Source organism: Motacilla alba, chromosome 5 (assembly GCF_015832195.1).
Source record: "Motacilla alba alba isolate MOTALB_02 chromosome 5, Motacilla_alba_V1.0_pri, whole genome shotgun sequence".
NCBI classification, from domain to species: Eukaryota; Metazoa; Chordata; class Aves; order Passeriformes; family Motacillidae; genus Motacilla; species Motacilla alba.
The window spans coordinates 3,369,311-3,513,489 of record NC_052020.1 but is presented as its reverse complement, the minus strand read 5'-3'; the positions used below and the strand labels follow the sequence as shown (position 1 = coordinate 3,513,489).

At 43.0% G+C, this 144,179-nt stretch overlaps 2 protein-coding genes across 5 annotated transcripts; both read left to right on the top strand.

Annotated features, from left to right (window-relative positions):
• Positions 1-74,181: 74,181 nt before the first annotated feature.
• BDNF (brain derived neurotrophic factor) lies at positions 74,182-115,066 on the top strand. Of its 4 annotated transcripts, none has more exons than XM_038139345.1 (2): positions 74,182-75,095; positions 111,025-115,066. In XM_038139345.1, exons 1-2 carry the CDS (start codon positions 75,093-75,095, stop codon positions 111,784-111,786), a joined length of 765 nt encoding a protein of 254 aa, XP_037995273.1. In that variant the 5' UTR covers positions 74,182-75,092; the 3' UTR covers positions 111,787-115,066. The 4 variants fall into 4 exon arrangements, with proteins under 4 accessions (XP_037995273.1, XP_037995271.1, XP_037995270.1 ...); XM_038139343.1 differs by lacking the exon at positions 74,182-75,095 and adding an exon at positions 75,610-75,903; XM_038139342.1 differs by lacking the exon at positions 74,182-75,095 and adding an exon at positions 93,049-93,343.
• Positions 115,067-129,668: 14,602 nt separating this feature from the next.
• On the top strand, positions 129,669-142,568 carry LIN7C (lin-7 homolog C, crumbs cell polarity complex component). Its single transcript, XM_038138820.1, has 5 exons — positions 129,669-129,729; positions 134,731-134,849; positions 135,950-136,021; positions 136,381-136,590; positions 139,063-142,568. The coding sequence occupies exons 1-5, from the start codon at positions 129,693-129,695 to the stop codon at positions 139,216-139,218; spliced, it is 594 nt and encodes a 197-aa protein (XP_037994748.1). The 5' UTR covers positions 129,669-129,692; the 3' UTR covers positions 139,219-142,568.
• The last annotated feature ends 1,611 nt before the right edge of the window (positions 142,569-144,179 follow it).

The following is a 144,179-nucleotide window of genomic DNA, read 5'->3' as shown; positions in this document are numbered from 1 at the left end:
GTGGTTTTGGTTTGTTAATTTGAAATTTTATTCATTTTGAATTTTTTTGGTTAATATATTAATGAATGTGGTGCGTTTAGTGTTGGTTATTTATTAGTGCATTTATTTTTTGTTGTGAGATAGGATTAGGAGAATAGGTCAGGGTATGAACATGAGTGCTTTCCAGCCAAGCATGCCAGTATTACTTTATACTATTTTTTCGTAGATACAAACTCCTAAAAGAATGTTTGGCAACTTCATACTGTGCTATATCGCTACAGATGGTATCATAATCTCAGAATATGCTGAGTTGGAAGGGACCCATCAAGATCATTCAGTCCAGCTCCTGGCCCAGTTCAGGACACCCCAAAAATCCCAGCATTTTCCAAACACTTCTTGAACTCACCCAGGCTTGGTGCTGGGAGCTGGGGAGCTGTTCCAGTGCCCAGCCCCACTCTGGGTGAAGAACTTTCTCCTGATATCCAACCTTCTGTCTCTGTACTTAGCAAGTGTAGGATGCTTCCCCAGACATTTCTGCTACTTTACCCCTGAAGAAATGGCCTTACTAGAATTTAGCAGACTGGGGCATCTTAATCTCTAATGAACTATTAAGTTGCAAATTACTTGATGATCTCATTAATCTGCTTATTAATTCTACACTGAGATGACAGCAAAACTGAAAGTAAAGCCCAGGTTTTTCCAAAACTAACTAGGCTTATACAAAACTTAGATGTTTGTGTGGGCACTCGCATCTGGTTAAGAATTTGTGGTTTAATCTCCAGATTTTAGAAATTAGACCAATTAATACTTAGCTAGATCCCCACAAAAGCTACCTCTTCATCTTCCACAGGCACCTCTATCTTCCCTTTCTGAGAAGTTATGGGTTTAAACATCAGATAGACAATGTATGGACAATGAAGCATGGTGTAATTTTTGTGTGATTTATCAGGTTGAGTCAAAAGCTCACAGCATAAGAAACTTTGCTTCTGCTTAGTGATTCACAGGGAAATTTTAGACTCCGTTGCCTTTGCCAGGATATTTACTCAACTGACTCCAGTTAGGAGTTCACCTTTGCTGGGCAGTGCAGACATGGCTTGGGTTCTGTAAACTCACTTCTTGACCTCTGGAAGCTGCTTTTGATTGTATGCCACCAAAGGTTATGGTTTTCCTTTATTAAACATCATTTTTTCATGTATTTCACATCTCTTGCTCTAGCCTCCTTCTAAAAAAATTCAATACAATCTTAATCCAGTACCATTTCCATCTGGCTCTGGATTCAGAGTGCTCCCTTACCTCTCATGGCAGGGGCTGAAATTGCAGTCCATTGCTAAGTCTCTTAACTGCATTGTTCACCATAACCATTGCACTCGTGTTTGACACCGCACTCCAGAGTGCCAGGAGCTGCAGGGGCTCTCCTGCTGCACTCTTTAACTCTGCTCTCTGCCAAAATGCTTTTGAACACAGCCTTCTACTCTCCAGCAAACCTACCCTTTGCCTTGAGAACAGCCCTTTAGGAACGTTTTACTTGGCTCATTTAGCACAGGAAGTGGCAGCAGAGGTGCAGGGATTTTCTCATTTTCCAAGGGGACTGAATAGGAACAAGGCAGGTTTCCTCTCTTTCCCTTTGGGCTTGCTTCAGTTTTCATCAGCTGTGTTCATATTCAATCATTTGTGCTCCTATAATTCAAAATAAATAATAGAATCATAGAAAGGGATGGGTTGAAAGAGACCTTAAAGATAATCCTGTTCCAGCCTCCTGCCTTGGGCGGGGATACCCGTCACTAGACCAGTTTGAAACAAAATTACTAAGGTAAAGCCTATGGAGGAGGGCTGGATTTAGCTGTTCAGGTGGTTCCCATGTAAAAAATGGTGATTGACATCTTGAAATAATGGAAACTAATCTAGCATTTCAACCTGACATCAACAGAGACTACCTGTGAGCTGAGCCTCATTTGGTAGGTAAAGCTGTTCTTGTCCAGCACTGTTTGGCAGTAGAGATGCCAACTTTTACAACCACTAAAGTGAGAGGTTAATCAGTTTCTTATTGATAAAGCAGAAATAAACTTGATTCTCTCACCCTAATAGCAGGCTACTCTTACAATGGGAGGGAGCAAAAGGCAATGTAGAAAAGACAAAGGGATCTAAAAAGTGAAGGAAAATAGTAATTTAATATTTTTTGTTTTAAATTGTTGCCTTTGAATTTCCTGAATCTTAATTTCAGAAATCTCTTCAGCATTATTTTGGCCATAAATGATTTATATGTTTCCCCATCTTTTATGGTACTCTGTTTCTGGGCTTCCTGCAAGATCTCATCACCTTCTAGCAACATGCTGAGGCACTGCTGTCAAAAAGGAAGGGAGAGAGGGCTAACAGAGTGATGCTCTGGGATTTGTATTAGAATGAACTGTCAAAGATGAATAACTAATGATGTGTTTTCTCACTTCTGAAAAGCTGCGGAAAATCCCCAAATTTTGTTAGAATAATTCATTAACCAGCATTTTTGCCCTTTGTTGTTAAATCTTAGGGATCTCTCTTTTTATCATCAAACTTAGTGAAGAACTCATCCATTTTAACATATTCCTGCTTGAAGAAATCTACTTCCCTAGCATCTCTGTCGGTATTTTATTCCATTCCATTTAAAATGTTTCAAGTAAGAGAAATCCTGTGTCTTTCAGAGCTGGTGATACACAGCACCTCACTGTTAGATATGTTTTCCTGTGTTAGGTACATTCACTGCTAGGTCTATTTTCCCTATGAAATTAGGCAAAATAGTGCTCTCTTCTTTGCATCCTATTCCAGATAGGGCCATATACATCCTAATTCTTCTCCCTCCACTATATTTCTCCTTTCAAATACTCAGACAAAAGAGGCTATTATTTGGCACCTGTGATTTTGCCAAACTTATCCAAGATTAGATGGTGCAGCATCCCCATCAGCAAGCACAGGCTGAGCTCCTCAGTGGGAGCTGCAGCATTCCCAAAAGCTGTGTGGAGTCCCTGTCCTGCACAGTGTGCCTTGGCAGAGGTGAGTGCAAGCAGGGTTTCTCCATTTCCTGGCCACATTTCATTGTGAACTCCCATTCCATCAGCCCTCCATATTTCTCTTAGGTCTGGTTCAGGATTACTGCTTTCAAATTTCCCCCCAGCCTTCTGAGAAAAATGTCATTACTTTGCTGGTTTGGACTCATTCACAGTAATAAAATCTGTTCAGGCTGTGCTTCAGTCTCTGGACATCTTCATTTTTAAATTAAGAGAACTAAGGCAGAAGAGCTCTTTGTGTTTTATGACCAAGAGAATATAAAATGTCACTGATGGAGCTGGAAAGCCTTCTGCAGTTGACAGGACAGCTGGGATTTAGTTCCTCCAGTGCAAGGTATATATATCCAGAGCCACATGGCTGTGAATAACCCTATGGAAATGCTTGGGAGTGTCTGCACCTACTGAATGTAAACTGTTCCTCTCATGGACTTCTCATCCCAACCTGAGCATCAGATTTTCTGTGGTTGATTTTTAATCAGATTTATCAACTATGGTAGGCTGAGTTTCATAAAGTGCAATAGAAAAAACAGTAACTGTGGGAATAAAAGGAATATTTTTCGTTACTGGCACCTTCCTTGCTTTGACCCTTTGACGTCTTCCCAAGGTCAATTAAATGCCTCTGAGGAACTGGAGTGGTTATAAACCAACTTTGTCATTGTCCATTGGGTGGATGGAGAACATTTCATAAAAATTAAAATAGGTTTCCAGGGAGACCTTCTCAGTACATGACTTGTCCATGAATTGAAGACCAGACCTTTTCACAGTGCAATTTACTGGTTTGCTCAAGTGTTCTCACTCAGACTTGGTGCCCCCAGATGTTTCTCTTGTGGCACAGTGGTGTCAAACCAACCATCAACACATCCAGCTGGAGTCCTTCCCCTTCCACGTCTCCCATCCTCTGGTCCAGCACGTAACCCATTTGAGTACCTTGTTCACCCTGTGCTGGAGAAACAAGTCATCATCAGGGAAAAATGCCCTTTGGCTGTGCCTGATGGGAGAAGGAAAAAGCCACAAAAATGAGCACTAAATGAAGATGATCCTGTTGACTGCAAGAACTGTCTTTGAAGAGTTCCAAACAATCAGAAACTTGGGTTTGTTTTCAGCATATGCTCCCAGGGGAAGGTCATCTGATTCATATCCGTCAAATGTTGGAAGGATGAGTCACAGTCAAACAAATCACACTTTTCTGACTGTCTTTACACATACGGGAAGGAATAATCTCTCTTCATTTAAAAGGACTTCTTTTTCTTAGGAGACAACACTCAATAACTTAGCCCATATTATCTGTTTTCCTTGAATTATGAATATTTATTCCTCTCTATATCCATAAATAATACATAATCTACAGTTGCCTCATTTTTCTCTTATGACCTTTATACACATCCTGTACTTTAAATCAAATCCTCTCTTAGTTACAAAAAGCTCTAATTCCCACTTATACTTAATTCAACATCCACCAAAAAAAAGTCTCATCTTCAAATAATAGCTAATACCAGATCTTATATTCTTTGCTGCCAGTCAACCAACACTGGACATGAGAAGAAGTGTATTACCCCAGAAGCCATCAGCTTATGCCACAGCATTTAGGATGTGATAAAATGTATAAGTTTCTGTGCCTGTGATCCCAATCCCATGGCTGAAATATTAATGTGCCAAAAGTCCCTGCTGCATGCACAGCTCCCATGAAGCTGGTGGGACACCAGATCCTGCATATACAGGAGACTGTGATTGCCTTTTGCCCTTCCAAGGGGTCTTTCTCCTTCACAGAACCACAGAACAGGTTGGAAGGGACCTCAAAGCCTATCCAGTTTAAGCCCCTGCCATGGGCAGGGGTACCTTTCAGTAGAGCAGTTTGCTCAAACCCCATCCAGCCTGGCCTTGGACACTCCCAGGGATGGGCTCTCCATACGTTCTCTGGGCACCCTGTGCCTCACCACCCTCTGAGCAAAGAACATCTTCCTACATCTAATCTAAACCTCTCCTCTTTTAGTTTGAAACTGTTCTCCCTTTCCCTGCCACAGTCTGCCTGTGAGAAAATCCTTCTCCCTCTTTTCCATAAGCTCCTTTCAGTTACTTCTCCTTGCGTGCCCCAGGCTGAACAGACACTAGGTAAGGCTTTGCTTTGGGGTTTATATCTGCCTTGTTTCATTGGTGCCAGTGGTTGGATGTGTTTCACAAGTGGAATGTGTTTCACAAATGGAATATGTCTCAGAAGTGGAATATGTCTCAGAAATGGAATGTGTTTTGCAAGTGGAATGTGTTTCCCAAGTGGAGTAGTTAGGGCTATGTGTTTGGTGGCAGTACTGTGTATTCCAATAGCGCTCATGCCACCTCCCAGAAATGTGTGGGCACGAGAGGTGGAGTTCCCAGTGGGTCAGGAAGCTGTGTGAAATGGAACCAGCAGACAAAACATCTGTGTTCAGGGCAGTCCCCCCCTGGATGAATTTAGGGTGCAGCCCCCTGCATGCTCCTCTCCTCCCTGGGGTGTTGTACCAGGAGGAGGTCCAAGGATGCTGCTGAGTGGGGACAGCTTGAGCAGATGAAAAGCTGTTAAAGAAAATCCCTCAGAAAAGTATGCCCTGAACCATGACCTGAATGTAAGAGACAAGTGTTTGCAAGGCATGCTCAGGAAATTCACATTTCTGTCTGCAGGGAACTGAAAACTTCTTCTTTCCTAATGTATACTCAAGTGCCTAAAGAGCAAGTCTGAATGAGACTACAATCATTTCCCACTATTTAAAAAATGCATTATTTTAGGTTTATCACTGTGCATCACAAATGCTCAGGGAATGTGCAAAGGTATTCCCCCAGCTTCTACTCAGCAACAATTTGAGCTGCTGTCCAAAACCTGAACTATTCAGAGTTAGGTAACTATTCCCATTTTAGAGAAAAAGAACCTTGATACACAGAGAATGCATTCAGAGCAATTAATCACAGGATGCATCTGGGGCCAGAGCCAGATCTTCTGACTCACTGTGCTTCCTTTTTTGTTGAGAAAAAACCCATACTTATTTTTCATAATTACGTCCTAGAATAAATGTTTAAAAAAAGTTTTAAGAAATTATACAGACTTTAAGGTAATCCTGTTCATTAATTCCATTATGACAAGCATGATGTTAAAAAGTATCAAGATTAATATTACCTACACTGGACAAATGTGTATCTTCAATCTTTTACTTTGGACATCCATATGAAATATTTCTAAATTATATTAAAAAATTCCTTGAAACTTATCCTATGGGAGACACTGTCATTTCATATTTTATTCTAAATTCTGTGTTTTTTTCTAGAAGATTGGACCTGCCTGTGAAGGGATGCCAATCTCCTTCCAGCTCCTCTGATTTCAAATGGCCGTCTGCCAATACCAAAAGTAGTTGTAAGAGTTCCACTGAAGTGTAAATTATAGTAATATGAAACACCAAGGGAAAAAAGGAACCCCCTCAAAGCTGGATTTAACAACGAAGCTAATTATCAGATATGCAAAAGATTTTTGGCCCTTTAATGTAAATTGGCAGGCTGTATCTTTCTATGGCAATTACAGAGAAGTTTTCATGACTACTTTCACTGAGATTCTTTGCTTAATTCATATGAAACAAATGATGTGATTTATACACATAACTTAGTTTGAAATGTCGTTTTATCTAGGGAAAAAAAAATGGATGTTTCCTAACTTAATTCATTCTGTCCTGTGTCCTGCCCCATGTTCACACCTTCAACTTCAGTTTTAGAATTTGTGTTATTTCCTACTTAAAATAAATAGCTAAACATGACTCTGCTGCTGCCCCAAGTTCATATTTTTCATAACTGTCAGGTTCAAATGTATTTCTTACTGGGTATTATGCTCTTAAGCATTCAATATGTCAAATATATTCCAAAAACACAGTACCAAGGTCCAGGGTTTTAAAACCTGTCTGAAAAGGAGGCTGAATTAAAAAACTAGAGTAATTTGTGCACCCAAAGAGACAATTGAGCTCTTTTGAGAATTTAACCCCAGCTGTACATGCTGTGCTTTTGACAATATAGCTATTTTTATATGATTTAAAATAGTATGGTATGATAAAATCTTATTATTTGGTTGTGATATACCATAAGAATGTAAATTTCTCTGAAGTAGTTCTGTTTCAATTCTAGAAAGATTGAAGCAAGTGATACTTCACACAAAAAGGTAACAAAATCCATCCCAGTGTCACTGTAAAACATGGCAGAGTGTAATGTGAGAGCGTGCAGACAATTTGGGGATGTCATTCCTACAGGCCAAGCTGCTGGAATGGTGTCTACTGAGAGAAAAGGATCTTGTCCCCAGTTTGTCTGATTGTAAAAGTGATCTTGATGCCATGAATTAATATCTCATTATGTGAAAAATATCTCTGAGATGAATTCTGAAAACCAGAGAAATTAGTGTTAGAAAAACCTTTCATTTATTTTTTTGTTTTTGTTTGTTTGTTTGTTTGTTTTTAATGGTTCTGTTGATTTCCATGTTGAAAGAACACGAGGTGATGTAACAAGCAGCGTGAATGGGATGTCACATTGCTTTAAAACAGGGACGACTTGCCTTAATGTCTCAATACTGCTGTATTTGTAAGGAACACTTCCAGAGCCCCACTTGAGAGCTGCTTTAATTTCAAGTTAATTCACATTGATATCTATTTCCTATTAGTCACCACTTCCAAAAGGAATGGTAGCGACTGAATACTGAAAAAGAAATGCCACTGCTGATGATGTGCATTATGAAAAATGCCGATATCAGATCTATTTTGGTGTCCTTGAAAATGTGAGCTTTGAGAAAAGGATGGGTGGAGTTCAGCCCTGTGGCTGGGCACAGGGAGGGTCTGCTTGAGGATTCCTCATCATAGACAACATTTGGGTTTCTGAAAGAAAGCCAGGAACTGCTCCCTCCATGCCTTGTGAAGGCTGACCTAGAGCAGAGGCTGGACAGAGCTAAAGAATAAAGCAGGGATTTATTTAAAGGATCTCCTCCAGGGATCCACCTTGGGCAGCACAAGAGCCCAGCCAGGGCTGCACCCAAGATGAACCCAAATGGTCCCAAAATGCACGAGCGCTCCCGGGGTCTCTCCCTTGGATCAGTTCTGCTCCATTTGCACCTTGCAGTTCATTGTCCCATTCCAGCTTTAGCCCAGGCACTCCCATCCTGCTTGTTTTTCTCTCTCCAGCCCACATTGTTTGTGCTCTTGGGCCTGAGATTTGGGTCATTTGTCCTTGGTGCCCAGCTGGAGAAGGAATTGTTTTGTCTCCCTGCTCTGTGCAGAGCTCACCATGCCCTCATATGAAGCTCAGACCCACACACTAAAGCAGCACAGAATGTGAAAAATACAAAAGCTTAACCCTGAGGCATCACCCTGTGATGGACTGGAGTTATGGGGTTTTGCTCCACGCTGCTCCTGCACCTTTTGTTTCCCAGGTCTTCATTATTTAAGAGAAAGCTTCAGAAAAAGGACTGGAGGGTGGGTGTCTGTGTCAGGAGCCTGTAAGCTGGTACCTCAAGGGTGGAACTCATGGGCTGGATCTCTTACACATATCCAGTGATTGCACTGGCAGTTGGGATGTTTCACCCATCTCCTCCTCACCTGTGCTGCTCATGGCTAGAGAAAAGGTCTAGAGAAAGGCAGAACTGAGCTGAAAGGATGAAATCTTAATAGGGTAAGGACTGACAGAATAAAATGAAATCTTTGAGAATTGTCGTCTTAGGTTTAGCAAGCGCAACAATATTTAAGCAGAACTAAGATATACAAGTAAACAACTTTTCCTTTTCAGTTTATTTTATTCATTATCAGTCTTTGGCATTATTACTGAACCTATTCTGTGTATGGGTTAAGCATAGGGTAATGAATTATCATGGTAACTGTTTTTCCTTGGATACTGGAAGTCATTGAAGAGCATAGATTACCGGTGCTTCTAATGTTTATGCATATATAAAATATTTCAAAATAGCAACCACCTATCAATGCTTTATTATTAATGTTAAAATATCAATTTCTTTTATTCTCTGGTTATCCTTTCAGCAAAGGTTTCTCCTTGAATTTATTGAAATCTTCTCATATGGCTAATAAGAAGAAGTTTATTGAATTAATCTGTTTAAGAATTCTTATATAGTGGTTTGTAGGCACACCATTTGTGGTGATTGGGAGTGGAGCTGGGGCCCAGCCTCATCCCCACTGGGTACAGCTGTGCAGGACAGGTGAATGCTGTTGAAGGTAAGGAGCCACGGAGTGCCCAGGGGTGCTGCCCAATCACACAGGGAACAGAGGGCACACAGGTGCAGGGCATCAGCGTGAGGGGTACAAAAAGGTTGGGTTGAGGGACAGGAGGAGCAGATGCTTGCAGCCTTAGGATGTGACATGATATGACTGTATAGACAGGCACTAGAAGCCTTCTGAAGAGGTGTGGTGTTGCTCGGTATGGGCAGGTGCCTGAAGCCTTCTGATGAGGTAAGGTGTTATTTTTATGGGTTGAAGCTTTCTGATACTGTATGGTGACACTCTGGATACTGTGGCTGTCACAATTGTGACATGTGCTGTGACAGTGGTTGACTATGTTTTGCAGTGGAATGAGGTGGGAAGATGATTTACTGCCCATCCATGAGAGTGCCATTTGATTAGGCGGTAACACGTCACAAGAGAAATTGAATGGAATGATGACAAGCAATGCAGGGGTTAATTTGGGAAGGTGCCCTGAAACTGGCTGGAAGAAAGGAGTTTAAAGTATGGAGTTCAAGTAGCTGCAATTTAGAACACTACCTCTGTAGACTCAACAATTTGCTAAATTTAAAATAGAGTTTAAACTCATATTCATTCTATTACTCCACCAAAATCTAAGAAGATGAATAATGTAGGAAAATATCTTTTGGGAGGTCAGTGGTCTTTCATGGAATTTGGACATGAAATGGTTCTGTAGATTTCAAATATCTTTTAATATATGTTACAGAAGTCACCCTGTCTCAGGGGATTGGTTGCTAATATGGGAGGGTTAAGTGAAGGAATAAGGTCTGCAGAGGAAAATGTTTGCAATAATTTTGGGATGTAGTAAACAGAAATCTATCCCATTCCTCCATCATCCTGTCTTTCCTCTCTCTCATCAAACCCCTTTAAGCTGACATGATAGCTGCAAAAATCTGGTTTCAATATTCAAAATTAACTTTGAATAGGCAAATGCAAATATTTTAGGGTCAATTTTTGGTATTAGTGCTCAGATACACAAGGAGCATCACAGTGTTTTAAGGATGGCATTTCAGGTAAAAATCTTGAGTCAGGTCTTGCAGGATGCTGAGGAGGTCGTGAGCAAACTCTTTCCCCTCCTCCTTTCCCCATACCACGTTGTGTCTGTGCAGTGCCATATACACTGTGGGTGTGAGACTCTGAGCCACTGTGACATCAACAACAAAGAGAACAGGCTCCAATTAATTCTCTCCTGGCTTTCACACTGATAACAAGATGTAGTTACAACTTTGTCACTATTGTACTTTCTGTAACACTTTCTTCAAGAACTCCCTGAGAGAATTTGCCCCCCCCCCCCCCAAAAAAAAAAAAAAGTGTATTGTTCCTGCCCTCTGCATCAGCTGTCAGATTCAAGGATGCCTGCCAATGCCACTCAGCCTTTTGTAGTCTGAAATTCATTTCCAAACAATGCTTTCCAAATTCTAGCTAATCTGTTGTATATTATTCAAACCTCTAATGTATGTAATTTCTCAAGGATCAACACAGTCAAGCACACAGAAGCCTTGAGCTGGCACATCAAACAAAACGTTCTCTCTTGGAAATGAGCACAGTTTCACAGTGACTGAATAATTGGTGTTTTAAGTGTTTGCTTCTGAGGTTTTGCAATGTATTCCAAAGTCTCATTTTATAAATGCATCCTGATTGTGACTATAGAACAGCTGTTTTGTGTAAATTAACAGCATGTGCAAAAGCCTAGCCCTGATTCAAGTCAGCTACATAAATCTCTTCTGCTATTTCAGTTTGAGAATTCCTTTCCATCAGTTCAACTAACAAATTAGGCTTTAAACTTGCAGTGAGGTCAGTGGCTATGGAGGGGCTCTTGACATTTTCTCCTCTGCTAAATCTGAACCAAGATCACACAGATATTACGTGGTCTGCCAACTTCTTGCAACCTCAGTGAAATCCTGCAGTCTTTCAAGAACCTCTCCAACAAAAGTTCTCATGAAAGAAGCCTTTCAGCTGCGGGAGCCAGCAGCCTTCCTCTCTTACAGTAGCAGTGAGTCAAAACAAGATCAGATAAATCAGTGTTTTGCATTACTTGGTCTTGGAGCTTAAATTCCCAATTCCTGATTTGTCACCTGGGTGTTTTGTTTCAGGAGGCTCAGCTTTCCCAGGCTGGCCACCTAGCCTTTTTTTTCACCAAAATTCAGGCTACATTTCTCTCTTTCTCTTTTGGGGAATGGCAAGCCTGAGAGAAGCAGGGAGGTACAAGGCCCTTAATTGGCTTTAAATTGGCTTAATTGGCTCCTTTAAATTGGCTTTAAAATCAGTATTTTATCCTCTCAGCATTTCAGCCACTAACCTGCCAAAGCAAAATTCCCTCATCAACCTAAGCTGCTATGTGTAGAGCCCAAGTTTGTCTCACTTTGGGCAGTGGGGCTTCTCAAATGATGGAGAAAAGCAGGATTTGGTGTTGAATCTGTGATCAGAACAATTGGATTGTCCACCTTGGGCTAGTCTGATGAAAATTCATGAAGTGGATATAGAAGCTCCTACCAAGGAGTTCTTTTCCTTTACCTCTTTAAGGTAATAGACATCATGTTAATATATATACTGAAAAATGTGATAGTGTCACAAGCAAAGCTTTCCCCAACAGTAAAAAAACAAATTTCTAGGGAAACAAGTGCAATGGCTCATGCAGTGATAACACTGCTCCTAGAACAGCTGAAAGAAACTTTGCAGGCCTTTCTTTAGCAGTATGACATGTCTACAAGTACTTGCTAAACAGTACAATATATTCCATCAAGTTCCAAAGCTTTGGAGCTGAGGTGACCTCACTGCGGTCTCTCAGTACCCAAACGGGGCCTCCAAAAAACCTGGAGAGGAACTGTTTCCTCTCAAGGAATCAAGAGGGAATTTTGATTTCTGTCATTTTGAAATTACAGAGGGTAGCTTTAGAATAGATATTGGGAAGAAATTCTTTACTGTGAGGAGGGGAGGCACTGGCACAGGCTGCCCAGAGAAACTGTGGCTGCCCCATCTCTCAATGTCCAAGGCCAGGTTGGACGCTCCCTGCAAAGGAGACTGTGAGACAGGATCCCCACTTCTCTGATTTATCCTCAGGGTGACAGCACATGGGCCACAACTCAAATTCTTGTGTTGTTACAGTGGCTTCTCCTTTGATTATTTGTTACAGCTGCAGAAGCTGGGCCCAGAGGACCTCCCTTAGCCAGGTCTGAACACACCACGGCTGTACCCCAATGGAACACAGTCTCTTGAACATGAAAACCATTTTTTAATTAAGCAGTTAGAGTACTGCATTGTTTGAGGATCATTTAGCAGTATCTTCAAATCCTTATTTGATTTAGCTTTATTTCACTAATGTACATTTTGTTGCTTGTTGCTTTCTCTTTGAATCTGCTTAGAAATCCACTTAGTCGGGGTAATTGCTCTTTCACAAGGCACTTCTCTGTAATGTTCAGCACAATGATCTCATGTCAGAGGATGTTAAAATGAAGTGACTATCGAGTCTTGTTTAAAAAAGAATAAAAATCTATTTGTCCCTGTTTATGGTTTTCCTCCATTACAGGTAATGAAATAATGTGAATAGAAGTTGTATGTATCATACCAAAGGGAGCTCAGACTTATCAATAATTTCAGAAATTGCAAACATAATCTTGTTTAGTTGCACATATTGCTGTAGTTGGAATTGAGTTGTCTGATTGCAAGAAGGAAAAAAAAAGGAAGCATCAATATTGCTGCTAAAGTCTTCAAGTAATTTTATTTCTAAATTAACAACATTGATGATGTACCTGAGTATAAAATAATCCCTCTGCAGTGAACAGAAGGAATTTGAAGGTGCTGCTTCAGACTTTTTGTATCTAAATGCATTATCAAAAACCAAAAATTATAGTAATTAGATGGGTGTTTCACAGGTTCTCACCTGCAGAAAAGGGAGCCTGACTTTACAGACTCCCATGGTAGTGGCCAGCAGAGGTAGTGCCATGTCCTGCAGGATGATTTCCACTGATGGTAAATGAAGGGGCAGCTCTCATGTTATTGTCAACATATTCTCATTTTACAGGGGAGCCACAGGTCTTGGATAAAGACATCTGGAAAAGGGGCACAGTCAGTTTTATATTATTTGTTTTGAGTGGCTTTTGATTCATCCTGTGTTTCTGCACAGATACGTAGAAGTTTACATTGGGGGAAAAAAGTTGAAGTCATTGCTCATATGCTTTGCAACATTTTTTTGATTGGTAGTTTATTTAAATTCCATTTTAACAAAACTTTTTCATCTCAACTTAAAAAAACCCACTTATTTAAGCTCATCCATGGAACCAGGCTTCTGTGGGTGAGACAGGAAGGGCTCACTCTGAAGAGAAGCATTATTTTAAAGGGATCTGGTTATGCTGATTTATTATATCATTTGCTGTATGACTCCACTTTGGAGATGTTTGTGACTCCTTTGCAGTATAGGAGACAATGCAAAATGTGATAGGGAACCCCCAGGGGTGACAGGGAGGATGAAGAACAGGAATGTGTTATTCTGCAGAAATATATACTGCAAACCTCGTGTCTTACCAGCTGCATCTGTGCCGCCACATCATTGTTTTTAAACACCTGATAGCTGTCACCGTGCAGCAATAGGGAGGTTTTGGGTTGGCCTCAGATATCTGCCAAGCTGAATTCACAGGCAGAGCTCGGAAGGGAAATCATGGCTCATCCCACCACTGACCACCTAGAAAACTCATTGTTGCTGCACTCAAGACATGGATCAGCTCTGGTACACAAAGGGAAAATAAAACCAGCATTCATGGTTCCCAAAAATATTATATTGAATAGCACTGGCACATGCTTTTGGTCTGTGCTTGTGACAGTGTAATAGGGTGTGGGGAGGATGGATTTTTCTCCGTTTCTCGTTTTTGAATTTGTTTTCTACTTTGGTTTGGGGGTTTTGCAATGGCATTACTAATGTCTCATTCTGGGGCACCCAGCTCCCCTTAAATAAGAGAGGTTTATTAATACAGCCATCACCTGCTGCTAACAACCCTAACAAACTTGTTTCTCATTAGGGCTCCCAGCTAGGGGAACCAATGGTGGAGATGGTGTGGTTCAGAGCTCATCTGAGTTTCTTTGGTGGTTTTCAGCTCAGTTGCAGGACATTTTCCAGCATGGAGCAAGGCAGATATCCATGCCTGTGGCCAAGGACCTGTCTGGGGCAGACAAAGTGCTACATGTTATTTTCATGGGAAGATTGATGCTGCCTTTTCTGAGACGTTGCTGACTCACCCATGGCATCTAATGGATGCACTTCCCTGAATTAATTCCTTCTTCCAGTTCCATAAATATGGCTAAAGTAAGTGATACCTCTTAGGAAACATCCTGTCTTCCTTTTAATGTACTTATTTCAATGGTTAATTACTCTTACTGTTAAACATTTGCATCTTATTTCTAGCTGAAAGTCATCTAGTGTCAGATTCCAGTTATAGCATATTATCTTTGTGTTGTTTTTTCAGCAGGCTGTTTTTACTTTGGAGGTTTTGAAATTAAACATGTTTTTGTTTTTTTTTTTCCCTTCAGTAAGAATTAATAATAATGTCACCAATCTTTTCACCAGAGCACTTTTTTTTTTTTTCCCATTCTGAATGCTTCTTTTTACAATAAAGAAGCATTTTGGAATTGCTGAAGCATTTTAAAATATTGTATTTTTTTGAAAGAGTGGTAATGATTTGGCTTTGATAATCCAAAGGTATAAGAGACATAAGGATCATAGAGTATATTCATATGCTTTATTAGACCAGCTGATCCAGACTGGGGAGGAAGGAGGTGGAGATATGGAACAAAAAACTGAACACCTAAGCCCTCCCCGAGATGCCAAGAGGTTTTTGTGACCAACTGTTAAGTAGTCAGTTGAATAAGAAATTACTTCTTACATGTCTTCCTTTTTTTGCAATATTTCACAAAACAAGGGTGGAAAACTCCATATAAAGACTATTTAAGTATCTTCTAGCAAAAACAAAGTTTGATTGATGAAAATATGTGGAAGAAGTTATTAACCGTTCAGCTCAGAAATAAATAAAAATTAAAATATATTTTCAAAATTAATATAAAAGATGTTATATTTTCTGTGAGACTAAGTGTTGAGCTAGAGAAAATTATGTCATAGTTTTCTCTCTTGTCTGTCATCCCCTCAAGGCTTATTAAGGGGAAAAAATATTACTAAATGTATTCAGTAATAAAGTGTTATAAAAAGGCACCCAAAAATTCAGTGGTGGGAGAAGAAAATTAGTAGCCAACCATTACAGTGTTTTTTTAGCTATTTGGAAAAGTGTTTTGGCCCCCTTCCCTGTTGCCACCTCTGACAATGACAGAGGAGGCATAAAATTGGGCTAGGTGATCAAAACATATAATTACTTTAAAAAAAACCCACAAAACCAAAAACTGAACTGGTTTTGTTTGAAATGAGGCAAGGAGGTGTTGAGGTTTTCTCATTCACAACATTTACTACGTATTTGACATTTGAGCTGCTGTAACTGGGAGGAGATGACTCCATCCTAAGGGAAAGGATGTTATATCTGCAGCTAATTGGCTGCCTGATACTTTAATTCATAAATCCCTGTGCCTGTTCTCATTTACCGTGACTCAAGATCCCAACCATTTATAGCTGCAGTGAGGACAAGAATACTTATATTTCCTGCTTTCTTTGAAGTTCATTCTTAAAAATCACTGAGATGTAAAATTCCTTTTCAACAGGCTTTTTTTTAAAACCCAAGAACCATGTAAAATGTGTATCATATCAATCCGTCCCTAAGAAATCTGCCACAATGACTGAGAACAACTTCAATTAAATCCTCTTATTGAGTGAAGAAGTAATTTACATTCAAATTTCACCAGATGAGGTTAATGTAGTTATACTGGGGATGTTCCAAAAACTGGCTGCTCCCCATGGCCTTATCATGACTTGCAAATCTGAGAAGGAAGCCCTGTTGGTTCCCTTTTCTCCCATGTGTGTTGCATACAGAAATCTACATTTCCAGAGGAGGCTACCCCTCCTGAATGTTTTTGTTTTTTTTTTTCCCTTGAAATTTCATTCCTGGTAATAGCCACCCTTCATTTTCATTGTTTCAATTTTATTTTTTTCAGTTTGACCCTATTATTAATGTTTAATGTTAAGACTTGGAAAAGTTTAGCACTAAAAAAATTAAACAGCCCTAAATGATGAGCACTGCACTGTAGATTAAAAAATAAGCAGATAATTATAAAACAATAAATGATGACATTATTTAGGCAGTGTAAGTTTTATCTCAGAGCACATACTTTATAGATAAAACCCCCTATAATTTGATTAGCATTGTTCCCTCCACATCTCATACAGTAACTTTGCATTTCAAACTTATACAAACATTTTCTTACGCCTACATATAAGAAACCAAATGAAACTCAAAAAAAAAAAAAAAAAAACCAAGCTATTGGCTCATGATTATTGAAAAAGCCTCTGTCTAGTGGGAAAAAAAGGTTGATATTAATTATTCATAGTTTTGATGTCTAAGTGAAAAAACTATTGTACCCTTTAGTAGTTGGAGCATGTGTAAGCTTGGTCCATTTTTAAAATTCCCTTTAAAATTCTTCACAATGCAGTCTGTAAAAAGTTTTGGGACATCTGTGCACTGACAGTGCTCATACAATTGTGGGTAAAATAGGAGAATGTGCAACCAGCCAAATGTTTTCATTCCTTCTTCTGACAATGGTCATTGGCATTTTTAATATTGCATATTGCATGTGTGAAAGTAGAAGAGAGAAAAAAATGTAAGAAAGTGTTTTGAATTCTTCAGGTATCAATGGTAAGATAGGAATTATTTTTATATTTGCATGGTATATTCAGTCATTTACTTCCAGTCCATGGGTTACTGGCTATATATTTTCTTCATAAGGAAGAATCTAGGCTGAAAAAGAGATCTTTGAGGTACTGATTTCCTCCTTGACTTCCCTGATGCACCACACCAAGAATTTTCTTATTGATATTTTATTCATTTTCCAGCTTCTAATTGTCTTTGATTTTTCTTTCTCTATCCCTCTTTCCATGCTCTGCCACAGAAAATGACTTTGTGGTGAGCAGAGGGGAATTCCTTCAACATATTTCAGGGAGCATGTAATTCAACCTGGGATTTTGCTGCAAAGGCTAGAGATAAAAAGTGCCAACTAACAAAATCTGCTTGAGGGGAAAATGCTTTCTCACTTTGGTACTGAAATATTCAGAGCGTGAATATTTCCCCCTATGCTATGACAATTGCAGATTTCAGATGGAACTTTTGTTTTCTTTGCTACGTTCATCTTGGCAGGAGACCCTGGCACTATTCCTCCTGCTAGGATTTTTCATCTCAGCCCTGAATGTGACAGAGGTCACCCTGCCACTTGGCTGCAGACTCCTACCCATGGGCTTTTTGGGTTTCGTGACACGGGGTGATGTGCAAACTCCTTCCTGCCACAGGTCTCCTTTTCTAGGAGCACGCTGCTGTGTTTTGAACCAAAACCAGTACAAAGCAAACAAACCAAAAATGCATCTCACATTTTCATACCATTGCACCACAACATAAAGCTTAAACAGGATTTGAAGTTGTTGGTTTGGGATCTTTTTTTTGTAAAGCCTGACTCTTTCTGTCATGTGCATTAATCATTTTAATATGGGTGTCCTACACAGCACCTCTTCAGGGGCTGCAGCCCAGCAGAACAGCAGGTAAGCCTGCTGTCCTGGAATTCCTACCTTAATCTTCTTTTCTTCAAATGCAAGATACTGTAACAAAGGTACAGGGTTGGAATGCAGGATTATTAGCAAAAAGATACAAATTCTATTCTCAATAATAAAAACAGAAAAAATTATTTAAAAAATAACAAGCCATAAAAATATTTCTTTTTATATAACAATGTATTTTATTCTAAGTATAAGCACAGAAAAATATTTATTAATATTGTGTAGTATTAGCCTAAGAGGTTTATTGGATTGTTACACAGTATTCAGTGTGTGACACATTTGACATGCAAGCAACAAATGGCCAGAATTTCTAAGCTATCCCTAAGGGGAAACATTAATATATTCATTAGCAAGCATCAAACACCAAATAAATATATTCATCATCAAAAACAATTTTTTCATTTGACTAAGTACATTTTTCTGTATTTTTGTTTCTATGTGTGGAACAAAGGTGAACACAGAAATGTTTTCCATTACTAGGTGGTGTAATAGAGTTCTGTGTTTCTGAGTGAAAATTTATACTACATGGATTATCTCAGACTTTGATCCAAATGGGAATATATAAAACTGAATGTTTGGTCTGATCCATTGTTCATTGGATTCAACCTAAGAATGGAAACAAAATGCCCCACACTGTGCTTCACCACCCCTTCTGCCTCACCTCAAGGAAGTAAGTCCACTCATTTTTTGTGCCTTAATTTATGTGAGTGAAGTTCCACCTCTGCTGAGACCAGTGTCACAGCCTGTATGCTTTCAGCTGGATGTAATCCCACTTCCATGTGTACCCTGTGCCTGGTGGTCTGTGTCACACACAGCTCCAGGAAGTGTCATTTTTATGTATTTGTGCAGTACCCTGCACAGTAAAACTTTGGTGTGGTTGAAGCAAACTAACGAGCTGGTAACGTAATATAAATAATAAATTATTCCTGTTAAACAGCTTTGTGTACAGGGTTGTGATTTTGTGGAATCTATGCAGCATGAAAAAATAGTATTTGATTGCTTCCCTTTTAGTTATTCTTTGGCCTACTTGCAGATCAAATCCACAGTTCAACACAGAACGTCACTAATTTTCTTGATTGCTCAAGGACCTCACAAGGGCTAGGCATAAATTGTTTTGGTTTGGTTATTATTAATTTAACTGAACAAAAAAATTGGCTTAATTATTCAAAATGGCTTTATCCTGAAAAATGCAGCCATGGCCTTGGGTTGGGTTTGCTTCTTGCTGCTGTAGATCCATCTTTCCTAGAAGTGGCAGGTGAAATAAACTGCCTTGAGAAAACATGATGATCTCGTAAAAGGAAGGGGTGAAATGTCTTAGTCTTATCTCCCAATTTCTGCTCCATCAGTGGAGGAGAACGCCCACATGGTGCTGATAACTGAAGGAAACATTTTTATTTCTATTGCTCCAGAACAGCAGGAAAGAGGCCCCTCTCCTCAGCTGTGCTCTTTGAATCAAACTGCCAAAGTCCAGAGCAAACTGTAGAAATCATCAAAAGTGTAATTATAAACCCAAAAACAAAACCAAAAAGCCTCTAGCTATTGTTTTGTCCAGCCCAATGAGTCTAAATTTAAGGGGGAAAATCCAATTCTATTCTAGGTAATTTTACTGGTTTTTCCCCTAAATTTAAATACATAGTGGTAAGTCAAATGGAGGGGTAGGACAACAAGGAAGGAGCCCCACACTGCAATGTAGGTAAAATCATCATTTGGACTTGGAGCAGGCAAAATGGAAGGAGGCATTGCAGGAAATGTCTTTCTGTTGATCAGTGATAAAGTGAAATATCATCTGGGTACACATTCTTTGATTTATTGGGAAATTAATTCACTTACAGGAATTTATCCCTAAAATGTTAATTTTTATTATCTAGCTGGGACACTGTTGTGTAAGCTTGCAGAAACAGAGGCTGGCTCAGAGGCTGTGTCTTGTAAAGAAATTAAATGCTTGTTACTGTTTATTGCTTTTGACTAATACAGGGAAAGTTATTTTCTGAGCAGGCTTGGCTCCTTAATGTTGTGATTAAATAGAGGTGAAGATAGACTTTATTGCCTTGCTGCTGTAACTACCTATGTGCTCTGAGTGTGTGCTCTTTGTCACAGCCACACACATAATTTCACTTGGTGGTAAGCATCTTGGAATTTTAATTTTTTTTTAGACACAAGAGGCTGCATATGCCAAACCCACATAATAATGGTGAGCCTAGTGAATACTATTTTAAAAATCCTGGTTTGAGAGCTCTTGCCTTCACACTTTGTTTTGCCTTGGGATTTGTACACATTTTTCTGAAAAGATGTAAAACCTCTCCTAGGTATTATGAGCTACATGTATACTTAGAAATTTGGCACTACAGAAATTCACATTATTGATTTTATAATTTAACATTTTTATTTATCTGTACATCATTATTTTATATTATTATAATAAATATTTATACATTTATATTATAACTATAAATTCCATTATCATTAGGAATTATTACTATAAATATAATATTTTTTTTTTTTTTAAATTATGGTAACATCCATGCTTCAGTGGTACTACCCAAACACATCTCAAATGTAGTGCCTTTCTCCTCTGTGGACAGAAAATCTGACATTGACATTTGCAAAAGGATGTTAAGACCTCAGAAGCATGACTTGGAAATTAAATGAGAACATCAGGAGCTGGGGGGAGAACTGCAGACACTTGGAAAGACAACTTGCTAGCAGTATTTTAATGTCCTTCCTCCAGGTATGCTGTTGTTTTATCAAGCACACCTATTAGCTATTTACAGCCTCCTCTTGTCACCTTTGGCAGCTTTAACCTTGTTGTATGAAATGATCCCGTGCTGAAATCAAGCTGCCTGCTAACGTGGCTAAAAACCTGTCCTGCATGGTTCCCAGCCCGTTTCCTTAATTTAAAGGTTTGTCAGTTAAAACAAGTTCTCAGAATGATAGCATTTTGCTCCTGAAATTTAATAGTGCAAGCATGTGGAGAGCCATTATTGTCTGACTTGTGGCACCCTTCATCTCTTATTCCCCTCAGAACTCTGTTTTCCATCTGCACTTGCTCTTAGTGCCTGCCTGGGAATATTACCATTCCTGGAGCAGCAGATTGCTGCTTCTCCCCAGTCAAGAGCAACTTCCAGACTGCTCTAACCAGACAATAATGAAGAATAAATGTCTAATGCCCCAATCTGGTAAATCAAATTAAACAATTGAGCATATCCAAAGAAATTAAATGTAGCTCAATAACTCTTAATGGCTTGGAAAGTTATGGATGGGGGAAACTTCAGATCCTAGAGTAAGTTACTGATGTAGTCCTTCAGAAATGAGTACTATATTATTAACCTGCTGACCTTAAGAGAAAAGTTGGAGAAATAAAAATGTCAGAATGAGACTGACAGGGTGTCATCTGCCCCTCCATTTTAGTGCGTGTTTTATGGGTTGGCAGTGGTCACCTACAGCTGTTCATCCCAGCTCCACACTGTCTCTCAGTGCTCACACCAAAACCACTCAGAGGGAAAAGGGAAACCTCGGGACAGGACACCAACAGAGGTTCACCACCAATTTTTGGCTCAGCTTTGTACTCAAGCCTCGTAAATTGAGAATGAATCCCAAAACCCTGTTCTGGACTCGGGTCACCCCTTGGCACTCTGTGGCTTTGGTGGCAAGGAGAGGGGTGGACCCTGGCTGAGTGCTGCTGCCTGAGTGCTGGGTGTGATGCCTTGTGAAGGCTGCCCTAGAGCAGAGGCTGGACAGACCTGAAGAATAAAGCAGGGATTTATTCAAAGCATCTCCTCCATGGATCCACCTCGGGCAGCACAAGAGCCCAGCCAGGGCTGCACCCAAGATGAACCCAAATGGTCCCAAAATGCACGAGCGCTCCCGGGGTCTCTCCCTTGGATCAGTTCTGCTCCATTTGCACCTTGCAGTTCATTGTCCCATTCCAGCTTTAGCCCAGGCACTCCCATCCTGCTTGTTTTTCTCTCTCCAGCCCACGCTGTTTGTGCTCTTGGGCTGAGATTTGGATCATTTGTCCTTGGTGCCCAGCTGGAGAAGGAATTATTTTGTCTCCCTGCTCTGTGCAGAGAGCTCACCATCCCCTCATATGAAGCTCAGACCCACACACTAGAGCAGCACAGAAAAAGCTGAAAGCTGAGGCATCAGGCAGAGGCTGACTGTGCTCTACTCCAAGATTGTTAAACCTCTCTGTGCTTGGGCTTACAAGAAAACTTTTGGAGCTGACAAGTGCTCCTGATCTCCCTTCTTCCCATGCTTACTAGATGCATGTCTATCACCTCCTCAGCTCCTAAGGGGTTATTTAGTGCTAGTTGCCTGATATTTATTTGGCTTTAGTTCTTTGAAAGAGCATGAAGCCATCCAGGGGAAAATCTTCTGGCATTATTTCATTCTAGACGTGATGATGTTATGAATTATCCTATTTATTTTCTTTTTTGTGAGTAACAGAGCAGCAAGAGTTTAGAAAAACAGTCCTAGGGAGAACATTCTTTTTCTAATATTTTTTTAAATAGAACAAAAAAGAAACCAACAAAAAAACCCCAAACAAATAAAACAAAAAAACCACAATCAGAGAACTCCAACTTTAGAAGCAGAGTGAAATATGCTTTTCCTTTACTATTTGTCAGGTTTCTTAGGTTAGCTGTTAAACAATTAGGTAGGTGTAGTGGTTTTGGTTTGTTAATTTCAGATTTTTTGGTTAGTGTATCATTGAGTGTGGTGGGTTTAGTTTTGGTTAATTATTAGTGTATTTATTAGAATATACTTATTTCTTTTTTGTTCTGAGGTAGGATTAGGAGAAAGGTAAAGTAGGTTTAAAATTTTAAAAGGGTAAAAAGAAAAGCTATTAACGGTAATTAAAAGAGAGTAATCAGAATTAGAATAAATTTTTTACTATTTCTTTTATTTTTATAACTATTTTATTGATAATTTAAAGAGAAAAAACTTTATTTTAGTTAGTTTACTACTTATAGTATAGGGCTTTTTGTTTACTTAGGGAGAGAAGGTTTTTTGTTCATGTTATGGGGATTTTTATCATAAGAAAATAGGGGTTTTGTGGATTTTTGTTTTTTACAAATAGTGGTTATTTGGGGGAATTTGTAATTGTCAAAAATTTGTGCACATGTGAAATTTGTAATTTGTAATTGTGTTTCTGGGGTATATTAATTTATGGGGTTTTGTTTTAAAGATGAGTTTTTGTTTCTATGAGATAAATTCTCCCATTAGACATGGAAGCAGATAGAAAAACCAGGCATTTCTTCAACTGTTTTGAGTATGAAAATAATTATTTTAAATTCGGTAACACTGCACTTTTTCTTTTGCTTCCTCTCTGCTAGCCGGGTGCATCGCATGTTTCCATCTGCAGCTAATGCATGAGGTTTACAGGAATTCAATTCACTGCATTAAAGGGGCAATAAATGCTCTCCTGGAGCTGCTTTGTCCCAGGAGCTGCAGGGAGGCAGAGGGACCTGAGCTGTGTCCATGGTGGGTGCCTGTGGACACCACAGCGTGTGCACATCACAAATGTTTAAATACCTGCGTCTGAGCTCTCCTGGGGAGCACCTGTTTGGCCCAGTGTGCCTTAAAGCAGAAGTGGTTCAAAATGGCTCTTGGTGCATGTGAAGGCTGGTTCACATTCTGGGCACCAAGGGCATGCCCTGAGTGCTGTGCTCAGAGCAGCTCCCATTCCAGTCACTCCTTACGGACGGGTCTGTGCTGAGCTCAGAGCAGCTCCCATTTCCATCACTCCTCATGGGTCTGTGCTGTGATTTGCAACAGCTGACACAGACACGTGTTCCACTTCTGCTCAGAAATCAAAGTACTGGAAATTTCAGAACTGCCTTTTTCTTCTTCAGGGAAAAAAAGAAAATGCAGCCTACATTTGTGGGTATAAATATTTTCATTTAGTTTTACAGTTGATGGTAACGTCCCTGATGATTTGAAGGTTAAATCCTATTAGCTCAATCTCTTTTTTTTGTCCATTTGACTGTGATGGGAACAGATAGGAGATGTGAGAAGAACTTTAATAAATGCATTTTAGTGCTAAAAATGTTGCATTAGCAATTTTACCTGCAACTAGATATCCTAGACCTCTCTCATCAGTACATCTGGCTCTGCTTCTTTTGTGCAAATTTAATAGCTACCACTAATGAAATGAAGACCTTGGTCATTGTAATTACTTTTTTGGAAACAAATAAACCATAAATACTTATGGACCTAAGTTTTGTTAACTTCAGTTTCCTCCTTTTTTAAAAAATTTTCTTGATCTCTTGGTTGATGTGAGAAGGTAGAAAAACGTGGAGCCACTGTACTTTGCTATCCCAATATACCCAATAGTTCAGAGGTATTTATGGCTTATTATATAAACACTGACAAGGATCAAATAATTTGCACTGTGGACTTTCACATGCTCCAGGGAAATTGCTGGGATTATTTAAAAATATGGGAAATCCTAGCAAGTAATCTGCCACCTTCACAAATATTTTTCTCTTTGCATCTAATTCCATGCAGATGTGGGATAGACGAGGAAAAAGTGCTTAAATTTGAATTCCTACTTAAAGGTGAGTTTAATTTTTTTTTATTTTTTAATATTCTGCCACCTATTGGTAACTGTAGGTGCTCAAGCTAATGTACATAGCACAGTGATGTATACACAACAGCCAGCATAATCCATGTCCCTGTCCCTCTTAATTAACACCATCATTTACTCTTCTTCCCATGCAATTTACTCTGCAAAACTTCCCATGGATCAAATTATGTCAGGAGAAATTACTAAAGCATTAAACCAATTCCACTGGTTTCTGGTTGGCCTGAAAACAAATCAAATTTTCAGATTCTAGACTGTCTGTCAACCTAGAAATATATCTTAAATACCAGGGCCTCTCTTAACCAGTCTAATATGAACACTTCCTGTAAATCTTACATGGTAAAAACATTTAGGAGACCAACAGCACTTCTGTCTCTATGTACCTCAAGACATTAATTTACTTTGTTTATGATGAACATTGAATAGAATTGGGTATCCATTATGCCTGGAACATATTTTGAGAATTCCTTAATCTTTTCAAAATCATATAGATTCATATCAGTCTTGATTAGCTCTTTATTTTCAGAAGCAGAGAAATTTTTACTGCATTTGGATGAGCTTAGTATTTGCTTCTGAAGATGAATGAGAAAATTTCAGTGATTTTGATATTTATGTACTATATCCCACAACTTTATTATTTATTCAGAAATCCGCTCAATCAAGCCACGCACGACGTTATCTTTGTCTCATTTGTAACTCCAAATGTGTAATTTAAATGTTAGTATCATTTTAAAGATTTCATCACTGTGGAGGGGAGAGAAGGTCCCTCAAAGGCTGGGACTGGTCCATTTCTCGGGGTTTGTTATCAGGTGTTAATCCCCCTTTAAAGGTTTTTATCTGTGGGTGTGAAACTGGGATGTCTAAGACAGCAGGTGTGGAAGTGCTTGAACTACAGAGTGTATGTTGGATGTTGAGTATCTTCAGAAAACAGGAGGGGAGTAATCAGTGTGAGAGCATTGGGGCAGGCAAAAATAGGTCAATCTTTTTTTTTTTGGGTGTGAGCCAGGAATTCCAGTCTAAAAATAAGCTGCAAACATCAGAAAGAAAGCCACAAAGAATGGGAAAGATGAACAAAAATCAGAGAAGATGGGAGAGTAGGCAGAATAAAGCAGAGTTATCAACACAAATGTTTAGCAACTAATTGGCCCTCAAATGTATTTGGGCACGTTAAAAAAAAAAAAAAATTCTCATGGTTAAATAACAAAAGTATTTTGGCCAGACTGTGAAGCCAATAAGGAGTCCAAATTCTGAGTGAGATAAGGGCAGATTTGGAAAATAGGAGGTCAAAGTGTGAAAACAAACAAGGAACTCTTTGGAAGAGAAAAGTAAAGATAATATTGTGACAAGTAGGTTACCAGAAAATAAAGGTAAGCGATAATTAAAGAATATTGCTGAGGACCTCACAGATGCGCTTCTGTCAGCCTCCTCTGGGGAGGCTCTGGAGTGGCACCAATTTTCCTCAGGCGACAAAGATGATACGTTCTGCGGCTAAGGTGCTGCTTTAATGCATTTTGAAAAAACATAATCAGCTGGGAATAACAAAACACCAAATTTAGTCAATTAAATACTTGAGGACTTGGGCTCCAGAGCAGCCTTGGTGTAAAGCCTTAAAAGATTAAGATACCAATATCTATTGGGTGCATATTGTACAGATGTTGTACTATATCTATCTACATGTAGTAGATACATATAGTAGTATAATATATAGTAGTATAATATATACAATATAGGGAAATTAAATCAGTGTTTTTCAGTGTCCTGTAAAATGAATGATGACCCCAATGAGCTACAAGTTGCTGTTTGTTACCTTTAGAAAAACCTGTAAAACCAATGATGTGGATGTTCAAAATTTTTAGCAGGGAACATAAACTGAAAGAAAAACCAGCCTCTTCCCGAAGGGAAGATGTTTCTCCTTAATATCTTGATTTTTTATATTATATCTATATTTTTTATAACAAATGACTGTTAAGGGAGTAAAGAAACCATGAAATGAGAGGTAAAGTGCTGTTGAGTTGAAAGAAGCTAGTGGCCAAAAATTAGAACCTGCTCTAAATCTAAACCTGGCAAGCTGTGCCCAAAAGGGATGAGAAAAACAGGCAATATAAATCAAGTGGGGGGAAAGTATAAATATATTATTGTATTTTAGAAATCAGTCAGTTCCTTTTTTTTTTTGAAAGTGCCATTTTTATTTCTTGTCACCACACCAAATGTGAAAAAAGAGACAGCTGAAATAGAAGTGATTTAGATATGAAAGAGGAAAATTATGGACTTTGAGACAAAACCAAAATTAATCTAGACCTGACACAGCAGCATCTTTCATTACCTTACAGTGCCTTTAGAATGGCAACTGGGCTGTCTTAGCGGTATGCAGTTCTGAAGTTGGAAGAGGAGATAGCTAACAAAAACAAACAAAAGTGTAACAGAATACTTGCCAATTTTCCATTAATTAGGAGCTGAAAATCTAGGGGAAAAAATGGAAGGAAATGTGCCCTTCCAGAACATAGACATTGATCATTGACAGATAGATGGAGCACAGACAAATAGAACTGATCCATCTGCACTGTCTGGGAAAAACCATTGTACGGGTTTTAAGGCATTTATCCTAGTGAGCCTGTAGGGTTTATATGTTTATAACAGAGTGGAGAATGATCTTATCAGCTGGCACTTTTTTGATCAGCTGCTATTGTGCTGTGCAGTCATTTTGTTCTATCCCTTAAGCAGCTACCAGACAAATTCCAGTTAAGGATGCTGTCCTGGGAACAAGCCATGCATGGTAGGAAGTCCCTGAACACCTACCCTTGCTTTGGGACGTGCATGGCAATTTCAGCACCTACAAAACTCCAAATTCTCTGGGTTTTGGCAACTGAAAACACAACTGCAGTTATGATTCCGGCACTGGTGTTCAGCTGTTGGGACAGATGTTTACTTGATGTTGTTGGTTTTGGTACTGTAAGGGCACAAGTTTGTGAATTCACTCCAAAATGTAGATTCACATGCAGTAAATGTGAAGTCAAACCCTGTTTCATGCAGAACATCCTGGGCAGAGAGGGCCTCTGCTGACCCATCTGCTGAGCAGACCACACAGAAAGTGATTTATTTTGCAGGGAAGAGAGAATATGGATAGAAAGGAAAAGAGAGATTATGGGAACTGAAGACTGCAGAACATGTTATCCTTCTTTCTGCTTTGCTGTTATCCATTTTCTCCTGTGGTCCAAGAGAGTTTGTGGTGGGAGTAAGGAACAGAGGTGTGACATGGGTTAAGCAGGTCAGTGCAGCTTTCTCCAGTGGTGGTGGAAGGGCTGATGCCAAGGTCACATGTTATTGCTTTGGTGGAAAAACTGCAAGTAACACCGTGGAAAACCTATTTTCCCTCCAGGAGAAGTTTCATGGAAGTGACTTCATCTAGTGGGCAGGGAGCAAACCTGTGGGGAGCAGGTTCAGCTGGGCAAGTCTGGTTTGTAACTCACAGCCAAGAGCTGTGACAAAGCCCAGGCTGGCTGCTGGGCCAGTCACTCTATTCCCAGCAGGGTAGAGGTGGAGAGCTGGGAGAATGAAACATGTATGGGAGCAAAGCTCTGGGGATGGTGCTCAGGAGACAGAAAACAGGCTCCAAACACCTCTGACTGTAGGAAGGGCAAAGAAAGCCGGGGAAAAGAGGTAAATCTTTCCTCAGACCCGTTCTAAAGCTCCTATGAAAGGACACACAAAGAGAGAAGTTACCACAGCCTCTCTATTGAATTTCAGCCTGTCCAGTGGCAGTGCACAGAGAGTGCCCCTGAGAAAACTGCTCCTGAGCAAAGTGGATGCACTTTGAAAGCCTGAGACCCAGTCCCTCCCTGCACCAGCTGGCTCCCCTGCAGTTTGTGCCACACACAGCCCTTCTGTTGGTTGTGTGTGGTGGCTGTGGCCCCCACCCTGCCAGCAAAGCCATGGAACTGGCACAGCCATGAGCCCTGGCACTCAGAACCCCTCCTTCCAGCAGCCCTTGGTGTGCCCTCCCCAGGTGTGCCAGGACGTGATGGGAAGGGACAGCAAGAGCTGGACTTGTCACTGGCTTTGTCCAAATTAACTGAAAAAATGCTTGTTTTGGTAAGCTGTATAAATAGTCTGTCTGCAAAGCAGGCACCTCTTTCCAGTCAGACAGCGAAGGCATGATAGCACTTACAAATACCTGTACCACTGAAGACTGTAAAAATTTTGTTTTGAACAGTCCTTCTTCCAAAGAAGTTGGCTCAAAAGGAGGAGCACATGTGGGTAAAAAAAAAAAGCAAAGAAAGGTATGATTATAGCAAACATCATTCATTTCACATGTTACTTTTAGAGCCATAGCTCTTTCCAAACCTCTCTTGTGCAAATCTCACCTCCGGACGTGTCGCAGATAGATTTCTCCTGCTAGTTGTCTCTCTTACTGTGTTTAACCATGCATCTTTTTTTGTCTCAGCTTGGAGCACCATGATGAAAGTTGCCTGACATGGCCCAGCAAGGACCATCTTTATCTGTTTTTTAACTTCAGTAGAGTTTTGTTTCTGGGAATGGCATTTTCTCTGCTGAGGATTGTGCAAAGATGATTTGTGTATGTGTGAGAAAGAAATCAGAATAACCTTTGGAGTAAAGATAGCAAGAAATAGTTTAGTACTTTATTTTTGTTCTAGGCAAACTTGTTTCACTTATGGTGCCTTCCTGCTTGAGAACAGGAATTCAAAAATTGGCTAAGTGCTATTTGGTAAGTAAGCAGGTCTGTCAGCCTCATGCTGATGATGTTCTTTTAGCCAGCTTCATGAAAATCTGCCGAAACTTGGCCAGCTTGTAAATCCCAGGGAAAAAATTGTGTTTGCTTGTGCTCAGCAGCATATGTGAGCAGTGGTGAAATTCTCTGCTGCACCTGTAGCTCTGGGCAGGGTTGTGGTGGGCTGTCCTCCAGTTTTCCCCCATCAAGTTCTCCATCTATTGAACCTTCAGAATTAGTAGTAGTAGTAATAGTAGTGGTAGTAGTTAGGCTTTGGCAGTATGGCATTACAATATGGTCAAGAGACCAAAATGCTAGCATAGCCCAGAGCTGAATGTCTGGCACGAGTCCTTGTCTGAACCAATTTCATTTGCTAGGCAATAAGATGAGTTTTGGATTTTAAGCTGTCATCCTTCAATTGTCCATAAGAAAATGTCTTAAGATTTTGTTTCTTTCTGGTGGCTTGCCATGCAGGTGATTTGCTCAAGATAGCTGAATGCCAATGGGTGTTTTTCACAAAGAAGAGCAGTTCAAGATTCATTGTCTTTACCATGAGTATTAAGAGGGATTAATGTTTTTTAAAATAAACCTGAGGATTTAAAGTCAAGTCATCCCTGACAACAAAATATTGCACTAATGTCTTATGTATGCTAACTGTCAATGTGAAAAGACAACCCTGTGGTCAGTTCAAATGCGTAAGATGTCAAACTCACTCTAAAAAGCAAAAGTCTGAAACTTACTGAATAGGAGATATCTCATTCTTTTGTTTTCCATCACAAGCAGCCAGTGTGATTTGCAGGAGTTCCTGATTGCAGGAACAGGCAGGTGTGTGCAGTGTGCAAGACAGCTGAATATTACAGGGCTTCTAATTTATGTGAAAAGTGTCACCACAAATGTTCTCTTCTCTATATTTTAAGTATGAACAGTGTAGATGAATTCATCACTTCAGGAGAGGAAAGTTTGAGAGTAAGGAGCAGAATAATAGCACTCATCCTGTAATACAATGCAATAATCCAGGTAGTATTTGATATAAATATAACCCAACATAAAATATAAATGAACTCTGACTAGATTTTTCACCTGCATAGCAAGAGCTGGAGAGCCAAGACCAAACCCTGGCTCTCAGATGCAATCTCCCCAGTGAACTTGAGCTCTCAGCACTTATACCATGGTTACCAGTTCTCCTGTGAAGAACAGGAAGGGCTTTGGAGAGGCTCAGGGAGTTAATAATGAGTTAAAGGGGGCAGGTTGCTTTTTAAGGAGGACCTTTTGATGTTTACAGTTTGAGCCATGGCCCTGTTTAGACTCAGAGGGAGCAGTTCCAGTTTTCTGCCATGTCCCTTGAGTTACCAACGTCAGCAACTACTGCTGGTGCTCAGTTGGGTGTAATCTCCCCATGCCACAATTATCTGCAGCACAATAGGGATGAGAACAATCCTTGCCTGCTGTCACCTCCAGTCCCAGTCTGCACTGGCCCTCACTGTAGGATTCCAAGCCTGGCTGAGCCCCTAAGCAATTTGGTAACACAAATAAAGATAGATTCAGCCATTATTTACTAAAGACAACAGGGACACAGCCACCTCACAGACATTTTAAATCCTCTTAATATGCATTTATTTGTTTTTAATCCTCAGTGCCATGGAGTTCATGTAATGGATATGGGACATAAGAGATGGGAAGTTTTGTTGCTTTCATCTGAATGGGAAAAATCCAGAAAGCCAAGATTTCTGCTCAGATTACTCTTGCTGCACAATTTCAAAGAACATACATTCTCCCTTAAAGTAAAGCTATAGTTTGTTTGCTGAGATGTGTTCAGTAACATGTCAATATGGAGAAATCTTGGAGGGGCCTTCTGCACCTCATATGTCTTCTTTCTGCCTTTCAAATTTGATTAATTGAAGTAAGGGAGCTGATGGTTGAATCACAGGGATAAAATGGAATTTTGCAGTCTGGTCCTTTCCTCATTGAATGGCCATTGCTGTCAGCATTGGGAGTTTTCTGCTTGTTTCAGCTAATCCTGGAAGCTTCAGGGTCCTTTTTGAGTCATTTACTTTGAGGCATCTCTGCTGAAAAGCAATAGTTTCTTATTTTCAGCTTCTCAATTCTTTACAGGGAACCTTCATTGAAAGGAGAGCTTACTTTTTTTTTCTTTTTTTTTTATGAGTTAAAATAAGAATATGAAACAAAACTGATCTAGTATCTTGAATGAATGGATAACTGTGCAGGATCTGAAAGTGTGAAGATTCTCAAGCCCCAGGGAACTATTGCTGTTGTGCTATTTCTTATGCAGGACTACATCCTGCTTTCGTCATTAACTGGACACAACTGCTGAAACATCCTTTACAATAAGCACTTCTTCATACCAGACATATTTCCTGGATCTATAAAACAGCTTTTAGAAAGGGAGAACTGTATTTAAGACATTAAAATAGTTCCACAAAATGGCGCTTGCTGATATATAGAGCACTTTTTGAATTATTCACTTAGAAATTAACACTATAATACCATTTACCTTTAAAGTCCTATTTACTGGAGCTGGAAAGAATTGTTCTCTGGAGATGAGGATATCAGCAAGCACTAGACTTCCAGAGCTCCTCTGATTTGATGAAAATGATCAGATGACTTCATGCAAAGAGATCAGTAGGCAGTGAGAGGGTGGAAATGAGAGGGGGTGAGTGCCAGCCTGTCCTGCCCCATCAGACCATGCATGGGCAGGATTTTGGCTGTGACAGCAGAGGGGACCTGCAGAGCTCTGCCCCAGCTGCAGCCTCCAAGCACCTCCTCTCCCCCCATGCTGCAGCCACAGGGCCTGGGGGGGACTGAGCCCCAGCCACTGGCTGCAGCCATCTGGGTTAGGTTTAATCCCTTGAAAAACAGGGATTATTTCCAGGGCGGATCAGTTTCCCACTGGGATTTGCGGGGCCACCCCACAGGCAGGCAGCCAAACCCCTTGGAAGTAGCCACTGGGCTCCTGGCACAGCTCAGCTGGCACCCACCCCTTCCCCCAAAACTGCAGTGAGAGCACACCCAGCCTCCTCCACCAGCTCCAAGCAAACCTACTTAAAAGCTAAGAGTTTGTGCTTCTCTTGGTTTTTTCGTTTCCCTTTCACCTCTCTGCCATGCCTGGAGTTTATATATTATTTAGGCAGAAAGAGACTAATGGAACATCTGCCCCTTAAAAGGAGTTGCAAATTTTGCAGTCAAACATTCACAGCCATGTGTGGTCATATCTGCAACCTGATTTTTATGCAGTTCATTACTTACTTGTTCTTTAGCCAATTTTAGGTATAAATAATGAGGGAAAAGTAGGATCTTGGAGTAGTTTTCTATTGATTTCAAAATTACCTTTAATATGAGTTTCTTTGATTGACAACAAGTCCTATGAATGTTGACTTTTGAGGTAGAGAGCTAAATGTTTTATTTATTGAACACCTGTTTAGCACTACTGACAAAAATGTTTTTGGTAAAGTCACATGATGTTATTTGACTGAGCTGATTGTCAATAAGGATAGCCCAAGTGGCAGCTGACTATTTTTTTCTGATATAAGAATACAGAGCACAAATTTATGCACATTTCCCATTACAGTTCATGTGGACACGTTTTTATTTCCCATTTTGACTGCTTTCACTATTGCCAACCCCAAATATTCAAAAAATTGTGAGTTAGTTTATAAGAATAGTGGGATTAGTTTAACTTTATACAGCTGTGAATTTTGGTTTTTTAGTAAGCTCTAAGATATAAAAGTAAAAATAATTTAGAAGTATGTAGGCTGAGCTATTTGCCCAGTCAGAATATTGCAGAAATTACCACTCCCTGCCATTGTCAGCCAAGGCTGCTGACAATCTGGAAAAACTGGTACTGCTGTCACACTCAGCCTGGAATAACCTCTACAGAGTGTCCCGTAATTTCATTTAGCTGAAATGTAAACCCATTTATCTGTGCTCCCTTTCAGGTGTACCAGTCGCAGCACACCTTGGCCAGAGTAAGAAATTGTCTGTTTCAGACACTAATGGTCTTTTTCAAAAAATACCCCTCTGTCTTCAGTGGGAATCACAATTTCCGCATCCCAGTGTGAGTGGAGAAATGAATAATAACATCTAGATTTGTCTGAATTCCATATATCCCAGAGGGATCAACTTTGATTCCCTCCCTTATTTACAATGATACAAGGAAAGCATTTCAATTCTCCAAATGCTCCCTCATGTGGCTTCTTAGTACTAATACTGAAACATTTATGTGTTCTCGGAGATTACAGCTCTGCCAGGAAACCGACTGAGACAACATAAGAGGTATTTCATGTGAACTCTGACATTATAAAATTATGGTTCCAGAGCCTATAGGTAATATGTTTGGCTTTTTTGTTTGTGAATGAGATGGAAGCAGTTATATTTGCTTCTGCCCCTGTGTTGGGGGAAGGGAAAAACCTGAGCTTTGATTGGGTTTGTCCACTGGATTATCTCATCAGATGTATAGGCAATAGGTAAGGGATACAAATCTGAAGATCACAGAATTAACTAGGTTGAAAAAGACCCTTAAAATTCAAGTCCACCCCATGACCTAGCACCACCTTGTCAATAAACCATGGCACAGAGTGCCACGTCCAGCCTTTCTTAAACATCTCCAGCACGGTGACTCCACCACCTCCCTGGGCCACCCATTCCAACGCCCAATCTCCCTTTCCATGAAGAAATTCTTCCTGATGTCCAACCTGAACCTTCCTGGTCCATCTTTAGTCTGTGTCCTCTTGCTCTGTCGCTGGTTGTCTGGGAGCAGTGCCCAACCCTCACTGAGCTACAACCTCCTTTTAGGGAGCTGTGGAGAGTGATGAGGTTACCCCTGAGCCCCCTTTTCTCCAGGGTCCACAGCTGAGTCCTTCAGAGGACTTGTGTTCCAAGCCCTTCACCAGCCTTTTTGCCCTTCTCTGGACATGCTCCAACATCTCAATGTCCTTCCTAAAGTGAGGGCCCAGAACTGGACACAGCACTCCAGGTGCTGCCCAACCAGTATTGAGCACAGGGGAACAATGACCTCCCTGGTCCTGCTGGCCAATGAAAAGGGACTACTTGGGTGTAATATCTCAAAAAGGGAAAGTCTGTGTACACGGCCAAGGGAATTTGCTTAATGCACAATCTTGCTTCCACAACAGTTGTGAGTAAATGTAGAAGTTGAATAAAGAAAAGGAGATGAAGGAAGGTGAATGTGCTCTTGCTTTGAAACTGTGGCACGGTCTTCTCCTTTATCACCATTTGGGAGATGTTTCTTGGAGCTCTTCCAGCTTGGTTACAACATGGGAAGCCACTGCTGAAGCTTGGTGAACAGGTGGTGTAAGCAATGCACTTATTTCCAGTTATCTTTAATCACCTTGGGTCAGCATGCTTCTCTGCTCTTCTTTAATGACAGCCCTGTGTTAGCAATATTCCTGAATCAGCTTTTTGCTGTGCTTCTGCCGGTCCTGTGTGATGAGCAGGGATTCCACTAGTGCACAGCTTCATCTTGTGAGGTAGGAACAGGTGCCACTGCTGCTGGGGACTTCTCATTTCCATGGTGAGCTGTCATGCTGAAGATCAAGGAGTGACTAAGCCTGGACAGTCTTCTTATTGTATAAAAATCTCTGTAACAGGAAGCTAATTCCTCCCCCTATTTTTGAATATTCAAGGAGTGTGGAAATGTATCTCATAAATTGGATCAACACACAGGTTGCTCAGGTGGACCCCAGGTCTAGCAGCACCTCTCCCTCTCTGAGGGGACCAGAGAGGTACAGGTGAGGCAGGAAGACAAATTGCATCAAAGAGAAGGGCTTAGGGAAAATGCTTTGTTGTCCTTGCGGAGAGCCCTCACCTGACCCCAAAGCATTTGCATGGTATGCCAAGGTGCACATGCAGGTGTTTTGGTGTGCATTTTTGCCTGAGGTGAAGGAAAATAATACTGCTGCTAGGTCACGTCAACAATCTGGGAACACTTGATTTGCCTCTTTGCCTCTCAAGTCCTTTTGGAAAGGGCAAGTTTTGCCTTCAGGAGGTTGATCCTAGAGTTGCTGGCTCACTCACAAGAAAAAAAAGTTAAAAATCAAAGGACTGCAAAGTTAATAATTAATATGTTTCATACTGGACAAAATATTTTTTTCAACAAGAAAATTTTCATTTTTATTTTGAGCTTTCTAAAGCTTGTACTAATAAAACTCTCTGACCCTGCAATAGTTTCTTTAGAACTTGAGTGAAAAATCTGATAAAAGTGAGAGTCATCTGCAAGCCTTGTGGGAACACTGCTCTGCAGTTTGTACCAATAGAAGTACCAGGAATTACCCAGGAATGTTCTGTATCCAGATGCTTGGAACTGTTGCAGAAATATGCAGTGTTGAAATCTCCCCTTTTGAAAAAGCAAAACCTTTTTCAAGATGATGTTGTGTCTGTAGAGACCTGGAAAAATATGTTCAACATATACTCACATTGCTTGGTATTGCTTCTAACTCTTTTGGAAAATAAGAAAGTAAGCCAATGCCAAAAGAAACGCAGCTGTTAGGGGGTAGAAAAATGTTTTGCATATCGGAGATTTTAGTAACATATTTTTCCCCCCATGTTATTTAAAATAGCATCCCTCAAAATACTTTTGATTTGATCAAAACAAGAAAATATTACAGGATTTTTTTTCTCAATGTCTTTGCTTTCATCCAGTATTCTGAATTGTTTTTTTGGTAACTGAAATTTTGTACTCATTGTTGAGGCATACATACAGCATATATGGGAGAATTATAAACCAGGGAAGACAATTTATTTTCACATTAATATGTTAGATTTCAGGAGTTATTGTTGAATGTAGAGAATGGAGCTTTTTCTGAAAGAAAAATATACAATGTCACATCTTTGTTTGTAGGTACGTCTTGCTCATTGTGACAAAGCTTCTGTCCTGCCTTGAAGCCAAGAAAAAGCATTGAGCCTGCCCCACCTTCTTGGGAACTGCAAAGACCCAGAAGAGCACCTGCTCCTAAAATTGCAAGGCAAAACATTCCCGTACTCCCCTCTCAGGACATCTCTCAGTTTTGCAAGGTAAAACATAAACTAGGACTGGCCTTTCCCAGAGCTAGTACCAGGTGGATTTACTATGGCAACTACAGTTCTTCTGTCGGTGAAAACACAATAATGAGTGGTGCAGGGCAAAACTAAGTTAGTCTGATGGACATTCCTGATATCTGCCAAGCAAAATGTGAGAGGAATGGAATTTAAATACAAAATATCAGTGAAACACTTCATTTGGGTTAGGTAACAGTGATATTTAATTTGAACTTAATTTGAACTTAGTATTATGTACAGCTGGATGTGCAGTTGCAGTATATACTATGTTCTTGCTCCTCCTCCTTTTTTGCCTATTCAAAATCCTACTTTCAGTTATATTGTGAGATTCTGGACTTATGTCAGTTTGAAATATAGAAATATTAAATTAATTAATAAAATTACTTCTATTACTCAATTTGATAAAATATTAAAATCATATTAAAATATTAACTATGGCATCCAGTGTAGTTACCACCAAGTCAGGAATATTGTTCAGTCCCAGGAGAAGGAGGAGCCAAGCCACAGGGCAGCCTTGCTCTGGGATAGGACGGACAGTGGGATGCACAGACAGTTTTCCAAGGTAAGAAGGTGTAAGAACCATGTACGTTATTCACCCAGTCAGTCACTTGCTGATGCCCTTACCCAGAGGGGGCAGGTGCCCCTTTGCAGTGGAGCAGGGGACAGGGCCATCCATCTCTTCACAATGCTGAATTTTGCCTTTTTCACAGGAATGGTCTCTTCCTTCTGCTTGTGCCAGCCACAGCAGCATGGCAGTGCTGAAATGCAAATGGGATGGCCCAGCTCCTGAGGACACGCATCTGCCTGAAACTCACTTGGAGCTGCTGGTAAACAAAATGCAAATGAAATATTCAAAGCTTTCTTTGCAAATCAGCTGAAGCAATCTACTCTACCTTTTTCTTTAATTGGTCTTACAAGCCAGTGTATCATCCCCATAAATTCGCTGTTCTCCATGACCTGAATTCATACTACTTGCATGTGGAATATCCAGAAATTATATGGTTCGCTCTTTTCTGTTTATTTGGGTATGATTCACATAAGGTCCTTAAAGCAACATGAAAATGTATTTACATTGCAGGAATATTAAAAATAGGGACTCTAACAATGGGAATTAAAAGGGATCAGGGACTCCTAATAAGGACACCTAATACAATAGAAATTTTAATTACTAAAAAGGCAGATCTAAGTCTCCATTTCTGTAATCTCACATCCAGTGATGTCCGCATGTGTATACATGATTTAGACTACTTGGGCACCCATCCAAAAAAAGCAAATTCCACCAAATCTACCATTATTCAGTGACCTATTCACGTTTTGCATGGCCCTTACACAGAGAACAAGATAATGTGGTTTTAAAATACTCACTTTATTTAAATTACAGATCTTGTCACAAATCCCAAAGACCATGCCTTTTTGAAAAGCTTTCATCTGAATATTTACAGTAAACCTCATTTCATCTCTTTAGCAGAGTAAGGGGGCATTACCATCACTCCAATCCCTATTTATAGTTACCCAAAGACCACTGGACCTGTGTAAAAGTATGTTAAATGCCAGCTTAGACCTAAAGGGCTGTGGCTGATAAACACAGATGACTCAGTCCATGATGAGTAGTGATTTCTCAGGCAGAGGTCCACGCTGCCCTTCTTCCCACACTTGCTGTGGTGTTATCTCTCCACATGGCAGCTGCTCACAGTCTGTAGTTTGCACTGAGGAGAAGTTGTACCAAGTCTGGATTTCCTTCACTGCAAATTGGTGACTGAGGCAGCTCTGCAGAGATGGTTAAAGGATAACTGTAGACAGCAGCCACAAAAAGGATCATAGAATGAACCATTCCCTTTTGTGATTCAGACCCCTGAGCACATTTTAGGGAATATTTGTTGTGTGGACAAGCAGTCTCACAAATACATTACAGTGCTGTAAGTACTACCCCAAACATGTGAAAAGGACTTTAGTTACATAAGACCATTAAAATGGGGAGAAGTTATGTGGCTGACATCCTAGGTATAGAAAAACTTTAAAAAGCAGCAATCACAGTCTCTTGACTTCCGGTTTTTCTTTTTGTTGTTGTTGTTGTTTTACTTGCTGGATGGTCATCACCAAAAAGCCAGTGCAACATTGCATGATTTACTCCACTATCATCAGAACACAGCAAAAACATCTGTGAAAAAAGCCAGACTAATGAAATTACAGAGCATTCAAATATTGTAAAGGCTGTTGGGATTGATCTGAAGCAATCATGAGTCAGATAAAGAGGGTTTATATAAACTCTAGCATTTGGAAAGTGTCGAGAGGGTGAAACTAGTAGCAGTACTCCATCCAATGTTCAATTCAATTTAGTCCATTCTTAATGGTTGGTTTTGAGTACCTGTGTAAAGGTCTCGCTCAGAAGAGTTCTGTCAGTGTGCTCAAGTTCCATGATGAAAAGGAAACTTCCTGCAGGATGTATCATCCTGTTCCTCATCCTGACAAACACTGCAGGCGTGAGCTGGAAGCACAGACTGACCCCTCTCCCTCTCAGCAGCTTGTGGTCTCATTCCTCCAGGAGAGTTGCCAGCCTGTACCTTTTCTCAAACTAGCAGGTTTAAGCAAAGAAGTACAGATATTCTTCTTCCTAGGAAAGTAACTAGAACAGGGCTTGTGAAGCAGGAGAAGTGGAGCCTTGGTCACACCAGCTAGTGTAAATCACAGCCTGCTCCAGGAGTCAGTGGAGTGCCTGCCAGCAAACTCTCCAAACAGTTCTATTTCCATTTTTGGGGAGGAATTTCAAACAGAGCTAAGATCACAAACTAGGGCTCTCAGCTTCTCATTCCTTACTGTAATCAATAGACAAGGTGCTCTTCTAAAGGTTAAGGGCTGCGGTGAGATCAGCCCTGTATGATACATATGGAGGACAAAAATTTGATCTGAGGTGTACCAAGCTGAGTATTGCTCTGTTTGGTTTAATTTCTAAACAAACAAGCAAAAATCTGCATGACAGTCTGGCACTCCTGAGCTCCTGGCTGGGCTGTGGTGCAGTTGGTGTGTTCTGTGTTCCACTTGGCCACTCACCTCCTACAAAAGTGAAGCAAACAGAAACTGCTCAGCCTGAAGCTGCTGCTGTTCAGCTTGCCTCTATGTTAGCCATGCTCTTAGTTTCTCCTTATGTGCATTTTATGTGTCTGGGGAAGAAAAAACTAGCTCTAAGGTCACTGTGTAAGTCAGAGCCATGTGTTTTTATCAGGGCACTATAGTACATGCAAACAATGACATCTGTGGTATTGACATCTCTCTTTGAGTCCAGATTTTGTCTGTTACTGTGATGTAAATCTGGGATAACTGGGAGCTACTTGGTACCTTTGAATAGTTGATCTTACACTGAACTTTAGGACAGAGGACTATTAAGCATAAGAGAAATTGTATCCCTAGAACAGGCAAAGGAAAAAGGTTCTGAAATAGTAGTTTAAAGGGAAAACTTTAAAATGGGAATAGAAAACTCATATTCTTTATCTAACTTGGGCAGAAATGCCGAGTGGGCTTGAGGAAAAAATGGTTACTTTTAATACTCTCCTGATTGGGTGGAACGGAGGCAGGGGTGGAGAATGGATAAGAGGAAAGGGGTTTTTTTAAGGTGAAGTACTGCTGCAGACCGAGTTGGGATCTTCAAAAGAACGTGCTGTGGGAGACAAAAAAATGCTGTTATGTGAGTGATGCAGAGAGAAAAGTTGCAGGAATCCCTCCACTCACTATGAAACCAGAGGGTGGTTGATTCTGTTCTGTTCAAGAGAAGATTTAAACAAGAAGAAAATTAATGAGCCCTGAAGGGAAAAACCAGAATATCAGCAGAAACAAATAAGTGATGGAAGAATGGGGAAAAGTGGCATGTTTGTAAGAACATCTTTTAACAAAGGTGAATTTGTGCTGCAGAAAGTCCTGGGTCCTCAAGAAAGTGGTGCTGGCTGAAGTCTTCCAACTGCTTCTGATCTGGCTGAAACTGCAGCTGAAAAGGTAGCACAGAGATGAAAGACTGGGTCTTTTATGGCTAGTTTTCTGAATTGCCTACCATGTGCATTTGTTGGATTTAATCGAAAAATAACCAATCTGGAAGAGATTTTTTTCATTCAGACTGCTCTGAAGTTCATTTCTGAAACCCATTCATCTCCAAGACAGAAAGAAAGCAGGAGGGAAAGAATGGTTAAGACAAGTCTGAGAAGGGAAAAATCATGACTAGGAAGAAAAAAAGGAGGATAATATTTTCAAGATGGAAAAGTTAACTTGCAGCTTTCAGTAAGACTTTTTTTTCTTTTCCTTTTAAAAGACTTTTATTTTACTTACAATTACAAAAAAAAAAAAAGTATAAGTCAGAGTGTGCAGATGTGGGTGTGTGTAATGATGATAACAACATGCTATTAAAAATTCTGGATTATTTGGGGCTTCCACTTGCTCCAGTCATGGATCTGGATTCCTACAGGGTCCTGCCCCGTCTTTAATCAGGGACTCATTTTCCAAATAGAAGACAGATATGTATAACTTCAAAAGATTTATAGTTATATGCACTTCTTGTTAACTTAATAGGGAGGCATGTTTAGCTTGGGCTTGCCTTGTTAGTGCCATATCTAACAGAGCTTTTAGGCATATCAGCAACCAGCTTTCACCCAGCTGTCAGTGGTTCCCAATATCAGGTACAGAGATAAAATAATTTTTCATTTTCCTTCTCTTATAAAGTAATTTATAAGGCATGTTCTCATATCCAAGAGTATTTTGGAAAGCACCCCTCTAAGGCTTTCTGCAGTGTGACTTAAGCATGCTCCAGTTTATAAGACACTTTGTATAACTGCATGGATTGGGACTTTGCTGTGTCTGTTAATCTCTTTTGTCTGGAAGTGTTTGGTTTGAAACAGGATAAATAGGAACATATTAAAACTTGACCAGGGCTCTGCACGTTCCTGCACATGAACATGAATGTACATGAATGTATATGTACAGGAATGTCTGCAGGGTTCACTGGGCAACTTTACCTAGAAGAGTTCCCAGTGAGAAAAGTGTCATATGGTATTTCTTAAAGAACATAATTCTGAAAAAGGGCTTATGTATACATGAGTATATAAACATATATCTAAATAAATTGGTCCCATTGTGCAAAACACAAGCCACACAAAATCTCTAAGAAAGAAGTCTTATCAAAATATAAGATGGATTTCTTTCTGTCTTTCAATACATTGTAGCTACATGCTTCTTTTTTTACCATAATGCCACAAGGTTAGGGAGATAATCTCGTGGTTTGACACTGGCCAAATGCCAGGCACCCACAAAAGCTGTTCTCTCACCCTCTCTTGTTCTCAGTTGGGCAGAGGAGAGGGAAAAATTTAACAGAGGGCTCGTGAGTTGAGATGAGGACTGGGAAACAGCACTCTAAGGACAAAGCAGGTTCAAATGTAAAGATGTAAAGTAGATTTATTATTAACAGAGTCAGAGGAGGATAATGAGCTGTAAAATAATCCTTTAAAACACCTTTTTTTCCCCTCAGCCTCTCCCTCCTTCCCACTGACAGAGCAGGGAGACAGGGCAGGGGGGTTTTGGGCAGTTCATCACTCAAGATCTTTTGTTCACTCAGAGGAGTTTTTATTCTGCTGTGCCATGGGGTCCCTCCCATGGGAGCCAGCTCTCCATTAACTTCTCCAGCGTGGTTCTAATCTCACCAGCAGCAGTCCTGCCAAAACTGCTGCAATGTGAGTCCCTCCCACAGGCAAACAGTCATCCCAAAACTGCTGGGGCGTGGGTCACTAGTGCATGGGGTGCAGTCCTCTAAGGCTGGGCTGCTCTGGTTTGGAAGGAAGGACTCTCTGTCTGTCTCTGGAAGCAGGGCCCTCTCTCTCTAGAAGAATCCAGCTCTCTCTGGCATCCACCTGCTCCAGTGGGAGCACATTTCCCACGGGCTGCCAGTGGATCTCTGCATCCCCACCATGGATCCCTGCATCCCACCAACCCCCCCAGGTCTCTGCATCCCCCGTGGACCTCATGCCTTACAGCAGGACAGTTTGTTTCACCATGGTCCTCACCACAGCCTGCAGTGCAATCTTGGCTCTGACTGGGGTACCTCCTCCCCTCCTTTTCTTCCACTGCCCTTGGTGTCACCGAGTTGTTTTCCCTCACGTGTCCTCACTTCCTCCTCTCCTCTGACTCAAAGAGAATCTGCTGCCTGTAGGTACCATTACCAACGAGTTCCACCAATCCAAAATTCTTGTAGGGACCAAAGCACCGAGAGGTTGATCTTGTCCAGGTTCCACGTCGGGGAATCGCCGGCCGTGTTTCCCCCACTGGCCATTTCCAAGAACTATTTTATTTTGTTCATATGTTGTACAAATATCATTTGATATGCATGTTTTACGTCTCATACTCAGAGTTTTTTCAAGTTCTCCTTTTCAAATTTGAATTTTTAAGTTGTTCTTTCCACTGAAGTTAGTACAGTGTACCTTTGCTCTGTGTTTTACTATCAGCATATAAAAATCATTACCTTCTACCTTCAAAAAAGCAACCAGGATTAGAATTTTTATTATTTTTTAGTACATTCCATGATACTGCTAGTATCCAGCAGCAAGTCATCTGAAGATTTATTTCCTTTCCTACACACACCAAAACCACCAGGTAGAGGAATACGCTGCTCTCTAAACTGTGGCAGCATCCCAGAAAACCATCAAGCCAAAGGTCTGCCTCTTTTTTTTCATACAAAATCAGACCAGGACCTTAAGGGCTGATGGAACTGGGAATGTTGCTTGACTACAAGTGCCAGATCAGGCAGTGAAAGTATTATTGAGCAAAAGCTTTTAAATAAAAGCAAATTACATCTACTTCACCTCTGGCAAGGCTTGTGTGTGTTAGTAGCAACCATAGTATGACTGCTGTCATCAATCATCACCGTGTTTAGTCAGAAAATCCTTGGAAAAAACATCAGACAAAGAACAAAAATACTGTACCAAGAGTGTTTCCCTAGCAGAGAAATGTGCTGCTGAACACCGCAATCTGTTTCAGTTTTGACAGAAAGATGTTTCTTGAGAGTTTGCATCTGTAGAACAAAAACAAAAACAAAATCAAAAACAAAAAAAAAACCACAAAACAAGGTTTACGGCTATTTTTATAGCAGTCTTTTTTATGCATTTCTGTTGCAGTTTAATAGTATATTTGTGGGTCTCCATATATATTCCTACTTCTCTGCAAAGATTTCCATTGATGTGCAGAGTGGGGGCTTGTGGGAGGGAGAAATTCCTGGTTGGATTTTTTTTGTTTCTCTTGGTTCTTAAAAGAGAAGGGAGACCTGAAAACTTTACAGAAAGGATATTTTTAAAGGTATATTCAACATTTGGCATTCAGGTTGTCTAGCCTTTTTTTCTTTTTTTTTTTTTTTTCCTGGAAGACTATGGATCACTGAAGAGCCATTAAGCTTATGACATCAAAGGTGTCATGGAAACAAAACCTGATTAAAAGTGATTTTGGTTAGTCTGTTTTAAGCTTTTTTTTTAATGTTAGCTGAAATGTTTGAATGGGCATCTGCAAGGAAAAACATCTACAAGTGTTTCCTTCCCTTGTTGTAGTTTGTGTTCTCTCTTCCTTGTCAAAGGCTGCAAGCTCCATCCTTCTCCACCGCTAAAGGAATGCGCCCAGAAACTAGGGAATGTTGTTTCCCCAGCATTTCTCTAACAGGGGAGAGCAAGCACACAAAACAGCACCATCCCAATGGCCCAGAACTGGCACTTTTTCCAATTCAACTGTAAAAAAGCCAGTTTTGCTCTCTTTGACTCTCTAGAAGGGATGGGGTGAATTGGCTCTAGGAAGAGATTCTCCATTCATCATGCCTGACATGAAAACCACATCCTCCTGTTTATGTGGAGTCTGAGGCTACAACAAATGGCCTAAATGCCTGCTCCACTGAAACCACAGGGTGCTGTACAACCACCTTCAGAGAAACAGATTTCTTTTGTAATGAAGTAGTCTTTTGCCTTCATACAGCTTCTTGTTGCCTAAACATCTTTCTAATGTTTTTATGCTTTTTGCATACTCAGTTGGAAGATTTGTTGTTTTTATTTTTGGTCTGAAAACCAGCATCATGCTGAAATGATAACTAATTATGACTGTATCTTCCTTCCTCATGCCATAGTTTCAGTCATTCCCTTGCTTTGCCCAAACCCTTCTGGTTTCTGGCCAGGACGTGGTTAATTCTTCTGTACCACCCTGATGCCAGCTTCAGCTATCCCTAAGATACTTCCTTTTGAATAAAATGCTCAAGCTGGCTGAATTCCAGCTTGCTGTTCAAATATTTACTTTAAGGCTACACTCACAAAATTCACTGTCCTCATCTTTGCACTTCTCTCTTACCCTTTATCTCCTCAGGAATGGTCCTTCAGGCTGTTTAAATGGTGGTTGGGTATTTGCACTTCTGCATGCCTTTCTTAATTGCGTGGCATGAGACACAGGCATCAAAAGGACTCTGCTCCTGCTCTCTCGGAAGGAGGCAATGCTGTTCAGAGCCTTGTCCAAAGCACTGACCAAACCCAGCAGGCTGTAACCAAGCTCCAGCTCTCTGTCACTAGGGTACAAGACAGAAGAGGCCACTCTGAGGTAAGAAGAGTTATTCCCCTGCAAATCCTTTATTGGCCATTATTTCCCTCTCTTTTCCTTCTGTCTATTAGCAGGAAGGTTGGAAATATAAAGAACATCTGTGGAAACACTCCATGCAGAAAGAGCCACCAAAAATCTGGTCTGAGAAATGGGAAACAGACTGAAAATTTGTACAAATTTGTTATGCCATGAAAATACCTTCAGGTATGAAAAATACCTTCATAACATGTAGTCCCATCCAATAACAGCAGCTACATTTTAGTCACTTTGCTTTCTAATGTGTGAGAACAGTTTGCTACATCAGTTTTGCTGACTTTTCCATTTCTACCCTAGTGCTTTGCACTCACCTAGTAAAGTCTCTGCAGAGACCTTATCATGTCCTTTCAGCACTTACAGGGGGCCTGGAAGAAAGATGAGGACAAACTTTTTAGCACAGCCTGCTATGATAGGACAAGGGATCATGGTTTTAAACTGAAAGAGAGTTGAGTTAGGTATGAGGAAGAAGTTCTTACAGTGAGGGTGATGAAAAACTGGCCCAGATTGCCCAGAGTAGGGGGTAGATGCCCCATCCCCAGAAACATTCAAGTCCAGGTTGGGTGGGGCTTTGGGCAACCTGGTGTAGTTGAAGATGTCCCTTTGTCAGAACCAAACTTTCTTAAGCCCTGGTTTAAGCAGTGAGCCAAAACTGCAGCCTTTCTTTCACCGCTGGAAGCCTTTTGCCTTGACTCTGCTCTATTTCTTCCACTCTGTTTTGTACTCCTGGGTTTATTGGGTTTTTTTTCCTTTTGAAAATGCTTTCATTTCCTCTGCATTTTTGTGTTCACCTGTTGCATATATGTGTTTCCATCAGCTCAGTATTAAAAGCCAGCCCTGGTTCTTCTCAAAGCTATCACCTCTGAAATGGCAGCAGTGGTTGTACAACTCTGCATGGAGGAAGGATGAGAGGTCATTTTTCTCTCTAAATTTCATCCAAGCCAATCTTTCCTCTGTCCATACTGGTTATTCTAGCGAAGTCTGACTGTCTTATCACTTTCACTGCTTTGATTTTTTGACTGAAAGCGAACAAATAATTACTTTTTGTGTGTGTGTGTGTGTGTAGGGCCTTTTCACTAAACTTGATGAGGAATTGCCTGTCTTCTGTGCTTGTGACCATTTGCAGGTCTGATGCACATGTTGGTTGTAACTCTGGTGTTCAGCACATGATTGCAAAAGAAAGGAGGAAGAGAGTCTCTGACAGCTAATGCTAGCTCTCATTGGTCAGGTCCCTGAAGGAAAATAATGTACAGGAAGGTGCTAAGAGACTGAGGCAGTACATGCTAAATCACTGGCTAGACTCTGAAAGGTTTAAAGTCATTACACCAATGGCAACTTCTGCTTGTGTGATTGCTATTCTGAAATCCCTTCACCTTTTGCCTATGCACTTTTGGTCTTTACAGTTCATAAGGAGCAAGGGAGCCATGCTGTTACATATTCCTTAAAAGTCTCCGCTTGACTGAGCTACCACAAGTCGAAGCAGAGGAACAGAAGGAGAAGCAGCAGTTTCAGAGTCAGGTTCAGCCACAGGTGGCTTAAGTCAGTAGCACTGCTTGAATTGCAAGGACATAAGGGCTGGTTTTGACTCCTCTTGTTCAGCTTTTCTTAAAAAGGCTTTCCATGGTGCTGGAGATGTGTTGCCAGCCTCTCTGTTTTATAAACTGCTTGTGTAATCCACATTGAAATTTTGTGAGGCTTTCTTGGGTAAAGCAGGAGTTGCTTTAAATGGCACTTAAACCCATCTGTTTTGCTGGAAAAGGCCTTTCTCTTGTAGGTTACAGGGTACACAAGTTCATCTATTTCTATTACCTTCAGCTGACTGGTTTCCCTCTCTTCTGTAGGAAGTAGACAAGACCTCCTCCCTGCTGCCCTGCCTGAACAGGGCTCTCCAAGTGACCAGATCCCTGCAGGATTTGGCTGGCTGCAGGTAGGTTGATGTTTACTCTGGGTGTCCCTGTGAAGCCAAGCAGGCTATAAGTGGCAGAAGGGCCCTGCCCACATGTGCATCTTGAACACATGGTCCCCTTAAGTTTGACCACACACAGGCAAGAGATTGGGCAAGCTGTGTGCCAACAGAGCCCTTCCTACACTAGCCAGCCCTGGAAAAGGAACTGCTGCAGACATGCAGCGCAACCGAGATATTTGGCTTCGTGATTTGTGGTGGGAGAAAGAGCCTCAGCACAGTCACCTACTCATTTGGAGGCTCTAAAAACTGCCAGTTCTTATGCCCAAAAAGCGTCTGCCCCCACACCCTCTGCTGCTGCTGTGACTATTTTCTGCTGGGGGGACAAACAGCCCGCTTTGGGTAGTCACATCTTAGGAACTGAGAGGGGAGAAAGTCACCTTGGTGATTGTAAAATGCAACAGGAGCAGTAAAAAGTAGGGCCTGGGTGACAATTCAGTCCAGACCTTGGTCTGGGTTTTCAAGGATTTGGGCACAACTCCTCTTCCAGCTTCCAGCTTGAGGCCAAGCCTGGATGCAGCCCTGAGCCAGCCTGAATCAACCCCCCTTCTCCAGCACATCTAAACCAGGAGGGTCATTGCTGTAAGGCCTTGTACAGACTCACCTCCATGGTGTTCAGTCCCTCTTGGGTGGGGTCACCTGTGGAGCTGGCTGGCTTTCCCTACTGACAAAGCTGGAGGCATTTAAATAAACATAACCAAGATGTGAACTTCCCTACACAGAGGACTGCTCCTCCCGGGGCTGTGGCAGTGTGTCCAAGGCCACCTACCCTGCCCCTCCAGGGAAGCTCCTCTGGCACCAAAACTAACAAATATAGCAGTGCTTTTTGGCTTATGGAAATGTAGAGTGAACAAATAGGAAATAGGAATAAGAAAAATAGGTTATCTCTTCTAAATTGGGAAAGGGAATGGAAAGAGGTTCCTGAACCTGAGGAATGTGAGGAAAAGCATCCCAGTCCCAGGGTGAAGTCAGAGTTACAGGAGCAGAGATGCTGCTGACCCCAAGGCTCAGAGTTTGCTGCCATCCCTGCACACCTGCTCCTTGGGGTTTGTCTCACCACGGTCTTGTAGGATGCCCCTGGCTCCATCTGCTCTTTGTTGTTTGTGTGCCCCAAACAGGATAGGAAAAAAAAAAACCCTTTTTATTTGTTTTTTTTTTTTTTGTTTGCTGAAGTACAATAATCTTGCAGGAAGTAAGCAATTCTTCAGCCTTCACTGTTTTTCCCTAACAGGCTCCTGCTTTGAAATCCTTCCTAGCAGAAAAACTCTGCTATGTCCCTGGGACAGCAGCTCTTTATTCCCAGAGGCTGTGGTGGCAGCTCTATGGGGCTCAGGGGGCCATGGGCACCAGGCTGTGAAGGCACCAGACCTGTGCTGGAGCTCTATGCTAGCTCTGCACCCCTTTCTTGGTGCTCACCAAAGATGTGGCAAGTTTTTAGTTGTTTCCTACCCTCTGAAAGCTGGAGACAATTGATTTTGCATGACTCCTCAAAGCTTCTCCTGAAGCCTGTTTCCCAAATCCCCAGGAAAAAAAATACAGGGGTAAGAGGAATTAAAAAGGAGACATGTTTCTTTGGATTTTCTTGACAGCAATCATCTGTTTTCTGAATGAAAACTGCTGTCTGGTCACACCTATGGCATTGGCATGATGTGTCTGACATCCTACAGGCTAGCAATTCCCTTGGAACAGGCCGGTGTGTCTGGAAAGCATTTCCTGTCCTTACAGCCTTTAACAGGCAGCAGCTGCTTGACACTTGAAGGCACATATTGAATTCCTTAGGTTGTCTTTCACCAGGGAGCTCCCAGAGGCACCAAACAGCTCTGAGTGCTGCTTCCTCAGCTCCTGGCACCTAGTATGCTGTCCCACTGAATGGGCAGACCAGCAAAGCCCATGCAGGGTTGTGCTTTTCCCCAGAAGAGGGGTATTTTTGACCAGAGAAACCAACTCAGTTTCTGAGTTTTGGAAGCTGTGCCTCTGAGCTGTCTCTCCCTCCAGCAGCAGCTCCTCCTTGCTCAGCACGCCTCCTTCCATTGCATAATGATGGTAGACTCGTCTGGAAGTGACTCCTCCTGGCAGCTCTGCCTTCCCTCCTGGTGTGCAGGGTGAAGGTAGAGATGCAGGCTCTGCTCTCGTTAGAAAAGCCTCAGTTTCACCCCTAAATAGGCTTCAGGATGAACCTGGTGATTTCAGGGCAGGCAAAAAAAAAAAAAATATCTGAATTTCTAGAGGGTTGCTAAGCATAAGTAGAACCTGGCATGTAGTTCCAGGGGTCAAGGGGATGTGGTGATGCTCTGTGAGCAGTGTCCTGACCTATGGGAGGGCCAGCACTGGGAAGAGCAGGTCAGCAGGGAGCTGCTCAGAGGAGCAGGGCTTTGCCAGGCCTTTGAAGTCCTGTTTGTGTTTAAATGTGATATACAAACAGAGAAAATGTTAATGGTAGGGGTTTCCTAGTGAATATCACCAGTCTAGAAAAAAATCCAGATACCTCATAAATCCATAGGGATTTGCTGCCTGGGTCAGTTTATGGGCATGCAAATTACAGAGAGAAAAAGCTCTAAATGTTTCATTCTGAAAAATAAGTGTGTCAGGTTTGTTCCAAAATAAATGTACCATTATTCTTGAATACTTTATTATTATTATTACAGTCACTTCTTAGCCAGCTGGAGTTTTTATTGAGTTGAAATATGTGCTATAGGTCAATTTGAAACTATGTGAGTTAACTTGATCTACAACCCATATTTTAGGCCACTCCTTGATTAAAAAAAAAATATTTGCCTTGTGCACCACTTCAAGTGGTTGAGTATTTCTATTGGTTTCTGATAAGGAAATGTGTGAAATTCAAAATAAGAGTATTGACAGCTATTGTACCAGCCGAGGAATAGTGAAACAAGAGGCTCTGAAAATAACAATATAACAATATCTCTCTGTGCTTGCTTGGCTGGAGGCTGCCAATGGACAGCCTGTGGCCCAGATGCAGCCTGAAATCTCTTCTGCTGTCATATTGCTGTGTAAGGTTATTTTTGTCCATTAAAGTGGTGGGACACCCTGGTTTGCTTGGGTAGAAGTAAATCCAAACTACTGTACACTGTGGGTATGTGAAGTGGCTTCTCTAAGTATTGGAATATGTCAGCACTTTCTTGCAAATGATATCTTCAACTGGAAGCTATTTTTTGCAGTTGTGATAGGAAAAACCCCTCTAAATGTAGATGAAAAATATAAAACAATAAACTATTGTTTATTGCTTTATATTTATATTATTTTAATTATATTTATTTATATTATTTAAATTTTTATTATTTCTATTATTTAAACTATTAGTACTTTTCTAAAAAAGAAGAAAACCCAAGAAAGTCAGGAAAAACATAAATATAATGGGTTTAAAGGAGAATGAGGAGGTCACACACTTTTGGTGGTGAGACCTTGTTTCAGCTGGGTCACCTGCACCTCCATGTGCAGTGGGTTCCCATCGTGGGCAGTGTGCTCATTTGTGCCCACAAACATGGCATCAGTCACTCTCATGCCCACCTGCTGGAATTTCAGATCCTTTCTTTCCTCTTGTTAAGACACATACAAAAGATCTAAGGGGCCAAAATGTAAAATCTGATGCTGCACCATCACCTCTCCTGTATTTCTCCCTGGCATTGCCCTGACATAGCTGTGGGGCAGGAGGAGTGCTAGTGGCTGACTTTTTGTTGGCTGCTGTCTTTCCTGAATAGCTCCCAGATATTCCAGGAAAGGTATTGCCCAGTATTTTGCAAAGGGCAAGCTGTATTTATCTAATATGCAAAAAGGTGACTGTATTTACTGACAGGTTATGTATTTACTGACAGGACATAACTGATATGATGTGTTTGGAGCTGTAAAGTGACAGCTCGTGCTCCTCGCCGCTCCAAAGGCTGTTTTTGGAAAGGCCCTTACATTTTGGAGGCGCCCCAGCCTGTATACCCTCCTGGGTGGTCCCCACCCTTTGCAGGTGGCTGTGCACATCACAGAGCACGCTGCTCATCACAGGCACACCAGAAAAATTCGACGAGCCAAATAAACCCATACTGAGGTGAGTTTGCAGTGCCACAGGGCTCAGGACACAGCCTGCACTGCTGGGATCTGGATCCTGAGCAGGCAGTGGCAGGACCCCAACTCATGTTCACAGCACCCAGTCCCTGCAAGGCACAGGGGTGCTATGGCAGGGCAGGCAGTGTCCTCTCTCCATGAATGGTGTGACCTGCTTCCCGGGCTAGGAACAGCTCTCCTGGCATTTCCCCTGAGCCTGGGAAGAAATGTTGGCCCACTGAGGTGAGGAGGGCTGGCCCAGAGAGAGGAGTAAAAACCTTAAATACAGGGCTTTCTAACTTTCACTCTGCCTTAAGTAAAGGGAAGATGATGATCAAACGAGGATTTTTTTTCCCTAGTTTAAAATATGTCTATGTCTAGAATATCATGCCTTTTTATTTTCCCAGCCAAGCAGCTCCCACCTTTCCCCTTGCCTGTGTCTCAGCTGTGGTGGGTGCCCACATGCAGGGTAACCCTGCTCAGCCCCTGTTGTGCCACTCTTCTCTCCTGCTCCAGGAGGTCCTGGCTGCCAGACCCCACTGCAGCCTAGAGTGGAGAACTTGTGGGAAATCTGGTTCCACTGAGTTAAAATAATGCAGAAGCATTAGCAAAGAGGAGACTCTGAAAATCCCAGATTTCCTGAGAAACAAAAGCTCTTTTAAGGTGTCCTGTGGAACTTCAAGGATTTAAGTATATCAGCTTCTTGGCTGAAACTGGACTGACATGGCTGAAGATAAACTAATTTCCTCTAGCTGAAGGGCTGGGAATTTCTGCACAGAAGTGCAGGAGCCTTACCAAAGCCCTGTGCCCCAAGGCAGCCCCCTCCAGGGGTGGGAGGAGAGCCCAGGGACAGCAGCAAGCAGCCCTTCCCTCCCAAAAGGCTTCTCGTGCCTTTAGTTACAAGCAGTTGGATCTCATACTACTGAGTTGTTAGAAGCAAACCTTGCAAATGTGCATTGTCATGGAGACAGTACAGATCAGCTGAAGGACCATATGGTTCTTTACTCCTTCTAGCTATCACTGGAAGGAGTAGACTGAGGAATATATTTAGTGTTTTCTTTTCAACAGATGACTAAAGATAAGGAAATAAAATTAGCTGGAGAAAACCCTTCCTATGGGAAATTGGCTGCTCTTTACTCTGCATTAGAAAAAAATATTACTGGGATTTCTTGTTTTACAGCTGAACATTGACAGGTGTTTTGGAAAGGTCATAGCTGAGAGCCTCTCTTCACAAGAATACAAAGAAAAACATGATTACCTTTCTTTCTTTAAAACGGTATAAACGTGCTGCCTTTAAAAGCAGGGTCTGTGTATGATTTTTCACAGAGAGATTATTCCTCCTTAGAAGACTCCTTTGATCATAACTATATGCTCCCATCCACTTTAAGACCCCTTCACCATCTCAAGGTGAGTGACAGCCTCACTCCAAAGTCCTTTAGCATCCACAAATGATCTGATGTTGGCACTGGTGGAATGAATAGTTCCCTGCAGCCCCGTTAGACTCTCCCCAGGCCTGGAAGAGCCCTTGGCTGCCCCTCTGCTCTTCTATCAGCAATTCCAGTTGCTTTAATAGTGGGGTTTAATAGAGCTGTGGTGGAAATAAGGAGGTCCTTTGTCCCACAGGGTTGGGGAGACGTGCACTGGGCTAAAAAAGGACAGTGAAATCGTTGATGATAGCACCATTTCTCAAGAAAAGCTTTGTTTAGGGGGGAAAAAAATACACTTTAAGTGTATTTACAAAAGTGTATTAACAAAAGTATCATGCGAATATATTTGACCAGCTTTATAAGCCCTATTCACTGGCAAGTGGACCACTGAAATTCATGTGAGCTGGGCAACAGGTGTTGCACTTGAGCAGCCAGTCTTTAGTACAGAACAGCACTGGTATAATTCACCTGCCAATCAACAGTTTAAGCAAGTAGTAGATTGTTCTATGCCTTTGTGATGCACGTGCTCAGAAAGGGCAGCTTGACTGCAGCGTCTCAGCTGGAATTACTTCAAGGAAAAGGTTCCCCTTGCCAGTCTGAGCCTCACGTCTACTCCTGCAGTGCAGGAGGCAGAATGTTCTTTCCTTCTGGTTGTGGTCTGCTGGGGAATAGTTATAATCTTCCCCATAATGGAATGGTTAGCATGGTATCTGAGGAATTTCAGGGCATGGTTAGCATGGTATCTGAGGAATTTCAGGGCTGATGCTATGGAGTCTCTCTGAAAGCAAGAACACAGGCAAGTGAGAAAGGAACATCAGCTGGATGAGCAGCCTGATGGAAACACAGCAGGGATCGTGTTGTTCTGGTCCCTTGATCCCCTGCTGCCAAGGACAGACTGGCTGAAAAGGCTCTGCTGCTTGGCTCTGGGGTGACAGCTTTGCCCTTTAACTTTTCTCCATGTTTTTTACATTCATCAAGACAGCAAGTGTCCTGTCAAGAGCAGCCTCAGTCAGGTGAGAGTAGGAGATTACATGACTATTTCAGAACAATTGGCAGCTGTGCCAGGCAGTATGAACAGAAAGATGTGTGAACAGGAAGGGTATTTGGCTGCAGCTTTTCAGATATTGGGAGGCTTTGCTTCCTGATGTTTCTGCTGTTTTACTGGCAGGTACATGACTAGGTGTCCAGGGAAAAGGGCAAGAGCAAAGCGGTCCAAACCTCTTTTCTTCTTCCCTCCTCTAGGTCCATGGTCCTGAGTGAGCTACTTCTCTGGGCAAGATCCTGATTCCCTGACTGAGGATAGGTCTGTCAGACTGGAGAGGGGAGAACAGAAGACACTAATTTTGTAATGATTAAACAAATACAAATTTGACTTTACTCTTAACCAAAAAATTGTGACATCCTTCTGCCTCACATCCTTACCAATTTTGCACTTAGAGTTTTTGGAGTTTTTTTTTAACATTTAACTATCTATTTTGGTTTAAGTTGTGCCATGGAGTGCTAAACCAGAACACTAAATAGGACATCCATAAGCCTGCCAAGTTGGACCAAAAGAGAGGAGATGGTTGAATTAATACAGCCGAAGAGTTGAAGTTTAGCAAAATTTCTAGCTCCTAAAAGTCAGTGTTTTTGTGGGACTTTAAACTGCTTTATAACAGGGTGATGCTGTACTCACCAAAAAAAAAAAATATATATAAACCACATCTTATGTGACATATAACAATACTTGACAGTTTTAACCATGTGTATAATTAGTGATATTGTCTCAGTAACAGTGAGAATGACTTTTTGTTGGTGCTTCATCCCATTAAATTGAATCTTTCCCAAGGAGGAAAATCTAGGAGGCACTAGTCAGTCACTGACTCACTATCAGCTGCTTCCTTGCTAAAGCCTGAATGCATTCCATAGTAAGTTATTTGTCACAGTGACTCAGCATTGTAGGCTCCTTTTTAATTTCTCTCTCACCACAGAGCCAAGAAAATCTCCCACCTCCCCATGCCGTATGCTACTGAGATAGCAGTTTGTATCATCGGCCAAAGGATAACACATTTAAATGTATGCAGAGAGCCTTATAAGGGCATTAGCACTTGCCTCCAGATTGGACGTCACGATGGCGAGCAGGGAAGAGGCGCCAATAATAGATCCTGGTGTTAGTTTGTGTGTGCAGGGTCAATAATAGATCCTGGTGTTGGTTCGTGTGTGCATGGTCAATAATATCCTGGTGCTGGTTCGTGTGTGTGCATGGTCAATAATCCTGGTGTTAGTTCACGTGTGCATGGTCAATAACAGCTCCTGGTGTTGGTTTGTGTGTGTGTACAGTCAATAACAGCCCCTGGTGTTGGTTTGTGTGTGTGTGTACAGTCAATAACAGCTCCTGGTGTTGGTTTGTGTGTGTGTATACAGTCAATAACAGCTCCTGGTGTTGGTTTGTGTGTGTGTATACAGTCAATAACAGCTCCTGGTGTTGGTTTGTGTGTGTGTACAGTCAATAACAGCTCCTGGTGTTGGTTTGTGTGTGTACAGTCAATAACAGCTCCTGGTGTTGGTTTGTGTGTGTGTACAGTCAATAACAGCTCCTGGTGTTGGTTTGTGTGTGTGTATACAGTCAATAACAGCTCCTGGTGTTGGTTTGTGTGTGTGTATACAGTCAATAACAGCTCCTGGCGTTGGTTTGTGTGTGTGTACAGTCAATAACAGCTCCTGGTGTTGGTTTGTGTGTGTGTATACAGTCAATAACAGCTCCTGGCGTTGGTTTGTGTGTGTGTATACAGTCAATAACAGCTCCTGGTGTTGGTTTGTGTGTGTGTACAGTCAATAACAGCTCCTGGTGTTGGTTTGTGTGTGTGTACAGTCAATAACAGCTCCTGGTGTTAGTTCACGTGTGCATGGTCAATAACAGCTCCTGGTGTTGGTTTGTGTGTGTGTACAGTCAATAACAGCTCCTGGTGTTGGTTTGTGTGTGTGTATACAGTCAATAACAGCTCCTGGTGTTGGTTTGTGTTTGTGTATACAGTCAATAACAGCTCCTGGGGTTGGTTTGTGTGTGTGTATACAGTCAATAACAGCTCCTGGTGTTGGTTTGTGTGTGTGTATACAGTCAATAACAGCTCCTGGTGTTGGTTTGTGTGTGTGTATACAGTCAATAACAGCTCCTGGTGTTGGTTTGTGTGTGTGTATACAGTCAATAACAGCTCCTGGTGTTGGTTTGTGTGTGTGTATACAGTCAATAACAGCTCCTGGTGTTGGTTTGTGTGTGTGTACAGTCAATAACAGCTCCTGGTGTTGGTTTGTGTGTGTGTGTACAGTCAATAACAGCTCCTGGGGTTGGTTTGTGTGTGTGTACAGTCAATAACAGCTCCTGGGGTTGGTTTGTGTGTGTGTACAGTCAATAACAGCTCCTGGGGTTGGTTTGTGTGTGTGTACAGTCAATAACAGCTCCTGGTGTTGGTTTGTGTGTGTGTACAGTCAATAACAGCTCCTGGCGTTGGTTTGTGTGTACAGTCAATAACAGCTCCTGGTGTTGGTTTGTGTGTGTATACAGTCAATAACAGCTCCTGGGGTTGGTTTGTGTGTGTATACAGTCAATAACAGCTCCTGGCGTTGGTTTGTGTGTGTGTACAGTCAATAACAGCTCCTGGTGTTGGTTTGTGTGTGTGTATACAGTCAATAACAGCCCCTGGGGTTGGTTTGTGTGTGTGTATACAGTCAATAACAGCTCCTGGGGTTGGTTTGTGTGTGTATACAGTCAATAACAGCTCCTGGTGTTGGTTTGTGTGTGTGTATACAGTCAATAACAGCCCCTGGGGTTGCTTTGTGTGTGTGTATACAGTCAATAACAGCTCCTGGGGTTGGTTTGTGTGTGTATACAGTCAATAACAGCTCCTGGTGTTGGTTTGTGTGTGTATACAGTCAATAACAGCTCCTGGGGTTGGTTTGTGTGTGTGTACAGTCAATAACAGCTCCTGGTGTTGGTTTGTGTGTGTGTACAGTCAATAACAGCTCCTGGTGTTGGTTTGTGTGTGTGTATACAGTCAATAACAGCCCCTGGGGTTGGTTTGTGTGTGTGTATACAGTCAATAACAGCTCCTGGGGTTGGTTTGTGTGTGTATACAGTCAATAACAGCTCCTGGTGTTGGTTTGTGTGTGTGTATACAGTCAATAACAGCCCCTGGGGTTGCTTTGTGTGTGTGTATACAGTCAATAACAGCTCCTGGGGTTGGTTTGTGTGTGTGTACAGTCAATAACAGCTCCTGGCGTTGGTTTGTGTGTACAGTCAATAACAGACCTCCCCTTGTCCAAGCCATGGGGTTGACCTGAGCCAGCCTGCGCCCAGCCATGCAGCCCCTCCTGCACAGGTCATCCAGCCATTCTGCCAGCCCAGTCTGCCGTGGGAGGGGGACTGCCAACCCGCCCCAGCCCTCTGCCTCCATCGGGTAGCTCCCCTCCAGGCAAGAAAAGTCAGTATGAAATGATAGGGACTCTACAGAGGCACTAAATCTGCTTCAACTTGAACATCTCCACCTTGGTTAGCCCCATGCAAACCAAGGGTGATGAGATGTACCGTTCTCTGTCAGCTGCCCCATGTTCTCTGTACTGAAATGCTGCTCCTGTTAATCACAGGTGTTCCCCAGCTGGTGCCTCCAACCAATGGGAGAAAGAGCTGTTGAGATCAAGTTCCTGCTTGGATTGTATCACCCCTGAAAGCACAGCTTCAGCCGTAGGGGAGGGGGGAAGGCAGCTGTGTGAGATGAAAGGTGGCCAGGGATTCCCAGTGTGAGGAAGAAGGGCAGAGCAGTAGAGGAAGGCTGTTGTTTCTCTCTGCCACCTGGTGAGTCAAATACTTCCTCATGGCATCATCCTGTGTTTACCCAAGGAATGACCTGCTTTCATACTGCTTTATCCCTGAGTCCATATTGGCCACAGGTGTAACCCATGGAGAATTTAGAATTCAGGCAAAGAAGTCACATGCCTTTGTACGGACTGAGAAATGCTATTTATTCTGGTAGAAATTAGTCTGCATTAAGCCAGAATGAGCAGTATGGGAATCAGACCAAGTAACCAAGAGCTGCAGGGTGAAAAGCTGGGAAAATCTGAAAAACTCCCTAAACATTCTGAAGGGTGAGTACATTGCATAGATCATTTTTTTAATTATTATTTTAGTCTAAACTAATGTAAAATTCTCAAAGCTCAGTAAAAGGACTGAAGTTCAAATCAGTTTCATCTGGTTTTTGGTGTAAGAGTATAGCTTTCAATTAAAAATTAAGGCTGCTGAGATCCAAACAAAGGCATTTAAAACAAATTTCTACACTGCACACCATGCGATGGGTGACAATCAAAAGGGAAAAAAAAAGATTAATTGGGTTACAACAGTACTTTAATGCCTACAGATGGAAGTTGGAACAACAGTGATCTCACGTCCAAGATATTTTACGAAATCAGTCATTCTCACATGTAAAGATGTAGTGTATTCCCAGGGTTGTCAATTCGTGGCTAGGGAGATTTGCACAAACAAAATGATTGTGACTTATGCTTTCTATTTGGGCTCGTGTGCTGCTCAAGGGGAAAGGTGGGTGTCTGTGCTCTCTCCTGATGGATTATAGCAGGGCTATAGCTGCTGGAATTTTAAGGGCCCCTTTCTGTGCTGACAGCTACAGACAGAGCTCCTGAGAATGACATGCCATCCATCACAGAACCTCCCAATCATCTTTGTGTGAGGATGCAGGGACGAAACAGCTCAACTGAGTTTTGCACGTGTTATTTTTCTCCTGAATCCTTCCTCATCTTGTCATCCCTTATTACTCAAGCATTTATTTAGGGAGGTATTTGCAGTGGTTGCAAAGGTCAAGTTCAATTCCTTAGGGGTTAAAAGCCAGTGTTTACATAATATCACCTGAGATGGGAGAGGAGCTGGGAGCCTCTTGGAAGAAACTCACTGAAGGTCCATTCTCCAGGTGCAAGCTTGATGGAAGGGAGCAGGTTATGAGCTCTGGGAAAAAATCTTCCACAGTTGAGAGAAGAGTAAATATAAATAACCTGTGAGCCTGGGTGGTTTGTATACCACCTAGATGGTAACAAGTGTGCATTTGGCTATAGATGTGTGTGTCCCTGCTGCGTTTTTCCCACTGTATATGCAGCACTCCTCATGCCTGTCTGTGACAATACGTGTTTCAAGTATCTGGCTGTGCTGTACCATGTTGGAGGTTAAGGAGTAAAGCAAAATATATGAGGCATGTTACTGAAATACTAACCAACCACCGCCGCCAGAAAAAAAAAAATTAAAAAATTGTTGGCTGCCAGGTCTTTAAAATGTTAGAGATCTAACGTCTAATGGCAGATCTTGGAATCTGTTGTTTTCCAAGCCTGCTTATTCATCCCCTTTTGGACAGAGGAAAACAATCATAATTCAAATTTTCTGCAGATCAGAAGTGCTAAGCGGGTAGATGGTTTGGAGCGTCACAGCTGACAACAATATCAGTATTTGTTGTATCTTTGCAAAACTCTCCTCAAGTCACCAGGAATATCTTGACAATATCACCTTTTTGTCTCTTTCAAACACGCTGTCATCCCAGAAACATTGTGGTTACTAAGAATCTCCTGTGATCAGAAGTCCCAGCTGAGATGACAATCTCAAACTGATCCATATTTCCTGTTCTTTCAGCTGGAAATGCATGGACTTTAGGAACTAGTCATGTAAACAGTTGCCTTGCACATGTAGAGGCAACTGCACAGAAAATCCTTTTCCAAAGTGGTAGAATAGTGTTTCACATTATTATGTGGAATTTCAAATGTGCTGCTGACTTGTTATTTTTACTTTCTTTTCATTTTGAAGTTGTTTGATACTATTTTATTCTATATGTGTCAAAATATTTTTAGTGGTTTTCCTTGCTAACTGCAATGACTTGAAGATAGTTCTCATCTCTCCCATCAATGATGGAAAATTCACATCCTCAGAAATAACACTTGATCTTGCTTATGTGGTGGGTAGAGTTGACCTACTGAAGAAGAGAAAGTAGAAGTAGGAAAATGTTATGCCAACATTTTGGTGCAACATTTTGAAAGTTTCAGGTGAAGTTTCTATACAGAAGCTTGAATGGTGATTCTGGCTACTGATGTTACCTCTCTAATGGATCAGAGTTCAAGAAAAAAATAGCAGTATTTCCTAATGAAATGGTAAAGCTATACCATGAGGATACAACAAAATCTCAAGTGGTAAATGAGTTTCTCAAAAGTCTCTCTTCTCCCAGTGCTACATTTATCACTCTTGAAGGCAAATGGAGTCTAGTAGGAGAGTGTTATTACAAACAGCCCTAAGGCTTCGAGTGGATTGCATTTCTCAGGAGGAGGTGAGCTTGCTTCCTGGTCTCCCACCAGGTAATGATAGCCCTGTCAGCTATTGCAGAGTGAGAAGTGACAGCCTCCAGAGGCTCTGGGAGTGGTGACCCTCCTCTTCCTAAGCATTCCTCAGAGATGGTGAGGCAGACACCACAGTGTGTGTCAGAAGATTCCCCATTCTCTCTGCAGAAAAACACTGTCTCTGCCACCCTAGGTGACCATTCTCCAGTATCAGCCCTCAGCTCCACAGATTTGTGATGGCAAAATGGGCATTGGCTGTGAACACAATTGCTCTTGACTTTGCTTTCTACAAATAACTCTGCAGGGAAACAAGTGCAGTTGGAAAGCAAGCATTTGAGACCTTATCTCTGCCCCCTCCCCCTTATTTAGATAATTTGTGCTGTTTTCACAGCTACTGAGAACTGAAATCAAACAGACCAATCAGCCAGCCCTAAACTACCCTGATAGAGCTCTGATGGCCACATCATCAACCACATGGCTCAGTCCTCATGGCAGGTATGGGCTGAAACATCTTCATCTTTGAGTATTTGCAAGCTGGAAAGTCTTCAAGCTGTAAGTGATTAAAGAAGGACTGGAAAGGGGACATAATTCCTGTGGGAATTTCTTTGAGGCTAGAAATCAGGTATCACCTTTACTGGAGCAGGTCAGTCTGGGAGAAGGCACTACATAAGGCTCCCCTGTACCTCCCTGCTCTATACAGGGCAGGTCCCTCTGCTAAAATAAAATGCATTTCTTGGCTTAGGTAGAGGCTTTTGGAGTAGGAGATATGAAGGAATTTGCTATGTCCCTCCTTTAGTTCATTCTCTTTATTTCTGGGTGCAATCAGGCTACAGCTTCTGCCCATATTAGCACTTGGTACTTTTATGTCTCCTCCTGCCTGAGACTCAAATCCATTTTGCCTCCAGAAAGGCAGTTTTTCCATTTCAGAGATGGACAAACTAAGTCACATAGATAACAAAATTATTCACCTGCACACGAGTGCTGTCAGGGAGAGTAGAGCCCAGGTTTCCTGATTTTCAGCTATACAATCCAGCCACAAGTTTTGAGGTAAGCTTTCCTTTTTTCATGGCCTGTAGGGATTTATGCTTGCTCACAGGACACAGCTGATTGTGGTAGGGTAGAAGTGCAGCTGTGAAGGGAGCATCAGTCTTATGTAAACCATGATACAGACCCTGGACATCATCTAAAGCAGCAGACTGGGGGTGAAAAGGTCTCTGTGAAAGTGGAGCAATGAAGAGCAGTGGCCATGGAGGAATGCTGGCAGGGCCGAGTGATGCTCCATGGTTAATTGCTGCTTAAGAGGTCCCATTTCTGAACTTAAGGCTTCTTGGTGTCTGTGACAAAACAGGCAGACCAATACCCAGAAAGGCCAGATTACCTTATCCACAGGGAATCCTACAGGTGGATCCTTCAGCCACTGAAAAGCTTTGATTTCAGATTGATTTTTCCATGGGTCAAGCAGGGTTGCTCTTTCACATGGCAGTTTTGTCCTGGAGGATGTCTGGTTGCTCAGCCCTTAACTGTCACTTTCTAATAAAAATCTTGATTTGTAGTTTTGGGTTGAAATGCCTAGGACAGCTGTCACTCTGCCCCAAAGTCATAAATCCTGATGGTTTTCCTCATCTGGCAGCCCTTTGATTAAAGCAAGAGCTCCTTGGAAGGATGAATCACAGAGGCTTATAGGTATTCACTCCCTGTCTCAGCGCTGCAGCCCACTCCATGTTGTCCAGCCTCTGTTTGCCTGACATAAACAATAGATAGGATGTCAAACATGCAGAATTGCTCTGAAAGGAAACAGCAATGAGTTCTAGAGCTCCAGATTTCTTATTTCCTTTTAAGCTTGGAAATTAAATGTGGGGTTCTCTAAAACTAACAGTAACGCTGGAGTGGCTGGCAGTTTCCTTTATTTGTGCATATAAAGCATGTTTTGGGGCAGCAGGGAGAGAGATGCCATTGATACCTAATAACAAGCACACAAATTACTAGTGCCTTTTGTGTAAGTAATTTAGATACTCTTGGGGTTTTTTTCTACAGCATTCTCTTCTATTTATCAATTTCTTCCCTGTATCTCCCAGTTTGCCTGCATCTTCATTCATCATTCATTTACAAAGCCATTCCAAGCATCAGAAACCAATTTCCTCCCTGATCCCAGTCCTGTAACAAAACAATATTACCCTGCATGCAAGCAATGATATGAAGATGTGGGGTGTTTTGAACAAAGGAGTGTGTAACAGGAGGTGGATTAAGACTAAAAAGCCAACCCATGTTTTGTGAACTGTCTCATCTTCAGCTCAGCATCCCTCCACAACATGAAAATAGATGTTTTCCACTCTGTTCTCATGCATAGGCCTGTAAACTGCCATAAGATTACACATCAAGCTAATGGACACTGAATTTTGACTTGCATTTTTGTTCTCTTCTCAATCCCAGATCTTAGATTCCTTTCTCCAATCAGCTTAATCAGCCCAAGCCCACCCAGCAAGTCCCTGTATAGCAGCTGCTCACCCTGCATGTGCTGCTGTGCCTCTGAATCACTGCCTTGACTGGGCTCCAAGGGCTCTGCTCCGCTCTCCCTCGGGCCGTGCGTGTAGGAGCCTGCAAATTTCACTGCAGAACTTGAAAACTTGCACTGCAGGCAGCACAGCTCATCCCCATCTGCAGATAGCACACGTAAATCACCTGGGCTGTTACACAACCTGCACCTCACATCTGCACAAACCTGCTGCTCTGCTCCCTGCTGACTCTGACCAGTGACTCCCCATGGTGGTGGGACTGTGTGCCCTGCAGATTGCACCTTCCCAACTTCTCCAGGAGGTAAGGAGCTCACCTGGCTCTCGACACCTTCTAGCGGAGGGATCAGGTTGCTTGTCCAGGAAGGTGTGGGGAGCTAGAAAGTATATTAGGTTTAGAGTTTTCCTGGGTCCAGCCTCACACTGCATGCCCAACTCACCAATGCCTGTGTCCTCTACAGACCATGCATGGGTAGGAGGGGAAAGTAAAAGAGTCTGAGATTGCAGATTACTGTGGTTTTTACACCCTGAACTGCTCTAAGTTTATTAGGAGAAGCACTGTCACTTCATAGTGGCAGTGGTCACTTTTTCACTTAGCAGTTGGCCCTTGAACTATGTATCATATGGGAGAGTGGTGAAGTAAGAATGTTTATAATCATTATTACAATTATTTCCCACACATAAATTATGGCTACCAATCTAGCCATAATTTATGTGTGGGAAATAATGAATTAGAATTATTTTTTCAATTTTAGTTTTTGATGGTGCTTTGCTTTTGATAAGACTGGGGGTAAATATGGAGAATTTCAGATCTTGCTGTCATAATTTCATTCCTGCAAACCAAGAGCTTTGCACGTTAAAGGGTCACATCTGTAGGAGAGAATGGCAGAGACATGGAGTCCTCCTGACTGTTTTTTACCCTATCTCATACAAATAACAGGGTTTCACTGCAGCACCTGCGCTGGCAGTGGTCCCTCGATGTTCCTCCAAGGAAAGACTTCAGACAGCTCATTTCAACCTACATCATGAGCTTAGGAGGACTATCTCTTGTGTCATTGCTCTCAGTCATCCCCTAAAGTCTCATTTTTATTCTCTAAATTGCCGTATTTCTATTCTGGTTTATAGTCAGTCTTGGTCTGCATGTAAGAAACATACAAGTGCATGTAAATTTTACATTACTTATCTGAAAGTATCTGTGTACAATGAGATTGGGAAGCAGTATGGTCAGTGTGATGCCCAACCTCTCACTCTGGGATATGACACTCCTTTACGCAGCCACAGCCCTCAGCCTTTTCATTTGCCAGAGCCCTGCTGCCATTCCTACAGATGTTAGGAATCCCCTCCTCTGCCTGCACCCCAGGCACTGATAGGGATGCACAGTGCAGAGGGGGCATCACACCCTGCCTGCATCCCCCCAGGGGCAGGGAGAATCTCCCCTGAGCCCTATTGCTGTGCTCTGTGCTGCTGACCCAAACAAACACGTCCTTGCCCTCAGCATTTTCTGCCTTGCAGGAAATGCTTCCTTCTCTGCTTGCAGAGAGGGCAGCACCTGCACCTGATCCCTGCTGGCTCCATGGGCCCAATCCTGCTTCCTCCAGAGAGGCTGCTCCAGAGAGCCTGCATGCTGGTAGCAGGAAGAGCCAGTTTCCCACCTCCCTCCATAAAACACAGGACCAGGCTTAGTTAGTGAACACCTTGACATCAGGAACATTTATTTTGGGTGTTTCTGCTTTTGGTGGTGCCAGTGTAGCTTCAGTAATTTTAAAGACATCAAATTTATAAGGTGGCACCTGTAAGGATGGGAAATGCTAACAGCAGAGCACGTTGTACTTATTTACTTCACATGACTATGAGCACTGGCCTCTCCTTACTGATGAGTTTCAGAGCCTGTGGGTTATTTATCAGCACTTTTTGCCTATTTCTATCAGTAAATATAAGTGACAGAGAATAAGTCCTACTAATCAGTTTTCAAAATAAAAAGTCTTTATCATAATAGATAATTAGGTGGGGAAAAGGTCCCACCTTAGCTTCATTAAGTAATCAATATAGTCAAGCCATTATTGGACTGATTTGAACAGTTTTTGTTTCTTTAAGAGGTCCAAGACACATCAGACATGCGAGGTTACAAGATGGTTTCTGCAAGGTGGATGAGTTCCACAAAGCTGTGGTGCTGCATCAATTTAAGCAACTAAGAATCCAGGCTGCACTTTTCAAATCTCATTCAAAGCTCTTTATGTTATTTAACTATATTTTTTTTAATCTTTTCATCTTGTTGTTGTTTTGGCTTGTGTTGCTCTAATCTCTAAGAATGCTCTTTAGAGCAATAACCAAAATATATTTTTTTAAAGAGACTTGGTAGTACAGGAAGGTGTCATGTTTAGATACAGTGATCTATATGCTCCTAATTAAGTAATTGAGAGGTAGTATTATTCCATTACATTCTTCTTATCTACTTACTTGCAATTAATCATTTGTTTTCCACCCCGTACTTATCTCCTAGGTTTTAGTCACAATTGTTTTCCTTTGAGTATTGCCACATGATTCAGGTTTAGTGGGGGTTACTCCCGAGCAAGGAATGTCAAAAGACTTGTGAGAAATACAAGAAAAAAGATAAATATGAGATTACCAGAGACAGCAAGTTCATAGGAACTGCATCCTTAAGCCAACAATCAAACCCACTGAAAGCCAGGGAAACCTTAGGCCAAGTTTCATATTGGTCTCACATAACTGCACAGTACTCAGGTTATTATTAATGATAGACATCTTGTTATCCCAAAAGATAATCTGGAATAGCATTTATTATACTTATCTGAATCTGCCTATCTTCCTTCCCTGCTAGTATTGGGGTTGCCTTTACCTCCTCACAGAAGGCAGGGTGCCCAAAAATGATTCACCCAAAAGAGATCAGAAAATGTTGGCATGCATGATGTGCTCTTCAGGCCTGTGCTTTGACCCAAGTGCTGATTGATAAAGAGCCTGATTGAAGAGAGCAGGCTGGTGGCTCAGCACAGGGCGCCTGCTGTGGCAGGGAGGGCCCCCAGCAATGCAGGGCTCCCCAGATGAGGCTTGCTGCCAGTGCCACCCAGCACAGCAGCACCTGGCTCCACAGGCTCTGGGGTGAGCCCTGTGCCCACCTGGCCACCAAGCTCCTGCAGCTCTGGGGCAGGGCAGAGCTCAGGAGGACACCCAGCCACAAGTGGAGGGAAGGCAGCAGGTGAGCAGCACTGCCACTCACTGGCAGCAGCATCCTGTCTCCATGAGCTCCCAGACCATGCCCAGCCTGGTCTCCTGTGACAAGGTGACCCATGCAGTGTATTAGGGAAAAGCTGCAGATATTGCTCACCTGGACCTTAGCAAAGTCTTTGACACTTGGAGGAGCTGCCTGCTTGTGTCCTGCATGAATATACTCTTTGCTTGGGCCACCTGAGTGGCCACCTGAGTGGCCAGCTGAGCCCAGAGAGTGATGGTGAGTGAAGTTACACCCAGCTGGCAGCTGGTCACAGGTCAGGTTCCCCAGGGCCAGTTCTGTTTAATGTTTTTATCATTAATATGGACAAGGGGATCAAGGGCATCCTCAGTGAGTTTGCAGACAATCCTAAGTTGGGTGGGACTGTTGCTCTGCTGGAGGGCAGGAAGGCTCTCCAGAGGGACCTGGACAGGCTGGATCCATGGGCCCAGGTAATTGGAGTGCTCAGTATGGCCAAGTGCCAAGTCTTGTCCCTGGATCACGACAATCCATTGCAGTGCTGCAGGCTGGGGGAAGAGTGGAAAAGGAGCTGGGGGTGCTGGCCAACAGCAGCTGAGCATGAGCCAGCTGTGCCCAAGTGGGCACAAAGGCCAGTGGCATCCTGGCCTGTGTCAGAAACAGTGTGGCCAGCAGGAGCAGGACACTGATTGTCCCCCTGTACCTGGTACTGGTGAGGCCATGCATCAAATTATGTGTTAAATTCTGGGCCAGAGGAGTTTTAGATTGGATTTTAGGAAAGCTTTGTCATGAATTGGAACAGGCTGCCCAGTGAGGTGGTTTTGTTAGCAACCTTGGAGGTGTTTAAAAGATGGCACACTTGGGGACATGGTTTAGTGGTGGGCTTGGCAGTGCTGGGTTAGCAGCTGGACTCAGTGACCCTAAAGGTCTTTCCCAACCCAAACAATTCTAGGATTCTATTTTATGACTTCAAAGCTCTTCCACAAAACTTCCAAATTCACTACCCCAGGGTTCAGGCCATGCAGCAAATGCACAAGAAATGTGTTGTGACCCACAGGTGACCCTTAACATTTAGGGTAGGCAATGTAAGCCTGAGAAGGCATAGGAGATGGAAAATCTGATTGCTATTTCTCACTGTTTGCCCAAGTTCTCTGCCTTTTCTTCTAATTTATGTACACTTCAAAAAACTAAAGTAATTTTACCCTCATATTAATAATTCCTCCTTGCCAGTGTTTTGCTGTTAGGCCATATGAATGATATGGCATATCCTTGATATTATGATACAAATATTTTTGCATGGATCTTTTCCCAGTGTCAAAGTAATATACTCAGCAGGCACAGGAGAAGAGTCATTATAAATTTCTTAGGAAAAAGTGTTGGGACTGCCAGATCTTGACTGGCATTATTATTGTGGGTAAACAGCTCAGGGACCAAGCTGCACTATCAGAATCATTTACTGGCAGCTTAAATGCTCTCTGCCTTGGTTTGTCTTTTTGTAAAATGGACACAAAAATGTCCCTCAAAGCTGTAAAGACTTATTCAGGTTTCTGAGAAATTTGCAACGAAACAAAATAATCAAATGTGATGCAGCTACTGATAAGGGATATATGCTGTACAGATTCAGGAATAAGTTACATGCATAGTTTTGCACAATTATGTTCAGTGGTGTTATTACCCACCAGTTATCAGACTGGTAAACTAAAACGGGTCGTTATCTAATTGATACCAAGAGAGGCAGGTTCACAAAATCAAGCAGACTTGATAACTCTGTAGTTATATCACTTTAATGGAAAAAAAAATTCAACTTTCAGTCGTGCCTCAAAGAATTTATCCTTAACTATAGAAGCTCTGCTCTTCTGTGTTTTATCTTGGTTTCTTTGAGAAAGCTGGTGTGTGGTAGTTTGTGACATTTTCATTGTGAGAGATGCTTAACATTAACCAGTTATTTAGAACCAAATGCCTGTGCCCTAAGATACATATGGTTGCACTTAAGCTGAAATCACCACTTTACCTTAGAAAATATTAGTTTTGTCATAAAAGGTAAGTGTTCCCAGAAGTGTATTAAAATGCACAGAGAGACAAAAGAGAAATATTGGAATTCAATCTCAGGTACCAATGTAAAAATATTAAAATATGCTATAAATTGCACAGATCCAGCATGGTTCACTGAAGAATCTTTCAAGTTATTAAAATATTTTCATTTCAATAAGAGATACTAAAAGTAATTATGCAATTTGTGTGCTGTTCAGTGTTAGGAACACTTCTATATATATTTATTCAATAAAGTTCCCCAAGTCACAAACAAAAGTTACTTCAGCTCCTATGAGGAAGAAGAGGAGAGTTAGAAGAGGAGAGCACATCAGAGAAGAAAGTGGAAGAGAAAATGTATAGGTTGTATCTGGTTCAATTCCAGTGGAGGTGTGAAAGGTAAAAAGGCCTTTTTTGGCTGAAGTGGATTAATTCTTAATGACATCTGTGCATCCCAAGTCTCCACATGTGCATAGCAGTTAGAACAGGCACTGAATCCTAGAGCCCATGCAGAGAACATCTTCAAGGTAAATGGATGGCATTACAAGGGACACTAAGTGAAAATAATGGCCCCTTTTGGCCATTCTAGTTTCAGGTCTTGGGGGAAAAAAATGGTTTTGTCATCTCTGTTGGAACAGAAGATTTGCTAATTGCTGCACAGTGGAGGTTTTCCTAATAGTCCCCCTTTTTGACAGGTTATCAGGTAGAGCAGAGGAAGGGATGCTGCAGCAGTATCTTGGCTGCCAATGGAAAAGACATGTCTTCAAACCCATGATGCAAATACAAAGTAGGAGTAGCAATAATATTTTTACCAACAACCTCTAACACTGCTGCATTTGGTGAGTTTACCACAAAATCCCAAACAAATCTCCTGAACAAAATTTTCACCTAGACTTGCCCCTATCTTTGTGAAGCTTGGTTTTGGAAACAGATCTTAGCTCTACATCTTCAGATTGAATAAAAACAATACATCTAATTCATCTCTATAAACAATGCATCTGGAGAGATCCGTTTGGTTTAAGTGTGTAACTGCTCTCTTTAGCAGTAATGAATGATCCTATCAAAAAGTTAAGGCCGCACCACCTGAGACAGAATGCATAGTGCAAATTGTCACAAAACATAATTAAAGCTTCATGTGCACCTTGGCTCAAAAAGGTGTGTACAACCCCACAAAGTAACACTTTTTTCTTTGAAAATTTATTTGTGCCCTAACTGAAATGAATACCAGGACCCTGTGTTTTGGCATCAGAAGTCTTGCTCTAATACCCCTGCTCTCTTGCAGTGCATTTGTAAAGCTCTCAGCCTAGTTTGGAAACTGGGATAGTGAGACCATAGTGTCTGGCAGGCTGTTTGTCCCCCAGGGTTTCATATGCATTTTGCAGCAAATGTTTTCGAAATACCTTGTTTTAAATGATCCTTGCAGGAATTCTTACATAGGAGCAGCTTTATTTATTTAGGTCAACATTAGCACCATTTCCTGGTTGTTGTGAATACTATCTCAGGGGAGAATTTGTCATTTTAGTCTGAAAATGCCAGGATAAAAATAGACAGACAATTTGATCCCTAACTAGTAGGGAGGTGTTTTTAGCTAACTTGTTGTAAGAGCCTGGATGGAGGTTATTATTTTACTAAGTGCCCCCAGTTCAGTGGTAGCCTTGTAGGAGTTTCTCTGTTTTTCTACTTTCCTTCAGCATTTTTACCCCATTCCACTATTGCCCTGTTCCTCTCTTCTTCTGTTGTCATCTCACTCTCTTCCTCTTTCACACAGGGCCTTGCAGAGAACGCAGTTCTATTTGAAGGAGTTCACCAGGGGAATGCAGAGACAAAGCCAAGGGTCACTCTTACTCAGAGCTTGCCAGCATCCCTTAATAACCCTTATATGACAGGCATCCAGCTCCTCTTGCTCTCTCTAACTCAGTGTGTAATTCCTCTAACAGATATTTTTTTCTAAACAATAACACGTATCTACCATGCTCCAAGGGGTTCAAACACCAAGCTGTGACTGCGAGCTCCCATGGAAGCTGAGAGGATATTTGACTGTTGAGAAGTAGATTCATGTGGTTTGGAAGGTAGTTTCCTTATAAACATTAACTTTGGAAGGGAATTAAGGTATATGTTTAGAAGGTTGAAGAAAGAATCTCTTTTAAAGGCTGATGCCTGGAGATGTTTTCTTGTGGTTACATGAAGCAAGGTGTAGATTTTAATGCCAAGGGTCCCCCACCTTGTCAATGAATCCTATAATCAGGTTGCAATAGTAACAGATTACAGCTGTCATGTTTCTTTTTCTCCAGGTTCTGATTTCTCTCCCTATCTCTAGTTTTCTTCTAGTAAGAGATACCCGGTGTCTCATTTTGCTCAGGTCAGGCAGCAGGACTTACATGGGCCAATAGTTTCCATTACATTTATCTAATCTCCTGTCTTTTCCAGCTAACCTAAATGAGTGCCATACAAGTACTGAACAACATTTGCATGTGTATTTTGAGAAAAACAAAACTTTAATTCTAGAAGGTTTCCTGAAACACACCTTTTCCACAAATGACAGAAACAGTTTAGGGAAAACTTTTCTACAACAGTGCTTTTTTACTATAAGTTGATGGCAAATAATTATTTAATGCAAAACTCTCAGACCTGTCCTTGAAGTCCTACTACAGTCCCACTCCCCTGAGAGGGATGTGGAGGTACCTATGGACAGCTGAAAGTGCAGAACAGAGGATTTCCCCAGGATCAGCAAATTGGTGGCTGGCTCAAAGCTGACAGACCCCCTATCAGCCCTGATGCATGTCCTCCCCCTGTAACCTGTGCTGCTGCCTCCACAGATTAGGAATGCTTGCCAAGGCATCTGTCTCAGGGTGTTTGCTTCAGACACTGTGGATGATGGAAACCCTGATTTATCCTGGATTGCAGCAGGACTGGCTTTCCTTAAGCATACTGAGCTCTCCTCTCTTACCAAATGTGAATATGAGCTTGGCGCAGTTTGTGATCTTAAAAGAAGTCAACGTGCAGAATACCTCCGTTGATGGTGACACTGAAGTCCTTCTCTTGTGGGCTGAGGTGGGTTGGAGCCCAGGCTCTGTGCTGGCTCTGGGCCCCCCTGTAGGATTCCTGTGAGAATCTCAGCCTCCCTTCCCCGCAGACACTTGCAGAGGAGTCGGTGATCAGCCGTTCTCAGAGGAACAACCACAATGAGCACGTGTGCTGCTGCCTGTCTGCTCCAGAGGATTTCCTGCTACTTGTAGGAGACTGAAAGCAAGCTGAAATGTTCCAGCACTCTAAAGGAGGACAAGGCATTGGTGGGAGGCTTGTTTAGTATCTGAGTGGGATCATGACTACGATGTTCATCTGCATGTTACCAGCATGGAATACACGCACTTTGAAGACAAGTAGGCTCAGAAAGAAAGGAAAACTTCCAGGGAGGGAGGAGGCAGAGTGAAAGACTGCTAACACTTGCAGCGCGAAGATCAGGGAAAAGATGGAAATATCAGAGCAGGATAATCTGCAGGAGGAGGAAATCAGGCACAGAAAATCAACACTTGATGGGAGGCTACCCTAAATACCTACTGGGAGGCTGGTGTTTACCCTCCAGGCAGTAGCAGGGCAGGTGCCAAATCCGCCTGTTGAAGAAGCAGGAGGTTACCAGCAGAACTAGCACACCATAACCCGGGGGGACCTTTCTTGCAAACACACCATTAGATTTTTGGCATGGAGAGAAGCTGGCAGCCTCGTTTCACACCAGCGATGATGTCACACAGCTCTTATTTCAGAAGCATCTCTGTGAAGTTGACAGCTATCTCCTCTGATTCTGCTCAGATTGCTAATGTTGGTGTCTGAGGCAGGTTTTCAGTGGTCCCTGAGGGAGCAGCTGTACATAATGAATGGAAGGTGTCTTTTAGCACCTTAGCAGTGAGGTGCTTAGCAGTTATCCACATATTTTGGTAGTCTTTCAACTATATGAAAAAGCCAACCAGTAACAGCTCATCATTTTCTAAGGTGTTTTAAGGCAGAGGAAGAGCATTTGCAGCTTGCTTAGGATTTCAGGATGCTTCACATGTTGATTCAAGGCACTGTGACTTTGTACCAATGCTCCTGCAATATTCTTCACTTTGTTTTGTCTAAGAGAAGGAAAATGTATGGCTGATTCCCACTTAATTAGGCCTCATCTACTAAACAGTTATGTCACTATTTACATATGAGTAGTCCCCACTGAAGTCAGGTCCTGCAGCTGTATACTTCATCTGGTAACAATGTGATTCCAAAATAAACAGACTTGGAACAGGAGATGTACATTGCCTTATATGTATGAACTACCTGCATGCAGCAAATGCTGTGCCATGTCATTCTGGCAAATGCTAGCAGCTATTCTATTTCAACAGCTTGTAAACGGACCACCTGATTATTAGTTTGAAATAATGGGCTAAACTCTATTCACTGCTTCAGCTTTTACTGAAGTATGTGACTTGTCAGGTGAGTAACTTTGAGTCACTTTTGTGCCCCTCTACGGTACTAAGGAAAAAAACCCTCCACACCAACTCACATCAAGTGATTTTCATGGCTGGGTCTCTCATGGCCTGGGGATAAGATCTTCTAGAGAAAAAAAAAAAAAAACAAAAAAAAAAAACCCAAACAAACAAAAAAAAAGCCATAGCTGGAAACAAGAGATAGAGAAAGGAAATGCCTTGAAACTCAACAGGCATTTAAGTTTAATTCTAGTCATCCCCTTTCTAATACCCTTTGTGCAGGAATCCCTGACAGAGGATTGACTGGTGCATTGACTGGTGTCTCAACTTCAGCTCTGGCCCAGCAGAATGACTTGGGCTGTTCTCTCACCTGTGAGTGCCACTTCAAGGAAAGAACTCTGATTGTTTCATACTGCCTCCTCCTACTCATTTTCTGCCAGGTAATTCCCATTCTCCATAGCACCCCCTATTACCCTACCAATGACCTTTTGTTTTTCCATAGAGTTTTGTGCCATTCCCTTGATTACAGCCCAGTTTATTTCATTGATTACACTGACACTACCTAAAGCAAACTCTTCAGCAAACACATGCTTAATTTGGTCTATTGAGAATGAGTTGTCACCTGTCCCCAGGGAGATGAGTGGAGTCCCATCCTTCAGCAGAAATACTGACCAGGAGCTCTTCTAGTTTGCTGTCCAAAGAAGTAACTTTGCTTGTGGCTCTGTCTCATGTGGCACCTTGACAGGCATCCCCAGCAAACACAAGTTCTCCCAGGCAGGGCCCTGCCTTATCACTGCTGGAAAACCCCATCAGTTTCCTGCAGAAAATGCATCTGCACAGGGCTGAAACGACACCATGCTACTTCCTGCTCTTTACCTCCTGGGAAGCTTTGTGGAAGGATTTTTTTTGTTGTCAATTTAACGTTATTACATCCATATGATACTATGACCCACCAAAGGTTTCCCCTGGGCATCTCTAACAACTGAGACCTTCATCAGAAAATGAAGATACCTAGAAGTTAGTGAAATGAGAAGTAGGGGAGGAACAGTGCTGCAAAGTACTTTCTTACAAGTGCTACAGAGGGAATTACTTTCTCAGTCAAAGACTATGTTTCTTGAGCTCTAAAATAATGTAGATATATGTTTTAAATGATAATGCATCTTTGTAAAGTTCTCTCTATAAAACACTGAGTACTCCATAGGGTCAGAAACCTTTAAGATTTAGATATGTGTTTATGTAGTCAAAACGTGAATTGTGCAACTTACTACCCAAAGTAGATACTACCAAATTATTTTATTCCCCTGAGGAAGAGGCAGGAGCAAATTGCTTAGAAGAAAGCCAAACTCACTGGAGTCTTTCCACTTGTTGAAACACTTAGGCTTTTTTTTTTTTTTCAACTTTAATGCCACTTAAAACTGGTGGTCCTGACCAGTATTAACACTAACTACGAGTACTTCCAACTGTTGGAAAAAAACTTCAGCTTCCTGACTGAGGATCAGCACTTGAGGACGTGTCTCGGGTGACACCGTGTCATCGACAGGGTGATCTGCCGGGTGCAGTGTTTCATTAGCAGCAGGCTTTCAGGCAGGCTCTGCCTGCACATGGCACACAGGCAGTGTGTGATGCACTGAGGGGGTTCTGTGGCTCTCCTCAGGGCAGCTTTGCTGGATGCCACTTGACTTTTCTTCTAACACCTTGTCCCCAGGACAGCCGAGGCAGGAAAGTACCAGCTGTACCAGTCTTAGGGCAGCATCTGCTGGTTATTGCATGGATCAACATAGATGGTTGTCATGGAAGAGGCTGCTTGCTTTGGCTCCCAGGCGGAGGTACCTGGGACTGGGGGGCGGGAGAAACGGTCGCTTGGGAGAGAAATGACCCGTAAATGTAATTCCAACATTCAGTCAGAAGAGAACGGGAGTGGACGAGGAGATCCTCGGTTTTGGTCTCTTTTTTCCTTATGAGAGGCAGCACCCATAAACTTTGGCAAGTCCAGGTTCAGTTGACTGCAATTCGCCTTCAAAGCAAAGAAACCCGCCCCACCACCACCCACAGCCCTTCCCGCACCGCTCCCGCGGGACTCTCGGAGCCGGGTAGGCGGGGCAGCCACTGAGAATAAACCCCAGATGCGAAGACAAAATGGTGACGGGGACTTTGTGAGCCCTGGCAGCAGTAACCCTGGGGCTCGACCACCTATCTCGGGGAAAGGGGCTGCAGTGGCACCCAGGTGTGCGGGCGTTCTCCCAACGCAAGCAGACCGGAATTGACTTGGCTATAGAAATCACGGGCGGAGCCGGGGCGCTGCTGGGGCCCCGAGGGGAGAAGGGGAGAGCAAAAGCAGATGCCGGGGATGCGCTCCCCTCCCCTCTGCCTTGGCGGCGGCAGGGGCTCAGTGCCGGCCGGCGGAGCAGCCCGCCCCCGGGATGCGCCTCTCGGCGAGGGAGGAGGGGGAGGAAAAGCGTGCGGGAAGTTGCAGCTCGGGAAAGGCAGGGGTTTCGGAAAGGAACTCGTCTTGGCAACTGTGCCATGCTCCTCTTGTGGCAGGACCTAGTATGCAACAAGTCCCTGGAGCACTTCCCGTGAGAGCGCAGTGAACGTGACATTCAAACAAACAAACAATCCCCCAAATGCTGACTTACCTGTCCCGAACGTAAATCTCCAGAGCCGGCTCGTCTTGCACGGCCCCAGGTGCGAGCCGGGAGGTGGAAGGAGGGCGGTGGGAGTCAGGCAGGGCTCGCTGCGTAGCGCGCCCGGCCGGCCAGGACTTTGCTCGGGAACTTAATGTCCCGCTCCGGTTTCCTGGGAGGCGGCTGCGATCACGTTTTATACTGTATTGGTTGGTAACCCCTCTCATTCATTAAGATCACGTAAGAACTCAGAGGGAAACGTGACTCTGAGCTAAGGCGTTTGCGTAAATCTATAGGTTTTTAAAACTCCCTGCCAGTTGCTTTCTGTCTTCTGTAGGCACCAAGGTGGTGGAGAGTTTAAGCTTGCGGATATTGCAAAGGGTTATTAGATTCATAAGTCACACCAAGTGGTGGGCGATCCACTGAGCAAAGCAGAAGTTCTCACATGATGACTTCAAACAAGACACATTACCTTCCAGCATCTGTTGGGGAGACTGGATTTTAAACCACTTCTGTCTCCAGGACAGCAAAGAAACAATGGTGAGTACCTACAAAAAAAAGCTTATTTTTAATACCTGGAGAGAGAAACAAAACAACTACACCAAAAAGCTTGAGATGTTGCTTAATGACAGGATCTGATACCACGGGCTCGGCTTTCTAGTACTTAATACGCCAAAGAGCGTAACCCGCGGAGGCCGGGAGAATTGTGCTTTAGACTGTGTAACTTTAATTGCGGCGCTCTTTGATTTAGGGCTGCGATGGAAACGGCGCGTCTGAGAGACAAACTTGGAGCTGCGGCGGCCGGGCTGCCGCCGGGCGCTCGCCCGTCCCTCGGCGGGCACTGCCGCCTCCGTCGGGGGGGCCGGGGGCTCGGGGCTGCCTCGGAGGGGGCGCGGAGCGGCGCGGCCGCGGCACGTGACAGGCGGGGGCCGCGGCCAGGAGCGGCCCGGGCGCGCAGCGGGCGCGGCGGCGGAGCGGAGCGGAGCGGGGAGGTGGCGGCAGCACCCTGGACAGCGACGGCGGGCCGGCCCCGCACCGCTCCGCATTGCTCCGCGATCCGGCGGGCGCGGGGAGCCGCCGGCACTGGGTGCCGGCTTCCCTCCCCCGCCAACCCCCGGTCCTTCCACTCCCCTCCCCTCCCCTCCCCGCCCGCCGCCCTCTCGCCCCGCTGGAGCTGGGCTAAGTTGAATTCCTAGCGGCGCGGACTGGAATAGGAACAAGAGAGGAGGGATAAAAAAAAAAATAGTCTTGCAAGCTCCGGGGGTTGTTTTTACGGTGTCAACTTTGGGAAATGCCAGTATTTATCTCCGCGATCTAGCCACTGCTCGTGGTGTTAGCTGTAACCAAGGTAAGCACAGAGGGGGCACCCCCGGCGGCCCCTCTGGCTCCTGCCTCTCCCTCTCTGTGGTGCGGGGACGGGTGCCTGCTCTTCGCCTAGTTTTGTTACCTTGCTGGCTGCTTGATGTGTGTGAGGGCTAGAGAAGGAAGGAAGGAAAAGCTGGATGAGATTTAACTACGAGTTAACTTAAGTTGTGCCTGATTTAACCTGGGAATCTCGTCTATGTGTGTGTGCATGCTTTGGGCAGAGATGCAACTGACCTTTACCAAAAGAAGCAGATGCGACGGATTTTTTTTTAATTTTTTTTTCTCCCTGGCTAAGGATGCAAGTTGATTTTGCATAGCTAAAGAGATGCAGCTGAGCTCTAGCTGGCACTGTGCAGGACTGATCTTTCACAGATAAAGGGACGCAGCTGATCATTACCTACACGGAGATTAGCTGACCCTCTGTATACGCAACCTACGGCTCAAAGGGAGAGCCGTGCATGTATTGCTGATGATCCAATATCCGCATCTACTTTGCTATAATTAATGGTGTGTGTATGTGTGTGTGTGTGTGTGTGCGCGCGCGCGCGCGTTTGGCAAGGCTGAAACCCAAACGCAGCCCCCCCAACTGGAGATCATTCGGATAAGCTTTCTGCTCATCTCCCTCCCTATCTCTAGTGCCTCCCCCCACCCCTCCTCGCGCTTCCGATTCTTCCTACGTAGAAATGTAGCTAATAATATTTAGTCTCCGGGCTAAAAATAAGCTCTGGAAAGTCAGCAGTTAGGCGGAGCGGCGGCAGCAGCAGCAGCGCTCGCAGGTAGAGAGGCTCAGGGGGTCTCCGGCTCCGCACGGAGGCTGTGCATCGCCCCCTCCCCCGCTCCCCGCGCCGCCGGGGGAGCGCGTTCCTGCCAGGAGAGCCCGCCGGGAGCCCCGCTGTGTCCACCAGCTCCAGACACACCGCGCTCCTCCGCCCGGGAAATCCCGGCCGCGGGGAGCCCCTTCCTCCCCGCCCGGCGGACCCGAGGGACGGGCGGCCGGGCCCCCCGGCGTCACAGGCCCTCCCTGCGGCAGCAACCCGGGCCGGCCCCGCTGCGCAGCCGGGCCCGCCGCGAGGGAGGGCGGATCCCGGGGCCCCGCCGCCCCCGCCTCCCGCCGGGCTCCCTCCCGCTCCGCTCGCACGTAGCGCCGCCGGGCAGGGAAGCCCCCGGCAGGCGGGAGGGAGGCCGGCCCGCCGCGGAGAGGGGGCGGTGTCCCCACCGCGCAGCAGGGCGGAGACGCCGCGCAGGGCAGCGCGCCCGCCGGGCCGGGCCGGGCTACCCCCGCCGGCGTTCCCCCGTGTTCCCCGCTCTCCACCGTGGTTGCCACAGCGACCGCCTCCCCCCGGGAGACTCCGTCCTGCGGAAACGGGGCGCGGTGCTGCGGGGATGGGGGCGCCGGGGATGCCGCCCCCTCTGCCCCGCGGCCCGAGCGCAGCTCCTCGGCGGCAACCCCTGGACGGCACCGCCGGAGGCAGCGGAGCCGCACCGGACACGGCGCAGCCAAAATGGAGGTGGCGCAGAACGGCTCCCGAGGGACGCCGGCGCGGGGCTCGTTCCGAAGTCGGTCATCTGCCGCCTCTGCTGCGGCCGTGTCTGCTCCGGGGTCTGATGGGCAGCGGGGAGCAGCCCCTCTCCTCCCCGGGAGATGCGCTACGGGCGGCCTTGGCTTAGTGCCGTTCCCCTTTACCCCCCAAGCCGGCCGGAGGAGGGTGCGGGCTGCATCCCTTCGTGGATTTTTCCATTTCCACCTGGAGAACTTGCGTTTGCTGGGGATACCTGTCAGGGTGCCACAGGAGGCAGTTCTTAAAGCGAGGAGAGAGGAGCCAGAGAAGAGCCAGGTCTCAGCAGCATCCTTTGTCAGGAGGCTGGGTGACACTCAAACACTCATGATGTGCAGTACTGGTCTCATTAAATTCATAATGAAACGTCCTCTGACGTTTTTTCACTTGGGAAAAAGTAATGTGGTAGAGCTAATATTTCAATACATCCACTCTGAACTAAAGGTTGATGAGCCATACTAAAAATCTACCCAGTTCCCAAAATATTTTTTTCTGTTATCTAGGAGGTTGTCAAGGAGCTTCTACTTATATGAATTTTCCACTCCATGCATAATTTTGTGTATCTTCCTGTATTTTAAGTTTGCACCCATTACTTTCTTGCCAGCTCTTAAAAAACTCTAGCATTTCCCTTTCTGCCTCTGTTGCCATGTTTCTCTGGAATTCTAATCATTCTCTGCAGAGACACATGGGATGGACGGCTGCTAACAAATGACACAGGCCCTTTTTGGTCCCATTCTGGTGACTCATACCTTAATCTGCAAGTAGCTTTATTGATTTTAGTATCTCCTGTTTCTCCAGGAGCTGTCACTGCTTAGGTGGTGGTTCATCACCGGCTTTCATCTCTTACAGTTATGGTACTGTAAAATGGCCAGTGTCCTTGGACTATGTCTTCCTCCTCCAAAGTTTTGGTGTGGCAGTCTTTTTTCCCTCTTTTTTAAGGTTTTCTTTTACCTGGTACCACGCGTGTTGTCTTCAGTGGTTTGGTGTCTGTCAGGTGTCTGTGCCCAGCACGAGATGGTTTTTATAATAGATGATGTTTGACACAGGCGTTGTCTCTATGCAAGTTTGCCATTCTCAGCAGCTCACCATTTGGATAACCTTTTGATTTTCAGGATTGCTCAACAATTTCCTGCTTCAAATGGTCTGATATTTCTCACTATTTATTTTTAGTGGCCAGCATTCACAGGCATATATGCCAGTGGATTAATGTCTAGCATTTCATTAATCTGAGGTGGCTGGATGCATACATTTGGCTTTGTACAAAGAGTCCTTTTTTTTTCTTTATCACATTAATGCTGTTCAGCTCCTTGAAATGCACTAAGAAAATGCAGACTGGCTGCCATTCAGTAACCATAAGTTGCTTCCTGAATACAGTGGCATATGGTTGCCTTGCCATGAGAAATTCTGGAAAGGTGGATAAATCCCAAGGGACAGATTTTCCTCAGAGCTGTAAGTCTTACCATGAATCATTGTAGTAAATCACCACTAAGCACTTGAAGATGTAGCTGCTAGAATTATTTTTAATCAGACAAAGAGAGCATCCCTAAGATTTCAGGAGAACTAGTTCATTCCTCTGGCAAAAAATAGTAACGTCAAGTGCAGTAAACAGCATCTGCAAGAAACAGTACCTATCAAAGCTGTTGAAAATCAGTAGATTCCCTAGACCTTGGGAATGAGACAGGTAGTGCAAGGTAAAATATGTCTGAAAAGACACTTTCACGGCTCCCTCCCCTTTGAGCTAACATTAGACTGGGGCTAAGAAACTGGGGCTAGCAAAAGCACGCTTGTCAAAGTGGTCCTTAAAATGGATTTGATGGCTTTTGGGGCATGGAGAGGTAGAAAGGAAGAGTGGAGAAATGCAGGGCTGGTTTTGTAATGCTTGTTTTCATGTGTGGTCAGCAAGTCCAGCTAACAATAAGGACTGCAGAAGATGGGCAGATGAAATGTCAAAGCAAAGGTAATACTTGTATGCCTGGAAGTAAGATTTTGGAACAAGGGTGGGTATCCCGTGTTTCTCTCATGTTTGGTTTTCCAAATATTTTTACGCTTCCTTTCTGCATCTCTCTCACCACATTGTTAGGAGTAGTGAAGTGCCCTGGCTGGGAAATGTCAGGGAACATCCTGCAGCCCCCAGGGCACGTGATGAACAGGGTCACTGGCAAGCTGCTTGCCACCTTTGGTGAATTCCTACACCTACGTGCCAGCAGCAAGGTGTAGGGTAGGGCACAGGCTTCTCCCATGAACTGAAAATATCTCTGAGACATACTTCTGCAAAATTATAGCCAGGAAAACATACCGACTGACATGGAGTTCATATAACAACTGCCCACCCATTTCATTATTTCACAAATGTGTGATTCTTGCTTGTGAGCTGTCACCATTAACATTTCCATCTGTCTCAATATTGCTTCTATTCTTAGTTGCTTTGTGATAGATGTAGGTGTATGAAAAAGATTTTCCCTCCCTCCTTGTGTCGTGAAGTAAAATAAGTGAAAGCCACATATATGTGTCCACACATTTTCATGCAGGCAGCCAGAAATAGAGGCACTTTCATGGCACTCCCGTTACTAGATGTAGAGGGGAAGTTAGAAGCACATGCCTGTGGCCTCTTGGTGCTGCTGCAACAGTCACATAATGGGGAAAAACATAAAAGTCAAAATCTAACTGCAAAAGAACAATGTTGCTTTGATCTCCTTTTGAATATGCAGTTGGAGAGACCTATTTTCCCAACCATGTAAGTATGGGAATAATTTTACTTATCATGTAATCCTAATTGGTCTTTTCCTGAGGCAATCTCAAAAGGAAAATAGCTGTGACATGCTTTGGTGTTCAAAGGATCAGGTCCTCAGCTGTGTAGGTATTTCTAAACTTAGACATTTGAAGCTGCTCATTGCTTGGACAAACAGAAAACTCTCTGCAATATAGGCAAAACCTGCTCTTCTCAGCACCTCTGTGCTGAGAAGTGGCATCAGTGGGATACCTGTGGCAATGATCAGATATGGCACAGAAATCTCCAGCAGAAGCACATCTGGTTCCAGTCACGTGATCCCTATTGTCATTTGAACTTCATGGTTCTCATGCAAAGTGCAAATTCACAGTCCCCCTAATGGAAAAAGTGTCTGAAAGGGCTGATGGGTGTGATGCATTTTCACCTTGGCACAGCCTGGTGTTTCCAGAGGGGCAGGGATGTGGACCCAACTGGGCTGTGGGGCCTGGCCCCTGCCCTTCCTTGGCTGGGGCAGAGCCTTGGGGCCAGAGCCAGTTGTGCTGTCAGTAAGTGGTTCCCCCACAGCCACAGGCTGCTGTGTTGTCTCTTGTGGGGAGCACTGGTGCAGGGACTGTAGTGGACTAATCTCTTGCCATGAGTGGCCAAGTGTACACTTCCTATTCCCCCTGCTTTTTCATAGTGTGGCCTGTCTTTTTTTTTTTTTTTTTTTTTTTTTTCCTTCCCAAAATAGCACATAAACCCCCAATTTAACAAGCATAAACCATGCACTCTGGCCTCCAATTTATTTTGACATTTGGCAAGAATGATTTTGCAATGTGTTCATTAAGTCATAACATTTTCGCTACTTTCCCATTCCAGATCCTTATTGACTATAGCACATGTGAAAATAACGAAGTTATTTATTCTCCAAATGGACAGTAGACCCCAAGGCTTCCAAGAAATTGCATTGTTTATGGATGCAATGTATGCAGAGACTTTTAAGGGCCTAGGTCTTCCCTGACTATAAGTAAAATGGTTCATTTCTGAAAGGGATGAAGAGGGGTTTATCATCCACTAAAATGTTAATAGGATTGTCAGTTAAGGAGGTCTCATCAGACCAGTTGTTTCTTTTTGTTAAACAGAGCCTTTGAGGGATTTGGGAATAATTCAGTAAAAAGTTATGGTAGTAGATAATAAGATGGACCAGCTAAAAGCAATATGAAAGGGGGCTGGTAGCACAAGGATTACAGAAGGTGTGTGGGCATTTTGACATCCAGAAAACATTATAGATCTGGTCTCAGATACCTCAGTCTCATGATGATAATTAAGAAATGTGGGTGTAGAAAAGATCTTTGCATGGTTTGGTTGGATTATTGCTGCAGTTCCGTGCACAATTGATTTGAGACACCCACATTGGATATGATTGCCCTTTGATGAGGTAGATACTGACTTTTTAAAGCTGACACAGTTAAAATTATGTCCAAAGTTTATGGGGCCACAAGCTTCTCCCTAGACTCCATTATTATAACAAATGGTAAGCTGCAAATTGAAGCAGTTAAAGAAAAATGGGTGAGGCATGCTGAGGTGGAAGGGACCCTGGCAGTGGGAAGGCTTCAGGATAAACTTTTCTCTCATCTGTTTGGCAAGAGTAGAACTGGCACATAGGCAGTGTCTATGAAAGGGGGCTGCCTTTCTCTGTGTGTGTGTTTGTGCTCTTCAGAGGCAAACAGGAGGGAAGAGCAGTCAGGCTGGTTCCTTTGATAAGCCCTAGTAAAGCCAAGTTCCTGTGCAGCTTGTGTGCTGTGTGGCAGATCTTCCCAGCACCTTCACCTCCATTTGTTCAGCAGCTATACAGAGGTGGTACCAAGCTCCCCTCTGAGCACTAAGGGGAAATATGCCATCAATTAAACCGAGCAAAACCCAACCACAAAGCTCACAATCTTTTATCTGAAGGATATGTTTTTAAGAAACATTTGAGAATGGAAAGAGAATATGGAGGCTGTTTAGATGGTTACTGCTCAAGTCTAAGACAAGGCATAACAGTATAGCTTAACATACTACCTCTTGCAGTGTTTTATTCTAATATTAGAGCCACTAAACATGTACAGCTATGGAAATGTCAAAATATTGACATCAGCCCTGATCCTGCATTCAGGTTTCTTTATCCTTTTACGTGTTTCACCCCTTGAAACAGCAGCAGGAGGAGGAGGTTGTATGGTGGCCCACAAGCAGTTCTGCATCTGTCACTTAGCTCCCATTCAGATTTCCTCTCAGGAATCAGAAGAGGCCACGCATTGTCAAGGCAGACAGAGCTGGGAAAATATTTGACATTTCAAAATTAATTTTTTCCAGTATTTTCAACACAAACTGAGTTCTATATTGTTTAACAGAGTATTCAAAGAGGCTTTCAGTACTTCTGTCTAAAGCAATCATCAATGACAATGACATTTGGTAAAATATTCAGATTCAAACCCAAACAATATCATGAAAAGACAATGGATTTAATGGATTTCAGGTAAGCAGGTGGCTACCAAAGAAAAGAAGAAAAAAAAAAAAGGCCGCTGTTTTCTGACAGCAAATACCTTTTGAAACCAAATCAACTCTACTGAAAATGGGATGAAGCAAGAGACATGAGCAGAGGTCAAGAGGCTGGAGCTGCTCATGTGTTGGTTTGCTCTGTAAAATGCATGTTCACTCACACCCGCCAAAAGTCTGTAAAACCATCTGAGAGAGTATTTGGCTGAATTTTGTGAACAGATAACTGATAATATAGTATTGACCAGGAAAACAAAAAGACTTAGCAGTTTTTAAATGAGGCTAAATTCTAGGCTTGAAATTTTCCAGTGGATGCTGATACATCTCAAATGTCTTTTGCCACTGTACCAATCTCTTGCTGTAGCCTAAAGTGTGATACCCTTTATTATATTGCTGAAAATTTATTGCATCATAAAGGAAAAAAAAAACCCACTGTATCTATTGGTCATCCACAGAAAGAGTGAATCTTACAGTATTTTCCATATGAATGTCTTTTTGTGCCCCAAATTTGGTTTTATTTACTGAGATATTATAAGTGCTTGCAGCACACTCATCATTGATCACCGTTTTTGAACACCTTTGTAGGTGACATGAATAACCTCTGTCACAGGTTTTGTTCTCATCCTCTTCTGAGGGAACAAGTACTTAATTCTAGGATTTTTCCTTAGTTTTGGGTTTTGAGGGGCTTAATAGTTGTGCCTAAGTCTTTCACAAAGATCTTGGTGGTAGCAAGAGGTGAAGTTTAATCATAGTTTCACCTCTTTTCTTTATGTGTGGCATTTGTTCCTGCACCAGTCACTCTATCCACAGGGTATTCCCCAGGCAGACCTGATTCTCAGGCCTTTCCTGCCCACCACCTGTTGTTTTTCCTTTCTCAAATCCTTCACCTGGACTCAGTCAGCTGTCCAGCCATGGTCATAGCCCTGCATACCCACTGCTTTTCTCACCTCTTTTTCTGATCTCTTTTAAAGACACAAATGTCTCTGACTTCAGATGAGCTTTTAATTCCCAGCCCACTGCCTTTGGCTCCTAATAGTTATTTTTATCTACTTTCCCATCAAAGTATTTCTGCAGCAGTCCCTTAAGAAAATTCTGCTGGCTCCCAATTTTTAAGGAAGCCAAAACATCTGACAAAAAGGCTAAGTCCTTAAAAAGACAAATCTAGGAAGTTAATTTGGAGTGGCCAGAATTTCCTATTCATTTTCTGTAGGGACAGAGAGGGAAGAAATTCAGACTAATGTGAGGCAGTCACTTCAGGCCAGGAGAAAAGCCAAAGGTGATGGACCTTTCCACATTATTTTCTTTGGATGCATCAACCTGTCCAAGAGCAACAGGGTAGGACCAAAGCCATGTACTGACTCAGCTCCTGAACCTCCAGAGGCCCTTGGGTGGCAGCTGCCTGGGGTTCTCACTAGCCTCAGACCCTGCCCGCAAGGAAGCCCTGCAGTGCTCCTGGGACCCCCATGGGACTCTGCCAGCGAGGAGGTGTGGGAAGGGCAAGCAGAAGGGATGGAGAGTGCTAGAGTCCTGGCTGGAGCCCTCCCACACTAGGGGAGCAGTGCTTGGATGGAAAAGAAATAGCAGTGAGTCTTGCCTAGTGTGGAAGAGCACAGGGTGAAGGCTCTTCCCTTTGCCTTTGCCTTCCCAACAGGCAATCTGGCAATCCCTCAGCCATCTGCAAGTGTCCTGCCCCCTTTACTTGAAGCCTTGGTGGGGGAAGCAGTCCACCACCCTCCCAGTCCATGCTTTTTGTGGGGTGTTAGTAAAGATGAATTGTTAGAAATCGATCAGCTAAATGTAGATGAAGGTCTAGTACCAGTTTGTCAGACCATGAGAATGCGTATTTCATCTGCTTGTCTTTCATGTGTGTCAGCACTCAGGCTGAGCCCTTTTCCCTGTTAGCCCATGAGTTCATGGAATTAACACAGTGTTCCTTTTTTGCCAGGGTGAGGGTCTAACTAAAGCACAGCAAACCCTAACTGCAAAGTGAACTGTGGTGTCAGTCATGTTTCCTCAGCTCTGGTAATTGGTGGAATTTTCTGGCAGCTAATGGGGTCTAAACCAAGAAACTAATCAGAAATAAGCCTGAAAATTGTACTGGCTCTTATTTACTTTCTTTTATCTTGATACAACTTCTTAAAAGAATATTTTAACAGATCCTTTAAACATTTGTATTAAGAGGCAATAGACAAAATGTCATAATTTCCATATGAAGGAGTGCAATTCCTATATAAAAAAGGCATTTTATCGTAATATGGTCTCAGAGTCTAAGTAACGTATTCTGTCACAAGAACTTTTGCATCAAAACAATTTTTCTGTTTCATATCCAAGAAGAAATGTTGAATATTTAAATTCCACATTCTTTTTGATCTTAATTCCCTTCACAGAAGAGCTCTTTGGGTCTCATCAATGTGCTCTAGGTGCAATATCTGAGTATATTTTTCATATTATGGGATCTAACCCAAATTAAGAAACCAAAGGGGAAGGAGCTATACATGCCTGTAAGGGAAAATTATTCTGCTTGGAGCACATAGCAGGGTAAAGCATCAAACTGAAACAACAAAAGACTAAAGTAAGGGGTTTAATGCCTTGGTGCAAAGTCCTTGCTGAAAACCTACCATTTGGCTCCCTTCTGATTTAAAAACTTTGCATTCCTGCTGACTTCAGTGGTGTTTATGTTCAAATAAGTAAAGGCACCATGAGGCCATATAGTACAACTGCAATTTGCAATGAATTATAGCAGATTAAACAGCCAGCTAATGAAATACAAAGAGGTGTTTAAAATACTCCCTTGTAAGCATTTACATTTCAGATGAATAAACTACATGAAAAATAAACATTGTCCAGAAAATAAATGTATATTATGTTGTTTATGAGTTTATACTCTAATGGCACAAGTCCTGAACCACCAAGGCCCTACTAAATGTCTTGCCAAAGCCAGGGGTAAATTTTACTTGGGTATTCTTTGTGTCATATCCAACACTAAAAATACAGGGCCTTTGAGCATTAGAATGCAGGATTGCTTAAGATTATATTCAAATGAGGTTTGTGGTGGTGACCCTATCTCCACTGCTGGACGTGCCCACCCAACCATCCCTTACCCCTCAAAAGCCACCCTGACCTTGTGCAGGCTGGGGCAGAGAAATCAATATGTTTCCCCTTTTGAGAAATGGTGTGGAACGTGAGGAAAGTTATTTTAAAATAGCTTAAAATTTGTATTGATTTTGTGGATCCATATTTCAGGATTTCTGAATTCCTGAGTAGTCATACATCCACTGTGTTTTGTTCCCCTCTCTCTGCATCTGTAAATGATAGTCTGAGCACATCACATGCTGTAGAGAGAGAACCAGCTATGACTCCAACTACCCCCATGCTGTGTTAGTGAGGAGGAAAAGAATGTTTTAATAGTAGTACCAAAAGCCCAGCTGTACTGGCACTATTTAAAGCAATTCTGCCATGCAAGTCAATGAAATAATTTCATCTGGCCAGTGCAGAGTTAATAACAGCCCCTGTGCAATACCTGCTCCTTGGAGCTGGGTGTTGCAGTGGGAGGACAGAGGAAGTGAGGACTGCACCTTCTTTGTTGCATTTTTTGCATATTAGCACGCCCTGAGGAGTGGGTGAGCACCACCCCTCTGCCATGGATGAGTAGACCATTGCTTTCTCTTGGACAAATGAGAACTCCTGGGCAGATATGTGGCTGCCCACTGATCTCTAGAGGGGAATGTAGTAACACATAACGTGCTTCCAGCCATTAAATTACCGAAGGATTAACAATGTATTCTACATGCAGAAATTACACCATACAAATGAAATGTTTTAGTCAAGGGAAACTTTTGCTTTAATGTGAGGAATCCAGTACTTGTTTCTTGAGCCACAAGTCACAGTGACTGGAGGAGGAGAACCTAATGGGGTCTGAGTTTCATTTGGAGGGCTCTTTTTAATGTCTATTGCTGCATTGATAATTTTAGTTTGCAATTAACAAAAATATCAACTGTTTTGCAGATACTTCTCCCTTTAATGCTTTAGGTGGTTAACATAGAAAATAATTTGAACTCTTATGTTTTGTTTCTTAGGTGAAATAGCTCAATTAGCTCAATATTGTATTTAAAGAAAAAATATCCTGAATTTATCTTTAAACACATCAGCTTGTTTAAAGCATTGATGTGGCTCTGCTTTGAAAAGGGATGGAGCCAAAGTACCTTAACCCATTCGGAAAGATGAAGACAACCATCTAAGTGCAGCATAAAGTATGTTAACATGAAAGTCCTGAAGAGCAGGAGAGCCAGCAGAACTATTTAATGTTTACACATGTTTTGCATTCCCAAGGATTTCTGTGCACCTAAGGAGGATCCCTCCTGCCAGCTTCAAGCAGAGTAGGACCCTGTGGGTGGTGGGCACCCTGGGACAGCCACTGGCCCTGGTGCCAAGCTCCATCTCCACCTCCCCTCCCCAACTGCTTACTGCAGATCCCTTATCACCCATCACCCTCGGGCAGTATCGCTGAGCTGTTGCACCTGGCCAAGGCAGTGCTTGAGCTTGATGCCAGAGATCTTTGTTGCTTCAATAGAAGTAAGCTGCAAAAGAGCATTCAGAGGGCTGTGGACCTGGGATTTTGGGGCTTGCATATTTTTATCACACACTCAAAATAGGCTGTCAAAAGTTATGCACTGAGCAGAGTTTGCTAAGGCATAAACCTGTTCTGATACGATGCCTGGCAAAGTTTATAAACCCCTTGGAATCTGATGCCTTTAAATATTAAAAATAATCCACTATATTGCATCTAACTGAAACCCACTGAATACTTAGAGGAAAGGAGAGATGAGCCAATCCCAACACCTTTCACCCACAAGTACACCAACAGTTTTCAGTTCTTCTTTAATCCTAGAGCTCCAATGGCCTGATTCGTCACAGGAGTGCATTTCATCTAACCTTTCCATGCTTGGCTCAGGTTTCCATCATCCCAAGGAATCACACACAACCTCTTTGGGGAAGAGGGGATTTTCTTCTCCCTTCCCATGTCTGCTGCTCCCTCAGAGTCTGCATTTTTGTTGTTCTTGTCCCATGCCCTCTTTTCTGTCTGCTGTGCTGCAGCCTTGGCTGGGCTGTTAGCAGAAGGGTCAGAGGTGACAGAGGGAGGCTCAGGCAGCACACGCCAGACACCTGGTGCACTGGATACTCCTGGGCACAGCCCAGATACTTTCCTCTTTGCTTGGGTAGTGGGTGTTTAATGCCTCCAAAACAACAGCAGTAAGGCAGAGACATTCAGGAGATGAATTGTCAGCTTTAGTGAATGTCAAAGCATCAGGAAATGAGAAACCAAATTTTTAATGTTTCAGGTTGGATTCATCCTCTCCTTACTTTTTTTTTCTTGTTCTCACCTTTTTTTTTTTTTCCTGTGCCATCATCCTCAACAGCTGCCCTGCACCCCACAGTGTGGGGCAAACCTGGCATGGCTGGACACTGGCCATGGGACCAGGTGTCAGAAGGAAGGGTGAGTTATCCTCCTGGCTTCCCCCAGCCCTTCACGAGTACTTGAGGAGTCCCTCTGTCGAAGCAGTGCATGTAGTTCATGCAAAACCCCCCAAAAAAAGCCTAGAGGTTTGGATAGGGAGCATTTTGTGTTTGTGTGCATGTCACTGCAGGTGGTAATTGCCACATATCACACGTTCTATTTCTACAACACTTCATGCCAGTAGAGACAACTACATGAGCAGTGGCAAGGAACAAACCTAGATCTGGCATGCTCACCAAACAAGTATGTTCATGAGCAGCTTAATAGATGTATGTGTGATAGACACATGCATTTCCTTGTTTGCAAAAGGCTCATCTGCACCTACCACAGAACTCTGTCAGAGAAGTGGTTTCATGCACATAAATTGTGCTGAAATCTCTGATAAGAAGGCATTGGACAAGATTCAGGGTACAGATCCTGTCATGGGATGGAAAGCTGGCATACCTTTAGCAGACATGAGAAGAAAACAATTATTTTAATTGTTGGTTAGAGTTTTAAAGTCGCTTTTGCTGTAGCTGCAGGGTGACAATTCTGAGCTATTAAGTGGTATTTTCTCCAGGAAAAATGTTGTGGTTTTGGTGCCTGTGATTCGAAGAGTAGGTTTTCCTGCTTTATCCTGTGTACATGCAGCCTACAAACCATGTCTAAGATCTCTGGGTTTGTATTCCCATCTTTGCTGTTTCACTTAATACTTTCCCTGCTAAAATGAGGCTGCAAGGCCTCTCAAGAAATGCTGTTCACTGAAGGTGAAATTATACTTGAAATTAAGAGCAGCTACCCTGCACTATTTAAGGCACTGTAAGGGTTCTGTTCTGGTCACCCAGCAAGCTGCTTGCAGACCAGAACAGCAGCAACTCTGTAGGCTGAACCAATGTAATCCTTGGGGTTGTGAGACACAAGAGCCACCAGCCCCAGGGCGTTGACACACAACACTGAGGGCTGGGAGGGGCTGTGCCCACAGCTTGGCCAACCCCTGAATGCAAGGGGAAAGGTGGGCAAGTGACCGTCATCATCTTTCTCTCATTATCTCTCAGTCAAAGCCTCTAAAATATGAAGATTTTACAAAGTTACGCAGACTTTGGCTTTGGTCCTCAGAGATGCTGAAGTTTGTCCAGTACACTGATGTTGGTGTGGAGCATGAAGGGCTCTCTTGTGTGTGCCGCAGCCACTGAATCATTGTAGAGCAGCATCATAGCCCAGTCATCCTACAGATGCACCATGTCTGCAACCCTGGCTGTGTATATAACTTGTTTATATAATCCACTGCAATTCTTAGCATTGCTGGAGTTGGAAAAGTTTATTTCCATGAATTTTCCATCTCTATAATGTGAAAAAAATAGCAAATAAAGGTAACTAGGAAACATGAATAAACATAATCAAATATAAAATGCTTGTAATGATATAAGGAATTACTTCAGCCAATTAAAATTTTAAACAGAAAAAAACCCCTGTAGCATCAAAACCCAAGTACATCAATAGCATTGTCCTTTTTGTAATCAGGATTAGTTTATATTTCCTGACAGCCAAGTGAGAAGAATTCCAAATGACAGCTTCTTGACCTTTTTCTCATTCAAAAACAGGCCAAGATACTACGTTAATAAAATGGGGAGTGTAAAGACAGTCTGGGGGAGGGGAGACTCAATCGCCCGCTGCCTTTTGTCTAATTATGTACCTTTTATGAATGTTACTCTTTTCAAATATTGACTTTTTTATTGCTTCTCCTACAATTGCAATGGGGGAATTTAAGAGCCCCCACAAACTACTTTATCATATAATTAGTTTATCAGTAAATTTGGACCTCATACATCAATCACTGTAATGCATAACCTCCACTGAGACAGAACCAGGTGTGCCCATATAGTATCTACACCATCATTAGTGCCTATGCTACAGTATAAATTGAATTCAGGAAAAAGCAATGGAATTACCCTCCTGCAAGCAATATTACTTCAGGGATAAATCAACATTTTATTGATTAACAACTCATACTCTTTCCCTGCTGCTGTTTGGAGAATGGTGAAGTATGATTTGTGTATGCAAAAAAATTTTTTTACTTAATCATGAATAGAAAAAACACTTGGTTCCAAGGTGAATGCTTAAAGTGGGCATACTGGGACAGGACCAAGAGGCTTGATACACGGAATTATCTGAAACCACCAGAAAAGGATCTGCCTGCCCTTTTCTTCCCCATGCAATTGTGGTGTGACTTTCTTTTCAAGCGCCTCTTACATGTGACATCTGTACAATCCAGATGGGGAAAACATAGCTGGAAGGCACAACAAGAGAGAACTCCTTTTGGGTCTACCCAGAAAACATTGGGATGCCTGACTTTTGCATCCAGTGTAGCCCACAAATCCCAAAGGGGATGGCTCGTGTAACCTCCAAATTTATAGTGCATTTTATGGACTAAGGAGTGGAGCTCCAACCAGAGCAGTGTCCCCATGTCCCCAGGACTATCAGTTGCTTCACAAACTAATACCTTGAAGACACAATTTTTGGGGGTTCATTCATAAAAATTCTCTTGGAAGTCAGGGTCTGATTTAACAATATGGAACCCAGCTTGCATGTGCATTAAAAATCCAAACAAGTAATTATTTACGCTATTTTTCATTTTCTGAGTAATCAAGCACTGGCTGGTAATAATGCTCCAAGGGCTGATTACACCAGCAAGAAACAGCAGCTCCTCTGACCACACCTCTTCCCTGGGAAAATGATGCAAAAGGCAACACGTTTGTAGCAGAGAAAAGTGGGAATTTCATGGTTGCATGGAATTAATGGTCCTCATGTTCTCAGCAGAGCTGAGCTGAAGTGCTTCCCACAGAGTGAGGACTTGTCAGGCTGTCTGTAACATGCTTCCTTTCCAAAATTTAAAAAAAAATTCTGATTGCAAGCAGATTTTTTCAGAGTATATCCCTTCTCCTTCACACCTGAGAAAAAGCCAGCAGTGTTTCTAAAGCATGATATTTGCTGCTGCTCATCTGCATGTCTAGTGTCCTAGCAGAAGAGCCTTTCCTCAGGAATAACAAGTGTGCAATGTATTGCATTACAGCTGATTAAAATAGCCTCTCCTGCTGCTGTTTAACTTGTCTGGTAGATCATCCAAATACTTGCACACACCACCTTATAAACACGGAATATTGGAACTGTGCTATTTTGTGACTGTGCAGAAAGGCTGCTGAAAACGTGCTGCCTTGGTGAAATCAGGCACCCACGCTAACACAGTCATACCTGGAAAGTTAAACGTTACGGTGGAGTGAAGGCTAAAACAGAAAAATAAAATACACACATTAACTTTGCAAATTCCAGGTACGACCATGGGTTTGAAACACCTCTGGAACATCCACCTGGCATTGCTGCTGGGAGTTATAAGCTTATACTGGTCTATCAGAGTGGGGAAAGGAATGGTTGATGTATCCCCAATGGCAGAATTTGAATAACACAGAAATAGCAGAGCAAGACTTGGCCTGAAGAGCTACCTGGATTAGTGACTATCCATCAGCCAGCAAGGGCTGGACATGATTCCTCAGGCCCAGGCTGTTAATGAAGGCTTTAAAAATGTCTCCTTTCTCATAAATTGGATAGATTTGGACTGGAAAACACTGAGACAAAAAGAGGTAGAACAGTCTTCACGCTCACTGACATTTTTAGTTCAAACACGCAAAACCAATCCCCCCAAGTGCAAGAAGGATGGCAATGTGGTACTCAAGCATGATTTTTTTTAAAAGCTCTTAAAGCTGTAAAGGTTATTAACCACCAGGAATCTTTCCTTTAATATATATTAAAAGCTGATTTATATGGAAGGCCTTAGGTGTACTCGAATTTCAAACACCTGGGTTATTTTCTTTACTGATAAATGCAGGTGTTTCATAGCAAAAGCACACAGGCAATCAGACTGAGGGCAGCAATGAGTTGCACACATTTCTTCTAGGATAAATAAATTTTCACAAGTGCGTGGAGTAAATGGGCCTTTGGAATTAATTGCAAATTAGATGGCAGTCAGGCTTTGAGGTGTAGAATAATATGTGGTTTTTTAACCAGTTCGTGAAAGAGTTGTGCTAGCTTCTTCTGAAATCAGCTGTTTCCAATTTCGCCTGTGAGGGAAGAGGAAAGGCAAGAGGCGAGGCTGCCCCTGCCCATGCCGGGCAGGGGGTGAAGCCAGCTCTTCTCCCACAGCTCGCTCCTGCCACCAGCACACGTGTGCGCTCCCGCTCGCCGAAACCAGCCCAGCCCGGAGCGTGCCATCTCTCTGTCTTTACCGAGATCAAATGGAGCCAGTCAATCAGGGGATACCATTATTGCCCCCGCCATTCAATTTCCATTATCAATAATTTACTATACTTGCTGCACGCGCAGGAGGAGGAGATGACCAAAACAGATTTTTGTCAGGGGGTACAGGATGCACCCCGCGGGCGGCCGGGCAGAGCCGAGCCGGCCGTTCCGCCCGACATCCCCGGGCTCCGCGGTCGGCGGCCCCGTCTCCGCCGGTGGGTGCTGATGCGACGGGCGGCCCCGCTGTCGGTCCCGTCCCGGTCTCGGTCCCGTCCCGGACAGAGCCGCCTCGGGACCGCTGGGACTGAGCTCCCGCTGGGCGCCTGTAGAAAGTCACCGGTGTAACGTTACCTGGGGCGCTCATTAATAAGCAATGTCTGTTATTATCTTGATTGCATTCTTAATAGGCGAACTACGGAGAGGTCAGCGCGGGAGCGATATTTAAATGGATTGGGCTTGCTTAATACCCGGCGGAGTAAACCAATACCCGGCGGAGCGGAGCGGGGCCGGGCGGGCGGGGCGGGGGCGGTGGCGGGGCCGGGAGGCGGTGCGGAGACTCGGAGCGGGGCAGCGCGGTGCCTACGGCCGCCGCAGCCGCCGGCCGGGGTCGAAGCCGCTCGGCGAGGAGAAGGCGGCGGGGCTGGGCCGGGAGGCTCCGGCTGAGCGGCGGGAGTGTGGGATCCGGCTGCGCTGCCCTCCCGCCCCTCATAAAGCTTTGATGAGACACTTGAGACGCCGCCTGTGTTGTCGAGGCGGCGGGAGGCGGTCGGTGGGACTGGGCGCCCGGGAGAGGATGTGACTTCCCGGAGGGGACCCGGACAGGCTTTGTGTGGACGACAAGGTACGCGGCGCCCCGCCAGGAAACTTAAGGGGTCGGGGGCAGGGGGTGCGGGCGGCTGCGGAGCCGGGCGGGCGCCGGCCGGCGAGAGGCGTCGGGGAGCGGTAAGGGCGGGCGAGGGCCGGCGCACCCTGCGCCTCTTTGTTCCCGCACCTGTCGGTGCGGCCGGTGCCCGGCGGGGCTTTTGTCGGGGCTGGCGGGAAGAGGAGCGCGCCGCCGGCGGAGCGGGGCCAGCGGAGCGCGGGGCCCGGCGGCGCTTCCCCGACGGCGGCGGGCGCCCGGCGCGGGGCGCGGCGGGGGCCCTCGGGCGGCGGGGCGCGCCCCCTGGCGGCGGGCGCGCGGCGGGGCGGCGGCCCGGCCTCCTCTCTCCGTGGGCGGCGGCGGCGGGGCCCGGCCGTGACGGGGGAGCGGCGAGGCCCGGGGGGGCGGCAACGGCGGGGCCCGGCCGTGGGGCGGCAGTGGTAGCGGCGGGGCCCGGCCGTGGGGCGGGCGGCGCGGAGCAGCCGGGGTGCGGGAAGGGCCGGGCGCCGTCAGGGAGGGGCGCGATGCACTTGTTGAAGCTGGACCGTCGCTGGAATGTGAAGCATGCCCAGCACCGTCTCCGGGACCCGGTGCCACGGGCGCCTGCTCCTCTGCCCGTCCCGTTGCAGCATCCGCGGGTGCGGGCAGCCCGCCGGGTGCCGCCGGCAGCGAAGGGAAGGCAGGGCGGCGCACGGAGGGGGTCCGGCGGCGTGAGCGGCCGGAGGTGTCGGGGCTCGGGAAGGAGCAGCGACTGGCCTCGACCCACCGGTTGTGGATTCATACCGGGGTCAGACACGCCCGCACCTAGAAAAAAACCCTGGGCTTAAATGGTAAATTTGTTCGGCATAGGTTTAATTAATACTTTGGGAACCTTGTGCTGTCCCACAGATTTTAAATTTTTTTTCCCCCTGGGATTAAAAGCATGAGGTGTCACAGCTGTGGGCCGCGCTTGCTTTGCTTGGTTGTTTTTAAGAGGTGCTGTTGGTGTCTTGGTTTGTGTGTTCCAGTTAAGATCTGTCCCTTTCCTCTCAGTTTATTGTAGTTTGCTGTTCTGAGGTTATGCAAGATCAATAGTCATTACTTATTTATGTTTCTAGTAACACAGTTCTAATGAATGCAAAGAATCTATCCTGGCAATACATTTTTCTTAAGCCAGTATTTCTGTAATCTTTAATTCATGGTGATAAATAGATAAAATGAATTTCCTGGGTTGTCTATAGATACGAGCAAAGGGCTAGATAATGAGCCGTCGGCTTGTGGGCAGGAGGAACTTTCACAGCACCAAGTTTTAATGGCTTTTTGGTCGCAAAAGTGAGGACTTTGTTAACACGAGTGGCTGTCCTAAGTAAGAAGATCATCATATTGCCTGCTCTTTTGTGTTGGGTAGTGTGTTTGTGTAAATCGTAGGCTCTGCTTACAAAGCTGATTGCTGTCTGCAAGCCCTCAGGTGAAAACTCCAGCCCAGTGATGGCCCAGGGTTGGTGTGGGGATGGAAGGATGTCAGCAGAGGGGATGCTCTTGACGTCAGGCACGCTGCGGATCCTGTAGTTTGGCATGTGAGAGGAGGTAGCAGCTGTTGGGGAATGCTGCAGCTTCCTGTGTGCAGAGTTCCAAGGCACTGGCTGTGTAAACAGAGCCGGGGAAGGGAGAAGACAGACAGTGATATTCTGCAGGAATGAGTGCTGTCCCTCACCTGGGTCTCAGAGCAAAGCAGTGCCTCGGTTTCAACTCTAACACATCTATTTTCTGCTGTAGCACTACCACTAATATTCAGCTTCACTGAACCTTGTCTGGGAAAACCCATTTGTCAGCAGTGTGCCTTCTGTTCATGTTGCAAATGCTCTCTGCTTTCTGGAACTGCAGGGTAGATCCTGTTGTTATGTGGCTGTGAAATCGGGGTAAACCAGGTCAGAAAGTTGAAGCACATTTTATCTGAATAATCCAGATATAATGGTGGAGCAAGATGGGAAAGGACTTTTATCTTAGACAGGGAAAGACTAAACTGAAAAAAGTGTAACTTCAAGCTGTTAAGCAGCAAGGCATTATGTTGCAACAGTAGTGCTCGGGAAGTACTGCAATACGCTGGAATATTACAAAATGTAGTGCACAGATGCAAAGGTTTTTAAAGGCTCGTTAATATGTAAAAAAAAATATAGGGGAAAATAAGGTTCTGTGCTTTTGCTTAAAACCTTTGTATACATGATAGTGCTGAGCTGAAAGTGGCTGCACTTAAAAAGTCCTTGCAGTTGCTGAAGCATTTGTGCAACTCTTACTCTGTTGTTGCTGTAAGGAAAACACAGAAGCTGCACATTTCACTCAGATAATAATTCTCTCAGGGAGTGCACATTTAAAAGCAGGTCACAAGAAACTTGAAGTAAGGAGATCTTGGAATAAGGAGATGCTCTCAACCCTTCTATGGGTAAGCACTGCATGAGGAGGAGAAACAAGTGACTGACTTGTGCAATAAGTATGGTCCTATTAAAAAAAAAAGGTATTTATCATACCTGCCTTCCTGGTTTGTATAAAAGGCTGACAAGTTCTTCTAAGAATGTGCCCCATGCCTACACTAGAAATCTCACATGAGGCATTGTGTGAATTGTTGGAGGCTCCACTAGAGAAAGATATGTGCTTTTAATAGGTTAATTGCCAACTTGTCTTGACCTGTTTTCAAGTGTGTGTTGTGAGCACTTCATTTCTTCTAAATAGCTGAAATGCTGCTTAATTGGGAAACTCGAAATCATTTCTTAGATCAGTGGCACACTGGCATTCTTGGTAATCCTTAGTTGTAAACACCCTTTAAAAGGAAGCTTTTAAAGGCACTGAAGCTAAGCTGTTTTTGTGTGTTGCTGAAGTGAACTGTTAACCAGTAACCTACTGTCTTCAGTTCCAGCAGGGAAGGTTCTGTAACAGCCCTTGGATGCTGTGATAGCCCATCAGGAAGCAGCACAGGTGTGCACTGGGTGAACTGCTTGGTACATGAGTTGGGATGGGGCTGGTAGGCTGTGCCCCTGTTTGTCAGCTCACAAATCTTACTTTGTTTCCTTATCATATTCAGTCTTACCTTTGGCTGCAGGCTCTTTGAGGCAGAGATAGGCAAGACTATCTGCTCTTTTGGTACCCAACGAGAACTCAACAACGCTGTTGTAATACAAACAATAAATAACAGATTTTGCTACACAGTGCATACAGGCAACTCTGCCATGGTACCCTAAACTTGCATGTTACTAATTCCAGATGCTGAACACTCCAGGGAGGAACACTGTTTGCAGGAGTTGTCCATGTGGAACAGGGCAAACAGTCTTATGTGTGAAGTGTAGGTGATCTGTAGGGTCAGCCTCAGCCTTTTCTCCTTTTCAACAGTCAGGACCTCACTGTCAGGCAGCTGTGGACTGGTGGAGTTCAACTGCTACACCCAACAGCAACAGTGAACACAAAACTTCCTGGAATACTGGAAATGCCATGGGCATGACTGACCAGGCAACAGTCTTACCAAAAAGAAAAAAAGCCAACCTCATCTCAGGTACAACGTCTGCCCTTTATAACCAGTGAACAGAGGTTGGCTGGGATGGTACTGGCCTGATGTGATTGTAATTCTTGGTAACACTGATACCAGGGGTACTGGAATGTCCCCTTACAGCATCATTTAGGCACCATTAATAGATACAGCTGTCTAAAGATGAGTATCACGCACAACCAGAGGAAGCAAAAGGAAACTTCCTTTAGTGATTTTTCATGCCCTGCTGACAGCTGCCATAAGGCTGTAGCAGTCATATACTTTCCTTGGTAAGAATATTGTATTTTTCAGAGAAGTCATTTTCTGAAACCAGTTAATTAGGACAGTTATTTCTGGCCGTGGCATTTGTAGAGAACAGAAGGCATGATTGTTCTTATATTTGTTTCTCTGAGTCCTTTGATCGACTAGAAGCTCTCAATGCTTTATGCTATAAATTACCTCAATCCTTTGGCAGTTCATTTCTTTTTTTGTGTACTTGGTTAGGAAAATGCAGAAATCTTTGTGACTCGGCTACAGACTACTATAAATTATGAAGAAATGGGGGAGGGGGTCACATTTCACGTTTGGAAAGGCGATTCTAGGAGGATGGAAGGATACTGGTTGCTAAGTTTGAGATAAGCATCTTACAGTATCTCAAAATCTGAGCAGCTGCTGCCACCTAGAGATGTACAAACCACACGGGGTGCTCAGGCTGCCTCTGGCAAGGGAGCCTGCACCTTGAAAATGAGTTAATCCCAGTCCTTACTCCACAGTATAGATTTAGTGTATGAGTGCAGATTTTTTAGCCTTGTAATTGATGATTACCTGTGAATCCTGTTCTAGTGATGCAGGTAACTAAGTTTTATACAGTCTTCCTTGTGTGGCTTAAGTAGGTAAGCAAAGAAGCATCACTTTCAGTAAAGCATTTGCTAATTTAAATTAGACTGCACCTAAATAAGTATCTCCAAGTCAAATTTATAAGAGTTCGGTGCAGCTGCTGCTGAGGCTCCATAGCCTTTGTAAAGACTACACAAATATAGAATTAGGATTTAAGGATTTGAGTTCAGTTGAAGGTTGGTTTGTTCCCTATCCCATCTTTGAAGTCTACTTGTTGGGGACTGTCCTTTAGTATATATTTGCTGGAATAGAAAAAAAAGTGATTTCCCCAAATATATGAACTCAGCAGCCTTTAGAATGGTTTCACTAGATTGAGAATTTTCTCAATTTAAAAATTAAGTATCAAAGTTAAGTTGAATATGTAGCTATTTATTACTATCTCAAATCTAACGATATGGAATACACTAGTATCTGCTCCTTGTTTTTTCGTTTTGTACATCAAGCTGCTATAGCAGTTTCTTCCTCAGCATTTGTGAGAAAAGCAGTGTTCCCTACTTAATTTGTTTCCTGATTACAGAGGGAAACAATGAGCCTTTTTTACCCCCTGAACTAATCTCATGTTCAGTTATTTCTGTTTGACTCCTAGAGACACAGGAGCTTTATGTTTTGGAGCTTTTATAACTGCTAGCTCTCAGCTATCAAATGCCTACTGGAATAAGCAAACCAACACAACTAAACCTAGAGCTGATAACATCAGCTCACAGAGCCCCAAAAATGCGACCCGCTAGTTAATTGCATGTACAGTATTACTTCCCAGGTGATGGTTTTTTAAATTTCTTAAAATATTTGAAGTCTTGTCAGTGGGACTCGGATAAGAGCTTAATCCAAAACTTCTGAGGGAGCAGAATTCTCCTGTGGGAAACTGAGAAACTGTGATGCAGGGATATTTGTCACAAGTCAGGAGGCAACTGCAAACTGCTTATACCATATCAGGGTGCATGAGAGCTGTAATACAAAGCTAGAGTTTGAAAAACTGTTCTTGGCTCACTGGAGTTCCACATCAGCCTCAACCTTTCTGGTATGTGCACTGAGTTACAAGTAGGCTTTGCATAAATGCAGGAGGAATCTGGGCAAAAATTGAGCTAGGCAAAACCTTGAGCAAAATGCTGTTATATGCTCTTTATTAATTCAGCATGTAAAGGACTCAACCCAGAATCCTTCACTATATATCTTTTAAAAATGAGTTAAACTTAATCTTGTGTGCATATTGTGCCTTATCTAATGTGATCTAAATCCTGGATTTTTTTTTAAAACTGCTTCTGGAGAAATGCTGCTTCATCTTGATCAAGAAATTAAAGTTTCTGATCTCTGGATTCCTTAGGCATTCACTTTTTAAGCCATTCACTTTTTAAGCTTGGTGCAACATCTAGTACCCGTATGGTTTAGTTTATCCATCTTTACACTGGCCATAGTGCTCTTGTGGAGTGTTCAGTACATGATACACTGAGAAGAAAAGAAATGAAATCTGAACTTCGTTGAAAAGCTGGCATAGTAAAGCCAACCTCTCCCCTTAGTCGTAGCTCTCACTGTAGCACAGAAGTGTTGTAGGCACACAGTTTGTGGTGACTGGGAGTGGGGGTGAGGCCCAGCCTCATCCCCAACGGGTACAGCTGTGCAGGACAGGTGAACACTATTGAAGGTAATGAGCCATGAAGTGCCCAGGTGTCCTGGTCAATCACCAGAGCGGGCAGAGGACACGTAGGTGGAATCCATGCAAGATCAAGAGTGTAAGAGGTTGTACTGAGGAACAATAAAGAACAGATGGCTGAAGCCTTCTTTGGTGTTGGTTGTGGCTCCACCATGTTTCTGACACAGAAGTCTGTGGATGCTGTTGGTATGAGTGACAGGACTTGTTTTGAAGTATTTCTAGGTAATTCTGCCTGCTGGCTGCCTCCATTAAGACTTGGATCTTCTGTTGCTATTTACATTCCTTCTGAGTTGATTATCCAGTTTGACTGAGCCGTAAATGCTGAGAGAGAAATGCTGTTTGATAGAATTTGTACTGAGAGAGCCAGTGTGAGGAGGAAGCAAATTCAGTAACAAGTTGGAGCTGGCAAGAGTGATTTAACCAGAACCTGTGCCAGGAAACTGTGGTGAGCTGTGAAGGCCCTTCTGAACATCATGACCACCCTTTATCTTTATTATGGGTTGAACCACAACTAGAAATAAACACATCTGAAGTTCTGCATTTCTGCTTTTCCAGATATAAACACTACCGTTTATGTCGAAGTCATGATTTTTTTGTTGTTGTTGTCAGCTTATGTCTTGTAGACTGGTGAAGGATTGTTTTTGTTTTTTGGGAGGCAAAGAAGGATGCTTCACATGTCATTACAGCCACAGAGTATTTACTGGTGTGGCATTGGCACATGGATGCCAATGAAATGGTGCAAAGAGAAGAAGCAGGTGCTTCTTTACATCTTCCACAGACATACAGATTTTTTGACTAAGAGAAGAGATGTCTGGAAATGAGCTTTCCCCTTAAAGGCTAAAGATTGGCACATGAATTTAAAACAAGGAATGAAGCTGCCTTCCTTGGAAGACTCATTTTAGTCCTTTGTCTCTCTTGATTTTGCACTAATGATACATTTCTGCTGTCCCCTGTGCAGGAGTTTTTTGCCATTGTAACTGCAAAAGTAGGAGCAATGTCACGAATGAACAAGGTTGTTGCAAAAGAACGAGTGAATTCTATATGCCTCCATTAAAAAAGGCAGAAATAATGTTTAAGAATAAGTTAGTTAGAAGTCTAAGCCTCCAGGAAGTCTACCTTTGAGACTGACAAACCTGTAGGCAACATCTTGAAGTCCATAAACTTATGAAGTCATATCACCTAGTTCTTAATCAGTTTTGTCCAACTTGGAAATGGTTGTATATTTTCAACCTGCTCTGATTTCTGTTACTGTTAGACTCTTGTGCTTGGAAATACTATAAATCATTTTCCCTGCCTTTAGCTAATGGAGGGACAGGTATGCAGTGAGACCTAGAAAACACAGTAAATAACTTCCATGTCTAGTTGGAATTAAACACTTTGGAGCAAGTCTTCAGTTTCAAAGCACCACCAGACCTTTTAGTATTCAAATTGTGCTCACTAGAAAATGGCTGCAGGGGAACTGCTGATATGCTGCATATTTTGTAATTTGTCATGATCAGGCATATGTCAAAACACAACCCGTAGTTTTTTTAAGGACAGTATTAAGCCACTGATATTTTAACATAAAGCTGGATCTGTGGATGTGCATTGGAAATAAAGATGACTGGAACTCAGAACTTACCTTTTTTTCTTTCATTGCTTTGGTGGTGATGGTGCCGCTACCCATATTACAAGTAGGCATAACCTTGCTGTTCTCCATTTTATCTAAATTAAGGATGACCCTTGGTACTTGCAAAGCTGCCTGGTTTGTGTTTGTAGGGCTTGTAAATACCTGCTTGTGCAATAGTACTTCTTTATGGGAAGAGGTCTTCCCCAAATTTCATAACAAGTTTGCTGCAGGTAAAAGTAGTCTCTGGTCTGGATGGTGAAGAATATTTGTATTTCAACACTAGTTTTTTTGTTTTCCTTGTTGCTCTTTGTTATGTAGTGGTTGAACCCACAAATTGGAAGCATGAGGCTAAAAGCTGAAAAATGCAAGCAGAAACAAAGAGCCGTATGGCAATAGCAGGAGTTTCTGCCACCCCACCTTAGGCTTGAGACAACATACCCTATAGTTAACCTACAGTCAGGAACTAATAATGACACAGATGGCAGTGAGCTAGTATATGTATTCATGGTAATACCCCTAAGGTTTTAATCAGCATCTTTCTGTGTTAGGCATCTGAATTGCCGTGGAGAGATTAGCAAAATATGCCTGTAGTACACATGGTAAAGGCAGCTTTGTGTAGTGGCTGAATTGAGGGCTTTTGAGCAAGAGCTCCCCTGTTCTCCTCTGTTTCAGCAGTGACTTACTGCAGTCTGGGGTAAAATGTTTAAAATACTTGTGGGCTTTAGGCTACCCAGAGGGAAAACACAGTTTCTGATGTGGTTCCTTCTTGCCTAAGTGTGTTGGGATTCAGGGTCAGAGCACTTTGGAGGCTTTGATAGATGTTCTCCAAATAATCTTGTACAATTGGAGAGTCACAACAGCTTAAGTACCAGATTTCTTAGCTTTGGCAATCTCTTTTCCTTTCTGTAACTATTAATTATCTCTGGTGTGACATTTTTGCTTTTGATTTTGAATAGGATGGCAACTTCTACAACTATTCTGTTATGTTGTGGAGATGTTTGGGAGAGGGAGAATACTCAGCTTTTTCCAAAACTAATTGTGTAATTTAATGTTTCTTGCTTTAACTTTCTCTTTCCTCCCCCACCCCCAGCTATTAAAAGAGAAGCTGTCCTTCCCTGCAGCATAGGGGGATCTGCTTACATGAAGGGACAGGTATTGAAGTTTTTCTAGAGACGTGTTTATTTAAAGACTGAAATCTCATATACAAACCTACCCTTTGGAGCTTAAGGGCTCTTACAGTGAGAACAGTGCTTTGCTGGCAGCAAAGCCGCTTTCTTCAGTGGGGGGTTGTGCATGAAATGGGACACCCAAGTGAGGAACATTAGGTGGTGTTGGGCTGGATTTTGCATACTTCTGTTTATAGACATGTCCAGACTGTTTATGTGCTTATATCAGTGAGGGAAGAGAAAAGCTAGCCTGCACACCTAGAAAGGTTTTTTCCTTTTACTTTAAACTGTATTACCAAATATCCATGTATCCCTCAGGAGTCCTGAGGAAGCTGCTTTGCTGGAACCTGTCACATTTTGCTCTGATACAGCTATTAGCTATAATTTAGGTTGTGACCCCATCTGATTTTCTGACCACATAAATACTGGTCACCTTTGCAACTGATATAAATCTATGAATGAAAAACTGTGGATTTATACCAGGCAGGGACCGTGTCCGCTAGAATTAGGTCCACTGGAACTTAGTGCTTTAAGGAGCTTCCATAATTTTTGTGGATATAATTCCCCGTGATGCCACAATCTGTTATATCTGGTGACAAGTATGAAAAGTCAGGAACCATGTAACGTCATTATTAATTAGGAAAGGTAAGGTTCCAATGTCTGTGTAATTCACAGACATCACTGTAAGTGATTGAAAGAAATTATACCATTATACAGCTGGGAGAATGCAGGAGTTGGATAAATTAATTTTTCCTATAAGACTGCAGGGGCTTTTTTTCTATATGTTCCATTAAAAGTTTGTGCCTTAAACAGTACAGCTAGTGAAGATTGTTTTCAAACCCTTGCATCTTTGCCAGATGTTCCTTCCTCACTCCTTCTAGGGATTCCAAACCCTTTTCCTCTGTGGAGCTTGTGAAATTAAAGGGAAAATACAGTGTTGTAAGTCCATAAGCCTATACCCTGGTGTTTGCCCAAGGATGGAAGAGGAGAAGAGCTTATTTGGGTCACTCTCAGGTGCTGGCATGCTGGTTATACAACGTGACCCTGTGTATCCCTCTACTGAATCTGGTTGAAGTTGGCCCCCAGATTTTTAAAATCAATTAGGGATAGAGTACCAGCCATAGGAAGTGCAAAAGTATTGTTTCAACATGAAACCACCTAGAAGGTGGGGGAAAAAAAAGCTGAAAACTATAACGTTTTGAAATCTGTGGGAAGCTGTATTGTCATTGTAAAATATCATTGGTGAAAGAGTACTTCTTGCCAAAGTGTTTTCAGTACAGTTATGTTAACATACTGACATAATTTTCCAGTAGTGTTATCTCCAAAGATAAAGCTGTTGTCACAGCAAGACACATGCAGGGCTGGCTGCCCAGTGCAGTGGATTCCCAATAAGCAAATCCTTACATCATCATACAAGTCCTCGTTATTCTGTTAGCATTGATTGAGGTGAAATCTGAAACCTACAGATTTCTGCTTCATGTAATTTTGGACTTGACTACTGCCCAGAAGTGCTGTGGTACCTCAGAGTAAGCTTTTCTTCCTTGCCTTGTGTACGGAAATTATTTCCATGGAGATGCTGTGCTGACACTTGGACTGAGCATGTGTCAAGAAAAATCCACACACAAGGGCAGACAGCCAAAAGATGACTGAAACTCCACTAGCAAATGCAGGAGTACTGTTAGTACCTGTTAGGGCTCTCACAACAAGCAGTTCTGGTTTCTAGTTCATGCACATCACAATGTACAGCTGCATTTCAGGTACTGGCTGTGGCTAAAAGTGAGGCATTGTCTTAAAGCAGTGCCACACACAGTCAGGGTCTCTGCAAAGGTAAGAGCCTTGCAACAAGCAGGAATAGCCCTTGCTCTCCTCTCCTCACCCTGGTGAAAGCACTGCCTGCCCAAACCACTGGTAACTGCTCCATCTGATCATCATGCTTTTTAACCATTTCTTTTCCTTGGACAATCTTCCCTTATGTTCCTGTTGGATGCCTAATATTCTATAGGTCCTAGAAAGCTGCCACTTGCAGCAGAACTGATGCATGTGTGGGGTGTTTCACATGCTGTTCAATAGTTTGTAGGCACTCTTGAGATCCAAGCTCAACTGGTGCAGGAACTCTTGGGTTGTTCCAGGGTGCTGGGTACCACTGTTCAAGGGATCTAACTTGTGCTAGATTGCATAACGTGGTCCGTTCTGTTCTTGCTTCTGGGTGCCAATTATCCTTGACTTCTCTGTGAGCTTCATGTGTGTACTTGGCAAAATCGCTTAGTCCTGTGATGATTCAGTGCAGTGTTTCATACCAAAGAACCCTAGTGAAACAGAAGACAAGCTACAGATGCTGCTCAAAGGTCTGAGATTCTGCCTTACTGCTCTTTTGCACACAGGTTGAATTAGCATTTTATAAAGCTCTAGTGGCTAATGAAGCAAACTATTTTGGAGAACTGTAATTATCTGCCCACATGGAGAAGGCATCTTGCCATGGAGTAATTACTTAATGGATTGGTTTCATGGGGGGGTGGGGGGGAGTATGTACCCTATTCTATAGGTGAACCTTCCTTTCACAGAAATTGCTTTAATGTTACTTCTGAATGACCACAGTAAAGGCATGAACATACCTTGATGTATACTCTGAAGAGATAAATGCAGTTTTCTGAAGTCAGGTTTGAAATTGGAATTTCCTAATGCACAAGTTTTGGGCTTAGAGTATCATCCCTACTGTACAGTATTTGTGACATAGGAATAGAAGTGCAGCATGTTACTCTACCCATGGTACTCTGAAAAGCAGAAATAAACTTGTTGGTAGTGCTTTTATTTGTGGACGACATTTCAGTCAATACCTTGGGATTTCAACATTAAATTTTGGCAAAAAATGTTGTGGTGAAGCGTATTGTTTTTGGTGCAAATGATGGCACACACACAGGCTCCTTTGGGAGCTGAGTTTCTTTGAGTACAGCTGGAATCACAACTTCCTGTGGTTTGAGTGCCCCAAGTGTGGTATGCTGCATGAACAGCTGCAAAGGCAGTAAGTGTGTCACTGGATCAATCATCAGTTCCCATTATCACAGCATAAAAAAAAATGCACATCTCTTCTAAAGATGTCTCTCTGAAAATATATGATACCATCTGTGAATCTGGTCTGTTTCTTCACTTGTGCATACTGTCAAAACTCATCCTTCCTGTTTATGGGTATGGGCAGACTGGGTCTGAAATGTGTCCAACAGAGATCCTGCTGGGAACACCTTGCAGTCCTTCACTTAGCCAATTTAAATACAATTAAGCATGTTTGCAGTGAATCTGCTCTGCACTCATTAAAGCAGCTGCATTCTCACTCAGTGAGTGAGGTCTGTTTGAGTGTCTAGGAAGGTACAAGTAAAATCTGTAGGAAACTCTGATACATGGCTCTGTGAAGGATCAGGACTGTGATGTCATGGCATTATTATTTTGCCATTATTTTCTTTGGGTTCTTTCTCGCCTCTGGTTGTCAGAAGCTGTGATTCCTGTATGTACTGAGGAGAGAGTCCAATAAAACCTTGGAACCTCACAAAAAATGCCATGTATTCCTTTAGACAGATGCATGCTTTTCCAGAGCCAATACAGACATTGCTTGAGTTTCTTCGCTCTGAGAAGCTGTACCGCAGACAATATTTAGCAACATAAGATGAAAGTAAATTTCTCATGCTAAAAGTTGTAGTTAAAGTTGTTAACTTTAACACTACTTGTAAATTTGCTTGCTGTTTATCTTGGACTTCAAAATACTTCATAGTCTCTGCTACCTCTGGCATTAAGACTAAGTAGATTTCATTACCTCAGGGAAAACCAACATGAGAATAAAAATAAAATAGGTTTATTCTTCCTGACAAGAAGCACCAACTTAGAAGAATACAAATTGGATATAGGTGTGCATGTATATATATGGGGGGGGGGGTGTGCTTTATTTGCAGTAATAAAATGTAATTATATAGTTTGCTGCATAAATAGCCTCAAGGATAAGTCGAGTGTGTCAGACATCCAGTTATGCATGTGATAAAGGTTAATACTATTTGTTCTCAGTACATTTAGTTTTTGCAACTCATGTGCTGACATGCATCTTATTTTGATATCCGTTCACACACTCTAGTAATGATGCATAAAGCAGAAACTCATGCGTGGCATTCAGTAGGGTTTAGTAAATTGAACTTTTGTGTAAAGATCTTAGAAAATGGCAAGGCACAAAACGAATGTCAGTTGCTGCTAATTTTATCTTCCTTCACGCACTCCTTTCTGGAGATTAAAGCATGAATCTATTCACTACTGAAAGTTATTTCAACTTACATGGCACGTATTGGGATGCAGGAAAGCAAGTACAGGTTCACAGCTATTACTTAGGTCCCTCTGCTGGAAATATAACCTGTTAAGATGCTGGATTTCTGCTTAAAATACCAAAAAGTAATGAAATAAAACAATTAAATGATGAATCTTCATTAAATACAAATACTGAAATAAATAGTACAGCAAGGTAATTGATTGCATATGTAAAGTAGCTGTAGCTAATTCACATGACCTTCATTTAATGGGCCTGCTTCCCATTAGTGGAGATGCCTGCCACAATTCTGTGTCCTTACTCTAGCTGTAATTGTTGGACTTTATTGGGCTGTGATGTAGGTCACATCTTCCTCAGATCCACTCCAGTGGTGACTTCTTTTCATTGCTCCAGCTTCACTGTACTGTGTGAAAGCAGAAGGGACATTCTTGTGGCCATGAGAATGGACAATGTTCACAAAGCTGGTCTCAAAAGTGATTTCTGATAGACACACCTCATGTCCCAAGGGAGCAGTTTAAGGCCCTCAGGGAGGTCGGTGTGTATCTATGTTGTACACGTTAGTGGGTGTTCAGTGCCTGGAACAACAGTTGGACCAAGATCTCTTCTCCTGGAGAGGTCTGCAATCTTTGATGCCCAGAGGTGTGGCTGAACAGGAGTGCAGAAGGGTTGCAGCCTTTACTTGTTGTTTCTAGAAGGTGTGGTGTAGAGACCTGAACCTCCTATGCCTGAGAAGGGAGGGAAAATGAGTGTATTGTAGGACTGCAGAGTGATGTTGTAATGTTAGTGGATTTTTTTTTTAATTTTTTTGTGTGTGTGTGTAGTCATGGCTACACTGCTAGTCTGGCATTCAGATGTATTGATGCCCTCAGAACATGCATTATCAGCCCAGTTGCTCCAGTGGTGAGCCTCTATTGGAAATAGTGGCTCAGCCTACCAGCAAAGCCTCAGGCATGGGTGTACACAGAAATGCTGGGGCATCTCCATCTCCATGCAAGGTGGCTATGCCCAGCAGAGAAAGGATCAATACCTCACTTGGTAGTAGGAGGCTGGAAAAATAGGAAAATAGTTTTCTCCTGTGTTCCCAGCCCAGTTCCCCTTCCACACAGGGTTGCACACTGACTGGCTCATAATCAAAGGATGTACACAATATGTTAATATTTGGGGTTTACAAGACACTTAATGTAACAGGACAGGCAGTATCTTTAACCTTTATAATATAATGAAGGTTTGGTGGTTGGAGAGCAGAGAGGAAAAGGACTGGAAGCTGCCATCCAAAGTGTTCCTGTGACCTTATTGGTGCTACATTGGGATATTAGTCCTGCCTCATTAAGAGATGAACCATGCTGTCATGGTTTGATGCTGGCTAAATGCCAGGCACCCAGGAAAAAACTCTTCACCCATTCTCCTCTGCTATAGTTGAGCAGAGAAGGGGGAAGGAAAACCCAGAGGGGCTCATGAGTTGAGGTAAGGATTGGGAAGAAATACTTTAGGAGCAAAATAGACTCAAAACTTAAAAGGTATTTTAAAAAATTACTTCTGTGGCTGGCTTATTCCCTCCTCATCAAAAAATCAAGCCAGGTAAAACCAGCACACAGTGTCAGTTCAACAATGGCTGAAAGGCTGTGGGATTCTACCCATGACATATCTTATTCTGCTACAGCATGTTAAGCTAGTTGATTTTTAGAAACTGCTAATACAAATTGCTATGGTCTCCAAAATGAAGATATTTCCCAGGTGATAAAATACTACACCCTTGTATTAAATCACTTGATATAATTTTGCTGCCAAAGATAAGGACTCTGTATAGTGCTCAAGTCACTGTCAAGATAGAGAGAAGAATGTTTTTACATCCTGCTTCTGGAGTTCAGCTTAGTCTGGGGCTCACTTGCAAAGCAGTAGATGTTTGATCTGTGGTTTCTTGCTGGCAGTATTCCTTTATCTGTGCTGCTAAATCTTCCTTTGACATGCTCTTCTACAGTTTTAAATTGGAGGAAGAGGATTGGCTTTTAAGCAGTGTATCATCAGTATGTTGTGTGGGTAATGCCTGTCTAAAAATTGTTGGTTTTCAGAGTCTAGTTGTACACAATTTCTTGCAGCTTGTTGTGAGTGAAGCTGCACAGCCGCTGTTCTGTTCTCACCACATGCCCAGTGACAGTGGTGAAGGATGTAGCCTGGTCCAAGGTTCTTCTCTCCTTTGTTCACCTGTCTAGCTTGAAAAGCACAGATCGACTCCAGCTGGTGTGCTGGGGCACCTGATGGGGCAAACTTCTCCCTGCTCTGTGCTTGTTTGGTGCCCCTTGTGCCGTACATGCTCAGAAAGACTCTGTCCCACAGAGTCGGGAACTGGCCAGGACCTCTGGTCACTGCTTCGATAAAAATAACAGGAACTTGGTTAGGAGCCAGATCATCTGTTTTCTGTTCATTGCTCTGGTGGCCACAGAGTGTGATGTGAGTGTTTGGGGTTCTTTTCATTTTAGGTTTTATATTAAACAATTCTCTGAAGAGAAAGTGTATAAATATTATTTTTCTGTTCCACTGGCTCTGCATTTGTATGTTAGCTGAGCCACCCATCTTCAAGACAAGAAAAGTTGTTTTGTCTCTCATTTGGTAAAGGAAGACTAGTAATCTTTTTCCTTCTTTTGGAAGTCACTTCTGTAATGCCTCTTTTCATCCCTTTTGAGGAAGAAATCTGACACTCCCTGTAGAATGTTTTAAAAATCCCAACAGGAAAAAAACTGCAAAATATTAATGTTCTGCGTGGTTAGAGCAAACACTATGTTCCTGTGAGTCACAGATGTCAGGTTTGTTTAATCTTAATAAATCTATGCCACAACAACACTATTAAACAGGAAGAGGGATGGAGGGATGAAGGAAGAATTGTGCTGGGTTAGAAAGGATTCTTGGCCAAAATCTTGTTTAGTGTGGGTCTGGAGATGAGGAAGGCATGGACATAAACCTGAACACTTCCCACCCTGCCTTCATTAAGTACATTTTGGGCATTGCCTCTCTAGTGCACATTTCATTTTATTTGTATGTTCTGTGATAAATTGCCTTTCCATGTTAAGTCATAAGAGTACTCATTTCCCACAGTACATTTGCTGGAGATAAGTCTTTTTACATAGCACCCTGTTGGCAAACAGAAATAGCATTTACTCCAATGCGGGTTGCCAAGTATGAGGTACTTCCAAATGAAGTTCAAAAGCTCTGAAACATGCATTAGCTGCTTGTTCAAAAATGTGAACAATGCCATTGCTTTCTAGCAAACAGAACTGGTGAGAAGAGGGATTGCAAGGGAAAAAAATACCAACTGGGTGTGACAGATGTTGTAGTAGTGCTGGGGATCAGACAGAAGGCATAGCTCTCTGTCACTGCAGGATTTGGGGGTGGTTCTTGTAACAGGACTTACAGCATCTACTCTGCACTTGAGGAGGAAGCAATTTCTACCTGAGCAGCCTTAGCAAAGCACTTGGGAAGGAGTTCATGTGAGCTCCCCGTGGCTGGGAGTCCTGACAGGAGTGAGCTGTGCTGATTCCAAGCCTGGTGAGGAATTGCCTTACCAGCACTCCTCTCTGGTGCTACCCCTCCCCTCTCAGTGAGGACAGAGATGAGCATAGAGATAAACTCTTAACACGTGCCAGATTTTGGGGCAGAATGTGAGAGAAACAGGCCAACTGCTGTGTTTCAGCATGGCAGTAGGGCTGTTGATGCTGGGTTTCACGATGGCCTCTGGGCTCTAGCTAGGTGTAAATAAATGCTTTTCCCACCTGAGAACCGGTGGTGTGGAGCTCTGGAGAAGCACAGAGCACTGGTTCTGCTGCTATCACTTCAGTGTAGCTCTTCCAGCTCCGTGTTCCAGCACGCCCTTTCCGTGCTGTTCACATTATGCAAGCATCTGTCCTGCTCAAGTTTACTGCTCCAGGCCGTTTTCTTGTTCTGTAATTTATGTATCTATACCTTCTACATTTTGATGAGAAATTGACCTGCTGAGACCTCAGACTTGTATGGCTTCTTCCTGTGTTTTGAAGATTGCTTTCAAAACACAAATGCAGTTTATCCTGGTGCTGCTCAGTTGTTTGGGGTTTTTTTGTGGGCGCAATGATGAACTATTTTCTGCCATAGAGAGAGCCTCAAAATCAAGTATTTACATTTGCACTTGAAATGGAAGTCTTGCCTTGCAGAGCTGTGGAGCTGTCTTTTATTGCTGAAATGTTGTATTGCTAAATAGCAGTTCTGCTTTTGCTGCTACTTGTAATAGGTGTAATTGGTCAATAAATAAGGAGTCAGTGTAGTACCTCATCTAATACTTATACTGAGTGATTTTAGCGTGTAAGAACAGAGTTGCTGGGATCAATGTTGCCTGTGCTGCAGCCTGTGCTTTTTCTGAAACTCTAATTTAAAGAACAGTCTTTAACAAGAGTATGCCTTATCACTAGTAATGAGTTGCAACTGCGTGCAGAACACCTCTGTGGATAATGCACAGTCTTGTGACAACTTGGGTGAATTTTTATTACTGCAAACGTTGTAAGTTAATTTATTTTTCCTGGTTTTTACAGTTCCACCAAGTGAGAAGAGTGATGACCATCCTTTTCTTTACTATGGTTATCTCATACTTCACTTGCATGAAAGCTGCCCCAATGAAAGAAGCCAGTCTAAGAGGACAAGGCAGCTTGGCTTACCCAGGTCTCCGGACCCACGGGACACTTGAGAGCATAAATGGGCCCAGTGCCGGTTCCAGGGGACTGACATCATTGGCAGACACTTTTGAACACGTCATAGAGGAGCTTCTAGACGAGGAGCAGGACATCCAGCCCAGTGAGGGAAACAAGGATGCAGACTTGTACACATCCCGAGTCATGCTAAGCAGTCAAGTGCCTTTGGAACCCCCTCTGCTCTTCCTGCTCGAGGAGTACAAAAACTACCTGGATGCTGCAAATATGTCCATGCGTGTCCGGCGCCACTCCGACCCAGCTCGCCGTGGGGAGCTGAGCGTGTGCGACAGCACCAGCGAGTGGGTGACGGCAGCAGAGAAAAAGACTGCAGTGGACATGTCCGGGGCCACTGTCACCGTCCTGGAGAAAGTCCCAGTGCCCAAAGGCCAGCTGAAGCAATACTTCTACGAGACCAAATGCAACCCCAAGGGGTACACAAAGGAGGGCTGCAGGGGCATAGACAAGAGGCACTGGAACTCGCAGTGCCGAACTACCCAGTCTTACGTGAGAGCTCTCACCATGGATAACAAAAAGAGAGTTGGCTGGCGCTTCATAAGGATAGACACTTCTTGTGTATGTACATTGACCATTAAAAGGGGAAGATAGTGGATTCGTGTTGCATAGATTATATTGAGACAAAATTATCTATTTGTATATATACATAACAGGGTAAATTATTCGGTAAAAAATAATTTTATGGACTGCATGTATGACTGAAGTTTATACAGTACAGTGGTTACACAATCTATTTATTGAACATATCCATGACCTGGAGGGGAAAGGGGAACAATAGTCATTTGCGCACAAGTTTAAACAAAGAAACAAAAAAACAACAAAAAAAAAAAATTTAAAAAAAAATCAAGCAAACAAAAAAGTCTGCATTACATTCCTCCATAACATTGTGGTTTGTCGCCATTGCCAAGAATTGAAAATATAAAAAAAATTTTAAAAAAAGGAATAAAGTTGCATGCTGCTTCAATTGTGAATTAATGATAAACTGTCCTCTTTCAGAAAAATAAATTAAACCAAAACATTCTGTTTACATTTTAGACAGTAAGTATCTTTAGTCTGTTAGTATATATGTTTACTGCTTCTGACTTCTGATAGCGTTGAAATTAAAACAATGTCAAGGTGCTGTTGTCATAGTTTTACTGTTCCTCTTTTACTTTTGAACTCCCATCAGATTGAAAAACAAAAAAATCATTACCTTATTCTGGATTAGAAAAAAAATTTGGTTTTTGTATGTTGTGAAGGTGTTTGCAATAGCAGTCCAACTACTGACAAAAAAATAATAAAGAGGCAACTGAAAAAGAATGGTGATGTTCCACTTCACATTGCTGAACTTCAGGCTTAAAGACAGCACTTATTTAACTGTATGGCAACATGCTTTATTGGTTGTTGGGGAGGGTGATTCGTTGTTGTTGGGGGTTTTTTTGTCTTTCTTTTTCAGTTTTTAGTCTTTTGAGACATGCATTTGCTTATACCATGTTTGCTTGTGTTTGAGAAATTTTTTCCCCTTTTCTCCCTCTGGAGGGACATTGGTTGTGATCTTTAAGTATTTCACTTACCATAGAACTGGAGCTTGTCTTATAGAGAATATTCTATAGTGTTCAGAGCAATTATTTTCCTATAATAAAAGACTGTGCTTGGATCAAATGTCTTGGTGAAGCACGGTGAGAGTGTCACTAGAAAAAGGGTCTAGAAAAGAGAATGGAGGGTCTGAAATCAGGCTGTGGGACTATAGCTCAGCCAGTTTGGGAACAAATAACAGTGCTTTCGGTTGGCTGAGGCTGTCCCAGTTGCAGTCATTACTGAATGTGGTCCTGTGCATTATGTTAGAGAGCAAGAGCTTGGCCATGTGTGTGGATGCCCTTCCCCTGCAGAGCATGCCAGCAGCCCCAGGCCTGCAGAGCTGGTGGGCAAACTCTGGGGCATCTGTTCCTGAAGGAGCCCTGGAAACCAGCTTGGGAATGTACAGAGAGGAGCTGCTTCCAGCAGAAAGCAATCGGCATTGTGTTCGTACGGCTCCACCTCTGCCGGCAGACTTACCTTGTGAAACAAATCCTGGCACTAAAAAACCACTCTGGAAGTAAATGAGGAGCAAGTGATGGAGGAGTTGTCTTTAGCTTGCTTAGGTCTGAGGGATGTGTTCACTCTGTGCTCCTCCTCTTCTGACAGAAGTACTGCTAAAAGGGCAGGTTGTGAGGCTGAGAGCTGTGCACAGTACACTGGCCACAGTGGGCTGAGAACTGAAATAGCTTGTTAGAAAGCTCACTGGAGGCTTAGGCTATATTTGTAGATAAAGGCTATATTTCCTGGAGATAAAGAAATAGCTGAACAAGTAGAATACTGCAAAATATAATCTGCTTCTGAAAGCTGTAGAATCTGTGTTTATTAAAACTCTGACTAGGCAAAACTTACGGAAATATGTTTGCCCCAGTAATGCTCTTTGAAGAGCATATTTAACACTGATTTTGTGTCATCGCTGGTAGAAACGTATGCTGGAAGCTAACAGACACTTTCACATCAGTGATTTCTTCCGCTTTGGGTAGAAGGGCAGCCCCTTCCTGAGGGTAATTGCCTGTCAGAGTGCCAGTGGCCATGTGCACACCAGAGTGTGAGTGAGAAGAGAGGGTTGTGTGACCCACCTGACCTTCAAACTTCAGCCTTCCCCATTGATTGCTGATGGGCATTTCCCACACAGGAAAAAAAAAAACGACCAAACAAACAAAAAAAACCCTTATTGAAATTCTCAAAACTTCATCTCAGATACTCTTCATGCAAATTAAATCATAGAATCAAAGACTGTTTTGTGTTGGAAGGGACCTCAAAGATCATTTTTATCATGGGCAGGTACACCTTCCACCTGACCATTTCATTCCCCTGGGGCTACACCTGTGTGTGTTGTAATTTGCATTCAGTAAACCCAGCGTGACTCAGGAGTTGTTCTCAGCGGTACTCCTCACCTGCAGCAGAGAAGTGCTGTAATGTTGGCTCCTCTTAAAACAAGGGCTGGTTGCTGTGAAGGAAAGGATGATGCTGATGTGTGAATAACAAACAAATCACTCATCTAGACTGGAAGAGATAGCTAGGATCTGACTGTAGTCTAATTCACATACAGGAATCAAGTAACTGCCAGTTCAAAGAAATTTCCAGTAACTACCAGTTCAAAGAAAAGAGAAGTGTTAATGCCCAAATCATGCTAGAAATAAAGCTCCTTACTTCCCAGAGTTAACTGTGGCTATATCCTTTACTTGTAAATACTCAGCTGGCACAGTGAGAGTGGTGCAGGTGTGGCAGAATGAGAGGAGTGGGATGGTGGGTTCAGAGGGGTGAAGGACAGCCCGTGGAGCTGGGGGCACTGAGGGTGGAGCTGGGAGCCCAGAGAACTGTGCCTGGTACCTACACCACAGAGATGTTCTCCAGAACATGCCAGCTCTATGCTCAGTAACTGATCAGTAATTGATATTATTGATATTGGCAATTAACCTGCAATAGTGATTGATAAATTGATTTTATTGATATTGGCAATTAACCTGCAGCCCCACAGCTCTGCCATGCCTGACATTGCACATCCATGCTCACAGGCTGGGCAGTTGAAGTTAACACAGAGACAGAGAGGGGAGGGTTGGTTTTCCTTCACATCACTTCATTAAACTCTTAATTAAACTTCATTAACTCTTGCTGTGGTCTGTTGGTGACAGAAGTATTCCATGCATGTCAGCAGGCCTAGTGCTGTGTTAAAGGACTCTTGCAACTGTAAGTTCATGTCTGTGGCCTTGTTCTCTATTATTCATCTTGTGTAACATAAATATTTATTGTATATTTATATAATTTTATGGTTTTTTTGAAAAATACTGAAATTGGCATTAAAATTTAAAAGCAACTGCATCATATTGTAAATATAATTGAGCTATATTTAAGTGTACTGATTAACATAATATATGTTTAACTAGAGTTTTTTATGTTTTTAAATATATTTTCGAAATACATATATATATATATAAAATGGGGTTTTTGGGGGACCATGTGACTTTTCTCTAATTGTAAAACAAACTTGAGTTTTACTATAAATATGTGTGTTCTTTGTTTTAAAACAATTTTTACTCTATTTTAGCAATAAAATCTCACTTGGAGGGCAGGTAGCCCCCTGTTTCATAGCTGGACAGTTAGCATGGGGAGGGGAGGGATAGCAAGAATTTACTTCACATGAAAGTTGGGGATACTTGCAGTATTTCCATTTAATTCTAGCACAAAAGTACTCATGAACTAAAAGCCCATGAATGACATACATATGGTTTTACTCAAGTATAAAATAAAGAGCATAAGGGGGTGGGAATTTCTACTCTTAGTAGCTAAGGGATAAGTGACACATAAACCCAATAGCTACAGTCATGTACCTGATTTTTAAATGGCTATTTGTAAATGTACCTGATTTTAAATTTATATCCCCTGCACTGATTTATGACCCTACAGTGTACTAGGAGTGGAATTCCTTGGATTTAACACCTTGTTCGCATTTCTAAAATAATCTCTACTACAAATGCCAAGCCTGTATATTTAGTTATCTCATAGACCTTTAATAATCAATAAATCCTCATGATGAGTAGAAAACTTGCATATAACTTAAAGAGGGGGGCGGGGGGGGGGGGAAGCACAAACCCAGACTCTCCCCAAAAAACCCATTGCTGCAGATTTTTCAGGAGCCCAGTACCAGCAATATCTCACAAAAACTGAGGAAATTATGCTTCTGCAGATTGTCACTGATATTAAACACACATTGTGTGCACATTGCTTTTTTATTGTCACCTTCACATGAGCCAGCAGAAGGCATGATGGATGCTGCAACCTTTGGGATGTGGATGAGCAGAGCTGCCTTTTGGCCACGCCATGTGCCTGACCCTGCCTCCTTCCTGAGGCAGCACAGAGAATTGCTTCAGCTCGTTAAATAGGTGTTGATGATATGACATAGGTGCCTAGGGAATTGAATGCACACACTCAAAATACAGATTTGAGCGTCAGAGGAAGATACAGGTGCTAACCATCCAGCCAGCCACTCTACTGAGTCCTAGCTTTGGAGGGGAAAACAAAGGTATTCCCATGGCTTTTCTCACCTGGAGAAGAGAAAAAAAGATCCATAGCTAGACTTTAAAATTACTCAGCAAAAAAATAAAATAATAGAAAGCAGTAAAAGGTTTTTGAAGAGAAGTGAAGGCTACACTGAAGTGTAATGAGAGGGGGAAGAATGTTTATTTCAATTTGTCCCAGGTGGATCTCATACATGGCTTCCACAGGCTCCTTCCCCTAATTAGGTCCTCATTGAGGAGACACCTTCTGGCAGGTCAATTAAACTGAAAAAATTAATTGATGCACTTGTTTTGAGTAAATATAAAGAGCACTGACGTCTGACCTTATGAAGGAATTGGAATTTTAAAGTCAGGAAGTGTCTGTAGGCAGTGTTTTGGAAGAGAAGGAGATTTTTTTTTTTTCCTGAACATTTTTTTATACCTAGAGTTTGGTTTTTTAAAACAACTTGCTACCATTTTGAGTACTCAGAGACTATGTTGTTGCTATAAACCAGAGAATTTAGGGTGATAGCTTTATTTTGATGCCTATGGGAGATGGACTGGAGATAGCACAAGTGATCCTGCTTTTCCACACAAGACCTGGGTTCACCTGTGGAATTTGAAATGCTTCTGGTAAGTCTTTCAAGTCTTTTAAATCCTGTTAGACAGTGGCAGAAAGCACTTGGAGACAAACTACTCTTTGTCTCTACTGAGCCAATGGCACCCAGCTGCAGGTTTTTGCTTTGCTGCCTGCAACCTGCTCCATCCTCCGCACTGAAGTCCCACATGTGGACCTGTATTTATCTAGGTCTGAAATCACTGCTGGTGCTGCTGGCATGTCTCTCTTGGTCAGTCTGGGGTGTTGACTTTATCCAGGACTGCAGCCACCCCAGCGCTGCTGCAGGTCCCTGCTCTGCAGGAACAACATGCAGAGGCAACAAGGAGAGGCAGTTCCCAGGATTGCCAGTGCCTGGGATGAGCAGGGGCTTCCCTGTAGCCCAGAGTCCTCCCCTGCCTCACTTCAGAGCTCATCTGAGCAACAACTGGCAGGCTGCTCATGCAGGGAGGGCAGGGATGGGGAGGAGGATTTGGCAGGGATCTGTGAGGTTTCTTGCCTAAATCCCTAGTCCGGCCTCTCCCACCAAAGGGATGGCTTATGAGGAAGGAGATGTCCTGCTGGGAGTGCAGAGTTTTGCACTTCCAGGAACGGCATCTCATGAGTCTACACTCTGAAAATGTTTCCCTTCGCCAGAAGAGCCCTTTCCTTATCCTGTCCCTTCCTGCCCTTTAGTAAAAAAATCTGGTGTAGCTTAAGCCTATAAAGTTGAAAACTGCAGTTCGTGTGTGTAAACCAGGCTGCCCGGTCCTCCTGTTTTATGTTAATTATAACAGCCTTTAAAACTGCTCAGACTCTTAACAGGGGCGCGGGCACCTGGTGGACTAAATATTCCTTCAACTGTCATCTGCACTGAGGGTTTTAAATTCTCTTGAGAAGGTTTCCAGTTACAGTATTTTCTGACCTTTAAAGACCATTCTTCTGGGAGACTCATTTTTTCTCTAACCCCAACATGGTCCTTCATTAAAGTTCCACTATATTTGGACTCCAACCTTGGGAATCTGTTATTTCAAGACAATATAAAATATGTGGGACCATGTTTCTGTTACAAAAATAGTGCTGCCAGTGTCACCATTTACTGCCATGAAACAGCCCAAGTGAGGCCCTATCTCTTCCAGATGTATGCTCTGATTGGAACAGCTGTGAAACTGAATGGAAGGACATACTCAAAAAAGCTTTGGAAAATATAAAAAGAACAAATCTAGCAGCTTTGTTGAGAGCAAAAAGCAAGTGATGTACTGCTGCTTCCCCTGTTGATAGCAGGCTGGACATCCCCACCTTGGCCATTCAGCCACAAATGCATATCTAAAGTCCTGTGTAGCTACAAGAAGAAACTCAAACTGGTGTAACTTTTTTTTTTTTTTTTTTTTTTTTAGTCCCTCTGTTTTGCTTTATTCTTGGGCTAAGCAAAATGTCTGTCCTTGATGTCCCTGTGTGATGCAGGCCATCTGCTGAGCAAGAACAGCATCAGCAACACAAGTATTTATTAAAAAAATGAAATAAAATAAAATCACTACATCACCTTGTAAATTAATAGCTTTTTTTGCCTCGTGGGAGCTACTGCTCCTGAGGGAGGGACACATGACTGTGTCAAATCACCTCCCAGCTTGTTACAGATTGTGACCGCTCTTCCCTTGGCTTTGAGTAAATGAGTCTTGGATGTGCTGCTTTCTGCTTGTTTAATTCTGAAGTGTCCAGAGAAAGCCTAACTCAGCTGCAGCTGAACTATTCAGAACAGCCATATTATCTTACACCTCTTTTCCTGTGAGCTGCCCCTCCTTGCTGCCAGCTGTCCTGGTGTGCATCACTCAGCTCCCCTCTCAGGGATATGAGTTCATCCCACCTGGCTGCTGTTCACTCTGCTGAGCTGCACAGGGCTCTGCTCAGGAGCTCTCAAGGCAGAAGAGGGAGCAGAGCAGGCCCTGCTGCCCTGCCCTGTCATGCAGTGGAAGATATCAAATAGCCCCTTGTTGGCTCCCTGCAGGACAGTACACAGGGTAATGACCCTGTGCTCCAACCTGACAGTGGCAGTCTCAGCGCAGCGCTACAGGGGAACGAGCCATGCCCCTTTTTTTTCAGAAGTCTTGCTGCAAACAAGCTGTCTAGTGAAACAGAAATTCATCACCTGATGTGCCAAACAGCAGCTTTGTCTTCCCAGGAGAAAATAGGGCAAGGACTTGGAAAAGGCTAATGGAAGAAAAGCATCAGTTTGTGCGTTCCCTTAACCATGCATTGCTATTAGCTTCCCAAAAACACAACAGTCTTCATATGGCTGTATGCATTGGGGTCTTGAGAGTCAGGCATTTTATTTCAGTGAGCCTGGCAAACCCAGGGAGTACACAGCCCTTTCTGCCAGCTGTTAAACTCAGCTTGCACAGTGTGAGACACAGAGCAAAGGCACACAAACACGAAATCCCTCTGTAAACCTGTCAGGTAGGCATCTGCAGTTAGCAGTGCTGCTCCTGTCTGTGCCCTCTCTAATTAAACCTGAGATTCCAGGCATAACTCTGCATGTCCCTACGGCTTTGTAATTGTTGCCTTCATGCAAAGTCAGGGGAACAATGAAGACAAAGCAGTACAATAGCAAAGCAAACAATAAGCAAACAATAGTTATATGAGCTAATTAGCCTTGCCTGTCACTGAAAATAGTGGATGGGCTGCCTTGCTTGAACTTCCAAGGCAGTATGTCAGTAGGAAGAGACTCTGAAATAAAGGGTTCCTGTAACCTAGGATGACTGTGGGAGTCTGCAGTCCACTACCCATGCAATGGTCACCTCAGAAATTCCCGTTAGGAAACACAACACTCTGTTCTGTGCTTCCTAACACAACAGATACCTATGGTTTCCAAGAACTGGTGCAATTTCTCTAATAAAGTATGGATCAGGCATTGAGCAGGGCTGTAACTATGGTATAATTTACAGTTTGGTGCCACTGAAATGACCACCTCTGCAGTAAGTTGGAGCATTGCAGAACAAAGCTGCAAGCTCAGAGACCTCTGCAAATACTCTTTCTTGAAGCTTTTGTTTTTCTCTTCTTTAAATAGGACAATTTTTCCTTAATCACAGAGCCTAATTCTGCCTTTGAAAAGCATGGTGTCTCCTGAGTTTAGTTGGAGGAATAAAGAGCACTCAATAAATCAATAGAGACTAAGTCCAGCAGAAGCCATTCTGGACAGAATCAGGAGAAACTTGGGATGAAGACTGGCAGAGGAGTAATCTGGGAGGCAATTGCTGCAAAATTGCTCCATTTCCACCCCCATCCTGGGACTTGGCCACCCCTGGAGGTATGGGGGTGGCCACACATGTGATTGCATTTGGTGTGGACTCCTCAGAAACTTCCCCTTGCAGAGCAAGGTGAAAAAGCCCCCGTGGCACTGGCCCAGGGACACAGGGACCCTGACCCTGCTGTGGTGTGTGTCTGGGTGGATTCCAGCCCCAGGTGAGGATGGGGTTGGACCTGGTCTGCTCTGGAGGCTGCTTGGAGGGTAGAGGGGTAGAGCCATCTCCTGCTGCCCCTGTGACATGTGACTTCTTCCCACTGCTTTGGTCCTAATGCTCCCTAATGGTGTGAGCCTGCCCTTCTGGTAAATTAAAGTCAGGCTGAGGGTTTGGTTTGGATTTTCATGGATGTGTTTGGTTTGAATTCACATGGATGTGGTTGTTTTGGATTTTCATAGATGTGTTTGGTTTGGATTTTCAGGGATGTGTTTGGTTTGGATTCACATGGACATGTTTGAGGTGCAGCCAGCCTTGGGGATCCCACAGGGATGAGGAACCTGCCGTGTCTCCGAGGTGGTGCAGACTTCCCGTGGCCTCAGGCACAGCTGGGCTCCCTGGCTCTGCTTCCCCACCAGGTTTTGCTGCTTTGCTGCTGCTGCTGTTGCTCTGAGTGCTGCTGGTTATGTTTTACCAGCAGGCTGAGCTCCATGCCTGAACACAGACTCCTGCAGCTGTCTGGCTGACTGGGAATTGACATTTTGCTTTGAAGCAGATGAGCTTTTTCCACCCAGCAGTTCTCATCCTGCACCAGACAGAGCACAGACTCTCTGCTCTGGCCCAGCTCTGTGGCCACCAGCTGTTTTTGCCTCTTTGTGTGCCATACATTGCACCCAGAGGTTTCTGCCATTACCCAGGAGGGGTTTTCCTGCCTCTGTCCCTGAGCATTGCTGGGTCCCAATAAAAAGTCACTAAAATATTTACCTTTAGGGTCCTGCAGTGTTTTGCAATGTGTTCTTATGGAACTCTGCTGAACAAGAATATTTAAAAACCAAGCACAAACAGAAAAGATCTTCTGCCAAAGCTATGATTACTGTGAGTAGTAACTAGGGAATTACAAGAATTTGTATTCAAGTTTTATTTGAATTTATTTGTATTCAAGTCATTAAAATACAAAGTTTAAGCTGCAGAGACAGAGGTCTGCCTCTTCCCCTCACATGGCAGGCACACCAATATCTCTTCTTGGCCAGTTTGGTCTGCAAGGCAGCAAACACTGAGTTATTCCTTACAGCTATTCTGGGAATAAAAACTGTACCTGACAGAATTTGGGCAAATGACATCATTTGGGTTGGGAAGCTGGGGTTTGAATAAACACTAATTTGATTAGGAAAAATGTTTCTTTCAACTATTACTACAATACTTCTGACCTACAGTTTTCTGTCTTTTGAGATGAGCAATATATTATAGTGCCAAAAGCTTTTTAGGTTTGAGAGACGCACTTATGAAGACTGTAGCACATCACAGGATGCAAAACTCTTATTCTTTAATAAATTACATGTTGCAAAAATATCTGTTCATTGATGCTAAAATACCTACAATGTAAATATTTGGTGATATAAATATAACCTTTCATTTAACTGAACAAATCCTATGTGGCAGGCTGTGTGAGTCACTAATGCAGAAAATGCTGTATTGATTACCAATGCAAAGGTCCACACCATAGGCTGATTTTATTTATCAGAATACATGTACCACTCCAAAACTGGAAATACTCCTACCCACAAAGTATTTAAAGGATGTTCAAAATAAAATCCCCCTCTGCAAGTATAAAACCCTGTCAAAAACTTCTGACTTCTCAAGTACACTGCAGACTTGAAATGTTGGAAAATATGGGCTTCAGACTTCTTTTTTTTTTTTGGCCTGGCAAGCAAATGCGACATCTGTGAAGTCCTGGATGCAGCCCAGGCAAAGCAGCTCTTGCACTTGGTGTTTGGCCAGGTCCAGCCTAGACAGGGTCCAGGGCTGTGTGTGTCCCTTCCCACAGACACTCCAGCCCAAAGCTATGGGACCAGGTGGGTTCACACAGGGATCCAAGTGTCTGACCCTCAGCAGCAGCTAACTGGGGACTGGGGAAAAAACATGAGGAGTTGGTAGTGATCCCTTGGGAAGGCTGAGCTGGGACAGAGGCTGGACAGAGCTAAAGAATAAAGCAGGGATTTATTCAAAGGATCTCCTCCATGGATCCACCTTGGGCAGCACAAGAGCCCAGCCAGGGCTGCACCCAAGATGAACCCAAATGGCCCCAAAATGCACGAGCGCTCCCGGGGTCTCTGCCTTGGCTCAGCTCTGCTCCATTTGCACCTTGCAGTTCATTGTCCCATTCCAGCTTTAGCCCAGGCACTCCCATCCTGCTTGTTTTTCTCTCTCCAGCCCACGCTGTTTGTGCTCCTGGGCTGAGCTTTGGATCATTTGTCCTTGGTCCCCAGCTGGAGAAGGAATTGTTTTGTCTCCCTATTCTGTGAAGAGAGCTCACCATTCCCTCCTATGAAGCTCAGAACTACACACTAAAGCAGAACAGAATCTGGAAAATATAAAAGCTAAAGCCTGAGACATCAGAGTTACCTGTTCAAAAATCCCCATGGATAATTAACTGGTGATCACACCATCACTGGTCTCATTCTCTCTGTTCTGCTTCCCTCTGTTTCTCAAACTCATCACTTGGAGGAGAGCCTGGTGTGAGTTCAGGTTTGCTGCACAGCCAGGCCCACCACAGAAACCTGCCCCCAGAGACAGACCATGTCAGGGCAGAGATGGTCCCCCTCCATCAGAACCCCCTGGAGAGCCCATCTGCATGGAGGAAGCAGCTTGCAGGACACTGGAGGGAGGCAAGGGGCTGGGTGGGTGTGTGCCTCACCAAGGAAGTAAGACTGATTAACAGCTTCCCACAAATTAAAAAATGGGACAAAGCCATTTCTGGCAGAGAGGATGGGATTTGCCCCAGAAAGGAGCAACAGGGGAAGGTGACAGAAAATCCCCTTGCCCTGGCCTTGGGAAGACAAGGCTAAGATGTTGAAGAGCACTAGGCAGAACAACTGGAAAGAAAAGTCAAAGAAACTGGGGAAGGTAGTGTTAGCTGAGTGTGTTTGCAAGAAGGAGAGAAAGAAATGTGAACAGTGCAGCCAGCCAGGGGGAAAAACTCCCCTTGGAACATTGTATGGACTGGCAGAGCGGGGATGCTGCTGAGCACAAAGGGTGAGCTAGAGGCTCTGGGGGCCAAACGAGGGGGCTGACATGGGGATTTGGGCACGAGCAGCCCCTGCTCGGGGCCTGTTGGTGCTTGCGTGCCCGAGTGTGTGCAGAGGAGCAGATGTTCTCTCCGTGTGGCTCTTACGACATCCGCTGGGCTCCTGGAGATGTGCGACCCCACCCACGCACCAGCCCCGACTCCAGGCTTCAAAACACAGTTATGCAAAAGCATTTGCTTCGTGCTGCTCCTTGACAGCCCAACATATGTACAGAAATGAGCTTAAAATAAAAATAATCCTGCTGCTGCTGCTGCAGCAATCTGCCTCGCCCAGAAACTCAGATTTGGGGTCCCAAAGTGCCAGATGCTGGCTTGGTTAGGTCACCAGCACTGAGAGCAGGGCACGTGAGGCTCCAGAGTTGCAGTCTTATCCCTCTCCTCCAAACTGGCCAGTGTTCAGCATCACACTCTGACCAGCTCAGCTGTGGGGATGGAAAGGGGGTAATAAACCACTGGGTTAGTGTGGAGTAACTAAAGCTGAAATGTTAGGCACGTCAGCCATGAGCACTTGTGCTTTCATCAGCACCATCATGAGAAACCAAAAACTTTTCAGAGGAACCCCCCAGCCACTGCAAGCAGATGATCAATGCCATGATCAATTAAAACCACTGTCAGAAACATTCAGTGGATGTTGTTTATGCTGCATCCAGCTGCAAAGCAAAAAACCCAGACCTGTGGGGTCTGGAGAGTGCAGACTGTAATTGCTGGTTTAATTACAGCGTAACTGAGGCACCAGTCCCATCTCTTCCATTTTTCTGGAAAAGCCTCATTCGATTTATCACTCATTACCTGAGAATTAATTTTTTTGTCCAAGTGCATTTGGTGACCTTTAGGAAAGATTCCTTTCCTTTACCAACTGTATCTCATTTAAACATGCAGTTGTGTGCCTCTCATCTTTCTTCCCATGTTTGATTTCTGAATCTCCCTAACTGCTGCCAATGTTTGTGCCTGAGCAAGGACGGGCGAGGGTGGAAATTCTGCTTTGATTTAGGCAGAAGTGTTTGCATATTGTCGGGGTTACTGATTGCATGGAAGGGAAATTATCTCCATCTTTCCTCGCTGAACCACGGCCTGTGGAAAATGTTAAATGCAGAAGAAATCATCAATAAATCACAGTGCTGTTTGAGCAGTTCACCCTGGAGAATCTGAAACTGCAGTTCTTCTCAGAACGTTCCTAAAGGTGTCCTATGGCTGAGTGAGCTCAGCAGGAAGTGTTGAAGGAATTCACTGAGATCTCACAGCAAAGCAGTGGCACAGTCACCCTGTCCCCTTTCTTTAGCAGGCTGGCCCTGCATCTTTCCTTGGGAAGGAAAGGAGGAAAGCCCAGAGAGCCCAGTGTCTCCCTTCCCTGCCCGCAGTGAGCAAACAGGGGGCTTGCAGGTGTGGAATGAGGAGGCATCTGGCTATGGATGGAAAGAGGTGTCAACAGAGCTGAACCCGAGGCCTCTGGGGGCTGCAGGGGTCAGAGCACACTGGGCACTGCCCTGGAACCTGTGGGAGCCAGGGGCTGCCAGTGGCCATCCACCCTCTCTGCTTCCATCCAGCACCACAAGGACACCTGGACACTGCCCCTGTGCCCTGGGCTGGCGCCCTTCACTGGGCACTGACCCCGTTTGGCAGCCGTGGCAGGGCTGGCACCCTGCAGCTCTGCCTGCAGCTCATCTGGAGCAGGGTGACCCCAATTTTCTGATATTCATGATGTGTCTAGCGGATCTATTCCCTTGTGTTTGTGTCTTTGTGCTGCCACATGTCACATATCAATCATACAGCACATAATCAATTCACATGTCACGTGTCAATTCACATGTCACATGTCACATATCAATTCCTGATTAGCATATCACAGCATTGTGCAAATGCCACATGTCACAGATTTGTGTGAATCCCAGATACCACATATTTGTGTGCATTATCACAGATTTGTGTGAATTTCACGCTTCACAGATCCCAGATTTTTGGTGAATTATCACAGATTTGTGTGAATTTCATGTTTCACAGATCACAGATTTGTGTTCATTATAACAGATTTGTGGGGATTTCAAAGATTTTTGTGAATTCTCGCAGATTTTGTGAATTATCGCAGATGTGTGTGATTAATTTCACGGGCGTCAGTACTTTGTCAATTACCAGATCCCGGGTTATGATTGACAGATGCCTCAGCCAATCAGATCTCTCCCAAGCGGAGGGCATTTCATTGGTCCCGATCCCAGAAGGGGCGTTGAGATTCGACCAGTGAGAGCGCAGAGCGGGCCGTTCAAACGCCCTATAAAGGGCGGGGCGGGCCGGTGTGTTCCGTCAGTCCCGTGCTGCCCTGCTCGTCGTGTGGCGTGCTCTGTGTCCGCTCACTTCACGAGGGTCCCACACGTGTGCGGCCCCCGTGGCTATTGGCGAGGGCAGCCTCAGGGTGAGGAGCAGCAGGTGACAGCAGAGCCGTGTGTTGGTGATTCGCACCGGGACGGCGCCCCGCGGCACTCCGCCGGGTGTAGCGGAACTGTGCTCCACGGCGCCCCCCCGTGTCCGTGTGCCCCGCTCGCTGCCGGAGGCGCTTTCTTGCTCGTCCTTCTGACGGCGGGTCGGAGCACACAGAATGTTCAAAAAAAGATTACTTCCTGTGCAAGGCAGCAGCGTACTGTTTGCAAGGCTTGCCTCCGCTGGGATTTCTGCTTACATTATCTGAAGTTCAAGTGAGAAACAAAGGGATTTGGACCCGGGGAGATTTGTGTCATATTTGTTGTTTTAATTCATAGAGATTGTTTTAGAGGGGATGTTTTATTCTATTTTCTCTTATTTCACTACCAAATCCCAAGATTTTATTGCTTTTCCTACACCTCTACTTTTTACCAGCACTGCTGATGTATAATGTGATCTCCCATAGTCCTGCCACTGTTTACTAGAATATTTTTAATCTATTGAGCTTGGTTCTGCACTGGCTTATTGTGGGGTTTCACCCCCGGATTGGGGTGACCCTAAGAGATGGAAAAGTCCCTCTTCTAATCCGTGCCTTCGAAGAAAGACTCAGTAGTCTTCTGTTGTCTGTTCTCAAGGTAGTTTATTGTTGGTTATCTAAAAGATTCTTCTCCTGAACTGCTGTGGCCTGTTCAGCAGCTCAGACAAAGGCACACTGCCCTCCCCAAGGGGCTGGTGCCATCTTTTATATCATATATTACGTACTACATGTTTATACTTTTTCCCCAGTATTTACTATCTATATTGAATGGTGATTTTTTACTCTAAACCAATCTGTGAGTGCCAACATCACCAAAGACATGGAGGTTAGGAAGGAGAAAGAAAGAGGACAGGGCACACCCAAATCCCTCCATCTTAGAATCCTTGACCCCCATGTACAAAACTTGGACCCCTGCGTACAAGGCTTAAAACCCCCCTGTACAGCACTCAAAAATCCTTCCTTTCACTTTGTGACTACTTCTACTACAATATCTAAACTTTTGTGACTTCTTGTTCTTCCTGCAAAGTTGGTAAACTGTTCCATGGGTTAGATTCAAAGCCACAGGGGTCTCTGGCTGCATGCCAGGGTCTCAGATGCTTCTGACCTGGGTCTGGAACATCCGAGAATGTCTGCGGGACATTCTGAGTTCTGACAGCTTATCACCATGGGCTTCATTGGGTAGGCATGGCCCTGCTTGTTCCTTTTTGCTTGTTAATTAGATGTGTCATACCATTGATTGGCTTTTGATGGATTGAGACTGTTTTCCTGTATTCTGAAAATACACAAAGAAATGTTTCTGTCAAGGTCTGGCATTTGGGTAAGGAGCAATTCGTGGTTAGCAAGCATCTAGAGTAGAGTAGTATCTGCTGGGAATGGAATGAAATGACAGCTCAGAAATGAAAAGCACAATGAAACCTTGGCAATACCGAGGGGGCAGCTGCTTCCACTCCTCAGACACAGCATTTCCACAGCCTGTGGGTCAGGAGAATTCAGTCTGGGTAAGTGCTCATGGCTGGGCTGTTTGGCACATTGCCCGGGAAGGTGGGGGAGAAGGCTGCAGGGGGACACCTCAGTGTCTGCTCCCCACCAACAGGCAGGACCTGTGTCCCAAAAGAGACAGGTGCAGGGCAGAGAGCCCACGTTCCTGCCAGCTGGTGCCCACCTTGCTCTACAACAGACAGCTGTCACTCTCTCCTCTTGTGGGGGAAGGTTCTGCCTGAATTTCCTACAAAGCAACTTCAAAGGTGGTGTTTTTCAGAGTTCAGAAGAAATCCTTTGGGTTTTGGCGTAGAATTTCTGTATGAGGAGGTGACACCCAACTGGCATCTCTGTTAGCACTGCTCTGCACAGGTAGCTCAAACCATGCATCTGGAGCAAGAGAGGGAAGGTACTTCCACTAAGTGGGCTGCCATTGATTTTCATATGGTCATAGGTATTAGAGAGGAAAAAGACATATTAAACCATCTAGTCAGTATAATCAAGCAGAACTACTCCCTGCAGGACACTTACTGGTGGTTTGTCAACTCTAGTTCAGGAAACTAAGTTGTAGTGTTCAATATAATGGATCCTGAATTTCCACTTAATATCAGTTTTCTTTGGTTTCTGCTTTTATATAAATGCATTGATGGGCTTTATATTGATTGGCTTTTCTTAGTGTAATGAGAACAAAATGCCACTTATCATTTAACTCAAAGTAGCAAGCTATCAAGGCTAGCTCCTCCCAGGGGAAAATCCTAATGGCCAGAGCAGAGAGTTGCATCCATACAGGAGTGTTGGTAAGAGAGATAGTTCTTCAAACGTTTTAATTTATTTCAAAAATACAGGAGAGAGTTACACAGCTGAATATATCAACCAAGTCGCTCCTGCACCACTGATAGAAACATCTGGATTTTATTCCAGAAGCATTCTACAATTCCAGCTGCTAAAACACTATCACCGGAAACTAGTCTGTGAAGGTTTAATTTTGTTCACCTGCAGAATTCCATTTGTATGATCTTTCCATTGAAATGCACATGCAGCAGCCCTCAAACTGAGAGGAACTGACACGAAAATAAATCACAGAGAGAAGTGAGTACATCACTGCCACACTGGCGGACACTTTGAGACCTGTTGAGAACCATCCTCTTTCAAAACAAAAAATACAGAATGCGGACAAAATCAAAGCCAAATGGGAAGAGTTATACCCTCAGAATAAATTAGGAGCATATAAATACATGTTCTGAAGTAGTCCCCTACTCTTTTCCAGAAGAAACTCACACAATGTCATGCTTGTACTTGCAGTGATTTAAGACAGATGGTAAATTCAATGCATTAGCCCCACAAAGAGATTAAACTGCTGCCAAATAGGAAATATAAAGCACGTCTCGCATTTCACACAGGCAGAACGATAGTTATATGTGTATATATTTGTAGATATAAAAATGTATCTATTATGCATAATAGATATACTGTTTGCTATATATAATATCATTTAGTATTGTTTATATTTTTATAATATTTATAATACAATATTGTATAGTGAACCTATAGAGTCCACTGTTTGAATGAAGTTACAGTACTTTTCTGTCTCCTTTGTGGACACTAGTTTTTCTGCAGAGTCAAAAACCTTGCTGAAGTCCAGGTAGACAACATTTCTCTCTACGTCAGTCTGTATACGTACATATATGTAACATTGCTTACATATTTAACATATGTGTATATCCTATCTCCGGGCGCACAGAATGATCTGCCCTCACAGTGTGGTGTTGTGTAAATAGTCCCCAGTCACGCTAAAGCACGGGGAACAAAACGGAGAGGACATTTTCCACTGAAATTCCCACCAGGATTTCGGCATTGCACAGTTCAGAGGAATAATGTCCAGGTACACTGGCGGGCAGTCAGGCAGCTGCCGGCCCCTGCCGGGACGTCCCCCCTGCCGGCCCGCGCCGCCGGGCAGCAGGCTCGCACCGCAGCGGCCTGAGAGCGGCCCGGCCGGCACCGGCCGCTCACCGGCCCTGACGGGGCTGGGCCCTGGGCCGCCCCCGCCGCTACAGCCGGGCCGGCACCGGCCGCTCACCGGCCCTGACGGGGCTGGGCCCCTGGGCCGCCCCCGCCGCTACAGCCCGGCCGGCACCGGCCGCTCACCGGCCCTGACGGGGCTGGGCCCCTGGGCCGCCCCCGCCGCTACAGCCGGGCCGGCACCGGCCGCTCACCGGCCCTGACGGGGCTGGGCCCTGGGCCGCCCCCGCCGCTACAGCCGGGCCGGCACCGGCCGCTCACCGGCCCCTGACGGGGCTGGGCCCCTGGGCCGCCCCCGCCGCTACAGCCCGGCCGCCTCGCCCTTCCGGCGGCGTCGCGTCACTTCCGCCGGGCCGGGCAGGACGAGATGGCGGCGCTGGGCGAGCCGGTGCGGCTGGAGCGAGGTGAGCGTGGCCGCGGCCCGCACGGGCGCTCCTCCGCTCTCTGCTCGGGCGGGCGGCGGCAGCAGTGGAGCCTCTGGCCCGGGGCCGCGGTGCAGCGGCAGCAGCAGCAGCAGCAGCGGCCGTGCCGCCTTCCCGGCCTGCCGCAGGCGCCGAGCCGCTGCTCTCCGCCGGGCGCAGCCGCGGTTCGTTCGAACAGCTGATCGGATTTGAGCAAGGTGCCGTCGCTTCTGGCTCTTGGAAGCGTTACGGTGGGGCCGACCTGTTGGGCTTCGCTTTGTGCAGCCCCCGTAGATTTTTCTCCGTTTCGGTTTGCGGCTGAGTTTCCATGGGGCCACTCGCCTGGGGCCGTCTGTAGCTTTGTCTGCTCTGCATTCGCTGAGCAGAACGCTTCAGCCTGCTCTTAATCAGCCTGCTGTCTCTTGGTTTCTGCTTCTCTCATGGGAAAACTTCATCTTGAACGCAGCAGAATTCTTAGAGTTCTGAGTTCAGTTGGTTAGCTATGTGTTAGGAATAATAATTTACTTCTTTTGTAGAAGACAGCTGACACATGCAGGGATCCCGCTACATTTGTTCATGGTTGTCTTCTGTTACCCTCTCATATTTGTTTTCACCCCGTTTTTCTAGTATGTAGTCTTAATTTGTGTTGTTAATACATGCACTGTGTAACTGAAATTAACAGCAAAACAGATAAAGTATAGAGCCTAGTTGGGTATTTTTGTGTAGTATATTTGTGAGATTTATCCACGGTTTTTAAGAAACAATTATAAATTTCCTTCAATGTGATGATCTGGTACTGTGTAAGGTGCAGAAATGGTTTTATAACAGTATAGATGATTGGTTTGTTGGTATAGATTTAGGATAGTAGGGACTGGAAAATGAAATTTACATGGCAAATGATTATTGATAATTAGAAATAATGTTTTTGAAAAGGAAAACAGGTGAAGTAGAGATGATTGGTTTCTCTGACTTTTCCCCCTACCACTCCCGCCAGCGCCAGCACCACCACTTTTGCTCTTGGTGCTAGATGTATTTTTCTAGGTGTATAATACATTGTACATACATTTTTCTGGTACTATAGTGTTACCTGCTGAGGAGCTCAGTTTTTCTGTTTTTGCTAGCCCTACTTCCCATTCCACCCAGGAACCCCTTGTAATGTGTGAGTTGGCCTGTAAATAGTGAGTTATGTAAGGTCTCTGCTTCACGTAGCTCATCTACTCTCTCTACTCAAAGCTTGTTAATTAGGGCAGCTGCTTCAGCGGTGGATTAGTTGTGCTTGGGAGGTCTGCAGATATAAGGCTTAGGTCCCATCCTTCAGCTCATTACCCTGCCGCTGTGCTCTGTCCCTGAAAACAAACAAATCTGCAGAGTTACTTCGGGATCAGTGAAGCAAAGGAGCTGTTTGGTCTTCAGGCATATTGGTCTTTTTAAGGAAAGAAGAAAACGAGAGCCCTTTATAATGGACCTACAAAAGCAAGAGCCTTATTTACAGAGATAGGTAACTGTTAATTGTGTGTGGTTGACTGCACTTAACCTGATGATGAGTCATAATTAGCTTGAAAGTGGAACTCACTAATGTTGTTGGCATATAGCATAAGAAAAGAGAGAATAGTGTAGAAATGAGCTGATTTTAAATCGGTACCTTATGCTTACCACTAGGGCAACTGGAAATTCTTGTGTCTTTTCTCCTCCAAGCTGCGTTTCAAACTCTACCTCCCAAAGTCACCAGAGGGCAAGAATGAAACAGTGAACATTTCAGTTCTTCTTACAGTTTAGTGGTGATGTGTTAACTCTACATACAGCTCAGGAATCTAGAATGCTTGCACATAAGCAGTGCAGGTGATTAATCAGGAGTATCTGTGGGAATGCTGTGTTTTTTCTCTTTGTGTTTTGATCACACATGCCATCTTGCTGGCTTTTCCCTCACCACGTTATTTTAGTTTAAATGTTTTCTTTTTTTCAGGATTTCAGTCTAGTGATCCCAAAAAATGGTTTGTGAAGAGCAGGCAGTGTGGTATAAAAAGGAAGAAAAGGTGAAAAGAAAAGCAAATTTTCCATTATGTATGGCTTCTTTTTTACAGTTAGTTTTATGGTTTGGTTTTTTTTTTAATTATCCACCTCTGGAGCTACATCTATGTTGATCCTTGTTGAAATCCATCACTGGACCACTTGTATACTATTCATTTTGATCTCTGGTGCTGAACAGTTGGCTAAGCTATGGTGTCTATAATGTGAGGAAGACCGCTTTTAGCTGATCATATTCCAGCTAGTCATTCAGGAGGAAGCAAATTACCTCAACACAGTGGTCGACCAACTTTTCTTGAAAAACGAAAGAAGGTGTATTTTGCCCCTCATTCCCAGCAAAACTCTTTGTCTTATTGCTGGATAGATTGAATATTCAGCTTTTGACTTGTGCTCAGTGCAGTTCAGTAGAAGAAAGTTGTGCTCAGTTGCAATTCCACACTGGTATAATGGGATCCTCTCAACATACAGCAGAACAGCTGCTGGGAACAAAGTGTCCTGCTGATGGGATGTATTGTCTCTATCTAGCTGAGTAAGAACTGTGGTGTGATAGAGGATTTGAGTACTGAGGATCTGACTTTCATGCTGTGGCTGACTGCTCTGAGTTTTTACTTAATAGCAATAGTTTGGTCCTTTGATCTGAAAACACTTTTTTATTGAAGTGTGTCCTCTGATTTAGTTTTATCTAAAATGAATCCAGTTCAGTGTATCCTAATCACTTTTTGAAAAGCTGATTGTGTTTTCTTAGTCTGTAGTTAATGAAAGACACAGCTGGTTCCCAAACAAACCAGTTTTACCTTAGGGTAAAAAGTGCTGTGTCATTAAATGTTTGGTCTGTTAAGAGATACAGGTAGGAAGCATATCTAATTTAATGACAAAACATGAAGGTGGAAAAAAGATAATTTATCACTTGGAATTCTGGTGTCTTCATTTCTACAGCTACTCCTCGTATCAGTACATTGTTGTCACCATTTAAAGTTTCTTGCAGAATCCTAATCAAACTGATAGCAAGTTTGTACACCTTACATCTTAATGTGGTTCACAGACCATAGGCTCAGGAATGGCACATGGACCTGTCGTCTTTATGTGCATGTAATAATCATTTGTCTGAAAATATCTGCAAGTATTGAAATGATAGTGGTGTTGCAGTTGATAGATTTGCCAGATGTTTGTCATTAATACGTGGAGTGTTGTCAGATTGGAAGTGCTGCTGTTTCCATTTGATCATAGCTCTTCAAGTTGATCAGTGGGCTACTTGATGGATTAAGTGCTGTGTTAATCAGTACTGCTGCTGCTGAACACAGGGGTTACTAACAATGTTGGTGATTTTGCATCATCTAGAATGTCTTTAATTTCACCAACTGTTTTGGATTTTGAATGAATTACAAAATATATATTGGGAAATAAGCTTTAATGTGTTTTTTTTTTTTCATTTTGCAGTTATACAAATAGCAACTGTGAAAAATGTGTTCTCTGTAGAACATGGGATTATTAGTAGAGCATTTAGGTTTTGATATTGCATTGCTTTAGATAGCTGATGCTTATAAAGCTTGGAAATGCTTGTCAGAAAGTACCAAGTTCTCATGGCACATGGAAATGATGGAAATGTTAACTATCATCAGAAATAATTTGAGTCTTGGGGCTCTGGTACTTGAGTGTTTTCCCATGAAGGATTTGTTTCCAGTGCATGGATGACCAGTCTGTGTGGTTCGGGTTTGCCTTGTTCAATCAACTGCACAACCTGGTCTTGGTCTAGTGGTTGGTAGGTTGTGTCTGATAATTCATGTCATGGACAGAACACTGCTGCGGGCTGTGTCCTGCTGGTGCACTTCACCCTCATTTCAGAACATGCACCCTGCTACCTTCTTATCCTGTCACAGAAGTGCTCTCTTTTTACAGTCCTGTTTTAGAGGTTCATGGCTTTTGCAAATCCTCTGTGCTGCCATGATGCACCATTGAGTAGATGTGCATTCACATGAAAAATGAGCACCTAGAGGTTAATTACAGAAAAAAGGGAGTAATTAATACCTTTGGGACTAGCAGTGTTTCAGACTTCATCCTGTTCTAAAATGATCTGTGCATAATTTTATGTAGTAGAATAATCACTGTTTTTTTGTCTTTGTGATAATGAAAGTAATCCTTTCAATCTGCGTTTCTGAGAGACTGTTCTAGTTCTGTTCAAGGACTTCTGTGTTTCAGATTAATCACTAATGTAACAGTTTGGAAGTACAAGTGAGTGATGTGAATGTATTCTGCTCTTCTGGTGCTGCCAAGAGGATGTCACATTACATTTGGTGCCTTCTGGAGTCAAATCCTTCATGGAGTTCATTACACAGAGCAGCATTCATGCGAAAATGGACAATGCAAACTCTTAGGAACAAATTTCAAGGAACTGAAAGAGGTTTGGGGTTCAGGATTCTAGACTATGGAGATGTTGTCTCGGCTGAGAATATAAAAAGGAGTTCTGCTGGTTTTATAAGCACTTGAGGAGGGAAAAGGAATAGGCCAGATGGTTTTCAGCCCTCTTCTATGGGCAGTATTGAGTATACCTTATTGAACTAATTTTTGAATATAAAAGGGGCATTAGCATATTTGATAATATTATAGCTGGTGTTAACAAAATGCCATCCCTAGAGTATTATGAAGTATACACTTCCAATACTTTATTACACATACCAATATTTCAGTCCTTTGAGGAAAAATTGGATTGTCTTTGCAATATGCATGTGTCAGTGATAGCTCCAGCTGTGTCACAGGGTTGTTGTTGTGGCTGATTGGCTGATTCCAGCCTGTACAGGCTGGAAGTAGTGTTTTATTGTAGCATTTTGTAAATACATAGTTTTATGGGTAACAAAAATTAAAGCATAGTTTTAAAGTGTATGCAAGTGCACACACACAGACTGCTCCCTTAATTTAAAAAAACCAAGATACCTTGAGATTCCTCAGGCATACCTCATTACTAGTGCTTTATTTTTTTCATAGACATCTGCAGAGCAATTGAATTGCTGGAAAAATTACAGAAAAGTGGAGAAGTGCCACCACAAAAGCTACAGGCATTGCAAAGGGTTCTGCAGAGTGAATTCTGTAATGCTGTAAGAGAGGTAAGTTACCTTGATGTAACAGTTACCTTCAGTTAAAGACCAGTATGATTTACTTTTTCCTTTTTGTACTCACTGCAGTGAGCTGATTTTGAACTTCATAAAGCAGCATTTAATTTACAGAGCTTAACAGAACAAGCCTTATTTTTAAGTAATTTCAAAATGAAGTAATTTGGGACACCGTAGGGGTATAAAATAATGTCTTAGTAGCAAATCACTTCTTAAAGGTTATTTTGAGAGTCTGTCCTTACTAGCAGCTAACAGGATGTTTTTCCGGATGGTAAAGAGTAAGAGTAAGAGTAGACAAAGTACCAACTGCCTATGTAAGACAAAGTACCAAATGTTATTTTTAAGCCAAATCCATGCCATCTTTAGGTGCAGTCTTGTGCCACCTCATCTTCATCCCAAGTATTGTTTTGGAGACTTTTAGGTGATTACATGTGCCTTCCTATTGCTGTTACTTATGTTAATATGATAACAGCTGGAATGATTTTTTAAAAAAACTGTAGACACATGTGTCATCTTGATGTTTTCATGCCATTGAGGACACTGTACTTATTGCTCAGCAAGTACAAATGGTTGGCAGGGAGATGAGATGTGGGTTAGCCTGCAGTGCAAGCACCTCCTTAGCATTAGTATTCTTATTGTCTCTGTGTTTCCAATCCTTTTTTTTTTCTCTAAGATACTCAGTTAGTTGCTAAAGTTGAAGGAAGCTTTTGGGGAGGGATGGGTTGTCAGCAAAGCCTTGAAGAGCTACCCTGAAGTGGTTTTGTGTGCATCCATGTTGAACAATTCCAGCTTGAATCAAGCAAGGGAAAATACCTCGAGTGTGGCATGGCAGCTCAGCCATCAGCATTCCCGAAGTCCTGGTGGGCCTGAGTACTGTGCAGGGAGGGGAGCCTTAGGCGGAGACTGAGCAGTAAAAATGCTGAGAGAGTTGTTTCTTCATAGTGTTAGATGGCCTGTTCTTGTGAGTCAGGGAGTAACATTAGAGGTGTGTCCTTTTAAAGTATACAGTTTTGAGTTGCACCTGATTTTTTGTTACATTACCTAAGCAGGAATATATCTGTTTTACTCATACTGAAACTGTTTTGTCTCTAAAGGTGTATGAACATGTGTATGAAACTGTGGATATCAGCAGTAGCCCCGAAGTCAGAGCTAATGCAACAGCAAAGGTAAAAGCCAAACCATAACTTGCAAAAAATACAGCAGCTCATTACTTCAGAAGCAGATTATATAAAATTCAAAATTCTAGATATAAAGGCTATTATCTAGATGTCTGATAAAATGGATAAGCCTAACAGGTTATTAAAAGGTGTAACAAGACTCATGGTTTTTAAATTTCTTTCATTTCAATTTTATTCTTGGAGTTCTGAATTTCTCATGCTAGTGTTTATAGGTGGGTAATTAATTGTCTCATTTGTCTTAACATGTAAGTACTTTGAGATAAAATACATTTTCAGCCTGCTTACTGTGTCTAGCTAAAGGGACTGTATTTAATTTCCTATAAATGAGAAAATCTTGTTTCTCACAGGCCACAGTAGCTGCATTTGCTGCTAGTGAAGGTCATTCTCATCCCAGAGTGGTTGAACTACCCAAAACAGAAGAAGGCCTTGGCTTCAACATTATGGGAGGCAAAGAACAAAATTCTCCAATTTATATCTCTCGAATTATCCCTGGAGGTATAGCTGACAGACATGGAGGCCTGAAACGTGGAGACCAGCTGCTTTCTGTAAACGGAGTGGTAGGAGCCGCTTTTCTCTTTTTATGTAGCAGTGGCTGCTTGTTTCCACTTGAGGGGGCACAGAGAGCACGTGGCACAAGCTCCTTGTTCTTCTGATCTTGGCAAAACACTTTCTTTTTGTCCTCCCAAAACAAATTTGATTAGGTTTCTGTAGAGTTGTGTGCATTGAGAGTTTTAGGATTATCCTTTGGTTATCGGTCTCAAAAAGGAACCGTACTATCTATATCAGTATTTCACATTCTGAGGAGTTGTATAAATGTAGCCAGAGAATTTTTTAAAATACCAACTGCCTTCCTTTTTAATCAAAGTTTCATGATGCAGATTTCTACTAATAGAGTTTTCTGCACCTTCTAAGGTAGGTAGTAAATTATGCTATGTTGCTTTTGACTGACCAGATTCTCATTTTTCCCATAGTGAAAATGCTACTGCACGATGAAAGCAGTAATGAGATGGAAATACAAGGTGGTGTTACCTTGTATGGTATTTTTTTCCTTCCACTTAGCTATACTGAGCTTCAGAAGCAAGCTTTTTACTGTATTTTAAGAATTGTGTGTCTAAAGTGCTGATGTGAATTTTTTATTAGTAAGCATCCTCTTCTGAAGAATTAGCAATATAAAAAGTGAAACAAAGGGAGGCTGGAATGGAAAGGCTATGGGCAGGTTTGACTTGAGACAGCTTTCAGTCAAATGCATGTAAATATCTCCAAAACATGTGCTTTTATTTGTAGAGAGGCTCTATGCAGGCTTAAAATTAATATTTTTATTTCATCTGTAAGCCAAATTTTATTTTAAGACTGAGGGTCCAGCTAGATTCTGGGGAGTTTTGACTTATGAAAGGAATAGTGACTGGGTACAGATCCTGGGTGCCTGTACTCTAGGAACTCCTGGCTGGCACAAATCCCTGATGTACCTGGCTCCTGACTATTGTCTGGGAGTCCAGCTGTGCTCTTCAAGAGGCATAAGAGAAATCAGCTGTAGTGATGCAACTGTGCTTGCCTTTGCCTTCTCTTATTGGGGAGCATTGAGGCACTGGTGCCAAACTGTCCTCAGACACACACTCTCTTAAGGACAGCAAAACCACCACTCCACCCAAAACTGAGCCTGATCATCAGGCAGCTGGTACAGCTAGCAATGGCTCTCTGCATGCATGCACATGTATAAATATATATAGCCCTTGTAAGAATAGAGCAAGTGCATAAATTGCTGTTAAGAATGCTAATGTAGTCAGAAAATCCTTGTCATCTGATATTTACAGATGGAATCATGTCATAATACATGACAGGCATTTTCTTGTGATTGTAATTTATACTTCAGTAATAATAATAGAAAATGCCACTGCCAAGACTGCAGGCAATATGACTGAAAAACAAGTTCATTTTTTTCAGGTGGGAGATCTTTAGTGTACTCCAGAATTTAGGTGTTTTCATAGAATTAAACAGAGCTCTACAAACCTTTTATTACCAGCTTTAAACAGAGCAGCCTACACATCCACTTGAATAACAAAAATGAAAATATTTAAATGTATGTGGTTGTCTGGTAGAAGAGAAATAACTTGGGGGTTTTTTAACTGTTGTTTTTCTTTCTGTAAGTAACTTTATAGTAACGGGGAAACCCTCCAATCAACAGGTACATCACCTGCCTTCTAGCTTCTAATAGCACCAGTGGGAGGTAGGCTTGGAGTAGTCCTGTCATTGTTTCATAAGTTTGAGAGAAAAGTGTTGCTGATAAAATGTATGCTGTGCTGGAATGTATTGGATGCCATTTTTGAGAACCATTGCTTAAAAGTTGTAATGAGATGAATTTAATATAATTCTAAGAAATTCTGAGAGTTGGTATAGGAAAGCATTTTTATTGTGGTCCTCCTGAGTTGGGTTAGGCTATTGATAATCAGTTTAGAGGAAATTAACTGGAATGGTGTGGGTTTACTGAGAGATGCGTGGAGCAGCACTAAGATAAACAACACACTGCATGTCAGTTGCTCCATTGCAAGCACCCAGCATGCTCTGTTCTGCCTCGTTGTGATGTCAGGTAACACCAAGAAGGCAGTTATCTTGCAGTTGGCTGTGCTAATTTATTAAGCAAATTGAGGGCAACTACTAAATTTAAAATGCATACAAAAGAAGAAAAATAATAGTAAATTTCAAGTATTCTCCTGAAGCTTTTGGTTTTTGAGTGTAATTTCATAATTGACTAAGGTTATCATTGCAGAATTTAATTGTTCAGCATAAATCTAAAGATTTTTGCACTATTCTTTTGCTAATACTAATTAGTATTTTTATTATCACCTCACTTGGTTTGTTCAAATGTAAGTCCTGAAATTGCGTTACATTGTCCTTATGCAGTCTTGAAAATAGAGTACATATAAATAAATACATCAATATAATTGCTTATACTTACATAGAATTTACAAAAAATGTAAAAATCAGTTTTCAGTTTGTGTCTGTACTAACAATAGCTGGTTTGTACTTCACAGAGCGTGGAAGGTGAACACCATGAGAAGGCAGTGGAACTGCTCAAGGCAGCTCAAGGGAAGGTTAAATTAGTTGTGCGATACACACCAAAAGTCCTGGAAGAAATGGAGTCAAGGTTTGAAAAGATGAGATCAGCAAAACGAAGGCAGCAAAATTAACACTGTGTGAAATAACTTAAAGAAAAAAATATATATTCCTTTTGCATTTTGTAGTTTCTTTGTGACTCAGTTGATCCAATGCCTGTTATAAGACCCTGTCCTTTTCATAGAATCGTGGAACAGTTGAGGTTGGAGGGACATGGATCTAGTCCATGCCCCGTTGCCCAGCTGAGAGGAAGGCCAGCTGGAGCAGGTTGCTCAGGAGTGTGACAAGCTGAGTTATTTAATATCTCTAAGGATAGAGACTCCAGAAGATGTCTGGGCAGTCTGTTCTAGTGTTTTGCTCTCCCTTACACTATGAAGATCCATTCCTATGTTTAAGTAGAGCTTCTGTTATATCCACTTTTGCTCCCTTCTTCTTGTCCATCACTAGATTTACTGGGAAGAGGCAGGCTCTTCCTTCACTCCTCCCTCTCAGGCATTGACACAGGCTGATGAGATCACCTGAGTCCTCTCTTCTCCAGCTGAGAGAGACAATCCCAGCTCTCCCAAGTTCTTCTTGTCTGTAAGATACTCAAGTCACTTAACCACCTTTGTGGCCCTTAACTGGATTCACTCCTGTGTGCCCATTTCTGTGTTGGACTGGGGAGCCCAAAGCTGGACCCAGCGCTTGAGTTGTGTCTCAGGAGGGCTGAGCAGAGTGAAGAGTCCCGTCCCTCAGGTTGCTGGCAGTGCTGCTTCAGTGCAGACCAGGGACTGTGGGGTTTCTTTGCTGCAGGGGCCCGTGGTGGCTCATGGCTTGCTGCTGTTCTCTGCAAGGCTGCTCTGCAGCTGCTCAGTCCCCAGTCTGTACTGGTGGATAGGGCTATTCCCCCTGTGTAGGACTTTGCACTTTTCTTTGCTGACCTTTGTCACTCTTGTTTGCCCATGTCTCCAGCCTGCTGAGTCCCTTTGAAGGGTTTGCTGAGAGTAATCCATGCCAGCCCCTGGGTTGATAGTAAAAATATTCAGGTGTGGATCCCAGCAGGGCCCTGGGTGCACTGGTGGTGACTGGCACCCGGCAGGATGCTTGGCCACTGATCACAGCAATCCTCAGCAGTTCAGCCAGTTTCAGAATGTCTGCAGTCTCCTTGTGCCCCACGGTTTAGGTGGAATGTGTATGTTTAGAATGGCCTGAAATTCCCTGGGAAAGCATATATGGTGATATTTCTCTTGGCTTTTTTAGTAAGTCTTGTGTGAGACTTTTAAGTGACAAAGTGAACTTACAGATTTTTCAAAGGCATTTAATAAGACATAGTTGTATAATTAGCATCCTTTTTTTTCCTCCTTTCATTAGACATTACTTAGCTTAGAATCTGCTGGGGTTTTTGCTAACTGATTTTTTTTAAAAGAAGATTCTTATGTAGCAGTATTTTGGCACTTTTCTTAGGAATATGTTGTATGTCAACTGCAAAATATAATCACAATCTACTGTGTATGTAGCTGATAACAATAGCAGATTTTGTAATGGTTTTGGTAAGTACATTGTTTTTACACTTCTGCTGAATTATAATTCACTACTCTGGAAATTGTATTACCTCTCATGTAAATAATTTACAATTGGTGTTCTTATATAATGATGTTGTAATAGCCAACATTTACAAATTTGCAACAATCATTCCTGTAATTTACATTATTTTGTACTAGTTTTAAAGCAGTTATGGGGAAAAACATGATCGCTGTTTGCAGTTCTGGATTGACTCTCTAGATGTATTTTTATATTGAGAAACAGAAGATATGTAAATGCGGTGCAGAAGAAGTCCAGATAATCCCCTGACTTTCTGCTGTGTAAAAGAAATATTCATCTTGTCATACTATTCTTGTCTTTCTCTTATCTTTTATTGTAGTCTTATTTCCAAATTGAATGTATTGGTTCTGGAATTAGTACCTAAATAACTGATTGTTATTATTGAGTCTTATATGCCAGGTTACTGTGATGTGTGAACTTGTCTGGGATTTTAGTACTGACTGCTTCTGACTTGGGGGATTCTTGTTTGTACTGCAGAAGTACCGCATCACAACTGCTAAATAAGGACGTCTCCATCTGTGGACAGTTACTGTCTTAGCTCATGGATTCTTGATGGTGGCATGGGTTTTGTGTACCATTTGGAAAATTTCTGGACAGAGATCCACTTTTTGGAATCTACCAGGTTTGATGCTGTACTTGTGTAGTTTAGGTTCTGGGTTTGGGTTTGTTTGGGTTTTTAAGCTACACCTTTTGAAGAGTTAATTTCATTGTCTACTGGGTATCAGTTCACTTGTATGGCAGCTATGAGTACATCCTAATTGACTGTTAGTAATTTGATTTTTAGAGGCTTAAACTGAGAAGTGCAGTTCTTGCTATGTGGCTAATCCCTAGTCTTATTTCACATGAAGCAATATGTGAAAGAAAGGAAAAGGTTAGTAATCTAAAAATGACATCTTGAAGCTTGTGCTTTGTCAGTTGATCTGTTTGAAAAAAAAATGTGGTTGCTATGGGCAAGTGAGAAATGTGATTACTTTCTGCATGTTTGTAAGCATGGTAAGCCTGCAAAGAGACGTTTGGGAGATACTGGTAATTTGAAAATGCAGTATAAATATTTATCAGTTAGATGACATTGAGCACTGAATTGCATGGTTGTTTTTATGTCACAGGCCTCTTTCAAAAGGCCTCATGTTGCTGATACAACCATGTTGTTGAATTGTATATTTTTATGAAGCAACTAATGTTTAAAGTATCGAGACCAAAATCACTAGTTAGACCAATTGTGGATGTGTTTTAATTTAATTGTTAATTAGTAGAGATATGTTTTAGAGCCATATATAAATATATATATATTACAGAAAGGTATGGATACAAGATAGGAATGTTCATTTTACAAACTGTGTCCCTTGCATTACTGAACAAGGTGTGTTTTGTTACTCTAATGAAATATTTACTTCACTGCAGCTAGAGCTGCTAAATGCAGTAGCATTTTTATTCTGAATTGTAGCATTTGGTTTTGGTTTGGCAACTACTACAGAATGTGGAGAGGTGTACCTGGGCATATAAATAGTACATGTAGAGTTTGATAAAATGTTTTTAAATTGCAGTAACAAAAAAAAAAACAAAAAAAAAAACCAGCCAACTAATTGATAATCATCTTTGATGCTACAAGAACCCTTTATTAATAAGGAAAGGGTTGATTAAAATGCTCCAGGAAACTTGAGGAAACTTGATCTCTCTTACTACTGAGCAGTGCCTGTACTGTGTTAATCTGCAGTCCCTACACACTTCTCATATATGGGTATACCAGCATATTAAGAAGAGCTATAATTTCTGCAAGTGACTTCTGTTGCTACTGTGAAGGGTCTTTGCGTTTTATCAACAGAAAATTAAAAATTCAGTCTTACACCATTGTGCTTGTGTGTTTTTCTTCCAACTTTCCATTTTGAGTCCTGGTTCCAGACTGCTTTAATTGGCTGTTTATAGTCTCTAGGGTATAACATAAACACCTAGGGGTGTGTGGGCATCCAAAGAGAGAAACTTTAAATCTCTGCTTAGTTTGTCTCCTGGTGGCTTTTGAATTGTCCCTTTTCTACCCAGTGTTTGGTGATTTACTGGGGAAAAAAGAATGCTATAAAGCATCTGTAATAGTTTTGCATTTTTGAAAAGTCAGCTACATAAACTCAAAGATGCATATTATTCTGAGTCAGATATTACCTTTTAGTTGTTTGAATCAAGTATCTCATTCTGCATCAGACGTTTTAATTGTTTGAATCAATCTTTAAAGTAATGAGATATTGAATTTCTGTAAGTCCTTCAAAGGACAGTTTATAAGGTTATTAGTAAAATGTTTCAAGAGTTATGAACTGAGATTAACTTAGAGAAAATGCTTCAGTTTTGCACAAGTTGGGGTTTTGTTGATTTTTTTTTCAAATTTAAGTAGGCTGGACTGTGAATTGAAAATACATGGAGAAATATTATGTGAACATTTGATATAGATGATAGGAAATAAAAACACATTTTCAGTTTTAGTTAAAAACCAAATAGTTACTGTGACCTGTCTTATGACAGTGAATTAAGTCAAAAAGCAAAGCTGGAATTGAATTGGTGCAACGAAAGGGTGGTAGGTAGACACTGGAATTCCAGGGAAATGGTGAATCAGGTGCAGTTTGAGTTTCTGTGATTCTTTGTCTTCTAAAATCCTGGTGAGAAGCTGGTTTTAGAGGTAAATCTGGGCTGCAGTGTTCACTTTTACAGAGGAATTGTCCAAAGTCTTGAGTCCTGTAGGCACAGAGTTTGTGGTGATTGGGAGTGGGGCTGTGGCTGATCCCTAATGGGTACAGCTGTGCAGGACAGGTGAATGCTGTTGAAGGTAAGGAGCCATGGAGTGCCCAGGAGTGCTGAGCAATCCCACAGGGAACAGAGGGCACACAGGTGCAGGGCATCAACAGGAGGAGATAAAAGGTTGGCTGAAGGATAAGAAGGGTAGAGCTTGCAGCTTTCTGAAGAGGTAAGGTGTTACTGTGTGTGGGTTGGAGCTTTGTGAATGGTGCTCTGTGTGATGTGTGCTGTGACAGTCTGAGATGGTACGTCAACAAAAGACATCTGAGATTCAGCGGTGGGCCTTTGGATAAAACTGATTGCTAGTTCTAATAATTTTAAAAAAAGTATAAAACTGCCTTTTAAAATTAAGTTATAAATAATTTGAAGCTTTCTATTACTGTTTCCTGTTGCTTTAGAGACTGGTCAGGTTTTGAGTGACAAAATCATGAAAAGTAAAACAAGCTCTGTATTTGTCACCTTTGTTGGCTTTAATTGTGTGGTTGTTTGGGATTTTTGGGGGCAGGGGTGAGTAAATTGGGCGTTTTATTGGTAACCAAAGGTTTAAAAGAAGTCTGTTAGCATGTGTCTGTGCAATTGCTTTCCTCAAAAAAAATCTCTTCCCCAGCGCAGCTGTGCAGGTGCCTCTGCCCCTCGGAGAGAGCCCCTCAGGTAAGAGAAGTGCCACCAGGTGCCC

Excerpts from the sequence above, each read along its gene's own strand:
- LIN7C (XM_038138820.1), top strand. The coding sequence starts at position 129,693 with ATGGCGGCGCTGGGCGAGCCGGTGCGGCTGGAGCGAG. Across the intron at positions 136,022-136,380 it reads GAGCTAATGCAACAGCAAAG|GCCACAGTAGCTGCATTTGC; the intron begins GTAAAAGCCAAA and ends TGTTTCTCACAG. Across the intron at positions 136,591-139,062 it reads TGCTTTCTGTAAACGGAGTG|AGCGTGGAAGGTGAACACCA; the intron begins GTAGGAGCCGCT and ends TGTACTTCACAG.